Here is a 144179-nt window from a genome sequence, read left to right as displayed (position 1 = left end):
TTCAGAGATTGGTGCATTAAAAGATAATTTCATTCAAAATATTACCCTTGATATCTCTTAAATACACCTTCATTCATTCAAAAATATATTTGCAGCTCTGAGAATAGAAAAAAGAGAGACTAAACATATTCTCCATCACTTAAAGTCAAAATCTTACAAGGAAAGAGAGTGACTTTTCTTTAAATAAGAGCAAGTGAGAGACACCCTTACATATTTCTTGCTCGTCCTTGCTTGGTGTTAAACTGTTCATGAACCTGTACCGAGATATCCGCGCTGAAAAATGAAATATTGCTCTAAATTATTCTGACTCCATGGCTGTACAAGTGTGAAGACAAGAGAGATGTCAGAGGCTAAGTTCATCAGTGGATTCTGATGAGGTTGGTGCTGCTGCAGTGAGCGGGCGAGCGAGCACGCCTCGCTGAGTTTCAATGCAGCTGCGCTTCTCAAGATGTTCCAATCAAGACGTTACCGTCTCCTTTAGAAAAGTGAGTTTTGTTGGAGACCATGAATTTGTGGTAAAAAGTCTTAATAGAGTGGGTTTGGATGGAAGGATTTGAGGAGGTTTTTTCCCTTAAAAAGACTGAAATGTGATACTGAAAATCTTTATGAATTGACTTAAATAATGTGCCATATTTCAGACTGTGATATAAATCTGTAGAAACCCAATGACCCAAAAAAAAACCTTTTAACACCAGAGAGGATTTTTTTTCTATTTTTAACATTATATCAAAGGCTTTTGACATAAAGGCAATGTATACTCTGCTCTAAGCCTTTCTTTTCCACTTGTCAGCATCCTTGTGTGGACTGAATCCAGCTTTTCTCCCTCCTGAATGAATTAATCATTCTCTAAACACACAAAACAGCACGAGTCAGCTAACAAGAGGCCCCTGCTGCTTGACCACAGCATGTCAATGTCAATAACAGAAACATTAACTGGACTCAGCGCACAATGAGGGCTACAACGATTTGGAGGGCTGGATACTCCCTAAGATACTGCCACTCAGGGTCTTACCGGGGTTCCTCTTATGTTAAAACTGTGAGCACACAACATCAAGGCTGAGGTCCACCTTCAGCCTCACTTTGCAGCGTGTGGACCTGCAGCAGGCAGCCTTGCTTTAGAAACAGATGATAAATAAATCAAAGTGCACTAAGCACTGCTTCCACATGGCAATCGCCTCCTTCATAGCGTCTGCACCTCATCAATCACGCCATTGTCTGCTTGAAAGGCGAGCCTTGTAAATGTCATATCCACTCAAACCCAAGGAGAGGCGGATCAGAATGCAGCTCGTTTTTTTTTTTTTTTAATTGGATAGTGTAATTAAACTAAAAAACCCAGCTAGGCTGCCTTTTGACAGGACAGATGAAGACCCCTTTTAATAGGGCTATGAAACATATTTGTTAAAAGGATGAGGCAATATGTACCATATGATTGGGTGCCCTTATGTGTCGTACTTTTCCTTTATGATTAAAGCAGCAAAAATGTGTCTTTAAGGAAAAATTGGGATTCTTAAAAGGTCTCAATTTATAACAATAATTAATGAAATTCCCTGTCCAAATTATAGAAATGTCTTGGCACGAGTGAAAAAGAGAGCCCTGGAATATTATTCGCACCAATCAGATGCATATATCAAAGCATATGTTCAGCAGCATTTGTGAAACATTCATCTTGGGACCAAGCGATTAAGAGAGGTAGAGCTTGTTCTTGATTAAAGTAACAACTGAGAGAGGCCAAGCTATAATATTGATTACATGCACAAACGGGATACGGGTCACTTTGCTACCCACACATGCTTTCTATTTAATTTCATTAGCTGCGTTCTTTCCTGATGTACTAATGTTACACAAACACCGGAGGAATACAAGCACGCATACACGGAGAAAAAAAAAACACTCACTGTCACATGTGCGGGGTCATAAAAGAACGAACACACACACACACACACACACACACACATACACACACATGCACATTCAATATCTGTGTGCTTTAGAGTTGATTTTGATGGTTGCTGGTGAGAACCTGGCTCCAGCGGTCTCTCCTGAGAGGCAGAGTAAGGCCTCCGTGCGAAAGATCGATAGGACAGGGGTGCACAAATAAATCAGCGTGCTCTAGTGACGTCTGTCATAAAGCTCCCGCCACAGTTGCAGCTCTTAGGTTTATGGCATGCGTTGAGTGTTATTGCAATCTTTTGATAGCTTTGGTTAATTTATCTGATTACAAGAGCACCCAAAGAACAAGCTGCAGTCAACCTTTCACGAGTGTTGCATCTAAGCAGTTCTGGGATTTTAGTGTTTTACGCAGCCATAAATGTGGCTTGGTGATGGTTAGCAATGAGGGGTGCCACTCTCTCCTCTCAGGGAAAGGACATTATGCCTGTTTGGTAAATGCACCTACAGTAGCCTATGTGTTAGAGATGCATGCTGCTTTAATCAATATTCTTACATTACCATGTGTAATGTCAAAATGGATTCTGGCATGACAAACCCAGAAATGTGGTGTTTCTATCTGTGCTACAACGCATTACATACACATACACCATAGACTCTAAATAAGCTTCAACTCACTGGTTTAGCTAGAATATTAAAGGTCTGGTTCTGTTCAAGTCACAACAATGTTTTTCTGGAAACAACTCTGTAGCTACACTTACTACCCAGCACTTAATGGAATAAAGACTAAGCTAGCAGCTAGCTAGTGAACATCTTGCAACATTTAGCTACCAAAGTTTGTTGAGGAGTAAGTGGACACCTAAGCAGAACTAACAGAGGAGTGAAAATTAAGATTCAATTCATCAGGTAGCTAGACACATGCCAAACTGAATGCTATGTTCATTTGCTGAACAGTTTGTTAACAAGTTAGCCATGTAGCCTAAGCATGCATGTTGATAACTGTGTTAATGTTATAGCTTGTTTCTGCTGTTCCAAGTGTAATATAATAAATAGTAAGTGAAATTGTAAATATTGAGTAGGCCTACCTAAATCCAGGAAGGAGTGCATATTTCATAAAAATGTGTAATCTTTGATTCAAAATACACCATGATTCCTAAATCAAATCTCCTGAACTACAAAATGAAAGACAGCAGATATAAAGTACAAGGATTGTGGTCAAAGTAAAGAGTTCCTTTGTTTCTTAAGCCCTTGTTTCACAATGTGGACCCATATTCTGCTTTATCATTTCACCGTTATTTGTGGCTCAGAACAGCAATGAAACCCTTTCAGACAATGAAAGTGAAAACTGTAGACCTTATCCGAAGGGGCACTTGGCAAAAGTGAATGAACACGTCAGCTACCTCATGGTTTTAAATGAAACTGCATAAAGGCTTGCCCTGCCATTCTATCTGCTGCCAGCCAGTGTGAATTGTGCTGGAAAATCTATTTTGGAGAGCCGGGCCCTTCAATTCAAAGGGAAAAGAGTGACTGCTGTAGCGACATCAATCAAACCAGGACGCTGCGGTGGCTCTGCTACACAAGTGGAGGGTCCAGGGTTCACGGCTTAAAACAGGTAATAAAAAAAAAAGGTGTAGAGAAGCGGCTGAGCAGGGGGCAGACTGTTGGTCTCTGCTATCTTCTGAGGGGAAGTGTTGGAGAGGTAACCCCCCTCCCCTGTATTTGCTGGACTTCATTAATCTTCATGCCATCTTCTTTAACTAGTCATGTAGAACGGCTCAATAGAAAGCCGTATAATGGGGAAGGCCCAGTGCCAATTACTAGGTTAACATAGTGTTCAGCCCCAGTGCAACAAAGGAATGAGATGGAGGAGGAGAGCCGGCTCCCAGGGAGAGATGCACAGCACTCGAATTGACAAGAGATGCAAAATTGAAGTACCTGCAGTGTTATTTGACCTGTAGAAAAACTCAAAGGTGCCAATAAAAATATATTGCAAGTTTAAATTTATGTCACTCCTTCCAATAAATCTTAAACCCAACAGAAGGTGAAAACGCAACTGAGCAGTTTGTGGTCTTCATTCTTGAATTCAGAAAAATGACCGGAAAAAGAACATTTATATTTTCATATATCATGGTATAAATTATTTTCTGATGGATTTAAGTCTTTTGGCTTCAGGATATTTGAATACATACAGAAAAATGAAGGAAAACAAGAGAAAGCTTCAGAATCAAGGTTACAGATGTAACAGATGTTTGAGGTTAAAAACTCAATGTTCACGACCTACTTGGCACAAACCCACATACAGACATCATATTGCTGGTTGGATTCATTATGTTACCACCAGAAACCTTTTTTTTTTAGAAGTGCAAACATTAATTTGTTTGCCTTTCTTTGAAGGAAACATAACTCAATGCTAATGTTGTTCTTAGGTTTACCAACCATCCCGTATTAGCCAGAACATCTCATGTTTCCCCAGCAGGACGCACCTCGTCCCGTATTTTGACGTTGATTCTCTGTAATCACTAGACGATACTTTACTGATCCTAGATCAGATCTAACACAGCCAGTAGCCAATCATAGACTAATCACATTCGTCAAGTGACGCCAGTCATCCAATCACTGTCCCCCTTACGTGCATCAGCAAGACCACAGCACCAAAAGCAATAAATTAGGCTGAAATGCGTTTTGTTCATACATGGTGTTGCTTGGTTGGATACAAATATTTATAAAGTATCATGTATGTAAATGTATGCTAACAACTTGCCATACTGACAAAGTTGATTTGTGGAACAATAACCTGTGACTGTGACAAAGTTAATACACTCAGTGTATTAACTTTGTCACAGTCACAGGTTATTGTTCCACAAATCATTCACCAAATTTGTAAGTAACAATAACATAAAGATCATTGTCATTTAAGGTATTATGGAAATGTATGAAAATGTGGATGATATTCTGAACATTATCTTGGCTATGATGCAGTTTGTTAACTCAGCACATCAAAATGACACTGAATAGAACTGGATTTCTCAACAAAGTAAAATGACTGCAAAAGAAAATGTATCTTTTGATTTCTACTGAAATGTGTTTTTCTTTCACTCTAGTTCTCAGTCATAGTAAGTATCACTCCTGTCATCTTCAGCCTGCATTTACTTTGTTTTTATTCTTTATTTGACCAGAGGGGAAGTTTGCTGTGCAAACTACTTGTCATGACTGCTGTCAGAACAAGTACAGTGTTATACTGTAGTTATTTAATTCCATGTGATTAAAATGGGACTGGGTCCGTTTGGGATAGGCCTGCAGGCTACAGTTTTATTTAGAGGACCAAGATTAAACTCGAGTAAAATGGAAATGTCACACCGTCATGGAAGATGCTGCGGGAGTTGTGAGAAGGATAATATTATTGTGATGTGAAGTGATAATTCCGCCCTGTCCACCCTTATTATCCAGCAGCCCAGTGTATTTCTGGCTCGCAGCTGTTTGTGTGTGTGTGTGTGTGTGTGTGTGTGTGTGTGTGTGTGTGTGTGTGTGTGTGTGTGTGTGTGTGTGTGTGTGTTTGTGTGTGCATGAGTGTGTTTGCAGATGCCCTTTCTTTTCTGCAAATACTCGCTGCAAATTCTCTAAACAAGAAACATGGGGGAACACAGTTGGCGTCTTTGCTTTTTTTATTGTTGTCAAGGCACCGAAATTAGAGCACAGTGAGATAACAGTACGTGTGCAAACATTAACAAAATAAGAGTGTGTCCTTGCACAAGTGTGTTTTATTTTGTTCATTTGGTTCATCATATTGTGTTCGCATTAACCCAGGAATACTCACTGTCAAAAATAGTCCCCAACACTCCCGTCTTCTCCTCAACAGCAACAATGATATGAAACATAGCAGAAGATGCTGTCCTGAATTACATGCAGAGGAGCAACAAACACAACACACAGCAACAACAAATCCAGATGCAACACAAAGAAATTGAACAAGAGGATGATCTGGAGAGGCTCCACATTCATGCAGACCCCAGCAGGCTGAGATAAGGTATATTTTTGTCTGGCAAGATAAGGCAGAGAAAGCAAACATATTACAGGGCTCAAAATTCTATATCTATAGCTCCTTTTGGTGAGTCCAATAATTCATTCATTCATGGCCTCTGTTTCCTCTGTGAACATGTGCCTCATACATACATCACTGTGCTGATAAAGATCGCAGACAGAATTGGTAATACACTGTGAATGGGACACTGCGACGCTGATTAAATAACTTCGGTGGCACGCTAAAATTGAAGCGGCCATGGGATGAAAGGGGACTTATCGGGGGCTTTATTAAAGGCAGCAGAGGATGATTTTAGGTTTAGGGTGATGTACACAATTTAAGACACAATGTCCTGCGACAGTGCAGAGACAGTGCAGAGGGATTTAAAAAGAAAACAAAAATGGCCTCTCTGACCCCTGTCAGTGTATCCCCCCCCCCCCCCCCCCCCCCAAGCACACACATAAAAGAGGAAATATTATCCTATATGTGCCGGGGAAGGAAAGAAATCTAAGATTAGGACAAGTGAGGGAGATTTAAAAAGTTTTGAAAGGAACCTTACAACATGAAAAGTGTCACTTTTTGCTCTTGAGTTTTGTTTATTTTTCATTTCTAATTGTGTGTTATCTGCGTATTTCCCATACTGAGGAGCAGATGGTTTTCACACCTCATTGAAATGAAGTCGTACCTCTCCTTGGTTGCAGATTTCCTCTCAGTTCATGTCGAACTTTCTGGCATGTTATATTTGCAAATGAGGAGAGGGTTGAGCAGCAGCTAATCTCGTCTGGTAATAACTCTTTTAATAAGTCACATAGTTCTCTCTGCACTAGTTTGCTGATGGAATTTTACAACAAGTTGACTTCACAGTTGCTGTGTGTTTACAGTAATAACTTGAAAAACCTCTTATGAAGAAACTGTTAAAGCACTCAGATATAATAGACCAATGACAGTCTTAACACCAATCACAGATTAAGAACAATCCTGTTATTTACATTATTTATTTAGATTACTTCTCTGTTTAAGACTTCTTAAAGTAAAGGCCATTGGTCCCAATGAATTAAACAAATTATACCATAAGTATGGAGGTTTAACCATTTTAAGTATGATTTATGTCACTCAAATACAGACCCACTTAAAAATATGCAATGATTTCTGTGTTGTTTACAATGCATTCATTGCATCAATATTAAAGGTGCACTATGTAGTTTTGTTAGGGAAATGTGAAAGTTGGAGAAGTGTACAGATTCTGTGGTATATGTTCATAACTCTATACACAAACTGTCCTCAGAGGAACATTTGGTCCCTGTAATACTGTTTGAAGATAAAATGCTACGCGAGAAGTTATGGTGGTGGCCGCAACAGAGAAACCGTATATTCTCCTGGTAGCTTTTAAGCTCAGTGTCCCGGGACCCATTTTTTTCATTGAGTAAAGTTTGTGTATTTAGTTCAGAAAATATAGCATAGAATTCTTTCACTTCTCCACCTTTCAAATTTCACTACCAAATCTACATAGTGCACCTTTAAGTCAGGTCACTTTTATTCATACAGACCAATACCACAAGATTATCGTAAACCGTCTGTACAGCATAAGATACCCTCAATACAGTCGGAGAAGTTAAAACTTCTGAAAAAATGAACCTTAATGGTAGGCAAAAATAAATAATACTCCAGCAAACACATGTATATAAACCAAGACATTCTGAAACACCTTGAGTTTAAGAAAGGTACAACTTTCAGTTAAGGTTTTAATGTTTGAATAGAAGAATGTTTGTGAATCAGCAGCACATTGGATGTAATATCAAACATTTTAACAGGCTGAGTTTTCTTCCTTTTCATCTCATTTGTCCTCTATTGAATCCCTTCCCTTCCTGTTTTTCTGCACTGAGCCAATGTGTTTAAATTTCACTCAAATCAGAATCTATTTACATTGGACTGAGAGAAATCCTCGGTAGAGTTTAGCGACTGCAGTTAATCTGCTCTGATGGTCTAACAGGGTTTGTCTGCACTGTATCTCCACAGCCAAATCATACAGTCTGAGGGAGCATCAAATGAACAGATGGCAGTGACACGAATTAAAAGCACAGAACAATCGTAGAATATAAACCAGAAATGACACCCAAAGTGGCTGTTGATTTATAGCTGCAGCCAGTTTGGTACTGGGCTTCCATGTATATTAGTGCTACAAATCTGGGTCCATTTAGCAGGGAGATGCTCATACATACATCACCGACTCCTGCTCCAAGCCAAGGTCAGTCCTTATTGCATCAATCTTTTCAGCAGAGGCTACTCCACACAGCAGCAGTTTTGTAACTGTCGCAGCTGTAATGGAATCTTTTTTCTCGCGCTTCATCTTTCTCTTATCACATGAAATATATATTCAACTTCTCTTCTTTCCCTCATTCTCCTCCTGATTCTTTTTATTTTATCTGTAAAACATTCCCCGGGACCTCATTCCTTTTCTCGGAGAGGTGGGGGGAGGTGGGGAGGGGGGGGGGGGGGGGGGGGGGGGGTGTACACACTCCAAGTTGCACAGATTTTAACCCTTTCATCGCAGGGAGGGGTCAATTCTGACTACAGAAACATGAACAATGTGCTGAGTATGCTAAGTGAAATATTTGAATGGTTTAAAAATTATACTTAATTCTTGTCAAGACTTAAATTAGAAGATTTTTTTAACGCTCTTACTTCTACTATATAGCAACAAAAAGGAATGTATACAGCCAGACGCTAGTTAGCTTAGCATAGCTGAGCATTGGTTTAGCTTAGCTTAGCTTAGCATAAAGACTATCATGGCTCAAAGTGACGACAACAAAATCCAGGTAACAGCACCTGTGAAAATGTTTCACCTTGTTTGTTTCTTTAAAAAAAGTCAAATTCCTATCCTCAGGATTTGTGTTTGACCATTTACCTTTTTTGAACTGGGCAACAAAGATATTCAGAAAGAACAAGAAAGAACATAAAACGATGTGCAGAATATGGCTAAAAAAATAATTTGATATTTTGGAAAACATGCTTACCTGCTTTTGACTGAAATCAAAAGACTCTTACTACTCTCATGTCAGTGCATCTGTCCATCTACATCTATCTCAATCAGTACCAATAGTTCTTGAAGTATAAGTGATCACTTCTGACAACATTGACATAATAAAATGAAAATTTTGAAGACATACATAGAAAATAGATTTGTCTCATTTACAGGATGCTTTGAATCAGTGACATGACATTTATTCAAATCCTTCCACTTCCCTCTGCTGTATACATTATTCACAAAGTCATTTCCCAAAGGTTAGACACACATAAAAGCACTTATTTTCCACTCAAAGTAGGAACGCTCCATTCAATGGGTTCTTTAAAAATGAATTTGGACTTTTCCTAGAATGTATCCTAAATTTCATTTTTGTTAAAGCCTTGTGGTTTTTTTTCTTCTTTTGCCTGATGGATGAGACCCAAATCAGTCATAAAGAAGAGACAAGTAAAATGTGAGGTCCCAGTTTTAGACGTTCATGCTGAGTCAGTTTCTGTTGTCCTGATTACTCACGCTACAGCCTTGCGTAGTACTTTAATAAATGAAGAAATAATAAAATCAATCATTTTAAATAGCGCCGGACCATTTAGAGCGACGCCAGGAGGAGAAAAAAAAAGAAGCAGACTTTTAATTGATGAACTTGACCTGCTTTCCCCTGATAACAAATTTCATTTGTTCTATAAAAATTATGCTCGAGTGACATTATTTGACGGGATCTTTATCACCTGCAGAGTAAATAAGAGTAATTTATGCTGTTTAATTTTGAGCATGGATTATAAATCAGGCCTCTATCATACATTACGGAGCCTGCATTGATGAGGAGAGTGAGAGCGGGGGCCAGCTGATTGGGTTGTTAAGGTAGCAGTGCAAAGTAATAGAAGCAACACAGACTCGTTCTCCCAGCATGGGTCTGTGCACAGGCAGATTGATGCTCATGATAAATGATGATAAACACCCAGCAGAGCCGAGTGCTGAAAGATAGACTTTTAAATAAATTAAAAAGTATGCATCATTAAAAAGCAGACAACAGCTTGATGCAGAAACACATTACAGGTGTGTATATTGTCTTCCTTGCAAGTAATGTAGTCCAGGTACATAATCATCACCGTAAATCCAGTTGTGTGTTCATGCTACAATGCTTCTCCAGTAATAACAACGTGATCAAATGATATAATAAAGTGCATAATAATAATAATAATAAAAAAGCTGGAGATATATTGTGCTCTGATATGACAGAATGAAGTGTAAATTAATCCAGACATAATTTCTTCTGCACAGGCTGATTAGTTACAGACATGGCTCTCCTGCAGGTGAAGCCTCGCAGCGAGCCGAAGCTCTCACAGAGGCAGAAGAAGAGTCTCAGACCCTCTGTCACTGAGATGGCTTCTGACAAATATCAGTGTGCAGTGATGAAGACATGACAGCTGTCAATCATCTCCTAATGACGGGAGCAGAGCAGCTTGCTCGCCGGGAGTTTGACCTGTGAGACCACGGAGACACACACACTCTGATTTATCTATCAGCTTTTATTAGCAAATATGAATACAGCATGGGGTGAAACACGAGTTATACGGAGAAGTTAGCGTTAAAATAAAACTATGTTCAGAAAATTCTTCAAAAAACAGATGACATAAAAAAAAAAGCTTATTCATTTTCTTGCCAACAGTTGTATTACAATATCGATACCCCTAAGATCTTTAAACAGCTAATATATATTCACAGGCAGCTGGCTAATCAGTTAGCTTAGCAAAGTAATAAAAATAATAATACATTTGATTTATAACTCATTTTAGACAAATGCCAAAGTTTTATGACGTTTAGAGTGTACACCATGAAGACCTCCATCTGCACTCGGTTCTTTTGTTGCAGCAGAGTCTTGGTCTGAGGTCTGGACGCTGCACAGCACAGAGTGTTGTGTATTCAGATGAAGAAGGATTAATAAGGCTCTTCCTCCTCTCGTCTCGTGCTGCAGAGCTTTATGAGTTCCTTCGATCCCTGCTTTCAGAAGCCATTAGTGCTCTTCCTCTTGAGAGATAGAAGGCGCAGCCCGCAGCCACAGTGAGAGTCCTCTTCCTGCTCTAACTAGAAATGACACAATGTCAATAAGCATACTGATTATTCTGCCCATTTGTTTTGCGCAATGCAGTTAACGAGCTTTATTATACAAAAGACATTGTGAAAACCCAATAACCATTCTTTATCATTTGTTTTGATGAGAGTAATAGAGTGGCTCATGCGGACGGCTCGCGCTGTGGAAACTTCTGAGGAGTGAACGATGGATGATTTGACTCGTCTGCTGCTGTACGAGGGTGAGCTGAACAAAAAGTGTGTTGTGGGATAAAGAAACCGGCCTCAGTCCACTCCATCGTTTTGAAGTGTTTGTGTTCCAACATCAGCTGTCCTCCCAATCCACCATTTATCTTCCCTGAACTGTCCTAACCTTTTCAAGCTCTCACTCATGACAGATTTCAGACGCACCGGGCCAAGCCTCACCGTGAGCCAGCTACAGTATCATACACACAACTGTCAGTATAAGAGGAAGCCTACACATGGCCTGGCACGCTGGATTGGCCTCCTCGCATACAGCCACATAAATCTAAGTAGCATCAGACAGGTGGGAGGAGGCTCTGGCAGATGTAGGCATGAGGAATGGAGGTAGTGATGCTTCAGACAGGTCCTCTTCACAACCTCTGGCCCTGTTCCTTCGCTGAGAGAGGAAGGGTGGTGCGAGTCTGAAACAAAGATGAGATCTCTGGTGCATTAAAAAACTTTGGTAGCAGGGGTCCAGATCTACAGTAACATCTGTCAGAAGTTTGATCAAACTTATACAATTCAAAGATTAAAGAATAAAAATATATACTTGGCTGTAAGAAAGAAGAGATCAGAAAGAAACACTGGCAGGAAATGTTAAATTAAGCACACAGGAAAGAGACTAGCTGTGTGTACAACTGGCAGACAACAAGTGAACAAGTTCAAAAGCTTTCTTAGAAAATATAAGAAATGAAGTACATTTTTTATTAAGTGAGGGAAAATTGTCATAAGTAAACTTTTTTTTTCCAGAGTAAGAAACCCGGAGCAGCTTTGAAACTTTCAAGGTATCACACTTAAATTAGGTATTTTAACCAGGGATGTCAGCATAATCCCAATGAACTAAGGTCTGAAATGAATGTATTATTGTTTTTAAATCATAATTAATCGCATGCTATTTTGTCCCTTTAGGCACACTGTGGATTTGCCTCCCTCTGTGTCTCCCTGTAGTCACAGTGATGGAAAAGAACGACACTGCTGCATCTTTGACATATCCACCTTATGACATTAAACATTTGACTTTTTTACCATTCCTTTTAGCTGATTTCATTCAGTTTCTGATCCGTAACAAGTTTCTTTTTCTGTGCTTAAGTTAATGTCCTACCCTTTAATCTACCAGAAGGTCCTTTCTTTATTTCAAAATAAAAGCAGGGTTGAATACAAACAGCAAAGTACATTCAAGACAGTACAAACATTCAAAATAATGTTATTTTTTAAAAATGCAAAACAATAGAATTTCAAACATGTGATTAAAACCGGATTAATTAGGATTAACTATTGAAATTTTTGAATGAATCGTGATTAAAAAATGTAATCGATTGTCAGCCCTAATTTTAAAATCAACTATATAAACAAAACAGTAAAATGAATGTAGGTGCAGATTGACTTTCATGGTACCTTGGCTCTGAATAGAAAAAACATTAGTTAGGTATGAGAAACAGTTAACACATCCTACCTTTCTCTATGGAAAAATCATCTCTTGGTCCCATTTTTACACCCTAAATCTTTAACACTGTGGCATGTACAGTCATTTTATGAAATCAATAATATGAAAACAATAATAAAGTCAACAACAACAAAAAAAACATTTATTTATATGATGCTAAACAAATAGTCAGGAAGGCAAGTGAATAAATATTGAAAAGGACAAGAGGCATTCCAAAATAATAAGATCTTAATATGTATGGCCATATTTAGTCATAAAAGTAGATGAATAAAAATAACAAGGTCTATTTTTTCTCTTAACACATAACTGTACTTTGATTTTTTTAGTTCAATGATGTTCTAACATTGTAAAATAAATATTTTTTTATATTTTTACTTTATTATAATTATTTTTATAAAGTTTTTATTTTAAATGTAATCCTCTTAGATAAACAAGAGTCTGTGGTTGTTGTTTTCAGCTGAATTTAAAAAGAAGCAGAAAATCCCTCAGGTCGTCCTGGAGTACCAACAGTCAGACGGAAAAGATAGAAACATGAGATCTCGTCTTGGATTTGTGCTGTCCTGTGGGGATAGCTGAGAACGTCATTTCTAACCGGGAGCCTTAAATGAGCAGTTGTGAAGGGTACTTGATTGACCGAACCTTACAGCTTGTCATCTAATCAGCGAGCTAACCGAGTCTGTGCTGTTCTTACCTTGTCTCTCACTCTCTGTTGTTGTTGTTGGAAAGCTGATGGACCAATCCACTTCTCTTCACAGCTACAGTAACAACACCAAGTGTGAAAGGTGTGGGTGATTCACGGTACTGGATGTGCCTTTTTTTTTAGTTTTGAATACTTCTTTATTACATGTTAAAAATAAGAAGAATGAAATGAAAAGGCCAAGAGGATGTGTTCCAAAATAACCAAGATCTTAATGTGTATGGCCATGAAATGTAGTGCAGCTTCGTGTCACTTACATTCACATTTCACAACGTGGCAACTTGTCATGCCACACAGCTCCAGTCACATGCGTGGTCCTCTCCTGTGGGCACAAACAGTGAGTGTATGTGGGTGACTTACAACAGACTCTGGCTTGTTTACTTATCTTCATATGAGCGTTATGACAGGCTGACTGATGATGATCTACTGAGTTTTGTTGGCCCTCCTTTACCGTCCGGCAAGTATCTGACAAACTTCATTAACATTATTACGCCAGGCTATAGGCCTTTTGTAAAAGCTCTTGTGTGACAAAGGCTTGAAGATAACATTCATACACTGTGGCATATCTCGCAAGAGATATGATAAGTGAGACCAATCTAACTTATATGGATCATATTCATCTAGTTCAGGAAAACATTTCTTTGTTGTAAACCTATACATTACAAGCACTAACAAAAAAAACTAACAAAGAATGTCCTTGCCAGAACTTTAGATTTTACTTACTGTATATTCATAGTATCCTAAATTGTCTGCTGAAGTGACCCACTTGCTGGACTTTGGATACTTTTGATATGTGAATTATTCCTTGTCACAGTTGCCTTAAATATGCATTATAAAGTTTTTTGAATTCTAAACACCCAGATGATGTGTCAATTAGTCAATTTAAATTACATGATGACATATTACATTATGACATAAATTACAATTTAATTTCATGGATTTCTTGTTTCATCTACACGTTTACAATTATATGATTACAGAAGGTTGCATTAGCTCCACAAAGCACTGAATGTAAGTGGCTGGTTAGCTGTACGGATGTTTGCTCTGAAGCGAGATGGATGTGGGGGCTGTTTTTCAGCTATCTCCTTGATGGGTTTGCATTTCAAAAGACCTTGGTCCAATCCATTAGGGGTGTAGGGAAACAAGATGTTCCTCTCCAGTTGGACTAATTAGGTTTTTTTGAGGGAACCCGCTATATCTTTACATTGCTGTGGGGATCCAGATGTGTAACTAGGCTAATGACTGACTGGCTAACAAAGAAAAATGGGCTTTAATCCTTGAGCAGACTAACAAATCACCTTCTGTGAGGAAGTAGTGAAGAGTCTTTGTCCAAGTAGCTCTGTTTCTTTATGCCAACCTTCAACATACAGCATACCTTGATGGACTCTGAGGTCTAAGCATATGCAAACCCCCCTATTAGATACACACTAAATAGAGTGATTACAAGTCCATTTACATGTGGCAACATCCTCAGCACAGAGACAGAGGAGATGAAAAGTGACCATGAGAGGATGGGAGTGGCCCGAGGGGTGAAGGGTGAGAAGGCGCAGCAGTGTTGTTCTGAAGCCGTGTGTCTGCTTTGAGGAGGAGTAGAGCTGACAGAGGCCACCTCAAGAGACTCTTCACTCTCCATCAAAGCGCTGAGAAGAAGAGGCAGGGTCTGTCAGGGATTCCCAATTCCTACCAAGCACCCACATGCTGCACCTCCCACCCTAAACACCTTTAGTCAGTCTCGCAAAAGCTCCTCACGCTGCCACAAGCCTCCAGACTCATTGGCAATGCATGACCAATCCCCAGCTCCAGCTCCCAAACATCAGCAGAGTTTAGCACTTAGAACATGACAGACATGTCCGGGGGCTTCATTTCCACACAGTCTGCAAACACTGGGATCATATGTAACTCAACACGCAGAATGTGATATTAGCTTAATAAAGTATATGTACAGTTCGATTTCACATTAAATTATCAAACAATATTAGATTATATCTGATCAAAACCTTAACCATTGAGACAACAAAGATCAAATATCTCCCTGTGGAAGCAGCCTGAACATATACAGACATTCAATTTGACTTGTTCCCCCTTACAAATTGAGATTCCTTCACCTGCTCCACCTTTTTTTTTAAAACAGGCTTTCACTTTTAATTTCCCTAACTTTCGGTTTTCCGTCAAAATTGGGTTGGAGGAGAAAAGCCAGGATATAGAAGCAGAGACCACCATCCCAAGTTTTATCTGGTCTACAAAATGCCGTTATCTTAGTGCGGTGTCAAGAACTCTATCTCTTTTTTTCCAGGTGACAGGCCCAGACGAGAGATAAGATTGGAAAAGAATCCCACTCCACTGAGTAAATAAATAATCAATACTCATCTAAATGTAAATGAGAAAGTAGCCCCCTTTGATAGGAGGGTTTTTATCAACCAACCAATTTTCTACAGGCACTCACTGGGCCTCAACCAAATCACCATCATTCAGCTCCCATGTAATGGATAAGAAAGGGGGTGGTGGGTAGTGGTTGTGGGGGGGCTACAGGAGGGGAGGATAGAGGAAGGGTCATCTGAGATCAGCCATGTTCAGAGGGCTGCATCAATAGCACAATCCCAATGACTGCTGTATGCCTATACACTCTGTTATGTGAGGAGGTTGTTATAAACACAATGGGATGGTCCGGATTATTGTATGGCAACCCGGCCAGGAAGACCATTATGCTGACAACTATAAATATATTTATAGACTAAAGACCTTTTTAAAGTTGTAAAAATCTACAAAACTTTTGCTTTATAATTTGTGGTTTAATTGCAAAGTGCACTTCAGGTCCAGATTCTTACATGAAGATGTTCATTTGATTTGACCTTCCTGTCATATATAAAATCAAACCAGTAAGCCCTTGACTTTTTGCATCCTTCTTTTGTCAAGAGTAAAACAAGCTTTAAAAAAGTATGTCTATTTTGCAAAATATAATGGAATAACTTATATTTATGGATTATATTATATGGATTTATCGCATCAACTCTCTATACCTGATTAAAGTGTGCAACATATTTTCCTAGCCAAAGTCCCTGCTGTCAAGTTACATTTAAATGGATTTCCTTAAAAATATAAATATTTACATCTATATACGTACAGTATATATATATATCTCTCTCTATATATATATATATAAGTCTTGGTTTTGATTATTTCTCCTGCTCCGTCATCTTTACATTTTTGATACCTATGCACTTTTCCGACCTGTTTGTTGATGTTCTGTGTATAGGACAACATTTGCATTTTGCTGTCATCAGAATGCACAGCTCTGACTTTAAATTGATCCAATAAAAACCCTCAAATACCATTTTCCTCATCCTCATTGCATTAGGTTTTATTTCATAACTCATAGATGTCAATAATGGAAACCATTATAAAGCAGTATACTCAATAACAGAATTTTCCTGCTTAAAATGCATGCAGTATTGATTTCACGTTTTTCTGGGTCCATAAGGGCAAGTAGCGTGGCGGAGGTTGTTGTACTGTACTTGGTGGAAAACAACATGGGGAGTACAATGAGAACTGCACTGCTAAGAAAATACAGAATGAAGGCTAAATGTGATTTTCTTTAAAAACACTTTTATTCTTATTATCATGTGTAATAAAGAAAACCTGACTCAAACATCACCTGACATTTGGGGTGATTGTAGGTTTTGTTTCCATTTTAGAGATGAATGCACACATTTTGATCAGGAGTATTAATGCAATGCAACGTTAAGTAATCAAATAATGAATGTGTGTTTCCGGATCTAACATCCAATCACTTGCTATTTAAATTATAATATGTTCATAGTTTAACATTGCAATAAATTCAATGTGTGAAGTCCAAGCTATTGCTGTGAAGGAAAATGCTTATTTTTCAATTACAGTCCACAGTTTGATAAAGTATAAAATGAGAGCAGACAGCAGTATTTTTACAACATGTGTGCAGTGTCTGAGGCTGGTACTGTACTGTTTAAAGCTCCAGGTGAAGCTGTGGTCTGTGGCCAGGCTGTGTTTGATTTTTATTGTGCTGAATTGGAATGACAGAGCAAAGCATTTCACAGAGTGTGTCTTCCATTTCTTCCCTGGGATCCCTCCAAGCTAGCCACTCACATCCCAGGGGAAACAGACCCATCCAGCTAATATGCCATAAGCTGACAGGCCTCCTCTGAAATGTGTGTTAAAAAGGCGCGTTTGGAAACATAAAGGCATTCTTCAGAAGCTGACGCAATTCCTTTAGAAAATCACACCTCTCAGTGCAAGCAGAATGCTCATCTGTTAATACGGGACTGTTATTTTAAGCATATCCACATGGTAACAATACATTGTCTTTATGAAATGTAGCACATTTCCTATTATGAGCAGACGATATAAAACGACAAAAGGTTTTGGATGAACGTCTAAATTCAGCGCACAGAGGCAACAGAGTCACAGTGATGCTTTAAGGAGAAATATCATCCAGAAAATGGACTTTGCAGTATTATATGCCTCTGACTCACTGATATCTATGCAATTTAGCAAGTACAAGAAATTGCCCCAAGTTTTCCAACCTCAGCTGTAATCCGCTCAAGGAGGATTTGCAGACTGTTCCTCCAAACCGTTTTAAATCAGACAGAAATGCGAGAGGGAGAGCGAAAAAATAACACTTTAAACGGAAATCTTGACAGGATGGTGCAACATTAATGTTACACTGCAGCTGCTTTTGTTTAAATCTAGCACATTCACACCTCTTTAAAACATTGCATCACTGCTGGTTTATAATCTGTGTTCAGTTAGACTCTTTGATGGTCTTAGAGAACAAAACTGCTGCTGCTTTCTGACTTATTTTCATAAGAATTACAGAATAGGAGCATTTATCACGCAACACAAGCCGTGCTCAAATGTAACATTTAGACTCTGTTCACACCTGCTGAGACTTCCTGTTGTGCCATTACTCATTTACACAAAATATTAAAGCCAGAACTTTGAAGCACAAGAGGTAGTACGGCTGTTTCATGGAGCAATCTTTCACAAGCACATTGTTCAACAACAGAATCAGCGGCCATTTACAGACCAATACCGGAGACCATAACGCCTTTATCGTTGGTGTTGTCAACTCAATTTTCAGATTCCAGCCCACACTGCCGCTCCTCTATTGAAGTGTCATCTGATCTGCTGAATTACTGACAAGGCCACAGTCGTCACCACATTGCTCTGCCTCTCTCTCCATCAGCGGCTGCATTACGCTCACCTTAAAGCAGGAAATAACAGCTCTGTGGGAACAAAAAGGCAGCTTAGATCCAGTGTGCCTCAAACTCCCATGACAGTGTCTCTTTCTGGCGGAATGCATTTCTGCTTATTGTTGTTCTAGTGGACTGTAAAATACAAGATACAACATTTTTATTGATCTAGATATCAAAATCAGGATCAAAACTTAATTTGTGTTGTACTCTGTTGCGCTTTAAACTCACTGTGAGGAGCTTATCTGGTTTTGAAACAGTAGACTGTAATAAATCCTGATACCTCTACTGTATATGTGCAACAAAATAAACCAGGTCATCAACAAGACTACTAATTATTTGACTTGTAATGCCTCTTATAGCTGCCACTATGTTGGTGTCATATAGAAGATACTGTATTTACCAGGAAGAAACCGGAAGAGCCTTTGTTTATATTTTTCGACATAAAGGATTCACAGTGAGTGATATACGTTTAACTGTTGAAAAATAAGCAGGATGAGATGTCTCGTCAGAAATCACTACTTACACATGAAAAGGATCAGCAAAGACAAGAGGTAAGGCTTTGTCCACAGGGGGCGCCAAAATCAACAAAAAAAACGAAAGTTCTTAATTTTGTAGTTTACTCCTCAGATTAAATATTCCTTTTCTGTCATGTACCTTTTCACCTGTACTGATTATAAATCAACCGCTTGTTCTGCTTCTCCCCACATTATTTAAATATTATGAGTTCTTTAAGGTCACAGATTTTGCTGGTGGTCCATTGTACAGCAAATTGTTGAGGTCTTCTATTAGTTTGCTATGGTAAAGGATTTTGTTGTATTGTGCAGATCAGAGTCAAAATAACAGTTGATAGCAAATTTGAGACTTTTGACGTCTTCACTGAATATCAAGTAGAAGCCATGAGTGTACAGTACAGCAAACCAAGTAATCAATGATCCTAGCTAGTACTTAGGTCAACAGGGATGAGCAGCACTTTGGCAGCAGTAGGAGGACCCATAACTTATCATCACACACTGAAAGATCCAGCAACTCTCCTGAGACTGTGGTCCAAGGGGCAGAAGGACAGCTGAAGGAGGTCCTAAAGGAAAATCATGCTCACTGACAAACAAGAAGCAAAGGAGAAAGAGACATGTAAAGGGTGTATATGGCCACTGATAGAAGTGTTTGTCAGTAAAGCTAAGTAAAGAGATTCCATCGTGGGGTGCTTAAGCTCTAATAGAGAATCTGTTTCTGATAAGGACATATATAGGACTGATGTGTTTTGGGTTTTTTGTTTTTTCCTGAGGTATTTTCAGTGTAGTTTAGCCTAATCCTGCAGGTACTGTAAGTGTTGCCTGAAAGTTGCAACACCCGGTATACCACCAGGTTACTTTGCACCCCCACTAGGTTGTCAAATAGAGCCTGTTGGTCTGTGGCCCAATGTGTCAAAATATGAACCTGCAGGGGCCATTTAGTGACATTTCAGTGCTGTTTTCTAGTTTATTGTTTTTTTATGTGGCATTAAAGAACCAGGGCATAATATAAAGGACGATTATTTTACTGTTTACTGATTTAAATGAGTTTACTTTAATTTCAGTGGTGTTGCTTTATACGTAACAAGCAGATATTAATTAGCACCTCAATAAATTCCAAACGTTGTATTTTTAGATCATCCTTACCTTACCTTACTATTTTAAACAGGCCCATTCCCTTTTTACTAGCCTGGTGTTGCCGCACATTTTGACAAATAAAGGCAGGTCTCAATTACAGGCCCCTATTCATCTATTGTTTTAATGGTGTGTAGAGCAAAAAGAAAGTAAGACAGCAGCAAGAAAAAAATAAAGATGAACTTCAACATCTGTCCAGAGAAAGACAGAATAAGGACAGAATACATGAGAAAGATGGATTCAAGATCAGATGGAGATTCATTTGTGTGTGTGTGTATACTGTATCCACAGACAATGTGAGCACTGACTCTCAGAGTCTCATACATGATGATCTTAATGAAGACTAAATAAATATCAACCTCAGTGAGAGAGAGGAAGGACAGGGACCAGCCTGTTGCTTGTGCTGGCGTTAGAGATGGAAATAAATGTTGAATTACCAATAAAAACACACATCTTTGGCCGAGTTGTAACACAACGTGCTTACAATAACTCAAGACGTACAGATATGCTTACACAGCTTCAAAGGCCAGCACAGCACTCGTTAGGGATTATATTACCAGGGGTCTCTCCTTGTCTCCTCCACAGTGCAGCAGGTTGGAATTGATGAACCTGTTTTTACAAAGCAAGGTCAAATTAGTGATTTGCAATTTCATTTGTTTATTGCTATCCTAATATTGTAGACAGTACATACACCAGTTTTGTTTGAAAATAATTTAGGGCCTGTCTCTTATTGAGGCATGTCACAAATAAGGCAGGGTCTTTTCATAGACTGATGCAAATAAAAGCTTGGGCTAATAATTTAAGTTTCATAGTATCTAGACTACTTTTTTCTTTTCTTTTTTACAGTCTTAACATGTTTTTTATAGCCCACTTGACCATGTAGCCCTACTGCACATGCAAAAATCATGAGGCATGAAGCTAGAGTGGAACCTAAATGCTCATATTTTGAAGCCGGGCTGCATGTTTGACAAGTTGGTAAAAGGGATGTGTTTCAAAGAGTATGAGAGCTTTGTCCAGACACCCAAAAGTGAATAGAATAGAATAGAATAGAATAGAACTTTATTTGTCCACAGAGTGGAAAATTGTCTTTGGCTTCACAAGAACAAGACAGAAAAAACATTATGACAAACAAGACAACATTCAAGTGATATCTACCTACTTCTGTTGTGTGGTGGAAATGAAGAACAGAGTTTAGCTCTTACTACAGTAGATGGAGCACTTCCTTGATTTGGATCTTTACTTCCTGATAGCAAAGAGGCATCCAGAGATGAAACCAAATTTTCAGTTATGTGGATCAGGTTAAAAAAAAAAAAAGAAAGACTCGGGCAAATTGAACTTAGCAAAAAGTCCTTACTGCAGATCAATATTTTTGTTCAGAATCCTCCTCTCAGTACCACTTAAAGAAACATCTCAGACAGGAATCCTTTCAGATTCTGCTTTTTTTTCTCTTCATGTCATAATCTGGATAAAACTTCTAAGCATGTTCTCCTGCTGATTAGGGAAACCCCTCTGTGTTTTTTTTTTGTTCAGAGTAATTGAACTTTCTGCCTCAGGCACCATCACTTTTAGGTCATGAGAGACCTACAGTATGTTGCTCCTCTTAAGACTTAAGCCCCTTTTAGGCTGTTAGCACCTCTATTATTTATTATAAAATGGCTGAACTGTAAGAGCGTTACTACAACTGAGAGTGGATGAAGACTCTTTGGCCAGCAGTATGGAGGATCAAAATAAATGTACCAAATATATCCAAGTAAACCTTTTCAAAATCCTTTTCTGATTTTTCTTTTGGAAATGTATTTTTTATTTACAATAAAACCCCAGTGACCTCTTCTGTCTCTGAAATGTAATTTTACCTTTAATTCAAAATCATTACACTTTACTGGAAAGTATTCTAGACATAACCTTAAAAAATACATTACTGTAAGATCCATAGATAATAGGATCCCTTTTGGTTAAGGCAATTCAAGAGCCCTCCAAATAATCCATGTATTCTTATTATACCAATGTATTGGCGTCTCAGCTAATAGATCTGACATATCTACATGGCTCGATACCAACAGATGTTATTGACAAAACCTGTGATTTCTTTGTGTTTTGAGTGAATTGACCCTTTGAGCCATGCTCCAGCGTGTGTTTGACGCTCGTTTTACAAGGCGGTCCTCCTCCACCCCTCTGCTCCTGGTAATGGCGTCTCCTCACAGCACTCCTGATGCTCAGGTGAGTGTTCTCCTGGTGTGAATTGCAGACCTTGTGCTGAACATTGATGCACTGCCTCCATTACCGCCCTGCCTCCTTCCGAGGAGTCGACGCTATTGTTTATGACACTGACACATGCAGTAATGGGTATTTCACTTCTGCACCTATACTGAGCGCATGCTGGAACTGGAAACACAGATAAATATGGTGTGTATCCACAACATCAGTAAATTTCTATTTCATCAACTGAAGCATTAGACTGATCACCAGAAACCCACAGAGCAGTGGAAACATCGCTGCTATTAAACTGAAATCATAACAATGTGTTAAAAGAGCAGAAATAATCCCAGGGGGTAAAACAGTAGCTTCAAAATCCACTTCTTTTACTCTGTGTTTGGCCTCTCTGTTTTTTCTATGACTTAAACGCTAAGGGAATTCAAGGCGCAAAACTTCTGATTCAACTGGAACCTCTCTTCAGGAAAATCATCAAACATGTAAAGATGTGTCTCGTGGGATTTGAGGAACTTCAGAAATACTGTACGAGTCAGATGAATCGTGCAGTACAGTAACGTCCCTGCAGACTGCGGGAACATGGCAGCTGTCACTAACAAGGAAAGTCACATGCCACTCTTCGCCTTTATGTTCAAATACAAACACAGACTCTGGTGTATTAGTGCCAGATATTTTCAATTATCTCGTGTCAACCTTTATCTCCTGCTGTACAGCTGGATTGATGCTTCTCCTTTTTCATATTTCAAGCACTGTTGTACTTCAGAGGAAAAAGAAGGAGGAGGAGATCACAACAGTTTCATCCAACTTTTATGTCGGTGTGTTAGATTCTGCTAGCCTCGGGGTATGTGCTGCACACTGTAAAACTCTTTAACAATGCCTTTAACCGCACAGTGATTGTAAATAAGAAAGAAAGCTCCCAGGAAATGTTTGTCTTGAAGAAATTCTGTACAACAAACAGGTCATTCATTTCAAACACAGGAATTATCAGCACAGAATAAAAGAATGATCAAGTTTGCAGATAGAGAAAAATATCCAGTGCAGTCAGTCTCAGTGTAGATGGTATATATTTGTATTGCAGTGTAGCTGCAGCACAGCATGCGTTTACATCTCCTAAGTAGTTTTCTATTACAGTACAACAAAAGCCTTTTTTTCTGTTTACATTGCCAGCTTGTGCACATACAATTACAATAATAGGCAGACACTGAGTCTGCTAATGTGCTTCTCTGGATGATGGGGCATGCAGAGGCTTGCTGAGGAGCAGACAATGTGGCATACACAGAAAAAGCTCCAGTATATCCTCATTTTTCCCAGCCCTGTTTAGTACACGGGTGTGCAGCCACCCCAGGAGCAGAGAGGTTACCCCACATCTGGAGAAATGAGTTTGACCCTCTCAAAGGGCACAGGAAGTTGCCCCTGAAAGCTGCAAACAAAAGCAGCAGTGGCGAGCCGGAGCCCAGAGCGCCATTCATCGCGGCTAATGACTTGTTCATTAAGAGTGATGATGGATAAAGACTTCTCACGCTGAGATGAAATCAAGATTTATATGCGTTGTTTCCTCACCCAACTTGTGGGAAGATCATCATCATTTAATTCTATCTCTGCGGCCGGTGATGGGCATCCAGAGAGCGGGCTATCAAACGGTGCAGTCAGCTGGCAAAATCCAAAACGTGCCGTTGGCACATCTGGAGCTTGCCGTCGCAGCTGAGGGTGAGCAATGGCTGCTGGCGGGAGGCCAAATTACAGGCAGAGACGCTTCAGGACTCCACAGCCTCCACCCTGGCTTCTCCTCGTTTAGATCATCATCATTATTTATTTGCTTATTTATTATTTTTTTCCATTATATGTGCTGTGTTGCATTTCAACGGCACTTTTTATTTTGATTTTTTTTGCCTCAGAATCAGCGTATAATCACACTGAGCAAGACCCTCGACCCACCTCTCTCTGTAGGTTCTTATCTGGAGCTGGAAATAGGCCCCCAGACACTTCATCAGTGTCCTTCAGCCAGCTATCTGCTGCTCCCAACTTTTATTAAAACTTCAGCCTTTATCTGCTCCCGGGTAATTCAGGCATGACAAATTGGGCACCAGATGCCACCTCCATTTGAGGCCGCTGTACATCTCTCGCTCCCCTATCAAGACAATGGGAGGTGGCGGGCTGCAGCATTGTGGGATATCCACCTTCAGCCCCCCACATCAGGTTACTTCAACAAAGTTTCCTACATCCATCTGAAAGCAGAAAACAGAGCGTGTCGTTGTAAAAGTTATTCAGAGTGCATCTCCATTACTTCTGTGTGGTGCCCCTCACTGTGGTCTAATCTAAATCTGTGATCTCAAGAAGAGTAAATCATTATTCAATGTCTTTTCAACAGCCTTCTCTTTTGTATGACGTCTTTGTTATAAAAAAAGTATAGCTACTCGCTATGAATTGGAAGGTTTTTTTCTTAAATTATTTCAATTTTCTTTTAATAAAAGAAGCATGATGATAGCATGATCAGCATTATTAATCTCCCAAAAAGTGAATTGTTTCCTTGACTTCAAAAAAAGAGATATAGCAATATTACATATAAAGGCTGCCAGCCTGCCATTATAACAACTGTTGAAGAGGGTAAAAGATAAACTGGTGAGAAGTAACCTAAAACAACAACAGTGTGCTGTTAGCATTGAGTGTAACCATATAGTCAAAGCTAGCTACATATCAGCTTTTACTTTCTTCCTGGAGATATAGGTCATATTTGTTTTAAGTTGAGAAATAACTCAAGTATAAAGCTCAAGAACACACAGCTTCATTTTAAAGATCGAGATTTCTTTGATAACAGGAAGACCACAACCTGAGCTACAGTTAGCGTTGTGTAGCTTTTTGCTAGGTGCTCAGCTTGTTTTATTGTTAGGATTTCTTCAGTACTGAACTAGCCAAAGACAACAACCATAGCACATCCATAAAGGGTAGGTAAAATGCAGTAGTTAAAAATGATTAATAATATACTTTATTTTCCTGCTCTGGTATTTAGGAGTGTATGTCACTCTGTTTCAAGCCATACTCAAGTCTTTAAATAGAAAAGGGTATGAAGAAGGAAAACTTATATCAGTATCAGATCTACTGTAAATGTATGTTTTCTGAAGGGTAGTACAGACAAATCTTCAATGTTTTTTTATTTTATTTAAGAATGTCTATCTTATTCGGCCAAATCAAAATAATTTTTCTGGGTTGAAGCACCTTTGCACCAAGTTTTAAGCAATAATCTGTCTTTGTTTTGAGATTATGAGCCAAACAATCATTGACATCCATAAATAAATAAGGATTTTTATAGAGTATTGTGTTTTTGCATGGGCCAGAAATCCACAATTAGCTTTCCATGGTGCCTCTGAGTGCACTCATCTTGATGACATGGACAAGAAGAGCAGTGGACAGCTCATATTTACTGCCTCCTCCTCCTGCACATTTCATTTTGGGCATGTTTAAAGATAGGACATAATTTATGATGCATTTAAAAACAGGGAATGTGAAGCACAGTTGTATGCTCTGTTAAATAAAACCACAGCAGCTCCAGGATGTAGAGGAAGAATCTGTCAATGCCGTTTGTTCATTTATATCATAAGGATTAATAATGTGAGAGCTCAGACGGTGTTTCCTGAAGCAGACAATACACACATTCTCACATATGAAATAACCTAATTCTGACAGTTGACAGCATTCGTTGCCCCGCACATGGTGGAGCTGGTCGGATCACTTACTGGAACTCTTGAATGGTATTCATAGTGATGGGGACAGTATTCATGGGATATGCTCTCTACCTAGACCTGCACATCATCTACTCCTAGGGGGATTGAGCAAGGGTCCTGCCTGTAAATAAGAATCCATGATAGAGGGGCAGCGGGCGTGAAGCATGAGATTGGAAACCAAAGGCATCACACTGGGCTGTTGGATCTTAGAGATGTTTAGCAACACATAACTCTGCACATAGACCCTGAATTTGGCATGAGCTTGCACACACTCGTGCACACAGGCCAGCCATGCATGTGAAGACTCTCTCACACACTACATTATTGTGATCTCAAATAAATATATAAAGCTTTTTGAATTAGCTTGCAATAATCAAAGTCTGTTGGTTCAGCGTGGGGGCGAAAACCACCGCAGTGGAGATCCACCTCATTATTCCAACTGGGTTCCATTTTAATTCCTCTCTAACATCCACGTTTGGTTCCTTTCATGCCCAACACAGCAGTGCGGGCCAAGATGCCAGCTGTGTTTCAGGGCTAAAATGTGTTTTAAGAGCTGCTGCAGGATGGTAATGTGTTGTGCAACCTGCCAGCCCATGAGCATCCTGAGGCAAATGGGAGAAGCAGTGGTTAAAAAGCAGGCTTTTTTGGGCTGAAGCCAGGGAGTAATCTACCACATAAAGGCATGGCATAACCGGGGGCTATCATACGGGATATGCCTCCCAAAAGACATTATTTCTTTTTTTGAATGAGACCTCCCATTATTTGGTGCCAATGGAAGTTGGCACTGAAAGCCTCTTTAGTCAATTAAGATTTGAAATTAAAAAGCACTTTACATGGCCGTGTTAAGTAAATTAGCAAACAATAGATTCATTTTGTCAGTGATGTTGCAATCATCACATAACTGCAGTAGATAAACACTCACAGTAAAACGGAGTGGTGAATGACCACAAAGACAAGACTGGGATGAGTTTCTTGTAACACACCTATTGGTTTGAAAAATACACCAATTTCCCCACTAAAAAGCCTTTCATTTTGGCAATTTGTTACGTCAAACAAGTTTGCTGGGTAAACTGGACTTGGGTACAGAAGCGTGTGATAAATAGTATCCATTAACTAGGAATCTCACAAACCTTATAGTGAAACCTTACCTAAAACAAGAGCATCATTAGGAAAATGAGCAAAGACCTGAACCTGCAGTGTTTCTGAGCTGAGATGAATGATGGCATCACACCTCGGTCCATTATAGACTCTATTTATACACAGGGACACAGAGGAGCAACACTAGTTAGAGGCTTCTCTCCAATTAGGTTATTACTGGTCTGGGAGCCTTTTTACTCAAGGAAATTTCAGAATAGAAATTGTGTCTTTAATCAAGCAAGGAGATCTGTCAAAAGATAGTTCTCTTTCCTAGCTGTTTCTTTTAGTTAGAAAAAAATGATGCACTTATCAATGCTGTAGGTAAGTCACTACTTTCACATATTAAATTAAACTAAATATTTGACTAATCCAATATAACTTCCATGTACTCATTATTTGTTTTAAAGGTCACATATTGTGCATAATACACTTTACCATGGTTTTCTAACACTAAATGTGTCTCTAGTCTGTCTAAAAACCTTCCAATCATGAGATAAATTCATCATCCCCGTCTTTGCCAACTCCACTTATTAGGAAATGTGTGCTCAAACAGGCCATTTGAAGATTTTCCCTTTACGACATCACAATGGGCAGTAACCCCTTCCCCAGGTGAGTGGCACTCCCACAACTAGGTGTTCATTCCGCCTTCCAGGTCCACCTTTCCACCGTAAACAATAGGGCATCGTGCGAGAAAGCCCAAGGCACATCCCCTTCTATAGAGGGGCCTGGCCAAACACAGCTCATTTGCATTTAAAGCTACAGACACAAAAACAGCCTGTTCTGAACAGGGCTGACATAGAGGGGTTTATAGGCATAGCCAAATACATAATCAGAGAGGATTTCTAGCAAAAAAAAATAAAAAACATGTTTTGAGGAGCAGAAAAGGAGTATAACATGTGCCCTTTAATCAAAGTCAGAATAACGTCACAACATGAGGAATTGTATGGCTGCAGTGTCAGACTTTGTATTATGGTGTGGTCAATGCTTGGGCAGTTGTACTGCACTTTCCAGAGATCAAGGGTCAATGAAACAGTACTCGCAGTTAGTTGTGGTCTTTTCCTCAGCAGAGAATCAAAGAACTTACATTATTTACAAATATGACCCTCACATTTAAAGGCTAGGGTCAACGTTAAGTGCAAACGCAGGAAAAAGTGTTGTATGTATTGAAAGAGTAAACATTGAAGATGCACAGTCACAAGTTACAGCAAGTGTTGTGTTGTCATGTTTGTTCGTTTGGACCACATCACAACACAACACAACACAACACAACACAACACAACACACCACATCACTCCACACCACACTTCACCACACCAACTCTTCTCGGAGGAGCACCTCAGATCTTAGGGGTCATTGGGTGTTGTCTGCTCTAACTGAGTAGTTTGTACAAAGATATTTTGGTAAGAACAAGTGTGTATGTAAGCCTAATCTGTTGGGATTTTATCATTAAGAACTATTAAAATTGATGTTAATTTTTTTGTTTTGGTCTTTGAAGGCTCAGTTTTCAAAATATACAAAAGGGGGGGGGGGGGGGGGGGCTCCAATGAAAATGTTGGGATCCATACCAAACTGTGCCATAATGTACCATACCCTATACCATACCATACTCTATACCATAATATTTCTCTTCCCTTAACCATACCATTTGCAATACAAATAAATAATTACAGAAAGTACTATGAAGGTCCTTTCAAAACTCTGGCTCAACATTGTAATAATGTGTTTTTAGGAGTATATGCCTAAAAAGGAAGTACTCAAACATGTTACAGTAAATAGTGCATTGGAATTCTGCACAGTAGCAGGATATGGCATTTAAGTGAAATTGAATTCAAATAGGCTGCAGTGTGTTTTACCAATAAAGGGACATATCACTGGATGCAATGGTGCAGCTCATTCATTTGATTTGAATACTTTTTGGACAGTGGAGCTCAACGAAGAAAAAATAAATCAGACATTGGACAATACAAGGCACATACATGTTAACAGGATAAATACCTTTCTGATTTTGATCTTTCATGGTGTTTTTCTACAATAGAAATTACACAATTTTACCACTGACCACTTTAAACCAATTTTATCACTGTTCTTTAAAGCCTAAGTCTATTCATGTCCTTGTTCCTGGGGGTTAGGAGAAAGGTTAAGAGCACCAATAAAAAAATCTGGGGGGGTAATGTGAGGTGTGGTGTGGCCCCCCTGCACACAGTCTGACTGGCAGGTCAGCAAGCTGCTCTGGAATTCCCCCACTCCCCTCCTCCTTCAGCAGGACATGGTGGCCTCAGTTGAAGTGGAGCGAGGAATAAAGGATTGCCCTCTGTATTTTTTCATTAGACTTTTCTTTTGTTACTGAATACATAAATCCATTGTGGCAAGATGCAATATGTATCATGGCGCTCCACCTGCGGACGTCTCATAATGGCTGCCATGTCCCTCCAGTCAGGGATGATAAGTGAACCCCCCGTGAATGTTAATGATAGTGATCATTCTGAACCAGCCCGCCTCTCCGTCTTCACTCAGAGCCCGGGTGTCACACGCAGGGTGGCAAGGTTCAAGGGACTAAAATGAAAACAAACACTCAGGGAGATATATAAAGAAATAAAGATGGAAATGAATGAATGAGGGCCTGAAAGAATGAACATGAGAAAAAAAAGCAGTGGTCATACAGTGCAGGTGCATGATGTTTTTGGAAGAAATGTAACTTCACGCAGTGGTGTGTTTACAAGGATTAATATTTGTGCCATTTAATGTAAAGTCCGTGCTGCTGTAATATGTCTCATGCAGGAATAGTAAAACGACAGACTTATTTCATTATTTACAGGGCCAGTAAACACCGGGGAGCAGGTGGGTTCAAACAGATGTGGCTGTTTACATGAGCGCAATAGTCTGGCCTTCATAACTGGTCATTGCTCTTAAACAGCTTTGACAACATGCACACTTTCAGGGCCAGACAAAGGCTTGAGTCAGCTAATCAAAAGTGACAATACTGAAATCACAATGAGCCTTTTTCTATCAAGCACTATGAGGCAAATGGAAGATGAGTTTAAGTATCGCAATAATCCTGAACAGCACCCAGACAACACAGATAACCTGGAGACTGGGAGGACTCTGCTGCCTGTTACCACAATTAACGGATCCACCGTCTAATGTGTAGGGGTGTGTCCAGATTTTATTTTTGACTTGGGTGGCTAAACAGTGGCACTGATCCAAACAAGGTTAACATAAAGAAGTGCCCAAAAACGTCCAAATAGTTTTTAAAGATTAAATAACACAGCAAAATGGCAAGAGATGTTTAATTCTTTAAGGACACAAAAAGAAAAGCAAAGAACAAATAATCTAACACAGTGCTACATTTAAATCCCAGAAGAGCTGCAGCCTTTTACATTATACATACACTGTTTAATTGCGACATGTTTCATTGGCTTGAATGCCTGGATGCAGCCTTGAGGTCAGCATTTGGCCATGCTTCTTGTTGGTTTTTTAAAGCCAAAAGTTACCAAATTTCGGGGAAAAGGGATTCTGTTTCCGCTGAGCTCAACTGTTTCTTAATCAGACGAAAGTAAATCAGAAATTTTGTGGACTGAGACTCCAGTGAGAGTGGCTGGTGACCAACGCATTCTACTTGACCTAAAATCACTTACACAACCAAGAACTTAAATTGAGTGACTGAATTGGCTGTGTTGATATCTAGCAGATTGCTAGTAGGATCCACCTGTTACTCAAAAGCATCCACATCCCATAGCGTTAAGGCTTAGTATTATTGTAACATTTCAACCCCATACCGTTTTTATGAATACAGAAATCAGCCTGTAAACATGTTTAACTCTGTGTAACAATCTGCACGTCAATATGTGGCCTTATTGGGATTATTTTGCATTTGAAGCCAGCCTCTAGTGACTACTCTAGGAACTGCAGTTCTTTCGCACTCCTGCATTGGCTTTATTGGAGGTTTCAGCTTGATCATCACTAGGTGCTGGTTTAAGCAAAAGACCCTCATAATAAGTCTTTCAAAACATCTTCAAGTCCAGTTTTTTTTTTTTTTTTTTTGGGGGGGGGGGGGGGGGGGGGGGGGGGGTGGTTCATGCCACCCAGGCCACTCCCTTAAAACTTCCCTGATGTGTATTATCAGGACTGTCATTTAATAACGTCTCTGCAACTCCCTTTGCCTCCTTCAGATCTATGGGTTGTTTTGACCAACACAGCATCTCTAAGCAACACACCCAGCTCAAGTATCAGGCAGGGGGAGAAAGCAAACACTGAGCCCATGCCAGCTCATCCCCCTCTCCACATCTCATCGCTTCCTCCTTGACTAACTTTGCCAAAGTCCTTGGAACTTGCCAAATGTGGTCACGCCTGCTTAGTTTGCTGGACTGATTGTGCCAGAAAAGAAAATAAGACACAGATGTATACAAACTCTTGGTGGTGCCAGTGGAGAGACAGCTAATGGCTTCATCTCGACCCTCCCATTGTAGCTGGGCACAGGTGGGGATAATTAGAGATCTCTCTTTCTCTCCTGGCCCCAAGTCCATTCTTCACCACTTGTGACACCAAGAAAGGAGGCTAACATGTGAGTCTACAGCCAACTCATCATCCACTTCCTTACCTCCATCACAACCTTGGTAAGAACAACAAAACATTGTCCCTACTGCTTCTCTTTTATAGTCAGTGACACCTCTGGCCCGTGCTACCAATGGTTTGTGTTGGCAACCATGGAGGAAACTCTTAGTTTCTAAGAGACACCAAGAAACATCACATTGGAAAAAGAAGCTCCTTAGCAGATCGTCTCCTGTCAAGCTGGGATATGTCTTTGCAGTGGAAGAAACACAGCAGAACCACAAGTGGAAGGACTCAGGGAGAGTTTCTAAAGCCAAGACTAATCCACCACTCAAAACAGCTCAAGCTTTGTACACACAGAAACTGAAGAAATGTCAAGAAATGTAATGTTTTTCAGTCTTTAGAAATCCAATACCTTAAAGTGCACTGTTAAAAAACATTCAGGTGCCTCAATCCAGATTGCTGCCTCATTTAATAATATATGTTCCTGAACTCCAGATGTTTGAATGAGATCCAGAGTGTGACCTCTGTCCTCTCTCTGGGGGACTCGTAATGAAATAATCCCGCATGAGCAATTCCCGATGCAAAGCGGAGCCACTATCATATATAGCTGTGTGCTTCAAAAGGCTTGAAAAGCCCTTTTTCCCCCGTTAGCCTGAGTGACAGCAGAGAGACATGTGTCTCCAGATGAGAGGAGGCGAGTCTCATTACGCCGTATTTGGTTGACACTGAGTGATTCAAGTGTTCCTGGACAATTCAGACACACTGATATAAAACACATTAAATGTCTTTCACAGCACTTTACCTGACACTGTTCATCTGCGCTCATCTGTTATCCCTGACGAGACGCTGTTTGTCGCTGCTTCAAGTCTGGGATCAGGAAGGAGCTGAGCTGTGAGTGAAAAGGAGCTGGAATGAAGTGCACACACACACATACACACACACACACACACACACACTCAAAATCAATTCTAGATCTTCAGATGCGAACGATATCTCCTTTTGAATCTAGATTTCAAAGACAATTTTCATATTTTTGAGTTTCTTTATAGAAAAGCAAAAAAAAGCTCATGAGCAAAATATCCAGGAGGTTTAAAGCCCAATTTGGAAAAAACAAGCAGGTAGCAGAGGATGTATGCTTCTGTCAAATTTGAAAGACCACATGCAGATAAAATCAAACATAGATTGTAATCCTGGCTGATAAAAATGGGCATCTGACAAGTTAAACCACCCTAAAATGATGTTTCATGTTACAGAGTAATCAAACAAAACACTCCCTAATATTATTTTGACATCCTGTGCTGTAACAAAAAAACAAAACATTAACAGTTTACAGATGTACAGTTTCTCTAAGGATGACAGGCATGGAGAAAAGATGGCACTGTGTGAGTTACCTGAAATACAATCACCGTGGTGATGATGATGATCTGCAGCTCAGTCAGGATGAAGAAGAAGCTTTGTCTTAAACATATTCAGAAAAACTCAATGAATGAAAGTTGTCCAGCCAATGCCCAAGTTCAAACTATTGTTCAAAATATGGCTATCAAATGCATGCAAATAATAAAGAATAAATATTTTTCTCTAACACTTTTAGTTTAAGAAGAAACCCTGTATTGTAAATTGTACCTGATTAGTAACTGCCGTTCAAAGTGAAGGTTTGTCATTTTGTCAGACTCGGAGTTTATCAACAACCAACGAAGTGAAGTCAGCGCCCGGAATTGATACATGTATAAGTCCACGGCAAGAAATAGTTAGCCCACATCTCGCCTCTCTGACACCCAGATGTTGATCCTCATTCTCGCTGCACAGACTTTGAGGCGAGGCTGGAGATACGGTGGAGGCGGTGATAGGGCAGGTGAGCGGAGAGGATGCCAAGCCCAGTGGTCAGTGGGTAACAGAGAGAGGGCGGCTGTCACATCCTGCTGACTTAGCCAAGACAGATGAGACAATCAGCAAGCCGAGGCCCCGGACAGTTCTTCAACCCGGCCGCATCCTGAGTTTGAGGGCAGCTTTCCACAACATCTCAAAGCTGAACACTCCTTTCACTCTGCTGCAGTGTGTATACAAGACCACGGCTCCAGAAAAGTTCTTTACTTCATCTAATGGTAAAAGATACGTGAGATACTCTGTTGACTGAGCTTACTGTTAAAGTTGTGTGCATTTAAAAAAAAAAAAATACTAACAATGGCTCAATTTAATTTGTTTAACTTGAGAGGGGTGGCGGAAAATCATTTTCCAAAGCCAAGTTTCTCTTTGCAGTTTTGAGTTATCAAACAGATTGTACTTTTCTGATTTGGTGGCATCGTACTGCCCATACAGTATTCACCTTTATTATTTTTTAGCTTTTTCTTTACACACACTGAATGCTTATGGCCCAACCCTTAAGGTTCACATTGAAAGTAAGCAACTAGCATTATGAGCCCGCCCAGTGTTCATTCTCAAGGCAATGAAAAACCAAAACTTTGTCAGAACTGTAAAATGGCTTATCTAAAAATGAGAAAGTCCTTTCCAGCTGTCAGGGTTGATGGAGGGGCCCAACAACACAAGCCTTCACTAAGTGGTCAGTGCTAGTCTCATGATGTTTTTCCTAACCTCAAGTGTGTCATTTTTCCTCTTTACCATCAGTAACTGTACCGATTGTTTGAAATTAACCCTGTGTTAAGAAAGGAAAAAAAGACTATCCACCGACCCACAAGGTGGATAGTGTGCTAAGAGTAGATAGTGAACGTTATAATGCTTCAAATTGCTAAAGAGCTATTTTTTTCTCAAAACCAGAACAAAATTAAAGGAGGATGTTCATTAACCGAATGATTAAAAAGAGATAATAAGAGTAAATGTTGGTATTGGTTTTTCCCCCATGAATTACTATAAAGCAAGGAGGTTGCTCGTAAAAGGTAAAGCTTCAATTCAATAACAGACGCTGGTCAGAAAGAAATGCAGAAGGCAGCATGTTGGCTAACGCTTGAACCAGAGTAGAAGTATTGTAGCAGAAAGGGTTTATGGGGGATGTGGTCTTTATTGTGATAAATGCTAACATCAATAAAGGTGGAGTGAGACAGGGGCAACCAATCAACCAAACCGTTGTCTCATTTGTTTGTGGTAATTATACCGAGGTGTCACAATTAATTTGACAAAGACATATTGATGTTGGAAGACACAACACGTTTCACCTTTAAGCACTGTTTTAAATATGTAGCAGACTTCTCTCTGGACATTCAGCATCACTGCTGCTGCTGCTGCTGCTAATAACGACCTCAGTGTGTCCAAAATACATTTGACAAAGTTTTGTGTGTGTGTGTGTGTGTGTGTGTGTGTATGTGTGTGTGTGTGTGTGTGTGTGTGTGTGTGTGTATGTGTGTGTGTGTGTGTGTGTGTGTGTGTGTCAAAAATTTACTAAAGACCCTGCTGGACCCCAGGCCAGCTTCCAGCCTCTCTCCTAATTGCATTGATTTTTAGCACAGTAAATCTGGCTGTGTCACAATCTGCCCTCCCCAGGCATGATGTAAAGCTGCGACGCCAGCCCGCATGTCCTCTCCCAAACCTGCCGGCTCAAAGTTTCAGCAGTAATGGCGTGATTAATGCTTAAATTAATGAATTGCTAAGTGTATGCTAATTGTTTAATTGGTTGCCTGATCTATATACGATCATTTATAAATTAAATGAGTTGATTTACAAAGTTTATTGATTAAATGTGACAATGAGTTATACGGCCCACTACCTGATTTGCAATATTACCAATTAAATTCCCAAAGTGTGGTTTTGCAAAGTGTGCCCCATCCAAGTGATCTACACCAGACCTGACACTGCTGTACTTATTTATGAAATCAGACAGCTGATAATGATGCATTAATATTAATGCCAACTGTAAATTTTCATATTGCACTGCAGAAACCAATCCAAGAACATTTGTCACTGTAAATCTGTCTATATTTCACATTTTAATGCAAATTAAAGTGGAAGTCCTCATGAGGTCAAGTATCTGTGATGTGTTTCAGATTTTGATTCTATGAGCTACAGGTGAATTAGTCGAGGTGGACAGGTGAAGGACAAGTTTTTGAAGAAACGTTCACAAGTTACTTTACGCTTTGGTGCTAAAAAGTACAACACCAAGTGAATACATTTTTAAAGCACGCTCTCTTTAGGAACATAAGAGAAAGCCTGCAGCACATCAAGAACACCATGAATGCAGATTTACGTATAAAACAAAAGAGCGGATAAAATGATGTAAACCTTCAAAGCTCCTAACTCAGTGTACTCATCTTTATCAATACTTGTTACAATGCTGGGAGTACATTTCCCATTTCTGTCTCTTCACCTCTGATTTATTAGACCAGGTTTAAGTGACAATACAGCGAACCTCTCTTAGTCTGCCTCATATCATTTAAAAACACACACAAATAAAACACATACAGTCCCATACTGCAGCAGTACACTGCACTCCACTCCCGGTCTGTGAATTCCCTTTTGGTTGTTACTCCCTGAGGGGCCGAGGGACCTACAGGGATGTTTGGAAACTGGCATTATGACAACAAATACAGCTGCTCCTCAAGGCCTGAGAGTGAGGGGCTGTGTTTGGATATCTCTTCCAGGCTCATTAATGATGAACCACTAACCTCTTAATGTAGGTGATAAATAGTTGATGTGAGAAAATCACAATAATACTTGTTGTTATTCTCAGTGGTGGTATGAGACAACAGTGCTAACGATGGAGCAAAGGCATTTAAAGTAGTAGAAGTATAAGCAGGTATGAGGACATTTAAGATCTGTTTTTCAACCACCAGTCAATCAATTGTCAAAACATGTTCTGTTGATGATGTAGATATGTTTGTGAGCAATAAGTGAACACTCGTTCCTCGATACGTTTTTGTGTGTTAAAGTAGTGTTTCCAAGGGTCAACAATTAACCTTTAATCTCAACTTGTATTAAATACTTACTAACTTGTACTTAGACCTTTCCCTATGTGTCATTATATGTGAATAATCAATCATAAATAATCAGTTATTGATGGTTCATTAGACTTTATTCAACCTGTTTATAAGAAAATAGATTAACACATAATACCAATGTCTCTATGTGCTCTAACAGCATGTGAGAAACAGTGCTCAGCTGCACAAAACTCTGCTTTCAGAAGCAGCAGGATCGGCCATTATTTAAAAGGGCCCTTCAGTTTCATATAAAAAGTTGAAATGAGATGAGGAGCAGCTGTCACTCTCAGTTAACGGCCGTCCTTGCTTCAAGTTATGTTAAGCCGTCCACACATGACTGACAGATGATACTTTTTGCTGATGTGCACTGATGTAAATATTTTTACATAAATACTGTAGGTAATAAATAAATCTGAGGGCCAACAGAGCTTGCAAAGCTCAGCAATAGATTGACACAGTGGATGATTTACAGTATTGAGCAACAGGAAAACACTTTCAAATAAATACATGGACGGTGTGTGCACGGGGCAGGCCCCCCCGTCTGCTGCAGGGCGGCAACGGAGATGAAGAGACGGAGGCCAAAAGTGAAGCAGTGAGGAACAATACAGCATCTCAATTTGTTTTATTTATAATTATTTCTAAGGATAATTTGATCTCTTTTTGATTTGAGTTAGTTTGAGAGCTTTCGTTGTTTAGTTATTTAAAAAAAAAAATACTCTAACTTTATTATTAGCTTTTCTTAACACACAGAATCAAAGAATAGTTTTTATTATCAGAGTAATGGACGTGTTTTTAACTCCATCCTTCATTATGTTTTTTTTTTATCTTTTTTACTGGATCTGGCATTAGAATCCAAAAATGATCAACTGATATGCATGATCAAAGAGAGAGAGATGGACACAGAAACACTTGCATGATCAATTTGGCAAATTTCTCGACCACCATGTCCAAAACGTGTCCGCACAAAGCTTGTTAAAGTGCACGTCTGTCTGTACAAACACTGGAGGTCTTTTTCATGCAAACACATGAATTCCAAAAATGAAATCCAGGTTTGTTTGTTTTGGTTTTTTTTTCGCTGAATTTTGAACTGCCAAGAATCCTACCTTTCAGACACATTCATCTTCTTCTTTGTCTTGTCTCCCACCGTCTGTTTATTCTGGCATTCATCAGCGCCATTACTGCCATGGCCGTCAGATCTGTTCGAGGGAAATGAAAAACAGCAGTCATTTTAAAGTGCGGGCTAAAGGTTAGTTCATGTAGATGGAGTCTAGCACATTTTTTCTGTGTGTGTGTGTGTGTGTGTGTGTGTGTGTGTCTCCCATGCTGGTAGATTCTGTATTGCACTGTGCATACCAGAGCGATGAAAGTTCATAAAATGCCTCTGAATTTAGTATCTGAAAAAAGGTTACTGGCGAAAAGACGGAAAACTGAAGCAACAGTTCTGAAAGTAACAGACCCTCTGGGGTTTGGTTTTATAGGCTGTCAGGATTAGCTCATAAAAGTTAAAATCACTGAAATGGTGAAATGAAAAGCACATTTTCTACCACAGAAAAGTCGTCCTTGAACCTAGCACTCAACACTTAGGGGGAGATTTACTTTAGAGATTTTTCCACGTGAGAAAGTCTTTTCTTCTGTCTCGAATGCCTCATTATATTACATCCAATGCGAGTAAATGAAGAGCAATTAGCTGTGTTAAATCTCCAAAAAAGGCCACACTGGCGATAAAAAGAAATTAACGGCACAGGTGGCAAACATCGTCTCATCTTCAGAAGAGGAATACGTTTCTGCTAATGCTACTGGTCCTGAGGTTACATTGGTAACTTGTGGTGAATTTCTTTTTATTTTAGCGTTTTGTAGTTCCTTGCAGGTGATGAATGGCAATAGGTATAGTGCCAGCAGCGATGTCTCTAGAAGTAGCTTATTCTGTGCTGCCAAGCATGATTTATGACAAGAAAAGAGGGGGGGAATCTCTGACTTCACCATTTGCCCTCCTGCACTTTTCCACAGCGACCAAGAGGAGTTTGGGGGGGGGGGGGGGGGGGATAGGATTGACACAGCAACCGCACACATCTGGTTTTTGAGATCCAGCAAAGGCCGTTCTCAAGCCAACAACCAGTCCAAGGAAATATAGGTGGAAATGGGGAAATGGAAATATGATGTGGCAAAAGAGAGGAACGTATCCATGACGGAGATTATAAGTGCTTCTTTAAAGGTCCCACATGTTGGATTCAGCAGTTTGTTGTCAAGTCTTCTTGTACTCAGAATAAGAATAATGTGCTCTTGGGCTTTTTCAAAGTTAACCCAGATTACGTAGAGGATATCTCTTTTAAAGCATGTATTTCTCAAACAGTAACATGAAATGCTGACTGGAGAATCAAGTCACAGTGCTGAGTGCAGGTTTTCTTATAGTGTGTCATCTGAAATATTACGACAACTTGACTGACTGGGAGATTTAAGTCTGGGTTTTTTCTCTTCCTCAAATGGAAAACACGTCAAACTGTGATGCATTTATAGTAGCCACAGCTTACCTAAATCAGCTGTTTTCTTTTTTTTTTACACAGAAAAGCAAGTGCTGAGCAAGTAGACTCACCTTTGGCTTCTATGGCAGTATATTCTACTCAAAGAGACATAAATACGCTCCTTTGCTCTCAGTTTCTTTGAAATGTGATTTCCTTTTTAACAATAACAGAAAAAAGCAGGGACACTCACTAATACTTCACGTTTTTCATACACACGTTATTATCACCTTGTTCTTGTTTATAGTACAGAGTTGCTCAGGTAGCACATTTTTATTAAAGTACCGGAGGCTGCTAAAGTAAACGTGTCTGCATTCCATAGCATTACCTTACGGAGATTAGCGTTAACACTTTCTGTCACACTATTATTCACTAATGTTTGACTGGTTAGCACTACAGTTTTGACAGCAGTTAAAGTAAGGGGATAGTTTCGGATTTTTTTCTAAATTAAAATCCTTGCCACAGCTGGATGTATTCATCATATTAGTAAAAATCATGTTGAAAAAATATTAAACTCATGGGAGCTTTTCCTCTGCATTGTAAAATCTTTCACTTTTGGAGTTTATTGAAAATACATCAATATCTTTTCTAGAGTGAGGCTTTTAACTCAGAAATATTACTTTTATTTATTAACACAGTATTTGTAATCTTGTAATTACTATTTTTTTTACTTCTACTTCTCAACTGGAATATAATTGCCATTTTAAAGGGGGAAAACTAGCGAGCAACAATAAGTACCTCAAAGTAAATATTGTGAACAATGGTTTTTTTTTTTCTCACTTATTTAATTCTGACTTTTTGTTTGATTTGAATTTCTAACAGACAAGGTATTAAAGAGAGGATAGGGGTGTGTATCTATTAAAGTCATTACATTTAGTATACGCTGTAACCTGTGACGCCAAAGAGCTCCCTCTCTGACTCATACACTTTGCACTTTAACAGAATTGTAGCATTTAAGAAGTAAACTCTGTGTCCTCAGATCATCAGTCAAGTCAAACAGACAACATTTACTTCCACTGGACTATAAAGTTGAGGCATCAACTGACAAAGACAGAACCATCGACTGAAACACAGCAGCTATGATTCATTTAATACTCATGACGCAACCTCAGTCTAAAGTCATTCTGTTTCAGCATTTTATTGTTCAGACCTGCTTTTAAGGACCTCTGTCTTCCTTAATGACATTCATATAAAATCAATGCAGCTAAAATGTTCAAGGAGGATTTGAGCACCATAAGGATGAATTAGACATTCAGAAACTCTATTAATTTCAGCCTGCGTGGCGTCATATTTAGATTTAATAGAAAGTTTTTAATGAAGCAGATTGGAAAAGGGATCCTCGCCTCCATTAGCACATGATGGATAACTGAGAAAGGTTAGCACCAACTCATTAACACTCTCTTAAATTACCAAAGTACTCGCCGCTTTTTTTCCTCCACCACCTTTCTTTTTTTTTTTCTTAAATGAGATAAAATAATATTGAGAGGATGAGCGTTGAATCAAGTCCAACCATAATTAAACACCCTGATGGGGTTAAAGTGTTCTCTGCTGTTTGAAAATGTTGATGTGAGTTAAGATCACGTGAAGCACTTCTGTTTCAATCCAGCCAGCTGTCTGTGCCAGAGAAATGAAGCATATGAGTTTAAACTGAACGAAGTAAAAAAACAATAAGCACGACTATACATTATAAACCCTTTAATGATCACACTCACAAAAAATGTAGATTTTTGCATTTAAAATTTGATTAGTCCAACATGATTCTTTATTTTATTCACCTTTAAACATTTTTTATTAGTCCTGAACAAAGAAGTCCGTGTTCAGCTAAAGTGCAAATAAGTCGCATTTCTCTACTTTCATTAGTGAGCCTGTTAAAGTCTGTTATTAGTTTCACATGTTGATAAAGGGCATATTGATTTCATTATAGGAAAAAACAGTTTGACAAACCTTTGTTGTGTATGAAAAGATTGATGCTGGATGTACAATTGATTTAACATAAATGTGTCAAAGTAGAATTGACTTAAAAAACAATACAAAGAATCACACTAATGAGACTGGAGGTGTATGGTAACTCAGTACGGGACAGTAATACAACTTTTCAATGACATCATGAAGGTGTTTGGAGAAACTTTGCGATCGTACAGTATGAACCTCCACTAGCCTGATGAACTAATGGTACTCATTTAAAATAATGTACCTTCTGTTCAGGTTTAAACAACAATCAACGATTTTATTTATCAACTCATATAAAGTAAATCATTTACAGCATCATAACCAGTCCATTATAGTTTTATCTTTACAGTAATGCAGGGTGTTGAGTGGAGAAAGATAACCAAACTTTAAAATAAATAATAACATACAAGTGGGGTCAGGGATGACGAGCAGGCATCATAAAGTATTTTTCCTATTGTTGTTGACTGACAGTGGAGATGACTCAGCCTCACAGTCAGGTTCAGTGTGAGGCTGTGGCAGGACGTTTACTGCCCACAACAAAGTCAGGTGTCTTAATATCCACAACTGTTACTGTGCTATCATTTAATTTAGTTCAATCATAAATATAATTCAATATTACTGATATATATCATCCTGCCTTAACCTTAAAGCTAAGTGAGTTTTCAATAATCATATTAAAATGATATAGCTACAGTGTTACCACAGTGGCAATGATTAATTATATGAATGAGACAATTATGAAGTTATTAAAGAAAAAACAGTTTTGTATTATGAGTCATCTGCTCTGAATTGATTTAATATTATCAGAAAACATGGCTTTGATGTTTGCCATATGTAAACTCTCAAAACAAATACTGCATACATTTGAATTTATTCTCATGCAGGTTAAGAACTCCAGCAGGCATCGAGAAGAGAAACGGCAGAAACAGAGCATCGGATAAAAATAGAGGTCATAAGGTATTCCTCATTTCGCTGAGTGCTACAGAATTGGAGCCACTTGGGATGTTGGTATATAGGACACCCGCTGCTAAAACACGGCCATGCAGCTCCATGATTACGACTTGATCCTTCCTCCTCTGAAAGCTCATGCTGGCGGAAATCAAGTACCCCGAGGCTTACAGCGCGCAGCCCAAGGCCTAAAAGGTAATAGCATGAAATATAGATACGGAGGTGACAGATGTTTACAGTGCGTCGCGAGATGGCATTGAGACACAACACGGTGGCTCCCTCCATTGGAGAGGAACCTGATGATGGTGAGGAGATGGAGTGATATAGGAGGTGCTGCGGCAGTGTTTGCAGGCGGATCATTAGGGCCCCTCTTTAACTCAACCCCCAGTGACAATCTATTGCTCTCCTCCCCTGTCAGCGAATCATTATGGGCTGATCATTAGTGACATCGCCACATGCCCATCATTCAGCCTGGTGCCATATTGGCAGATGAACAGCCTCTGCCCCGGGCCCACTAATCTGCAGCCTGCAGACAGCCAGGATGAAGGAATGTTCAACGAGAATCCAAAAGACTGGACTCACTCACTATAGACGGACCAAATGTACAAGACTCAGCATAAATGTGCATTAAAGAAGAGCAAAAATAGCTGTAACTGTTACAATTCAAAGAGAGTGCATTTTAAAGTTTAGGACTCTTAAACCTTAAAACCTTAATGAATAAAGTATTGACCTGAAAGCACATAAGACATGACATTATGTGACATCAAATAATAATAGAGTTCATCAATTTCTTAACCCCCCCCCCCCCCTAAAATGTCACCAAACCCCTGATATACAGTATGTTATTATAATTCTAGTGGAAATCTAGTATGTCAGGCTTTAAATCTATAAAAATGATGCTCCAGACGTCTCCATTTTTTTTATTTGATGGTAAGTTGCAGCCATAAAACACATGGCCTCTCGAGTTTTACGATACTTCACTCAGTGTAAACATCAACTTAATTGAAGAGTTGATATATGTATACTGTCAGACATGATGAAATCAGATGATGTTGTCCTACTTTAAAACTACTTAAAGGAAAAAGGTGTAAAAGGATCCAGTTTCTTTGATGATTCTTTATCACTTTGTTTTGCAGCAGTTTGAATGTTTATCATTAATTCTTTGCTTCCCTGAAATCACAGGAAGAACTGCAGAACACCTGGTCAAAGCAATATGTAGTGGGTAGCTGGTAGCCTATGGTTAGTGTGCGCCCTATGAACAGAGGCTAAAGTGCTCCAATCGGGTGGCCAGGGGTAAAACCTGACCTGTGCTTCACTTTCCTGAATGTCCCTCTCCGATTTCTGACTCTATCCTCTGTCTTATCTACAAAAAAATAAAGGCATGAAAAGCCCAAAAATATAAACCGTTAAAAAAACTGATTATAGTTTCACTTTTTTTGTTACGCTTTCATTTTAAACATCTAAATGGTGGTATTGATTGATTTGAGGAAACTTAATTTCTTTGACAGAAACTTTCTTTTCACCTCACTGGAGTAGTCGAATGGTATATTTCATAATTCGCGTCATACATTTCTGTGGTGGGGCTTTGATTCATCTGACAGACTGAGCTATTAACACAAATAATAAACCATAAACTGTACATTTTAATGTACGAAGCCTTAGTGACGTCACCCATCTACTGCTGGCTGTAGCCATGTTGGAAATGCTGTCTCACCCTAACTTTCAGTCAACCTAACAACAGGCTAAGAGTTGGAGCTGAGGCGGGCTTAAGCCACTTGACAAACCGTTACATTGCGCCCGCCTGTCAGTCAGGTCAGCTATGTGTTTTATTGTGAATAACGCTTACCCTTCATAAAATCTAAACAGAAGAGTTGTCAAAAAAATTCACCTCCTGTACAATGCGTGCCGATCGAGACATGTTAACTCACTAATCAACACATGTACATTTTTGACTAGGTGTGTTTGTGACTTCTGGAGCTTCTGTGGCCAGCCTCAATCCTTTTAGGATGTTGCACTTCCACATCAGCTTTATTTTTCAATACCAGAGGTTCGAGCTTGTGATAAACTGAGTCATATATTTATAATGCAACATGTGTTAACCTTTTTATATTATCTTTAATCGTGTATAAAAGTGATGTCATTACCAGAACATACTTCAGCTGGCATTGGGGTTCATTTGAACTTGTATCTGTATTTTAGCATTTACCCCACACACAGATTCTGTCATTATTGTGTTCTGTATGTTTTGCATTGTAAAGCTTAATTTCTTCATGTGTGAACTTCATTTCGTTCTCTCATCATTTCACACTGAACACAGGCTATAATTAAACATTAACATGAGTAAAAAAAAACAATCCATGCATTGCAGTTCAACATGTGTAGTGATACCAGCTCAAAAAGTAATTAGTTTTGAATATGATCTGCGTGTTATGATTGATTTCATGTGGAGGAACCTCAGAGACGTTCTCCGCTCTGTGCTTTTTTTTTCTTAGATGATGATGCAACGAGAACAGAAATGCATGGCCTCTGCTCTGTGACCTGTAAATAATTGATAAATCAATTTTCTCCACTAGAACACCAAATAATGAAGCAATGCAATTCTTATCAATTACATTTTCGTCTTAATTGTTGACTTCACTTAGCACAAAGCAGCATAGCGAAACACCACGCCATTTTTCAATTAAAAGGTCCAGATGTTTTCGGAGGCTTCAGTAGACACAGGCAGTGGTGAGGAATGCTTTATCTGCATTGTAATAATCACTAGAACATCAGCTCCAGGCTGCATTTACATACTCATGTTTTATTCCAGCCCTCTTTCTAATGCACCGCTTAATTATACCGAGCGCAGACAATGTCAGACCCCCATAGCCCCAAATTTATTATTGCACTGTGTGAAGCTGGAGCCATCAAACCCAGAGACCCTCATCACAACACAGCTCAAGCTCACCCAACATGAAATACAGTACATCCAATCAGCTCAGTGCTGAACTCATAAAAGAACTCTGGTGTTCTGATTCCCTTACCTTATATTGTAGAGGAGGGTCCACGATGTCTATTCAGTGATTTTAAATCAATAATGTTAGACCGAATGGATTGCAAAGTCTCTAGTTAGGATGATTTTTGCAGAAACTTGCAAAATCACATCATTCAATCATCTTTTATTCTGTTAGATCTAGATTTTCTTCCAAGATATTTTTAACATATAAGTCACATGCATTTCAGAGCTGAATAAAAGAGATGACTGCAAAAAATTTTATATGTGATGATCAGTGTATATATAAACATGAAAAATTAAAGAAGTACTTCTCTACTCATGCTTCAAAAACAACACGATCGGAGTGTATTGGCTGACTGCAAGCTCATTAATGTCATCAGCATGTTTAAATTATTCCAGATATAGTTTCCATTGTTAACTGTGCATGTTGTTTTTCATAAGAAAGATTACATTGTTATGAGGATCAGAATATAAATATGATTCAAGATGTATTATAATGAGTTCTGATTACTTTCAAAAGCAAATTAGCAGTCTATCATACAAAATAACTTCAGCCTAACAAGCGTTGTTTTATTTGTTTCAGTCATTTTCTGTTTAATAGTGACATTGTGTCATCATACAAGCAGAGAGCAGTTTAGTTGTGGACTTCCTTTATTCAGCTCTCATGTGACATGAGCAGCTGAGGGAGGAGATGTTCAGACACTCTACAAAGGTAAGAGGTAAACAACAAGTAAACACTGTGAACAAAGTACAGAACTGTATTACAAATAAACACTTTGGACAATCTAAACCATTACAAACTGCATTACAAGTAAACATTGATAATACGTACACTGTAAAATGCTTAGAGCCGGGCACACGTTTGTAGATTTATTTTTAATGTGGAAGTTAATCTGAAAAAAGAATATCGGAACATTTAACTTACAGTATATTTTGTGTCTGTTAACGTCATTTTCATTTGGCCTATTTCAATTCTCCTTCTCCAACACAAGTCAGCTGAGGAGATGAGAAGCCAGACCCTGTTGTCTTCCTCTTTTTAACTGATACATCTGTATTATGTGTAATGCTGGCCATAGAGGGGAAAGACAGAAAAGTCCTGTTTCTACTCATGCTCTCATTGGCTGTAGTAGCCTATGGAACAGTGAATGGAAGGTCCCGATCAAATGAGGTGTCACTCAAAAGGTCAGATTACATGAATTAGTATAGAGCGTACAGTTGAAAATTGTGAGCATCAGGAAAGGTTTGAAGCAATCTGTGGATGTTTGTGGAGAAATGATTTGGATTAAATCCAAAATACAAAGACTCGGTTGTTTGTTGGTGGTCTGACATATGTGTAGATTGTGGCTTGTGTGTTAGGTGGAACTTGAAATGGTTTACATGATTAGAATCACGAGAATCGTAGCTCTCTAGCGATGATTTACGTGACTTTTTTTTTTGTTATTGTTTGATTTTTTGGGGGGCATTTTGAGCCTTTATATGAAAGATAGAACAATAGATAGAGTTGGAAATCAGGGAGAGAGAGGGCAATGATATGCGAGAAAGGAGCCACAGGTTGGATTTGAACCCGGGCTTCGAGGACTACAGCCTCCAGACATTGAGCGCGCGCTCTAACCACTGCGCTCCGTGACTTTTTTTCATCAAAGCCGCACATATCAACAGTACGGCAGCTTGATGTAAAACTTCCCGATTCTTTATTACACGTTTTTTGACGTAACATCCGGTGTTTCCTTGGCAACAATAAACATGTTGTGTCTGTCATGGTGGCTCATTACTGGCGGTTGCCATGACAAGAAACGTCCCCTTACAACTATTAAATTAAGGATTCTCTGGCATTGATAACTGTTGGATGTAAGTACTCAGCAAAACTATATAACAAAATGTTTAGTGAATTTTTTATTAATTAAGATATATTTTAACCATTCTAATAACATTTTACATATTATCTGATCTGTGGTTTGGTTCTTATGCGGCTCATATCTGAGAAAAAAACTGAAATCCTAAGTGTGTGCACAGTTGAAAAAAAAAAAGTTTGTATAGCAAATATACTGTAAGCAGACATCTCCTGTTTGCTAAGGTCACATGTTTTCTTATAGTACACACAGAGCCAAATCCCCCATCACCACCCCACCCGACTGTACCTCCCCACCTCATCCCCTGTTCATCCAACAACCGAGCCCTGCTGCACACCAATCCTTCTGAACACAGCCAAGCATGGAAGAAATATTCTTATTTAGATGAGGGCTCTGTGAGGGGCATCGTGCGGGATAACAGAAGAAGAATACGATGTAGTGTGGCACGCATCGAGAGCGACTCCAACACGGGCCCCTTTTACAGAAGGCAATCAAATCTGGCAGTCATGTGTAAAGATACTTATCTGCCTGGAGAGGATTTCAACAGCATATTTCTGCAAGAAATGGAAATCAATGCTGACAGCAGCTTGTCAGTGTTGGATACTCAGAACATCTGATCTCAATAGAGAAACTTCTCTGTGAAAAGGGGAATAATGAAGAGATATTTGGTAGTGAAAGGTCAATTCTATTGTGAATAAAGTTAAACTAGAAAAATTTGCTTGTGCTGTAAATGTTCAGATATTTTAAAGTAACACTGAGCTTCCAAAATGTTTTGTTGTGTTTTCTATCCTGTCTTGCCTTTGCTTTTATTAGAATTTTGGCACAGTCCATTGCTTCAAAATGAGATCTATAACATCTTTCACAAATACCTCTCTTTAATTATGTTGTAGTAAAGAATCCCCCTGACCTTTCTCTAAATTTATTGTCAAGACCAACCAGTATCTCCTTCTGGGCCCTCCTGAAATATGACAATACTCCAGTGGAGTCAGACTTTGGCATGGACAAGAGCACTTTACGAGCTTGTGTTCCTCCAAATGTGGAATTATCGCCCGACCAGCGAAAATGACTTCTCAATTCCAGCAAGCAGCGTTAATCAGATTTCCCCACCGGAGCTGTAGTTCATTGTCATTGCTAATGGAGCCTCCTCTGCAGGTTGTTGCTCTTCACTAAATTAGTGTGAAGCCTTATCCCAAAAACATTGACTAATACTGCAGTTAATCTTAGAAACTCTCAACTCCCGTGAAAAATCTCATCTGGAATGACACTGATGCATCGGAGCATCGGCCCGCACTGCATTCATCACGTTCCTGACAAAATTAATCTTGATAGACTGAAACCAAATTACACCTGAGTTCACACCCATTGCTCACCACAACACCTGAATAAATATTTATTGATGATATGTGTAATGTCTTCTGCATATGGTGAAGGCTTTTTAAGTAAAAAAAAAAAAAAAACAAGGATGTAAGAAACTTTTGCAACAAAACGCTCGATATTTTTTTAAAGTGAATGCTCCCAGGCAGAATGTAGAAAAGAGCCGAGGGCATTTCCTTAGGGTGGAAAAGTCTTAAGATCTCAGGCTGAAAGTAAAACAATTCTAATCTCAAACACTGCACTGTGCATGGACCACATACACCATGGATGTTGGGGTTATGAAATATTTCAGTATCCTCTTAAAGCAGCATTTAAAGTTTTATTCCCTTATGATGCTGCTCATTTTGGTGGCAGAAATCTTCAAAAACAGGACATTTAGGACCTGTATTTTTGCCAGAATTGTCTTCCCCATATATACACCTTACAGCTGGAGATTGTTAATGTCAGACTCACTCTCACAGCTTGAAATACACAGTTTGCTATAATTGAGGGGGTGTGGGTCTGAGTAGAGTCAGGAGGAGGAGGGTGAGTCTTCCATAATAGTGACTGTATCCTGACCGTATAAGTCATGGACGTAGGCACTGTGACTTCCTTGACTGCGTATATGAAGCCTTGTGTTCGGCAATTGGCCGTTACCACGTTGTCTCTAAGCTATAGTCTCAGTCATGTTTCCAAAAGAGTGAGATTGTATTTGTGGTGACTACAACTCTTCATCTATCAAACTAAAGAAGCAAAGAGAGCATGTGAAACTTAACAGATGTGTTGCTTGTTTGCGTGAATCTCTGGTCAAAGAGAAGTACCAGTAACTGAAAATAACCGGTCTTCTCGTCCATACTGTATGCCGAAATTTCTCTCGGGTAAAGCTGACAACAATCCAGACTTCTAAGCACAGGCTGACAAATGTAGGATAAAAACTGAACAAGCAAACTATCCAAAAGCTACCTAGTGTTAAAAATGTAAAATACGGCAATTCAGGAATTTCCTGAACAGAAAAAGCTTGAGCCAGAACTTCTTGGGCACAAAGTTTGTGTTACAAACCACACAGTAAGACGGATTATTTGTCTAATATACGTTTAAAAGAAAAACGCATCAACAACCCAAACACAGCTGACAGATTGAGTTAAAATGCTGTAAACATGTTTATTTCTGCTGACATTGGGCATTTTCAAATTGGGATTTACAGGGATTTTTTGGCTTTTGTAGTCAGTCTCGAGTGGATACTTTAGAAACTGCAGGGTTTTTGCACTAGTGCATTGGTTTTATTTTTCAACTAAAGGTAGGTTAATATCACTGCAACATGATAAAGGATGTTTCCAAAGATAAACACAAAATACATAATACAGACAACTGAAGCGAGCAGACAGGATTATAAAGCAGCAAAAGTCTGTTTAACGTAAACAACGTCATAATCCTGCCCACTTACTTGCTGTCATAGTATTACTACTATTACTACTATTACTACTATTACTTGGGGGCTTGCAGAAAAAAGTCTGCAGAAAGTTGGTGGTTAACAGATTCGACCATTTGTGTTCACACATGCACCCTACCAAGACAAATTTTCAGGAGTGCACTATACGGGTATTAGTGACATTCAAGCTGATCTCAAAATCGTTTTTTCACTGGAGATATCCATTTATTTGCACTTAAATCAGATATCAGGGAAGATGATTACCCTGTAAACATGACAACATTTTAAGAATATTTTCAATAAATCCCTTTTGCAAACTTTCTGCTTTATTTGCAGGCTGGTCTATATTAAGTTATTTAAAAAGATTAAAAGACATCAGTGCTTCTCTTTAAGTATGCTAATTGTGTCTCTCTACCCCTCTGTGCGACGGGGCTGAAAAACAGCCATCTTTAGCCCTGCCAACCTAAAACAGACACGCACAGCTCACGTTATTTATCTTCCAAATGAACTCATTTTTCACCACTAATTAAAACATGTTGAGATGAGGAGGAACATGGAGGAAGGAGGCATTTGTTTGAGAAGTGCACAGTCATTCATTCAGACACGTATGTTTGGCTTCTGTTTAAAGAAAGCAAAGTGATGTACGAACACAGAGCACGTTGTTGTCACTAATAGCAAGCGCGGGTCGTTTGTATCATAGCACTGAAGCTAACGCAACGAGCAGATTGACAGGCCTTAAAAATATTCAGAGGTCTGGCAACCTTTCCAGGCGCCATGTTTTAAAATAGATCACCCCGTCGCTTCCTTAATGTACCTTAATCTATTAGAAACAAGGCAAACCAACAAGAATATTTTTAGATGACGGCTTTTATGGCTTTGTGTTGGTGATTAATTGAATAAAAAGACGGCACTGCACAAATCATCCCTTTAATTAGTCTGGGAGCGTCAGAGTGACGATGTTGCCTCCTTCTGAAAACACGGAGAGATGGGGCCTGAGGAACCAGCCAGCAGGGGCCGGGGGCCGTGAGGGGGCTTTGAAGGGGGGGGGTGGGTGGGGGGTTTGCGATTGGAGGTGGTGGGAGGGGGGCAGCGCAGCCCCCAGGCAGCCTGTGCCGCACACCCAGGTGCTGTTGTCAGCTGGAGTCCTGCTCCAGCTGCTCGCCAAAGATTGATTTAATTATTTCCATTCCCTCTGTCCCTGTATTTCTAAAATTCTTTGTCTTCTCTACCTTGTTGCCTTTTGGCTTCTCTCTCACGCTCCTCTCTATGTAGAAATGAAAACCCATAGGTGTATTGTGCTGAAAACAATACATCATATATATTCAAATTCTACATTTAATTCCATACATACATAAAGCGCCACGCTCATCACATTTTCATAGCAGAGTCGAGAACGTTAAATTGAAGAACACTCGATAGCTCACATTTTCAAAGCCAAATTTTGACTCTGGTATCACTTAATCTACTTCCTTTCATTCGCTTCATTTTCACACATAATGAGACAGATTCATTTTGTAATTACAGATGTACTGTATTGTTACAGTCCATAAGTGCTGAAGGAGATCTGGGCCCTGCTCGCTGACTTTGAGGTCGTAGGACTCGTGTTATCAATTCTCAATGATTTAAATGACTAAAGTTCTTTTTCTCTTATCTGATCTTTTAGAGGGCAATGAAAAGGGCCATCTTTTCTCTGAAACCCATCCTCAATCACTGTTAATGTTAACTCCATGTACACATAAGAGGCCTGATAAAGAATCATTAGTCTCGTTAATGGAATCACAGGTCCAATCCCTCTATCCTTTTCTATTGAAAAGCGCTCTTCATTTCAAAGTTGTTCTGCTTTATTAAAGCTCATTACCATTTCTCTTTTAATAAGCACTCTTTAAAGTCATTACCTGCAGTGGAGTTAAAGGCTCCGCTATTAAAAGGTTACTTTAATGTGAATAATGGCCTCCCGATATACTCAAGTTAATTACTATTGGATACTGGATCTGGTTTAATCTAACACTTAAACCTTAATGAAAGATATGTCACAGTACAATGAAACGGCAAAAAATTGTTCCTGATCAACAGAACTATTTGTGCTATCTCTCCTCACACATTCCTCCATCTTCAGCTTCCAATACATTGAATCGCACAGTGCACTATTTTCTCAGAATATCAATAGACACATGGTTAGCATGCTTAATTACAATTGATGTCAATCTGATTAACGTTGTCTTCATCAATCACTTTCTCCAACATTCTGTTACAGTCAGTTACGGCTCTTTCATTTTACTCCTCAGGTAAAGATGTTATCATTTTTCATTTTAGTAGCAAACAAGCTAACCCATGCTTCAGTACAATGATGCTGCATGTGTCGCACAGCAGTGCTAAGCTCCGGTATGAGGGAAACCAATTTAATTCCAGCATTGTGTCCCAGAGCCAAAGCTCAAATATTTCAGTGTTACTCATAGAAACTGCCTAATGACTGACTTTTGGTTAGAAAAGTACAAAAAAAAATCATTTCCTAATCGTTTATTGACAAAGATAAAATGTATTTCATGGGGCTGTCATGAAAGGTGGATTCTTTTGTCTAAACATTTATAATATTTTTTTCTTGTTTGGAAAGGGTCTGGATTGTCAATAAGTTCTGTTACATGACGTGATTCTGTGAAAAATCGAAAGAAGAAAAGCACATCCCTAAGTGGGTGATGGACCCCACAAAAACAGATAAAGAAACAAAAAAGATCAGCACACTGAGGAACTCCCGTTGAAAGGATTTATTGACAAGTGACATTTGGAGCCAACATGCTCTTCCTCTGACTTGCTTCGTTATACATTATGTGATTCTACCTGCTCTAAATCATGATCAAACTTATAAAACAGAGTGTATAGGCATTAACTGCACTTCATTAAAGCAGCTTTAATCAATATGTTTATACAAACAGTGAATTACATGTCTACTTAAACTTGCAGGAGGATGGCGCATACTGTACTGATGTGCTCTTAGAGATTCATCCCATGACTCCCCTCTGTCAATATGATGGAAATCGTCTTTTTACTATAGCTCAGAGTTTAGAATTCAACTCGTAGATTTTGTATTTTCGTTCACTGTCACTGCTTGTGTAGTGTTGTTGTTTGCCGCCCCTGGAAGCTCTTTTTCAGCCAAATGGCCGCTACTGTACACTTCGACCAATAACCACACCTGACCACAATGTTCACAACTACAGTGGCTAATGAACAAAGCCAGCTCATCAAATATTCCTCTTAGGGACTGGAGAGCAAAACTGAGTTAAAAATGATTTTCTGTTTTAAAAAAACAAGGTCAAATTTAACACTATCCATCTACAATTATTTTCCCCCTCATAATGTTACTTTGAGCAAAAAGAAGTGCTACATATACTGATTTTTTTAAAGGACAAGATTGCATGCAGAGCATCTATTTAATGTATAATACGATTATCCTTTGAGCACATCGAAACTGTGCACAATTCTGCAAGAAAAACAGTAAAAGCTCAAAGTGTCAAATGTCAAATGATTCACCCCTCACACTTTGTGTAATATGAAACCTTTGAACTCTGCGTTCTCCTTCTCTCTGAGGGCACACAGTCAGATGATGAAAGCTGACCTCTTCCTTTTATACAGTTTTAATTCACATGTGAAAAGCCTAATTACTGTGATCTGCACAGAAGGCCAGAGGTAAAGGCTCCTGAGAAGCATTAACCTTGAGATCTTAGTGCACTTTCAGGAGAAATTGGCGCTGCAAGTTGAGGAGAAAAACTGAGCTTTTTACTTGGAACATATTTTACTAACCTCATCAGGTCATATGCTTTTGATGCAAATGCATAAATAATCTAAATCTGCTTTGAAAACTACACCTTTCTAACTAACTCTCCACTGCACAAACAGGGGACTGACATTTACATATACACAGTTTAATTACTGAGTTCCTACATGCTGTTGCTGACACACACAAAAAAAACATTCAAATCAGCATTTTTTACTAAATCACATATCACCGCAAAAAAAATAATTATAGCTTTTATGATATCACCAATTAACAAATGCCATGTAGTCCTAATTGATAAAGAGCAGATTCCCTTAATGTTTCGATGAGTAAACAATGCATCACTCTAAAGCTCCAGTTTTTATTTTTTCCTGAAGTGAAAAATGTATCGTATTCACGTCCTGAATTAATGTGCACCAAATGCACCACATTAGCATTTTCCAGTGATACGTTTCCCTGCTTCTTAAGGTCATGTGGCTTTAACTGGAGGCTTAAGTAAGACTCATGTGCAAGTGTATGACCCATTTCATAAATCCCATCGCCTCCTTGGTGAGATATTGGATACTAAATGTCACAAGCCAGTGGGTCATCTAATCCCTGCTCCTCAACAAACCGCATTAAAACAATGATAAGGAATACACAGCGGCTGAGATGCAGTTGAGGGCTTCAAAATACTTAAAAATACTCTGATGACAACAAACATTTTCCGTCATGTCGACAACAAACGTTGCATTCATGAATAGGTTGGTTGAGATGTGCCGGACAGATGTTGTTATAGTCATTGGTCTCCTTGCTTGACAGATTATTTGCACAACTTCAATGTATCTTTGAAGCCCAGGGGTCGCACACTGTCAGAGAACGGATGGACAAGCGACTTCCAGCAAAGAACGGCATGATGAAAAGACACAACATTGTTCCTTGATCAAGAGCATGCAGCTTCTGTTGAGCATTGGCTTTTAAGATCAAATAATTCAACAGAAAATTGGCTGTAGCAGAGGCTGTGTGCTGGTGTACTTCATAAATATTGTAGTGTATGTTTTCACATGAATGCCTTGCTAACAAGACGAGCGGGACACAGACAGACATACTCACCTGGAGATGTTTGAAGCATGCTGACAATAAAAAGTGTAATCTTGTGACTTCATAGAGGCTAAAAATAAAGAATATTTTGCTTTTAGCATTTATTAAAAAGCTCCTGATTACACAAACCAGGCTGACTGCTCAGAGACACCTGATCTTTTTCTTGCTTACTTTTTGTTTTCATTTTTCTTTTCTTTGAGCTCTCCATACAGGACACTTAAGAGGGAAAAAAAGACAGCTATTGGTGAGTACGGTCACATTCGCACCACTGCTTGTCACAGTCCATCGCTAATGAACTCACTGTTGAGTTAAAGGCACAATGAGATTATTTCTATCTGGCATGTTTTTATGAGAAACACAGGATGACAAATGTTTGGAAAAGGGAATAACAACTGTCTTAACTACAGCTTGACATGTGTGTCAGCATGCCAAAATGAACCATTAGAACCTCCTGATTACTTTAAAAAGAAATGCCAGGCTAATATTGTTGGAGTATCAAATGAAACAGGGAGAACAAGTTTTAAAAGGCCTGTTTTTTTTTTTTAAACTTAGGTCATGTTTGATAATTTGATATTACTGCAGAAAATGATTACAAATCTTCTTAAATGTATTACATATTACTCATATTTATCTTTAAAATTAAGCACAATTTTGGCAACAGGAGAAAAATCTTGCAGTGCTGGGTCAAAAAAGATTAAATGTTAAAAATGTGAAAATACAAAGTACTTCTTGACATGCTAAAACATATTTTTTATGTATACAAAAGTATGCAAAGAAAAACTTTGCTTCAACTTATTTCCAGACGTTGGGCAAAGCTAATTAAGCTAACCAGTTGCTAGCAGTAGCTTGTACTTTCAGTACCTCCATACAACATATTGTATTGTAGTGAAATAGACCAAAACCAATTCAACCAGGATTACACAATTCGAGGCTTGCACAATTTTTCAACGTGTAAGTATGACTGGATTGCATCAGATATTCAACAAATAGTAATTTCTTTATCCATTGGAAATTTGTGGAATATAGCCCCCCCCCCAAATATTAACCTAAATACCACAAAAATGAACAACAACAAAAATATCAAACTCCAAAGATTTACCTTAATGGCAAAGTATATCAAATCCGCTGCCAGGGGGCTCTCAATCAAAACAATAACAAAAGATGATGTTGAGGCTAGCGGGGAATCATGGGAGTTCTCTCTGCTACTCCCCCCCCCCCCCCCCCTTGATAACTGTTGGAAATATTTGAGGTAATGTAAGTACTCAACACAAATTATATATAACATGGGTTTAGTCATTTTTTAAATTAATTTAGATATACTTGAATGTAATGTTTCCGTCATGAACAAGTGGGAGCATGTACTATATATGTTGAGTTGCGCATGTAGTTTTTGTGGGCTGTTTATATCAGAGTGGTCCATGACCCCTACGATTGTCTGTGATAGGTCTGTTTGAAGTCCCCAGAGTCAAAAGTAAACGTTGAGAAGCAACTACAAGTTCCATGCACCACAAATCTGGAATCCCCCCAAATTCCCCCAAACTCACCCCGACCCTCAATTCAGTTATGTACTGTTATTTATTTTATTTTACTAATTTTACTCTTTTAGGACCTACTGCAATTAGCTTTTTAATTGCTTTGTGTGTCCTTCATTTCTCACTGCCCTTTGTGTTTTATATAAAGAACTTGACTCATCTTGTTGTTGAGGTATTGTTCAAACAGACTTGACTGACTCGGCAAGAACTGAAAAATGTCAAGACATCACTTTTTCAATATTGAAAATATTGTTGGGAACATACAATAAATCCATTATGCCTCCTTTTGCTATTTTTTGATTATTATTCTAATCCAAAGTGAGATGTTTGTTTGCACCCCATGCTCTATGCACCAAGGATTTTCAGTATAATGACATTGTTAGATAAGACAGGTTATTTCTGAAAAATGCACAATATACTGCTCATGCTACACGCTTATTCTCAATAGAGAAAAAAGATAGCAGCATTTCCACTCCAAAAGAGCCTCATAAAAATAATGAAACTGTGATGCTAGCTGCTCTCTCTGCTTCCAACAAGACTACATTTGAACTGCATGTCGACAAAGCAACAAAGTCATCACTATCTACAGCCAGCGCTTGCTTTTTGCTGATGAATGGAGAGCCCTGCCAGATTACTTGATTTGATAAGCAGTACAACCCATCGGTAACATAATACATCACAAATTGTTTTGTCAACAATTTATGATACCATTTATCAAATGACCATCGCAGAGGGCTGAGTTATGGTGTCATGGCTGGCATAATGTCAATACTCAAGCTGAGTTGAGGGCAGTCTGGCCGTAGTGATTTAGACACGCTACACCCTGACCTCTTCTGAGATTTTCTCTTCATTACCACACAAATTGATGTTGAAGGGAGGAAAAAAGTTGTAAACTGTAATGTTTAAATCCTTACAATTAAATATATGAAGGAGATAGAGCATAATGTGATCAAGTCTATAAGTCAGTATTATGTAGACTCGCTTCAGATCGATGTAGATTGAAGCTGAGCAGTTGCCACACATTTGGACTTTTATTAAAAATGTTATTGTTATGAATCATGTCAGATAAATCTGAACATGTGTGCAAATGTATGGATCCTATTGAAATCTGCAATCTAACATTAAGATTGCTTAAATAATCCAGACGATTTTTTTAGTTGCTAAATATCTGGGCTCAGTTGTGTGATCCTATTAAAGCCATCAGCATAAATCTTGAAAATGTGCTACATTACAGGAACAGGAAAGTTTAAATACTATAATTGGACATACAATACAACATTTTTACAAAGACACTGATACATAACACATTTCTTCAATATATTTGCTCTTGAAAGCAGACATTATCATTTAAAAAAGATTTAGCCCAAAAAAAATATTTCACCTGATAGCTGTTAATGGAAAGAATTATATATTTCATTAAAAGCTACTTTAATGTTTTCACATAAACACAAGACTTCTAAAAATGCCTAAAAATGTTCAGGTTGAGTTGCATGTGTGAACACAAACAGCAGAATTTTCCTGGAATCTTTCCTGCCAGCCTCCCAGTAAAATGTCCCTGTAAAGTCAGGAAGAGCTGGAACAGGACAATTCACCGCAGGAGAGCATGGAGGGGGGGGGGTGATGACGTTTATACCACTCACACTGGGCGACCGGTGCGATTGTTGTGCGTGTAATGACGCATCTTCATACATGTGTTGCCCCCTGAGGCTGTGTGTATAAAGATGTGTATAAACGGTATCAGAATCTTTCAGTGTGGATTTCGGTGCCCCCTGTATACGAGAATTGTTAATCCAGATTTAGTCATTGTTAAAAGTCTGTGTCTGGATACAGTTGATTCAATTCAGTTTTTCTTTGGGAAAAAAAAACGTGGATAAAAACAATGGAATGGATTAACTGGTCCTGGGTAGGGAAAATGTGTATTTTTAAATCAGGATCATTCTTATCCAGATCAAACCTTTTGAACTACCAATCCTGGGTGATCAAAGCAGTCCACATGTTTTCCCTCTTTTTCTAGCCTTTTGTCACAAAGAAGAAGAGCTTAACAATTCTCTCAAATGTATACATTTCTTTGCAGTTAAAGCACTACACTATTCTGCTCCTTAGAATCAATTTCATCTGTATCCTGGACGTCAATTAAAATGTTAGGACTAAAAATGCCTCCTCCAGTCAATCCGTGTCTCTGCTATTGACTACAGTATATGGCCCGTGTCCAAACCACCACCACCTCCACCCACCAGCCAGCCCATCTTAAAGGTTGCTGCAACCACTACATGTACCCACATTAGCAGGACACTCACCTCTCTGGGTTTATGGCCTGTGTAATAATTTTAAGCAAAGAGAGAAGTGCATTCAGTGGAGACAGTAACAGCGGGAGAGTCGAGGGAGGACAAGTAGAGTATGATTGATCGTGGTGAGCGGTATAGCTGTGTACCCCCCAGCCCCCACCACCACCCGATTACTGCCGGCTCCTGATCTCTTACATCTGTCTTGACTTCCTTAAGAAACAGATTCCTTAGATATGATACTTCTCACTATTGGGATAACAACTTTGTCAAAAGGTCAAGTTTGTGAGGAAAATCCTGATTTTCATTTATACACATGTATGAAGTGCACAGAGGAGTAGCTGAGGTCGATGTGGTGAATTTATAAAGGACGTTCAAAAGGAGACCTCTCTGTTTTGATGTTTATTGTCAACCTTTTTTTTTCAAGCCATAAACAACTACAAACCTATTAAGTCACCAGATAAACCCCATCCTGTCCCACAAACATCTTGGAGACGTTTCAACTCTCTAATTGTGCATTAAACATTCTTAACAGTTTATTAGTTTCCCTCCCACACTAACACTTGAAATGATTTAATCACCACAAGGGGAGTTAACAACACTCATTAGCAGATGCAATATTTCCTACATCGTTATCTACCTTTCAAGCACCAAAACAGTGTGTGCAACCTGAAGATGGATGCAATTCAATAGCAACGTACTGTTTAGTCCACTAAATGTATTGGACAACCACTATGTTTTTTTTGCAAATTTGTATTATCCATACGAAATGATTAAACTACTTCATTCTCCTTCAACGCCTTGAACAATGTTTATGCCTCAGCGGCAAGGCTCTTGGTTTTCATCAAAATGAAAGATCTTTTACAGTGTCAACTGACAATATTGGCATTTTATACGGAATTCCGCAAGAGTCAATTCTTGGTCCTCTGCTTTTTAATTTCTATAAGCTCCCACTTGGGCCTATCATTAAGCTATGATAGGCCTAAGCAAAATAACATTTCATATCATTCCTCTGCTGATGACACTCAGCTATGCATATTTATCACTGCCAAATAACTTACCCCAATCAGTGATCTTAGTCAGTGCATTGCAGACATCAAACATTGGATGGTAACAAACGTTTTACAACCAAATCAGGAATAAACAGAGATTATTTTGGTAGGTCACAAGACTGAGGGACAAAAAGTGTATACATTATCCAAATTTGCCTCTTCTTCACTTTTGCGTCTGTATCCATAATGAGTCTTTTGATACTTTATCTACATTTTGCAGATAACGCTCTTCAATGCACTGTCATTTTGCTTTTTCTCACTGTGGTACTGCAGGTTAAGGATCTGAATACATCTTCCATCGTCTGCAAACACTCACTGGACTTCTTCAAGGCACCACTCCTTAGATATTATTGTACTACACAAAACAAAGGATTCAACAAATATTCATGCAAACTGTTTCTACTTTTATGTGTTCAACAGTAATGAAGACAAAGTAAACGCATGCCAACTACAAATACCAGGAAATAAATATGAATAAAGTATCCAAACCAAATAAAAGACTGTCCATAATTGGGTTAGTAATGTTTCTGGCACCGTCTGCTCCATCATTTCCTCCGATCCCTCTGAGCACCAGGGGACCAAACAGCCCACACTCAAACCAGGAGCTCTGTCGCTGCTGTGTGACTGGCTGCAGACACTGCCTTCAACACCAATTCTGATGGAAGGAAAGTGGGAGAAAAGATGAGCTCCATCTTCAGATGTAAAACACACAGCGACTTCACAAATCTTTTAATGATTTGTGACCCTTTTGTGGACAGCGAAATCGCGAAATCATGGACCCATAACTTTGCACTTAATCTGTATTACTCTCATAACAACAGAGCAAGCCACTCTATCAGTAAATGCTAATCTCCTAATTAACAAGCTAATTAGGCAATTACAGCTTTGCAGAAGGATGCCTAAATGAAATATGACAACACAGTCACTTTCTACAGCACCTGTGGGTCTTTTCAGATGTCACAACGAGAAGCATGATGACAAAGTGTTGTCTCTGCGCTCGTAGGTGCTAATTCCTATGCCTGGCTTGGCTCATTTGTAAAAATATTGTCATTTTATTTAACCTAATGTACAGAGTATGCCGAAACAACTTGTCAAGTTACATGTAATTTATCTCAGTAGCATTTTCAGGCATTCAGGAATATGGTTTTTAAATGAAGTGCACTGAAAACATTGGGGAGCATATCTTCTTGGTGACGTAAACAAGGTTTTGTGAACTTGTAGCGCCACAGCGTCTGACTGTAAGGAGCTGTCACATGTGGAAATGAATTATGTTGACATATGGCTGAAAACAGCGGTGAATAGGCTCAGCTATATGCAATGCAATGAAGAATCATGCACTGCAACAGAGGAGAGGAGCCCGAGCTGTACCTTTGAGCCCTGCCTGACAGGTATGCAGTGTGACTTGACAGCTCAGTATTTCAGTGATAAATGCAGTAGTCCTGGGACTCCCAGACGCTAAACTCAAATGTGTGCTGCTCCCATACTTCAAGGTCAAATGAATGAGCAGAACACACACACACACGATGCTAAAGAGAATTTTATTTTTGTGTAATGAAAACTTGCAATATTAAAATGACTAACTTTAGATCTCAGTTCTTAGTCAATTTTAAAATCTTTTAACATCAAAGATGCCCTGAAATATATATTTTTTATGACAAATTTAACACCTTATTATGATACATGATGCTCAGCCTTTTTTTTATTAAACCTGCATTTTTTAATCTATTCTCTATCAAACTGTGCTACAATAACCGTATATCATATTTAAAGACATTTGACTCGTTCTCATCTATTAACTAAACTGCAAATTGAGTCCTGGTCAGATAACAGTAGAGTGGCGTTCTCCCTCTTCTAATAGGAGGAACAGATGTTGAAAACTTTTTTTTTGATGCTGTGAGTTAATGGATCATAACTTTAAACTTCTTTTAGTCAAAATGGATTCCTTTTCTTTAGTTGCTTAGTTGTGGTTCGAAAAAGACCAGGATGTTTTTTACCTATTCAAATACAAATCAGATGATAAAATATTAAAGAATGTCGCTGACTAAAATGTTTTAATAAGTTTACGCTTCACTCAGTATTTAAAAGGTGTTTGGGAAAATGAGATACAAACTTTGTAATTAAATACAAAATGTTGAACAAATCACATTTCTTATTCATGTCTATAGTTGGGGTAAATATAGAAAGAGTTAACTCTTTGTAACAGCTGGGAAAACACCACAAAATGAATCAATGCAAAGAAACAGCTCCCATTTCTGACAGGTTACAGGATTAACCTTCTGCACACTGTGTTGTACTTTTTTTTTTTTTGTTTTTACCAAGTGAACAAACCTATGAGAATTTTGTTTTATAACACAAAGTAGTTTGTCTATGGAATTTTTAATAGTGTCAAAAAATAGTGTTGATAACTAACAAGTACATCCTATAATGAAAACCTCACTTCCTTATTTAAAACATTTTAGAAGCACATCAATTATCAACATGCTGGAAAACACCAACAACCACTGAATCTCTGAACAGTTGAGATTTTCTTAAAACTCCCAATGCTCACTGCCATTGGTATAAGTGCAAAACACTACAGTTATTACTTCTCCATCAGTACAGGTCACTAAGTAAATAAGGATGAAGACTGACAAGACTTCAATCTGTGTTCGCCTTGTCGACATACAGCTTAAAACCAGAGTGCAATATGACCGAAATTAAAACAGGAAAGTGGAAAGAGAGGAAAGAGCGTTTGGTTAAAACTAACTAATGTAAATATCTTCAAAATGTATTTTTGGCAATCTCTGTCTCTCCGTCTTTACATCTCTCATATTGATACTTTTGATACTCTTGTGTTTATTTCATTTCATTCATGGTTTTTGTAAAATATATTTAATGTGGACAGTTTTGTGGTGAAGCAGCAGAATACATACTGTTAATCTTGACATTCTGTGGTTACCAGTTATCTTGCTCATATCAAACATATCAAACAAAACCTTTCTGTCAAAACTTCAGCATCAATGCTTTGTAATTTTCAAGACCTACTATAGGCCTACTTTTAATACAGACTGAATTTTAATACAAAAAAAAAAGTGCCTCCACAGTTTACATCTCTGATCTGTCATCATGAAATGCTCCCAAAATGAATATATACATATATGTAATTACATTTTCTAAATAAACCCATGCTCTTATTGTTTATTGTAGAGGTGCACAGTATATTTGCTGCCTTGCATCCAGCTCAACAACTTGTCTGCTGCCATAGCAACTGCGGAGGAGCACGGAGCAGCGCCGCCTGCTTGTGCAATGGATGTCACTCGTGGCAACGACCAATCAGAAGTTCCCATCCTTTTATACAAGGGGTGTGAAGACGGAGGGATGGAGTGGGTGGGCTCTCAGCATCATGCATCTGCCAGTAATAGGACACGCTGATCGTCAGTCTTCGTCACTCTGTGCTGTGATTGGTCGACGAGCTTTACTTTCCAATAATATAAACATGTCTACTGCCTGCCAGGCTTGGACCAGGGCTTACAGGGACTATGCAGTTCTACATCAAACTGTATAAAAACTCTCATTATGTATTTGCCTGTGTAGTTGCAGGGCTAAATCTGTATTATTGCTAAAGAATATGCACATAGCTGCACGTGCACGCCTGAGGAAAAGAGGATATCGTGCTGCCGCTGCTGCGAGAAAGAGAGAGAGAGAGGGAACTGTGCCGAGCTTTCATCATTATAATCACCATCCTAAGTACTAGCTCTTAACATTTTGTTTTTCGGTGTTCAGGCGAGAAGTGACAAGAATATAGACCCCTCCTCTGCAGGGCGGAGCGTGCATTTTCATTCCGTATTTTGTATTTTTTATTTTTTTTTCTAGCCCTGTTCCCTGCTCTGACACGTCTGCACTGAGTGAGTGGCATTGGCACACTGTCAATCGCTCACTACCGCTGCCATCAAACAACATAAAACACACACAGGCAGAGGCTGGAGCTCATAAATTTCAGCAGGGCAACATATTTTTTGCGCATCGCCTTTACACAGCGTTGTGTCCTCATTAATTTCTCCTTCATTTTTTTCTAAACACAACTTTTTTTTTTTCTACATTTCATATTTTTATAGTCATATTTGGACACCTTACGCCGCAGCTTGTGGTTTTTTTTTATACGCGGGAATCAATTCTACACATTTATAGTTGGCAACACCTGCAAGATTTTTCTATGTGTTTACACGTTTCCACATTGGATATTTTTTTGTTGCCGGTGCTTCGCGAGGACGATTTGGACATTTTTTTCTTTGGAAAGGAAATGCGCCGGGAATCCCACGAAGAGCGCTAATAAATGAGAGATCACCAGGAGCGTTTCTGTCTCTAGCAGCCGTCAAATCCAAGAGAAAAGACAGATTGGCACGAGGATCCGCGCAAGGAACGATGGACCGGCAATTTTGACAGAGAAGTTTCAAAGAAGAAAGAAGATTTATGCGTTTTTCTACTGACACATTAACGCGTTTTGGCACTTTGGACCGCGCGTAAAAAAGCGAGAGGACAGCGAGAACTTGGACTCAAGATTTACACTAAAACACCACTGCTAGGTGTTTTTTTTTTAAATCAGAGAAACGTGTGTGCGCTGTTTCGCTGAAGAAATCCCACAACCGTGCATCCCTCCTGTCTGCGGCACATGTTATAACCCATTTCGTATATGAGTTTTTCAATTTGTGTGGCTCAGTGCACAGACTCTTTAGCGGCTACTATGGACGATCAAGCCCGGATCATGCAGTCCCTCGGCGGTGTGAGTCTGGGCGGCCACTCGGTACAAGGAGGCATGGCACTGCCGCCTCCACATGGACACGATGGGACGGACGGAGACGGAAGAAAACAAGACATTGGTGACATTCTGCATCAAATCATGACCATAACTGATCAGAGTCTGGACGAGGCGCAAGCAAAGTTGGTTGATTTATATGTTTTATTAACTTGGCCCCCCTCCCCGAAACGCTGAACGCATCATTATTGAGATGTGGCCCGTTTAACTTAAGTCCCCCATGCATAACAATAGGCTGAAGTGGCTTTAATGATAATCTCACACTGAGGTGTGTTTAACAAGTGAGAAAGTTGTCAGTAAGGGGACGTGAGCATTTTAGAGAAACTGCTTGTGTGCCAGCTTGCCTTGTTCTAAAAGTTTGTGCACACATGTCCTGAAGTAAATGTTTCTGATGCTATGAAACTATGACAAATGCTGAAAATTCATGTTTAAATAGTCTTTGCATCATTCAGCTTACTCATTACATTTATAAAGAAGCAATAGCCTACTAAAAGTTCAAACCAAACAAATATATTACCATGATAACTTTAAGCAAACACTGTACAGTAGAAATGAATCACTTTTAATAACAGACATATTTTTGTTGTAACATTTAAAGACCTGAGGTTGCTTCAACTAAAGTTAAAATCTCAAGGTGTTAGTATGTATCATATGGGTTTTCAGTGAATTTATTTCAGTATTTTATCTTGTCTTATACTGAAACAGGAAACATGGACTGAACTGTCACAGAATGAAACCAGCACTCTTCAGCGTTCTCTGTGAAATCAAAGAAAAGACAGGTAAGATCTTTTTTAACATATTAGAAATATAAGGAAAATCACACCTGCACACAGACATGTTAACCTCCCAGTGATCTGATACATCCAGGTTACAGGTTACCCCTGTCCAGATAAATCAGCCACTTTCTCTAAATATGTCATTGGGTCAAGCAGAAACAGCATGTTGTCACAATGGAGGTGGAATTCACGCTGGAGATGCTCTCATTTCTGCAGAAGCATCTCCTCCAGCACTGGTTGCATGAATTAAAACAGAAAGTGCGCTCCAGTTTTCACCCTCACTACTCTGGCACTGCACAGGATGGGGAGATCCCGCAGCATATGCTCAACATGGCTAAGATCACAGTGAATTTATGCTATCTAAAACCAGACAACAAAGGCCACATTTTAACAAAAAAAAAGCTGCAGCTACACCCTCAATCAATAATTGCACTGTAGCTGGATGCTGATTCCTTTCTTCACACAGCTATCAGTAAATCCTGATAAAAATGCAAGCTAGTCATCAGATAGTAGAAAATAATCCAAAATTGCAGAAAATATTTTTCTTTTCTTTTTGCACAGTTCCTCTTTATCAGAATCAAGTCTGAAGATTTCTGATACTAAGGTTGAAAACTTTCAGTTAGTAAGCACACATATACCTACATATATGCAGGGACATTTATATCTGGAAATACTGCAAACGTTTTTATGCCAGAACTTTTGATATTTTTCTAACTTTACTGTAGTTTATTATGAAAAAGTCACCTCCTGGGCAGACAGATTGCAGTTTCTAAACCTCAGCACAATGTGCAAGGGAAATAACCTAGCTTTAATTAATATTATTAAATGAACACCTCATTTTTATTTTCACTTTTTTGTACTTATATTTTAGTTTCATTCCATTATTGCATTCAGAGTGCAATTGAACCGATTCTCGGATTATTCCAAACCCATCAGTCAGTTGTTTTTCAATTCATTTTTCTGTCTCTCTCTCCAAAGAAAAAAAAAAACAGAATAGAAATAAAACAATGCTGTGAGATTGGTGTAATTTAACAGGCCTGATCCCTGGTCAGATTTGTGACCTTTGTGCACTTTATGAGGAACCTGGCTCAAGAGAGATCATAAAAGTTTATGAACTTCCTAACACAGGTGGTGTCCACAGGGGCAGGCAGAGGGTCTCCGGTCGAGCCAAGGTCCTTTACTGTGTGTGAATGTTAGTGTGTGTGTGTGTTTGTGTTTAGACAATGAAAGAGGGGGATCACATATCACACACATTTTGATTGTATGCAATCTTTGATTTAAAAGAAGAGAAGTGTTGCTGAATGTGAATATGGTAGAAGTCAGTGAGAAAAATATTGATTTAAAGAAAATTCCTTTTTGTCACGTAGGGATTACTCTGTGAGTTACTTTCATCAGACGATTTACCAGTTTGTTTGTTACAATCTTGTACGACTCCCCAGTTGAGCGTCTCTGAGCTCTTGAATTTAGATAAGTGACTCAAAATAGGATAAAAACAAATGATTTAATGACATGAAATTTTAATTAAATGTATATATATGTCCATGTGTGCATGTGTTAGGGTTGTCCTGGGGAGTAAGTGTGTTTGAGGAAGAGATGAGACATGGGAGGAGAGGGGGAAGAAGTGTGTGTGTGTATGTGTTTTAGTTTATGTGTGCATGGTTAACCTGTGGTTTAGAGTCCCACCCCTCAGCCATTGACAGAGCTCAGCTGGTCTGGTGGCCTTGTTGACCGGCCTGCTTTTGCATCACACAGTGATCCTTTCACCGGCTCCTGCTGCACCGTTCTCAGGGCATCCTCGGCCCTTTCATGTCCGTTCCGATGGCGGGGGGGGGGGGGGGGGGGGCACTGTCTTTTTTAGCCGTGGGATCCAGCGATAGCTGAAAATGGCTTTTAATAATAAATTTGAAAGCGGTCCAAGAATCATGGGTGTAATTACTGCGTGCATGTATCATGTTATCCAGCCTTATTGTCTGGCATGAGGATGAAAAGCGAGTCCAGGGTTCAGCTTCAAAGCTGCAAAAGTGTTTGTGTTAAATGTTTAGTTTGTGATCACTGCTGACACATAATCAAAGGGGCGCGAAATCGCTCTTGTTTTCGAGATTTTTTGTAGACAAGAGAGGTAAAGGAGTGCTTTTTCCAGTAATGGCAAGACATTTTGAAGAGTTTTAGAAGTTTCTGGCACTCTAAGTGTTATTGTAGAGCTGCAGTGTGTTTCTGCATTGCTAATGCCCTAGAAGTATTAATTCACTTTGATATGCTAATTAGAGAGCATTATGCAAGAAATGAGATTAAGTGGCAGCATGAAGTCATTTGCCTGTCACTAAATTGAGTGTTTTTAGCAGGAGGGTTTTTTTCCTTAAATTTTCTTGGTTTTGCATTTTGATAAGCTGAATGTGAGACATGGCTGGCATGAGCTGCTCTTTGTCCTTCAGTGTGTGATGTTTTTTCTTTTTGTGCACGTGTGAATTTTTTTTTGAAATTAAACGTTTTATTCCCTCATGTTTGAGCACAAAGGATGCATTCATGTTGTACCTTTGTTTCCCTGAAGGCTGCATGCAAGGACAATGAAGGCATTGAGGTAAAATTGCCTGTGATTCAGATGAGTTTCGCAGTTATTCCTGTGTGCCGGGGTTTGTTTTATCCTGCTGCCTCGTCCTGCTCTCATGCTTGGCTTGGAAGAGAGGCTCCCAGCAGCAGCAGCAGCGGGAGCGGCAAGAATAACAAAGGTGAAAGATTACCTCCATATGGTATTTCTGACCAGGAAAAGAGAGGTTCTGTAGCAGGACTCCTCTTTGATGTGAGGTTTAATCAATAGAAAGAGATTACAGAAAACTATTACAGGCTAAATCACGGAGTGCCACAGAGAGGCTTAGCCCCTCTCCACAGCTCTCTCAGCTGCACGGCGCTTCTTTTGGCTGCGTATTGACTTGTTGTTTTGCTGACCTTTGACTCGTCAGGTTCAGAAACAGGGGGTCTTGAGAGGTAGGGGAGGGAGAGAGAGAGCGAAAGAGAGAGAGAGAGTGTGGCAGATTCAAGGTTGATAAATGCTCCGACCCAGTGTTCAGAGCAGTGGATTAGAGAGGGAGTCGGAGCCAGTGTCGCTGTGATTGTTGCACATGTTCTGCAAAGCGCTAAACATGCTTTCGTGGGTTCGTCTTCGATATATGTAATGTTGAGCCGGGAGAAGAGTGTGTTAATTAAATAGAGTTCAGGATGAGCTTGTAATTAACCACATGCAAGGCTGACTAAAAGCATTACCTGCAGTAAATAGAGTTAGGACTGAGGAGGTAAGCATTTCTGAAATCTACAGGGAACATTAATTTCAATAATTCCTGACAAACTTAATGACCCCTCTAATTCCAATTGGGTTATAATTATTAACACAAACTCATTATTATTATTTCTTTAGTAGCTGTAGTTCAAATAAAAAAAAGCAAAGGAACAGAATTTATTTTTTACTTTATTCGTCCACCTGAGAGTTTTTTTTCCATCCTCCAAAATCTCCAGTAAATGCCTGACAGAGAACAGAAAGCCATTCAGCAGGAGAGACAATTGACTTTGGCTGCTTTTTGTCTCACAGAGCCCCAGTGATGCGGCTGCAGAGACTAGATAGTGTTGTGCCGAATAGCTTGCGCACAGCTGGGTTCCTGACTGGCTCAATGGCAGGGCCACTTGTGCTTCCTCCTCTAAAGCACGAGGGGGACCGGGGAAGATGTGGCTATTATCTAAGTAGCTCCCAAATACCCTCCATTTCCCCATCAGCAAGGATGAAAAGAGGGAGAGCCAGGAAGAGAGAGAGAAAAAACAAGAGTGTACATATCAGTTTCATTTGGAAGGGAAAATGCTTTTGTGCTGTGCAGATAGATGCCTCTGTGCCGGAGCGCTCTGGTATCTTTACGCACGGCTCCTCAAATCAGTTTTTTTTTTCTCTTTTTTTCCTTCATGTGCACGGTGATTCAGTGCTGTCCCTCCATCTGCACACACGAGCCCCCATCTTGCAAACGTCTCTCCCTCGCTCCCCCTCCGTCGCTCGGAGCGCTTTCCGCGGGCTCCTGCGCGATCAACAGCTCATAATTGTTTTTTGCACATACGTTATGCAAATGAGTCTTTATGGCAACTGGCATAACAATTAGCATCCTCCAACAATATTTTAGTAGGTTAATTGCAAAATTTCTGAATTGTACATCTGAGTTGTTAATTAGGCATGACAGAGGTGGTGAAATAGTTATCTTCAGGCGGTGGCAGCCAGCAGAGGCTGCTTGGGATGCAAAAAGGAAGGATTGATTGAAATGAGTTTACAGCAGGAGGAGCGGGGCTGTTGGAGGCTCTTTGAACGCCAATTTTGTTTTTTTTGATGTGTCTGCCTGTTGCTGAAGGTAAAATATATGAAACTGAAGCTTCTTCAACTCTGACCCCCCCGTAGAAGCCGACTGTACTTCTGTGTCCTTTGAAAGAAAATATGTAAACAGCAAAGTGGAGGATACAACTTGTTGTCTTGTCACTGTCAGTTAGCACAGATTTTCTTTACGACTCAGCCGGGGAGTAGTTTGGTGAAAAAAAGGAGAAATCCTTTGACCAGACTGACATAGTTTAAATATACTATATAGTTTGCACTGCTTCAGATAAACTTTATTCCAACAACTAACACTTTGATTTTTTTGCCATCATCTTATGAGGCATAATTTAAAAAAAAAAGTCTCAATTAGTGTTTTCTAAAACGCTCCTGAAAAAACTTTGAAAAGCCTTCATCCATTTAATCGTAAAAAACATCATCTCAAACAAGTTATGTTCTTATGATCCTTTAATTAAAATTTAAAAAATGTACAGATTTCCACTGTTTTAAATAAAGTAAATGAATACACACATTTAATCCTCTCAGATTTCATTTTATGTGGCAGAATTAAAAATGAGACTCAAAGGTATCCTTTAGAGTACTTTTACATGGACGCTCTAGTAAAAAAGATTCTTAATCTCAATGAGACTTTTCCTGGTTAAATAAAGGTAAAATAAAATTAAAACATCAGGAAAAAACACAAAAAAACCTTCATCCTGCCAAACATGAAGTTCATTTCTAAAGTTCTAATGATCATAATAATACAAATATTCAGGTTGCATTTACTAGCTGTAACTTGACAAGCTGAGCTACAGAGAAAATCAAAAACACTTTAAGGTATTTTGACATGAACTTCTCCCAGAGTCTCCTGCATCATGATGTTCATTACCGTGTCCGTCTCCGGCCGAGTGTATGTTCTGCCATAGAGGGGGTTATTAGTGTAAAAAGGGTCGGAGTGAAAGACTGGTGCAAATGCGTCTCCTCTCTCAGTAATGACTCTGCTATTTATAGGTCCCTATTTCATTAGCTCTAGTGTTTCAGGGAAGAGTTTTCCTCCTGGGACAATAGACACCACCATGTTCATTTACTCTGTACACATTACATGTGGACAACTAAATGACCCGTCGTTTGTGAGAGCAAGAGCTCTGAAAACAATACGGCTACTGTCACCATTTTTTGTTTTTGCCCCAGTGACCTCTTCTGTGTTTAATCTTCATGATAGATTTACTGTAACTTACAATATTTGGGCTCAAATGTCAGAATTGTTTGGTGAGCGTGTGGAGGAGTTACTTCTACAGGTGAGGGATTTCTGTAAAGTGATGAAGGAAATCGGAGCAGAAGTCGGTTAATGTGCACATTTTAAAATTGATTTGTAATATTTTGACAGGTACAGTCTGTAGTCTGTTACTCGACAAAAAACTCTTTTCTTTACTGTTTTGTAAAAACAGAAAAAAACAAAAATAGATTCCGTGCTTTTTCACCTCCTCATTTACAGGCTTGGAAAAGAAGCCCCTCTCCCCATTGTTCCTAATGCCATTGTTCCACATGTTTCATACATTAGAATGATGTATTGAAGGCAGAAATGGGAAAAAGACTGCAATGCAATGAAATTTTAATCAGCGTCTTCTGCTGCTTTAATAAGGCAAATAATTCTTATTGGCTGCTGTGTTAAGATTTCTTATATTTAATTCATAACAAACCTTGCATTATTCTGCTGTAGCCCTGAGACAAGCTGCACTCTGCTGCCTGCCAGGAGGAAACTGGGGGGACAGAAAAGATATAAAGGGAACTGCACACTGAGCATTTTTCTCACTAGCTGTGGCAGAATACTATCACACTGTTCTGATATTTTCAGAGCATTAAAAAAACAGAACTTTACATTTTTTTTAAACTATCGCCGAGCACGTCAAGCTGCAGTGCTTCTGCTCTGGATTTGTGCAAAAAAAAAACCCCAAAACAATTCCTCTCTTTTTTTAAATCTGTAAGTGCTCACTAAAGTATGGTCATTCGCCATATACCATCTTTTTGTTTTCTTAAGACCTTGAAGTTGATTTTCGTGCCTGATGTAATGGAGAGATGGCGAGGGGCCAGCGGCTAGGTGCTGGCTCATGTTACAGTGAAACGGCGGGCCCTGTTTTCGTCTCCCGGTGAAACGGCTTAATTGGTGTCAGAGCCCCGGGGATAAAGGCCTCTTGCTCTGAAACACAGCCACACAGGCCCCTGTCTTCCCTCAAACCAGGACGAGCGGCCGGCGTCTGCTGCTGAATGAGGACTAAGCCGTGGACTAACAATACCAAATGATGTTTGGGATGACAGAAATTAATATGCGCTTGCTCCCAGAAAGCTATGATTAATGACGGTGAGCAGGGGAATGCTGTCCCTCCTTTTTTGCTCCTCTTTGATGGGGATTGAAAAGCAAAAAAAAAAAAAACTGAAAGAAAAAAGGGCCTGTTCCTCCTCTCTATAGAAAGTGGAGGTCATCCAGAGTACATTACTGCTATTCTTCTCTGAGTTTTTCCTCGTACAGGAGGCGATTTTGGAGAATTTTAGAGCTATTGTGAGCCTGTCAAACACGCACACAACCCTGCGTACCTGTGCAAAGAAATTCCCACACAACCCATCATTTTAGCTTCATAATTAACAGCATGAATAGTGTCACTGTGATTACAGACTTGTTTCATGCAGGATCATTTAAAGTGACGATTTGCGCCCAAAAAGAAGCACTTCAATCAATTTTATTTTTTGGGGGGGGATGATAGTGGATATTCTGATGCTTTTTCTACACACACATTGATTGGGAGCCAAACGTGTGAACAAAATGGTGGTGTGCTGTTGCCATGATAATGATCTGTATCTGTTGTGTCCTAGGAGGAGACACATGAATATTTAATTGTGTCTGCTCGAGAGATCCCCAGACCCTTCTGTTCATTTCTTACTTTCTCTAATGCGTTTCCACCCTCCTAGGTACTTCCTCCCTAAGTAATGGAGAATTAAAGCGTGCATTGAAATGATATAAATTGCGATGTAAGGGATTTTCTAAGGACATTTGTCTACCGTACAATACGGTTGGAAAATTCAAATGGCACGTTTTGACAACGGACATTCTGCTGACATGGCGAATTTGCTCCTCAAATAAGCATTTCCTCCGTCAGAGTGATTGATATGTATTAAGCGTGCTTATTTTTTTATTTATTTTTTTTACATCACGCTGCTCCTGAAGATGATGCGGGTGCGAGGATATGAGTTTTAAACAGTGAGCCAGTTCCCTCTCATATTGATCTATTTGTGTTGGCGGAGTGGCAGGTGCTATACGGAGACTGTGTCAGCTTTGATTGTTTGTGTCAGTGATCCGAGCCGACACTGAGCTCTCTTACTGTTCGTCACTGCTCTGGCTGCCTCTTGATGAATGGCAGCAGACTGAACAGATCCTCAGAAAAACTCATGTCTACGCTGTCTCACCAGCACTGTGAATCAGCATTGGTCTCCTCAGAGCTTATATATCAGTGGAATGGAGAGATTTTCTTTATGCAAAATAACAGGACACATCTGTATTCTTTGCAGGAATACATCCTTTTACATGCGACTATGTTAGAGCTCCGAAACAGAAAGTGTGTTTTTTTTTTTTTTTTATGTCTCTACATATTCAAGATTAGTTCCTAACCTGTGTGTGCGTTCACGTGTGTTTGTGAAGGTGAGTTTCGGGATGCTTGCAGTCTGTGTAAGTATGCAGAGCACGGCGGGCCTCTCGCGGGTGCTGAAGGAGAGCATGGAGTGGCAGAGTTAATTTATTTAATGACTGAGCGTCTTATATCTCCCCAGCCCTGATTAGAATCCATGCTTGATGAGGGAAGCGATAGCGGGGTGTGCACTGCCCCTAGGCCCTCGCACGTACACTCGTGGTTGTCTTCCTCTGGTGCATTTTTTCCACCCTACTCCCCTAAATCCACATAAATAATTGAAGAAATGTGGAAAAAAAAAAAATGCCCGTATAGCTGGGATAATTTCCACTTTTTTAATTCATACGTCTATATGTGTGATCATTTTGTTGCACCCTGACAGAAAATGCAGCTCTGAGGCTGATTTAACCTGTGTGTGTGTGTGTGTGTGTGTGTGTGTGTGTGTGTGTGTGTGTGTGTGGCGTGCTCCGTGATAAAGACGAAGTGCAGTGGAGCTCCATGAACGTGGGAAAGCCAAACAGAGTGTGTCACTTTGGCAGCGCAGGCCCTGTCAGCATTGGGGAGCTGCAGTTGTAAAAACCATGACCTTCCTCTTTGCCAGCATGTCTCTTGCAGAGCCAGAGCGCTGCCCCGTAGATCTGGGCCGGCTGTGGGAGGGAATACAAACAGAGAGAGAGAGAGAGAGAGAGAGAGAGGGGGGGGGGGACAGTGGAAAAAAACGGTAAGAGCCATAATTGTAAAGAAGAAGAAGAAGAGGGGGGGGGGGCTGCTTGGTTGAAGTAATGAAATACTTCTTGGAGCTATCATGACGGAGAAGGTGAGGGAGGGAAAGCGAAGAGGGAGAAAATACTCCTCGGCTTCTAACATTTCCATGAGCCATCATCAGTAATGCCGCAGCAGCCTCACAAACCAGAAATTATTTCTTCAGGCGTCGCTGTCAAGTGTTATTCAAATAACACCAGCCTCACATTTGAATAACAGCCGACATTTTGAATTAATTAATCAGACAAGATAGTCTGGGCCTTTTCTCATTAGTCTACAGGTCAGGCTGGGGAAGATATATGCGCTGGTGATGATATACTTGTCTTTAATAGTGATTTATGGAGATTTTGGATTGTACTCGATTTGTCAAAGGGCCCGGCAGCAGAAAAATAGGACGGTGCATATTTCATTACCTAATCTTTGATACGTTCCACGATGCTAAAAAGATACAGTCCTGCTGTTTAGATGCACAGGAAGCTCTTTTACGTTCACTCTTCTTGAGTGAAGCACGCACACACACTGTATTTTTTCCTCCCACATGCACATACGCACGCACACACACACACACACACACACACACACACACACACACACACACACACACACATTTAATCTCCTCTCATAGACCTCTCCCATTTTACTTTTCCTATGCAATTAAGCGAGGGCTGTAAATTATAACTGTGTCGTACTTTAATTATCATGGTGTAAAAATAGAGTTCCTGTCTTTGAGAGGATTTCATTAACTTACTCAATATTCCATGTCAGCTCGGAGAATCACAAGATTGCACCGAGGGTTGTGTTTAACATGCTTTGAATCATGTATGGTATTGGATTAGACACTGGAGGAGAAATGAGATAAATAATTAAGATCGCATGTGAATATATTCTTTATTTCTCTGACTATTTGTGGATTGTCATTTCGTGTAGCTTAGCTCTTTCTCCAGCTTGTGTGACATTTGATTTTGGGTTCATTTAAGGTGTAGTGTGGTCTTGGAGGTGCAAATGAAAAAGTATATTTTAAAAGCAGAACGAGTGCTGACAATGTAGTGTCACTTATTGGGTGTTAAATATTAATGAACATATTCTGTTTACCAACACTCTCTACCTATTTCAGTTTTTTCTTTTTACACACACATGTTTTAATTATCCGAAGCAGACGTGCTGCTGATGCAGTGTGCAGCTCCTATTTTGTGCTAGTCCAAGGTGTGTATTGTGTTACAAAAATGTGTGCAAGTGTGTGTGTGTGTGTGTGTGTGTGTGTGTGTGTGTGTGTGTGCACAAGTGTCAGGAAAGCTACAAGCTGTTGCCATTCCGGTGAGCAGCCCACACAAAATGCACCAACACCAGTGTGACAAAACATTCAAATAAATTGCTGTCAGGCTGCCGAAACACCAAGTGCAGCGATTTTTATCTGACATGTGGAAAACCCAGACATGCAGTCCTGACAAGTAGCGCCCGAGCACCTGTGAGAGACGGGCGATAAAATCAGGATGTGCCTGATCCTCAGCATAACAATACCTATCATTACTTGATATTATTACTCTTCTTTTAGGGAGAGCCCAAGATGGAGAGATAGAATGCACAGGTTTTTTTTTTTTTAAGTGTGTGTAATAAATGATCTTAGGTCATTGTTTGCATACAAGCACTTACAACGGCAGTAAAATTGAATTATGTAGTCTGATGGCATATCAACAAGTAAATTGGCCTTTATGTTCATGCACAATTGTTTATAACTCAGAGCAAGCGGCCATGTTTTTTTTTTTTGTCTGCAGGCTCGTTGTAAAACCGAGTCCAAGGTTAGAACATTTATTTTATTGGTTCGGAGTCGGTGTTCACAGGTTTATAATTTAGAGGACAAGATCAAATTTATGTGCATGAAAACTGTGGATGACTTTTTTTTTTTTTTTTTCAAATGAAAAAAAATTAAAATTTAGAACACGTTATCTGTTCATCTCCTGGCTAAAAACCCTAAAGGAAAAAAAAGGTCCTAAAATAATCTACTTTTTATTTTTTTTTAAATGAAGACTGGTGACACTGATTGACTTTGTTTCACGTTTCCAATCAGCATACAGGAACAAATAAATACTAAGAGAGCTTGTGCTGCTTCACTTATTTTCATTGAGTCTCCAAAATTGACTCTATAATTCTTAAATCCAATTGAGGGGCGTAAAAAAAAATGCTTTTGAGAAACTCCGAGACAAAGGACTCACTGTGGAACGCGCCATCCATTCTCTGCTGTATTGTTATTTTCTCCCTTATAGGTTACTAATGAGGAATCGGCCCTCATTATGATTTTAAGGATGAGAGAGGAAAGCTTTTAATTAATGATATGTAAATGGTTCTGAATTGATTATGTTAGAATATCAAGAGAGATGGGTAGAAGCTGTGGTGTAATATATTTTAATTAAGAATTAATTAAAAATGATGGCAATTTTATAGCAGCTCAAAGAAAATAGAAGAATTTATTCTCTGTCACAAGTAAATCAGGCCTTGATTAAATAAACAGACACATGCTCTATTCATTGTAGACTTATATTTAGACATTGCCAAGATGTATACACAGTATATTAAAAAAAAGATTAGTGCGGTATGTCAGTGGTCGACCACAAGCTGGGATCTCAGGGGTTAATAGTGATTTATCTCATTCCTAATTCATGAGATCCTCCTGCTCTGTGTTAGGTGGATCAATAGCGCTGTGTTTCCTTTTTGAATTCAGTTTCTACAATTAGATTTGTAACGTGGAACACAATTAGAAGAAAGACATGAATGCGTGTTTTTATCACTTGTGGCAAGTAAACGTGCATCCCCCAAAAGATATCAATCTATTTATGAGCTAAAAAGATTTGTGTGAAAAAGATGAGTAGTGACGAGACGTGCACCCTCGTTAACCTTTTTAATTGCTATCCGCTTTCTTTCATTCATTCTTCAGGGCAGAGGGAAACACAAGACGTTAGCTGCATTAGCGGCGCGCGCCACTATTAAAGGGAGAGAGGTCTTTGTTTTCTGCTAACGGTGGCATGCATGCTCTGTGCTAAACTCCGCGATCAATGGCAGGGAGGCTGCTATCACAGCACTCGGAGCAGGCGTAGCTCAGGGGGAGGAGGGGAGGGGGGGGGGTCCCTGGTGGTTCATTTTGATTGGAGCGCAGAGTTTTGTGTTGAAAGGCGAGGGAGAGACAGGCTGTTGGAAGCAAATCCCCCTGGATCAGTTAGAGCTTTGCAACAAAAACACCTTGATATTCCTGGGAACATTTGCTTAGGAGAAAAAGGATGAATTTAAATAAACGGGCGACGAGAGAACGCAATGATCTAAAGCATTTCTGAAGGTTTGTGAGTTAAGAGAAAGCTTGTGTATCTCTGGCTTAGAATTAATAAAAAAAAACCAACACATTTCAAATCACAGTAAATGACTGTAGCATAAGAGGGAAAATCAATGTTGCTGTATTTTGTAGAGATGTTGTTGCACCTTCCAAAAGAGCTTTTGTTAAATGTGGGAATATATATGTGAAGACATGGTGTGATTAAACTATAACCTGAATCACAGACAGAGGCAATGTGTGTGTGTGTGTGTGTGTGTGTGTGTGTGTGTGTGCGTGTGTGTGTGTGTGTGTGTGTGTGTGTGTGTGTGTGTGTGTGCGTGTGTGTGTGCTAGCGTTTAGCCTTTATGAGCTAACCAATCTGTGATGGGCGTCAGGGAGGATGTGCTGCTTGAGATGGAGGGAGTGTTGAATGGATTATTAGTCCGAGTCCCTCCGTAGCAGGTCGCATGTAAAGGCTTAGCGGTATCATGAACAGTCACACATGCACACACATGTCAAAACATTCGCAGGCACACACACACATACACGCATACATGGTGTGCACATTGATAAAAACATGCAGGGGCAAAGACGTGTGCATGCATGCATATACTTAGTGCATGCACACCAGCGGCTGGCATAGCATCTTCCTTCTGACACCTGCAACCAGTTGCAATACATCAATGTCAGGATCGCTTTCTCCACCTATCCGCATTTGTGCGTTAGTTATCCATGGAGGCCTTCGTCAAAAAGTTGAGTGGTCTTGACATCAGCTCCCCAGTGGGAACAGAAAAGGTGAAGTTATGCTGGGAGGTGCCACGACGGGCGTCTTTGCAAGCTGTAGTCCCTGCACCCAACAGCTTCCTTATGACACCTGAAGAGTAGGATGATGCTTTAACATCACATATTATGCCATGGTTCATTTCGGTATGGACACATGAAGAAGAGTCTGAATGGTGAAATCAAATATCTGGTGTTCTTGGTGGTGTCTTTATGAAATGAAGGCCTATGGGTGTCATTAAAAAGCAAGTTTGAGGTTTTATTTTGTATTGAATGTATGTGCTTGTGTTATTGACCGAGTGTAGCAATTGAGAAGAAAGTGAGGGCACGGTCTTCCGTGTGAGCTCACTGTGGAGGCGAGGAGAGTCCGCCAGTGGCACTGCGAGCCGTGAGCACAGACAGCTCTGGCCACGACAGAAAAGAGGAGGAGAGGAAAGGCGAGGTGAGGGGGGTTGGGTCAGTGTCTGAACTGGCTGATGGGAGCCAGAACATGAAACAATGCCGGGGGAACGTCTGGTGGGTTCGCTGCACAGAATTACAAGCGAGGGAGCAGGCCTGCTGAGGCAATTACAGCTTAATGGGGTCATTTGGAAGGCAATTGCCAGGGGTTAATGTAGTATGGAGAGATGAGGTGAGATTGAAGTGAAATTTTTGGCTAGAAAATGTGTTCGAATGAAAAGGGGAGCAGGCAGACAAGTTGTGCGCTGATGGGGTGGGAGGTTGATTGGGGGGAAGTGGAATAGAGGCTTGCACTGCCCACACTGATAGACTTGACGCCTGGCTGATAAGCAAGTGAAAGCAGATGAATGTTAGCATGTCCACACAGGTGCTAATTCAGATATCCCCAACCAAGCATGTGCATACTTACCTGGCCTATCCAGAGCACCACCGAATCAGTAGGTTTTGCTCTCAGACATGCTTAGCAGTGAGTTTAATTTACCTGTGATGTCACTTTCTTTTTTGGGCAGGGACATAAAAATAGGAAGCAAAGTGATCCAGAGAAAGATGTGTCTGAGAACCTGCAAGAGACACCTCAGAGAACAGGGATAAAAAGGATCATTATGTGGTGTTACGTTAGCCAGTTCATTACCTTAATTGCCCAACATAATCCGTTGTTGGAAGGGGGCACTGGAGCTTTGGGAAGGAGTCTTTGCCAGGACCTTCTCACCCTGGTCCCCCCCTGACTTGTAGCAAGCGGAGCGATCGTGCTAAACTTTGATCAAAGCCAAACTTATTTAAGGTCAGCCATGTGAAATCTCCTGGGAGCCGCCGTGTTCGCCGAAGCGAACTGCAGTATAGGAAGTAGTACAGCACTTGCCTTGCTGCCGCTGCCTGTGACCGCGCTGGATCACTGGACAGCAATAGCATTATCATCAGCCCTTTCAAGTCTTCAGCATTTTTGCGCGATTATGCTCAACAGTGGAACTTAACATCATCCATGGGTGGAGATTCCTTCAGAGTTTTCTCTCTCTCTCTCCTCTGTCTGTCTCTCTCTCTCCTTCCATTTCTGTCATCTCTGTGAAGTCTGAGCCCACTCCCCCCTCTTCCCCTCTACACAGGCTTTTGGCCAAGAGCCGGCCACTTCACTGAAGCAGACTTTCCCAGGCTCCCCAAAGGCTATTTTACCAGGATTCCCATTAGGTCTTTACCCATTACCAATGTTCCAAATCATTTACAGAAGAATCTATTTACTTTATGTGGTAATGGATTCATTTGACATGGCTTGCTTGGGGAAAAAAAACTCAGCAGTTAACATGCACATTCCCTAAATTGAATCTCTTACTGTATCTTTTACGTTTGGTTTATTTTTATCTGTTGCAGCTGCATTTGTGCCCTCAAATCGTCCTCACACTCTGCTCTCCATCACAGTACAATATTGTACAGTGTAGAGGTGCTGGAGCATTGTGTCAGTGCTGCAGGAAAAAACAAGAATGATGCAACTGTGTTGTCATTTAAGAGTGACAAATAGACAGTGGCAGACCATCAGAAAAGGGGGAGAGAGTGGAATGGTGTCGCTGACAAACTGCTATGACCTTTGGGTGCTTTGGCCTCCAGAGTGCACGGCACATACAGTGTTTACCTCAGGTCAGCAGCAGTGTGAACATGCCGGCCCCCCATGGAGGAAAGCCTGGCCCATTGCATGCGTCAAATTAGAATGATCAGAATCAATAATCAGTCAGATTATGTTCAGTCACATTGGACGCATGTGTCTGGATGAGATAAAGAAAGATCTGGAGTCTGCGTGTCTTTTTACATTTTAAAATACTATTAGTCGACCATGCTAAATCATACTTAATTCACAAATGGCCCATAAAGCAAAGCCTTTACAACAGCCAAAGAGATGCAATGCCCCTAAAGCTATAAAGCGCACTCCTCCTGCCTCTATTCCATGTCACCAAAGCATCCCATCAAAGCCTGCCTCCTTCCTGTTGTAAGGTAGGGGGAAGAAAATCAATGGCGCAATCTTTTCTTTTTGCCTCCTCCAATCCGTAATTGAAATGGAAAATCAAATGAACGGCAAGCAGATAATTGTTTTATCAATATTCCCTGCCTGCCCTACAAGGGTCAGTGCAGAATGATCATGAGTCGGGGATATGACGAGGACAAAATGTGAAATTGAACAGCTAGGAGGCAATAAATCAGCCTTGACAACTAAGAGTGACCAGCATGTAGCTGCAGCAGGCAGCTCTCCCTTCAGAATTTGTCCTGAAGCTGTCCACACTAAATGGGGAATATTCATCTCATTATTGTTGCACTTAATATTACTATCAAATATTATTCTTAAAGTCCAGACGGGAAGTCAAGGTCACTCCTGCTATTATTGTTGTCATTGTTAGTGTGTGATATTGAGGGTATAATAGAGGGCAAAGCCAGATGGTGTGCTGGGCTTATGAAGAGGAGAAAATAAATTCAGCCATTTGTTAGAGTTCTGGAAAGAAGTGGTTTGCCGTTTGGTTTCCATTTTACACATTCATGACTATTGCTGCTGCCTACAAGAGCAATGACGAATACAAAGCAACCAAAAGTGCTGTGCAAAACATTCAGCTTCAGAAAAACAACATTAATAGACATCTTGCAAACATGTAAGTAAGTGTGAGTAAGCTAGTTAAGCAGTAAGGTTTCAGTGTTATATGTGTTTACAGTTTAGTAAACAGAAGAAAGTACGGATGGATCTGGATATGATAACAAATGAAAAGCAATAAACATGATAGTTTAATAGTGATCAACAAATGTTTCCTAAGCTTAAATCTTTTTGGCTTAATGTCCGTAGATGTTTTGTGTGGAGGTTTATTTGGATAAATAATGAACAACATTTTCTTTCCAATATGCATTATTGCTTATTACTCTCAAATAATAACTTGTTAAAAATACCCCTATTTGTTTTATTACATTTGACTTCAGATCCCTTTATTGTGTTGTTATGCATGCGTAGGCTAAATTATGAAGGCATGGTCAAATATTATTGTAACACCAAAAATATGTTTTCTTATGTGAAGTTGTAAAAATGGAGGTTTACTGTACATCAATAAATCCTTTAAATGTCATTATACTTGCTTACAGCTACATGTTACAGTCTTATAAACCATATATTAAATATGTACTGTCCAAACAGGAAATAAATACAGTTTATTTAGATATAAGACAAAGAAAGTTTGCATATCCAAATAGTTTACAATCTTCAGCTGCTACTTTAAAAAAAAAGGCTTTATCGAATAGTTAATCGTTGCCTTTTTATTTTCTGTCTATCAACCAATCAAAATCTTATTGAATTACTTTTGCCCTACAATAATGCAGAGCAGTTTATTTTTGTTTGTCCTTCAGTATATATCTTTAAATAAACCCATCGTGCCAGCTTTCTAACTCTTATAAAAACTGCAGATAAAACTGTAGCCAGAAAATCGACATCCTAAATCATGAGACGTCCCTTCCCATCTGGCTCATCCAGTTGCGAAGCATTGACGAAAATATGAAATTGATTTGGTTGAATGGTGTTAAAGAGCCGACAGGAGAATGTCACAAACAATGAATGGTCACAGCTTGGAGGAAAATCAATGGCAGAGGTTGAAGCCAGTCTGGAGTGCTACTTGGCAGCGTTACACTCTTCCTGGAAAAGAGCTGTCTTGTGGCCGTGGTTGTCCGATCAAAAGGAAAACTTGATGGGTTTAATGAAGGGGGCTGGGATAAAACTGACAACTCAGATACAGACATTGTTGGAGAGATTGTTTGACTTCAGCGTAGGTGGCAGCTATATGCACAGTTTGAAATTCATTTTTAATTTGCTTCTGTCCTGCTTTCAATCTCCATTCTTATACATAGGAATTTAAAACAGAATCAAATTCACTTCCTGCTAGCTTGTAGGCCCAAAATTGTCCTAACTAAATCTATTTGTATGTGTTCTCATTGCACCATTATAGTAACATTTTACATTTATGAGCACTGTTAAAGCATTGATACAGATAACCTACTGGTGCAGAGTCAACTGATAAGAAAAAAGGTCTGTATTTTACACAAGTCTTGTTAATTTTACTGTGTAGATCTTGATCATTGGAAGGAGAAAATTAAATATATTGGCAGAGTGGCTTTCAAGTGGACAAAGTGATGAAAATCCCCCCTACTTTGTTGGGATTGCAGTTGTAAGCTTTGCACCATATGCTACTTTCCTCTTTAGCTGGGATTATGCCATCATTATTGCTGATAAAAGCTGTTTACTGCCTTGGCTCCAAATCGATGCTCGGGGCGCTCTGAAACTGGCATTCCCTCTCCAGAAGAGTTCATTCCATGCCAGCTGCTCAGGATTCAACCCCCTTTGTTTAAGATTTCACAGTTTTTGTAATGTTTATTTTCTATTTAGATTTAACCCCCCTTCTCTCACACATGAGGTTTTCCCTTCCATTAACATATGTTCCAAACAATTTGACATTTGCATTTGATGTGCTTACAGCAGATTGAAGGTGTCCAAGTGATGGTTATACAATACTGCTGGAGCTACCAGTGCAAGTTAACACAGCAGAGACAGGAAACTACACATATTCAGGCCTGTGTACAGGAGAATTTCTGTATCAAAATGCAATGGTGACACTGAAAAGGCGAGCAATATCCAGGGCTCCCTTCTCACAGACTTACCAATCAATGCTATAATCAGTCAATGCAGATTCAGCTCGACAGCTGTGTTAAGATAACAACTGGTTCTCATGACTATAGCGGCCTCAATGACCTTGTGCGCCACAAATTAATAATGTAAAATCAACACAAGACAACCACCCCCCTGGTTCCCATGCAGACAATGATGAACTACCTTTTCGCCTTAGCATCAAAGGCCACTCAGACTAAGTCATGTTTCAAGGCATACACCATAATGTCACGTCTCCCCCACCCCCCTACCCAATCCCACACCAACTGCTTTTTTTTTTTTTTCAACTGAGCCTCCATGTCCCTTAAATAATGTCTCTCACTCTTCCTCTACAGCTCCCCAGTACCCAGGGAAATCATACTGATCAATATTTCCCATTTTAGAGGAACTGCAGCAAACATTCACACAGGATTTACTGTAGCTCTCAGTTAGGCTCTAATCAAACTATAATTTAGACCCAACAAACAAAAGGTTGTGTTGAAAATAAATGGAATGTCTATTTGCATTTGAATTGCTTTCCTTGATTCACATCTATCTATCTATCTATCTATCTATCTATCTATCTATCTATCTATCTATCTATCTTCACTTGCTTATTTTCAGCAACTGTGTGTTGTTGTTCATGCACCAGCACATGTGCTTGCATGCATTCATAATGTCTTCACAGGGCATAAATCAGAACATGCTATCTCAGTACTTCTTTATATTGGTCAAGGGCCATTGAGCAAAACAGCTTAATGCGCCCTTAACCATTTCAGTCGTGGCAGGAAGTGGAAAGACTGCTGACTTGCTGACACCGGGGCTGACATCCTCTGCAGTCTGTTTTTAGTAAAATAAAATGCTACATAACAGTAGCCTATTTTAGTGCTTTAAAGGAGTTGATGGAAAATAAATAACAGTTTAAGTTTATTAAGCTAGCTGTTTTGTAAGCTAGCTGTTTTTGTAAGCAAACATTTATATAAGCTAGGTGTTTTTTTTATAAGCTAGCTGATATAGTAGGCAAACTGATAAATAAGCTAGCTGTTTTAACACGCTAACTGTTCATAAAAAGCTATTTTATCAGTAGGGAAATTATTTTAATAGGCTTGGAGTAGCCTAGGCTGTTTTGAAAGCTAGCTGTTTCAGTAAGCAAACTGTTATTGCCCTGGAAGTTTTTAGTAGGCTAGCTGTTTTTGTAAGTATGATAGCACATTTTGTTGTGCAGACAGTAGCATGAAAAAAGAAAATGGGCATATTTTCGTCCTGAAACAACAACCATAGTCTTACAGAAACATTCATAGAAAAGTGTGTTAGCCTACTTGTCGATAGCCTACGTGTCTTGACCTGACAATTACCAACTAAGAAAAGAGCACACAATGATAAATGAAGTGTTTATCTGGTGCTCTAATGCCAAGGTTTTGGCAGTTGATATTCCTGTCATACCTCATGGGTATTGTGTAGCAGCTCTTCATTCATGCATGACTGTCGACACACAAACTCAAGCTTAACCCTATCAAGGGAGCACGTCCCAATGCTCCGAAAGGTTTTGCATGCTCAGACAGGATGTGCAGGACTGTGTGGCGCTGCAGAGGCAAATCTATGATGAACAGACAATTACATGGGACACTTACAGTACTGATGCATAAGGAAAACATTTTGATATAGGTGCATGATGTGCAACTTCTCCTTAAGACTAGAGGTACTACTGCTGCATCTATTTATGTATGTCAAGCACGGTGCTCAAAGAATTTTATGACTTGAATGGAGTACAAGATATTTGATAACCTATGATTTCGTCTTGAACTTGATGACAACTGGATGACCTGAGTGCACACAACATGTTGACTGTTCTCAATGGCAGGTGGTGACGGAGCATGTGTGGTCCCTAATGCAGGTGTGTGCAATTAGCTTGACAGCTAGTCCTGGATTGCCATGAAATAAGACCCTCAACTGTTTATGTGACTCTGTGTGGGTGTGTTAGCTTTTGTGTGTGTGTGTGTGTGAGTCTGTGTGTGTGTGTGTGTGTGTGTGTGTGTGTGTGTGTGTGTGTGTGTGTGTGTATGCTGGTAGATACACTGCTGCAGCCCTACAAGATCTTTTAATAAAGCACAGTGGTGAAGCAGTGTTGTATGATGTTAGAGTGCAAACCATAGATCCAAACTGTGTTGTTGTTGTAGCCAGCTAGGAGGATCTGTGTGTCATTTATTCAGCCTCCTGTAATGGGGAATGGACTTGGAAGAGAAGAGAGGGTAATGTATTGGAAAATATCCCTTTCAGCACCTCAGCATTACTTGTCATAGGTCAGGCTTAAAACGTAGCTTGATACAGTTATTAACTCTAATCCGGGCATAAACACAAATCCTCAAGCACCAGCCCAATTAATAATTTGCATAATTAACATGCATTTTAAATAGAGGCTGCTCTTGTCGTTGCCAAAGCAGGGATGGGGGTAATTAGGGCTAACGGAGCAGCGCCTAGGGCCCTCGCCTGCGGACGTGCTGCAGTCGTTTCCAGCCAAAGGGATTGACAACTGCAAGACAAGCTCTCTCGGCTTAGAGCGAAACCCCCTTTGACAGAATTAATAGTTGACAAACTGCTCCTAAAGCCCTGGCATTGTTTCTGTCACTTGTTTGGTTTGATGTCACTGTTAGACATTATAAATCAATAGTGTCAGGATTTAGTAATGTTTATCGCCATCCATGGTTTATTATTTCATGTGACTGTCATGGACAAATAGTATTTATCATAGCTGTCTATAAATTACAGCAGACAGACTGTTGGTTTACCCAAACCCACTCTGTTCTTACAGGGCCCATTCCAGCATCCACTTACATATTTACAGTTATTTATTTTCCCAGCCGTAGGCCCACATTAACCCTCTGCTTTCTCACACTCCTCTGAGACTTATTGTGGCTTGATTGCTGCGCCTCTGTTGACATATTAACACATCAGAAAAGCTGATCAAAGCACGTTCAAAACAGCTTGTCGCATCTATTTTGAGAGCATATTTCAACCGTGGGTTTGCTTACAGTGGATCTTACATTTTGATTAACTAAATTGACATCCAGTTCCTTTCATATTTTTGATATATATTTTTCTAAGGCAGAATATTAAGCAAATGTTGTTTTATCACAAATAAGTCATTCTAGTGAGAAAAATGTAGTCCTGCTTCATCAGTGTCACACTTTAATGTAACAAATTTATAACCTATTCATTCAACTAGCAGACCTTCAAAGTAACAAAATGGTCTTAACCTTTGCATCAGTGCCACACTCATCAAAAACAATTAGAATCTTCCCTTTTAATGAGATGATTGATTAATCGGGTCTCGCAACACTTTGTCAACACAGAGCAAGAACACAATGGCTGCACTCTGTGATGGATGCTATCAGGTAACATTACTTACATTAACGCATGGATTTGTCTTGTTTACGTTCTCCATCATAATGAATATGCGACAATGCGACGTTATTGACCAACATGCTTTGTGTTGAGCAGTATTCCTTCAGGTGTATGGATGAGATTCAGCCTTGTTTTTCTATTTACATATTATTCCGACTTATACGGAAATGTGGTTTAACTTTGTATTAAACTGTCTTTTACATATTTTCAAAAGCTGTTAAAGGATTAAAGAGAGAGAAAAGAGAGGGTAAGCCAAGCTGATATTGATCAGCTGTGCCATGGATTATAAGGTCCACTTTCAGCAGGGAGGTCATTAGTTACTCCTGTGTGCTAATTCATCCCTGGGTTGAGGCATATCCGTTAGAATGCTAATTCACTACTATGATCTGACAGCTGGGGTAAAGAAAGGGCCAAGCAGGCTGCCGCAGAGAGAGGAGAAGAGAGGAGAGGAGGGGGCTGCAGCGGCCTACCAGTCTGCTCCTGTGTTTGGGTAAAGAGGAGGACTTCTGTACATGGGATGTGGCACGAAAAAAGGGGTACGGATCTGGCCCCTGCTGTCTTTGCCCCCCAGCATTAATGATGTAAAAGAAAGATGACATTTGGTGTCCACATTTAACTTGCATTTTCAGTCCACTTGAGAGGTCCAGTATGCGTGACCTACCTTGATTAAGCCCGGGGCTTCCCAGGACTGTACCCTTTAGACTGAAACAAAAAGTGGAAGCTCGCAGGAGAAAGCTGAGCCCGTATAATTGGGCCAAGTAGAGCTGCGGGAGGCAGCCAGTCTCCGCTTTGCCTTTTGTATATTCATGACCCCCTCGACTTGATTGATGGAAGGATAGCATTTGGTGACACTGTCATTTGCAAGTTGAAAAGGTAGTGCAGTGGCTGGAGCGGCGCTGTGGCTGTGCCTTAGAAGGGGCATGGAGAGGAGGCTCATTTCTATGCTGATGATATCCAGCCCCCTCTCATTTTCTTTGTCTCCGTCAGAAGGACATCTGCTGACAACACCGAGTTTAAAAAGAACCAAGTTGAAAATGAAAAAGACGGAAGGGAACATACATCTCTGTGTTTGCATGTGAAAAGCACATGACTGAGCAGAGTTATATCCATAGCAGAAGTTTGCTTGCTGAGATCTGTGTAAATGTGTCTTACATTAAGTGAAATGGAGAATTTTGAAAGAGACCATTTAAGAAACTATTATCATGTGAGCACTTAAACACATTTTACTTGTGTTAAATAGCCGTCAAATAATCTTACAACTAAAAGATTCTGATTCATTATGTTTTTAAACTCATACCTGACTTAAGCAGCTACAGTACTCCATCTTTATCTCAATATGAAGCCGTCTGAGTTCTATTGCATCGCTGTCAAGGTTGTTATAGCTTTCAGAAAATGAATGTCCCTTTACTTAATGATCAGTTTACACTTAAAAAATTTTTTTTTAATTTAAGAAAGGCCTAAAACGTACACCAAATAATTCACACTGTTATTGACTAGGAAGATGAACATTTCAGCCATTTTCCTTCTTATACAAAATGACCTAGTGGTGTAAAGTCACTACTTGTGATTATTATCTTAACAATCTTGAACAATTTCAAGAACATCATAACACTGACGCTCATGCAAGTACTCTTTTTATAGTAAAACGAGTTGCATGTAGCAGTGTATGTGCAAAGAATGCATTTTCATTAAAGTGAGTTACAGGTGTCATTAGTAACTTTGATTTGAATAGATCATGAGCTCAAAAGTGTTTACAACACATCTCATCATCGGTATATTTTATTCTCAGGTGTCTTCTCAGTAATGCTAACATTTGTTTTACAGTATCTGTTAAACAATGGCTATACATAAGAAATAAATCATGTTCTGAAAATAATGAAGAATTCTCATTATAAAAAGTACCAGATCTCAGGTTTCCACGTTAACATTGGTACTATAGAGGCTGCAGGCTTCCATAAGTTATTGCACACTTTGAATTTCTTGATTTACTTCATTTGTTTGATTAAATACAACCCTGTTTGAATAAGGAAGCTACAGATCAGATCAGATCCAAACAGTGTATTCTCATTTTATCCAGGATGGAAACAACTTTGTCTTGGAATAGTATCTGTGACATTTGACATTCGTCGGCTAATGACTCTCTCAAAGCCACACCAAGCAAAGATGTCTGAAGCTGTCCAAATATTATTCAAGCTGTACTTCACTCTGAGTGTGTAAAGAAGGAATGAGGGCTGGTGGCAGGGATATCAGTTTCCTGGAGACATCCTGCTCTCCCCTCAGCACTACAACCCACACTTATCAGAGCCACAATTTATAGCCGCGGTGTGAAGTGTTCGCCTGCAACTCCCATCTTTGTATTTACACCAATTAGCACATAAACTCTAATTACCGAGATCAAGGCAGCCGGGAGTCCATAAATGCAAAGCGACACGGAGAGCCGAGTCAGCTGACAGAGAGGGAAGGTGACAATAAATAGGGAAGTATCAATTAGGCATCAGTGACGCGATGATGCATGTGCGTGTTGGGAGGTGTCACAGGGAGGGAGGTGGGTGTGTGAAAAGCGTGGGGGCAGCAGGGTCCACAGAAAGTTGCACCGGCTGTGGGGTCTTGTAACTCACACGCTGACACACCGGCGTGGTGACACTTTGACTGTATAACACGTTCCAGCATTAACACCACAGAACAATCAGGCAAGTCTCTTGTGTGTCGCTGAAAAGTAGCATTTATCACAGCGCTAAGGTAACAATTAACACGTGCTAATTTAAGGGGCATGTCGCTGAAGGCAAAAGGTATTAAAAGTTGGTTCAAAATAAGCAGAAATTAATATGTTCCAGGAAAAAGAACCGTCATCGTTGGAGGACAGGTTTGACAGTTTAAACTTTAATTATAAGGAGTAGAAACTCATTCACAGCTGGAGAAAATAGAGGCTTCTTATAATGACTTAAAATGGATCATAGATCCACACTTGAACCTCAGGTTAATCCCAATAAATTGAACTTGATCAAAGACTGTAGCAGTAAAAAAGTATGGCTCTGCACATTAATCTAACAAACACATAAACCGGGACTGGCTCAGCTCTATAAATTAAACTCTGGCTGCAATAATGCTGATCAGGAGAAATTCTGCCAGCATTGGCTCAGGCCGACTTTCAGTATGTCTGAAGTCTTGTTATCCTCTTGTCTTGATGTGGAATGGTGTTATCTGTTCCCCTCTCCTTGTGCAGCGGGGATTTTTTTTTTTCTTTTGCAGGATGGCCCAGTGATGGATTTGCAAAGAGGCTGTTTACAAGAGAGTGTAGAGCATTAAAGAGCTGCCAGAAGGCCCATTTACATAAATGTTTAAATCAGACACACAGACTTATGCACCCAAAATGAAGATGTTTCCTGCATTAATCTGCCACTGCCAACAATTAGTCCCCTCCCGTCCCAAACCTCTCTCACTCAGTGACCAGTGTTTATGGGAACGAAAATGCAGAGGAGCAGATATGTGGTCTCTGCTGAGGCTGCAGCTTCCAGAGACACCGCCAGGATTCAGAAAATAATTGTCAGTCTTGTATATTATGATAGAGTTTGTGCCATCGGACCTGGTATGACCCTGTAGACAGTTTACTTCTTCTTTGTCTCTCTCTATCAACACATGGCTCCACTTCTGATTGAAAGCCTTGTAAAAACTTTTCATTTTTGTAAACACTGTTTGCTTACAGGGCCCCTGAAAGGCATTTCATACTCAGCAGATTTACATTATGGACATTATTATGATTTTATGATGCATAAATATTCACAACCATTTCCCTCAAACGCTTGGGAATCGTACTGGCAAGAGTAAATATTTGCAGATACTGTGAGTTTTTTTCTCCCACCAAAAGCAGGAAGAACCCAAACTCAGATGTTGAGGTGACTTTTTTTTTCAAAGAGATGAAAGCCTTTCCCAGAGGAGAGGCTTGATGACAGGTTTCTACTTAACCCATAATCAATCTTTCAGATTTAAGTGGACTTCCAAGAAATCAGAGAAACACTGAAAATGAAGTGCTATGCACAAAGATTTTACAGCACTTTTTGGGTAATGATGACAAATATTACGACTTAATATGAACAATATTACCAGAGTTCCTCATCATGTTTCTCTGATAGCAGATGGAATGGATCCATTTGCTGCTAAAATGATAAAGTAGAACGAGCCTATACTTATAGCCTCATCACTTCCATTATCTTGAATTTCAAAACATTGAACCCTTTGTATTAAAACTTTAAAGCATATTCTGTAAAAACAAAAAATGTCTTTGTCTTATTCATGTCTCGAAGAAGAACAACTGGAAGCAACTGAATGTTTCTGAGACGTATAAAGTATGCGAATTGATTCCTCCATCACCTGGATAGGCTGTTGATTTTGGGGAGAGTTATCGCTGTTTTCCTAAGTGTGGCGTGGAGATTTGCTGGAGGGCTGAGTGATCGATTCAGCAGCCTGGAGCATCCTAGTGTGTTTATACATGGCTTGTATGGCAGCTTTCATAAGACATTTACCCCATGATTTGCGATGAGCTTATGTGTGAATAATTAATGGCAATTAATCCTTAATTACAGTAATTAGGCAAGTCACAGGAAATTAGGCTGCAGCTGGAGAAGCCCGTGCCGAGGAAAGGGAGGACTGGGGCTGAGAGAACGTGCCATTTAGTGACAGCGGAGCCGTGCTGCAGTGATTGTGTGGCAGGCCTGCACCGGTGCGCCCGCTTGCCAGGAGAGATAAAAGTGCATGGAGACACAGATGCTGCTGGCCAGTGAGGGTTTCAGTGCTAAAGCAGGGCTGGAGAGCAATCTCAGGCTCACAAACCCAATAAAAGGCACCTATAAAAGTCCCAGCAAGGTGACCTCTGACCTCAAAATCACTTAAATTTCTTAGTTTGCACAAAATTACACACTTAGAAGTGGTAGACCACTTCAGCAGGTTGTGACTGATGAGCTAACAGTAATTGGTTACACATCGAGCGCCTTTTTTCTCACTTTTATACAACTAGATTTACCACTTACTGGGGCCCCCGAGGCTGCACACTTTAGCACCCAATGTGCTGTTAACACCAAGTTTATGAATCTGCAGAGGCTGCAAGGAGAGGACAGAACAAGAAATATTTATTTGCACCTCTGGTAAAACAATTAGCCTTGCTTAGAATTATTAAAGGAAACTACAGCAGGCAGAGTTGTTTGCTGGCTGAGTTCATTGTTTGCTAATGGACAGAGCGACGAGAGAGAGAGCGAGCAGAAGAATGGGGACGAGGCTCACTGTGTCTGGCTCGGAACTCATTTGTGCTTTTCCATGCTTGCCTTGATGAATTTCCGCTTCTTTCTGCTCCTGTTGCTTTCAATTACACTCTTATTCACAATCCTAATTGATATGCCAGTCTCAGTAGATGAACCATGGACTTTTTACAGTCCATTTTTCTATTCTTAGACCAATGTTTCCCCATGACAAAGTGGGACTACGGAAATCACAGATGGGAATTTTCTGGTCTTTTGTGTTTTTTCAGACATTATTTACAACTTGTGATCATATCCTGATGGTTTAAAACGTTGAATTATAATTGCTTATGTTCTTAATATCTGAAGGATAATGACGTGGAGTGTTTAACTAAGTTTGTTTCAGGCCCTTTGCTATGCTGCGCTACAATCGTCACCTCCTTTCATGCATTGCAGACTTTTTCCTTTTTTTCTCCTCACAGAAGGACTTTTAAGCTAACAGGGAATGTAAGTGAGTTGAGGAGGCATCCAACTGTGATATTACATTAACCCATAGTGCTTGGCCATGTCTGTCAGTGAGTGCAGAATAAAGAGAACATGCTCTGCTCTACTCTTTAGCCTTCACAAGTGCTATTAGAAATAATGAGGATTTATAGTAAGATAAAAGACGCTCTCCTTGCAGTTGGATTTCTGAATAGCTGGTCATATTCCAGCACTGGGAGCTAAATAAAAGTCATTGGTGATGCATACACAGCTGTAGTAATAAGATTAGCATTTGCATTGCATTAAATATTGCATTGCCTCTTATTATTAGATGCAATAACAAGATATGTTCAAAAGCTGATATTGCTTTTGCTATGATGTGCACTTGTGAAATGAAATCTTTGAATCAGAGCACACTGGGTGATGTTGCTCAGCCATTCAATAAGCCCTTAGTTTCTCCCTTATGTAGAACACATGCAGGAAGCACACCGAGCGTCCGGGTAACACTACCTGAACACCGGCGAGGCTCCTCACTAGCACGGGGAGATGCTGCTAACAGTGACAAGGTCAGCATGTTCTACACATAGATTCCTCACTATAAGTAATATAAATGAGGCTGTGTTAGCTGTAAACTCACAGCATGTTGCCTGTAAGCTAAAGGGTAACTGCACAAGAGCAACGCCTCCAAATCTCCTCCTGAGCAGGTCTGAGAGTCTGCAGCATGAAAGATGGAGACGCCTGCTCGACTCACATCTCCTGTGTGGAGATATCGAGCAAATTGTTCCAAGAGAACTTTGCACACACACGTGTGTGTGTGATTGCAAAGTTTTATGCATGCACTAAAGCTCGAATTTTCTTCCCATTAACGTGACAAACTGGTGTATGTGCGACATTAGCATGCTTCTGGAAACGTATGTGAATTTGTTGCACGTACAGCTTTAAGTGGGAGCAGTGGAAATTGTGTTGTATGGGGCATTCTTGTAGCTACACTGGTGTTTACTCACATTGGCAATTAATTATTAATGCAGAAGCACTGAGAGGTTACAGCGATATGGCGCTCTGGCTTTCTAAGCACTGTCTATATATGAAGAGTCAACACAGTGAGAGCTTCAAAGGAGCCCTCTGAAATGCTTGAGACTCTCACGGAGAAAGCTTATTACAGTTGAAATGTTTTTCTAGGAGCCCCAGATATTCTTTGTGAATGCTGGAAAATATGGGGTATTTTTTTTTGTTTGTGTATATCAAGAGACATGTGAACAAAGAGACAGTCAGCATTTGCAGCTTACTTGGCATGAGTGTTGCGGTTCACAAGTGAGAACTTGTTTGTGCAAAAAAAAATGTTTTGCAAAATAGTGTGAGTTGAGATGCAGCAAATATGTAGGATTCAATTTCACAGGTTGAGAAATGTTTTTTTCCTAATAAATGATCATCACTCATGACACGTGCACTTTGCTAGGCTTATCAATTTTTATCATTAATTTCAAAATGTTCTCCTATGTCCAACACTACACAAAGACTGTGAGCAGTTATAACAATGAGTCCAGAGATAAACATCAGTTGGCAATTTGCTCTTGTTTGAGGCGTCTTTGTTGCCTGCAGAGCCCTGCTGACGACACCTCTGTGGATCTGCTAATGGAGGAGGACCTGTAAGGCTATCCCCTGGCCTTTGTCTGACCCCTTTGTGGAGCTGAATTCTTCAGATGTTTGCAGGATCAAGTCACTTAATCTGTAGCTCAGACTCAGGACAGAAAAAAAAGGAGGCGAGAGGAAAGGAAGAAGGCGGGGGGGGGGAGAAAGGGAGGGAGGGAGGCAGACAAGCACCTCACTCAGTCTGAGGGCAGAGCATTCACTCGCAGGGTAAAGAACTGCAAATGTCTGCCTGTTCTGTTATGCACCATTGTTTCAAACAGAGCTGGAAATAGAAAGAAACAGTGTAGCAGGCGGTGCGTTTTATTACCGTTAGACTTAGACATTAGTGAATATGGCTCATTAAATGGCATGGAATGTTGCCATTTTACATAATTCCTCATGTAGCGTTGTTGTAAATGAAATCCTGACTGCACTCCAGTCACTCCACAGCCGTTACAGGCTTTTCCCATCATGCCCTATAGCCCCCCTTTTGAAAGCTGCTATCTATAATTTCAGGTCTGTGTCACACACAAAAAGTGCGCCACGAGCCTAATGGTTCGGCGTGGTTGATGTGGAAAGGATATAGCACGAATCTGAAGAAATATTTAAGAATTAGGCGATGATGTATTTAGGTGACTAGAGTGACTGGGGTGGGAAACAAATATAAATAATGTATTGTATGTGCCAGGGCTCCAAAACATGAGCTGGAATTTGCTGCTGCAATTTTTGTTCTCAATCACCTTGATGAAACAATCCTGAAGCGATGGCTGCATGAATGAGACCACTGACAAGCTGATTTTCCACCCCCGGCATGAGGCTGCTTTCTCCACTTAATGTTCTGCGATAAAGTGTTGCACAGAAGTAAACCAGAAGAGCCTCCACTCCTGACACATGTGACAGTATTTGCATCAATTATGCAGTCTGCGGCTGCGGCTGGAAGGGAGGGAGGGAGGGGAGGAGATAGGAGAGAAAAGGGTTTGTGACAAGATGCAGAGGCAGAAATGAGGACTTCTCTTTAAAATGCATTCTTTAGAAAAAAAATAAAACTCAAGATCATTTACATGAAAAGCTGCTACTGCAGCGGTGAACCTCGACAAAGCAGCAGCAAAGTCTGCTGAGCGTTTTTGACACTAAAGACTTTGGCAAACAGAGTACAGTAGAATGGAGTGTTCTTTGTCTCCTCTGTCTTCACTGTGTGCTGAAATCTACCCTGAAGAGTACCCGAGGAGACAGAGAAATGAGGAGAGAGACGCTGTTGAAGCTGAGAGGGAGGCTTGAGTCCCTTATTGCTAAATTCAACCAAAGGAGTTTGGTGTACAAGGCTAAAGAGTGTTGTGCAAGTTCTGGACAGAGAGAACACACTTAGTGTAGAGATGCAAAGATTTATCGATTAATGGATCAAAAGAATTTTTTTTTTAAACTATTTTGTTAATGGGTTCAGTCATTATTTGACAAACATTTGCAGGTTCCGGCCAGTTGTATGTGTCGATTTGCTGCTTTCTTGTGTTGTTTTGAACACCACTGAAAACCTAAGAGGACATGCATCCACATATTATATTGCATTATTCCGTTTCAAGTAATAATGAGTAAAACATGTTTCTGAGATCTCAAGAAAGTAGACGTCATGTGGGGAAAACTAACTTGTTACCTCAAGAAAACAACATGAGTCAAGGAGAAAACAAGTGGAATGCACTTATGGAGGCATGTCCGCTTCGGGCTCCCGTAGAACCAAGTAGGTTGGACAAACAAGCAATTAAAGACTCCACTTCAGGTTCTTGGAAATTGACATGGTCCTTTTTTCTTTTACATTTTAAGAACCGAAGATGAAATAGTTCATGAGAAAACATCTGCATATTCTTGAAATTATTGTTAGCGTAAGCCTTAAACTTTTCTTACAACCCGTAAATCCAGAATCTAAAACAAAGGTGGTTTTCAGACGCAGAACCCTAATGAACAGAGTAAAGACAACATAATGTGCATTTAAAGATTTCATATTTTGCTGGCTAATGGTTTTTTCCAAAATTGAGTGTGGCAAACATTATAAACCAATCTTTGAGGTTGTGAATCCCTTAAACCTGCACTAGCAGAGGGAGATCTCTGCTTATTGGCAGAGGGAATAACTTTTAAACCCGTGTCCCAGTTTTCAACAGACTCCTGCACAGCATTTTATGTCACTGTGTCCAACCCTATTTCCCATCCTAGTTAAGTACACTTACAAATCTGCTGTGCCATGGTTTCTAACCTAACACACACACACACACACACACACACAGAGAGAGTTGAGAATCCACACTAACACACACACAGAGTCACATCACTAGGCCTGTCACTGCCTTTTATCCATCGTCAACCTTCAGCTGTGCGCTTTATCCGGAGTGACACTATAGCAAAGTGCTTGACTGCTTTTTGCCAACAGACTGCAACACTTTAACTGTACTTAGTCATGCATCATTATGGCAGACTCAGAGCGGTGTGTCTGGGAACGCCTGCAGATGGTGGAGGCTGAACCGTTTGGAGAGGAAGCCTCTGTGACAATGATGCTTATTGCATGAGTAAGTGTGTACGGACACCGCAGTGTATCTGTGCTGAGGGAAAAAACTGCAAACATTGTTAATAATAAAAAAAGAAGCACTGCTGCTAATTCAACAGGCGGGAGACAACATGATGTGTTTGTGAGATATGATGTATGAAATCTACATGCAGGTCTTTGTTAGAAGGATTCTTTTATGTGCGTATTGATCAGTCATTGTTTACTCCAATCGATGCTGACTTCGTGAAACGCTCCCTCCTCTCTCTTCTTCATAGAGATTTAACCCTCTTCTTCGCATCACATCTCCTCGCTTTGTTCTCCTCTTCAAACCTTCTTCCAGCTCAAAATGTGATAGCATTACTGTCACTTGTCACTTTCTCTTTATTTCAACACATGACAAAGCTTTTACATTGGGTATTCTGCTCCACGCATGGCTGTTTCCAGCAGATCCCTCCCGCGCTATTGAAAGATAAATGTTAACTTCATTCATTGGAAACCTCATTCAAGGTTCATTCAAAGCAGACTTCTTTATTCTTTAAGGGAAATGAAGAAACCATTAGTGAAATATTCACTCACACGGAGAAAGAGAATCTTATCTTTATTCTGCATGACCATGCAGAGCCATATTCCTTTTGACATCATTATGTAAAACCAATTTCTCTTTCATATCATTTCCGCTGTGCTGCATTACCACATCTATACACTCACTGTTCTTTATTACAAAGTAGGTGGCCTGGAGGAAAATATATGCATTCATTCCCTATGGCATAAAATATGCATATAGGTGCCTCATTTCATCTCCAATCTGTGTTATTCCTTAAAAAATTCGCCGCTGCCTGCAGTCCCTCTTTAATATTTAATGTGACAACTTTTTAATCTGTCTTTATGCGATGATGAAGTAATCGTCAGCTGTCAAAGAAATGATTGAACTCTACAATGAGACTGAAGTGACTCCTCGGTTGTAGGCTTCGGTATTTGTTTGCCTTAGCTTGAGGGAAAGAATATACTTTCACACACTAATTTATCTTCCATCTTTATTCATCTTTTCTCTCAGGGTACCCCACACAGAGCAGAACCATGTATAACACTCATACATCATTCATACTTTGTTTACCCGCTCTTATTCTGAGGGAGATCAAAATACAACAGCACAGTTGGAAGAGTATTTCAAAGAAATGGCTTTCAAGCGTGCATCCATGCTAGTTTCTGCCATTTTGAAAGCCTCACTTACTAGCAAGAAACGCTAATTACTCCAAATCTTTTAGTGCTTTCACACATGAACAGAACTCCTGAATATTTGCAATATGTTTTGTTGTTAGCTGTATGTGTGAACGCAATTGGCGAGTTTGGGGGGGTGGGGGGGGGGGGTGCTGTTTATATCCAGCGACTGACACTTTACTGGAGCGGAATGCCTGTGTGAACAAATGTCTGCGCATCATGCTAACAACAAAACCAATAAATAGGTGACTAGTAACTGAGTCATTTGGAAAACTAAACAAATGGATAATGGATGGACTTCAATGAATCAGATGAATGATCCACTCCTTATATCTCTGTAGCAACACCTCTGCCGGCCTCTTCTGGCAATCTGGCCATGTTGGGCCCCCACTGTGGAACAGCATGGCACTGGGAGTTGTGGTAGCCAGTCCCCCCCATAGCCCAAGGCTGCCTCTACCTTTGGTTTGCTACTCAAGGTTAAAGGATCCCAGTTGGGTGTTTAACAGCCTGAATGGCTTTTTTTTTTTTTTTCACTCTTTTTTTTGACACTATCTGAGTAGTGGAGAGTGAACCTGGAGAACTGCTCATCCTCTGAGCCTGTTCTACATCCACAATGTAGCTCCTAGGTCACTATTCCAGCTGTGATATTCCTATAGCAGACCTTTAAATCCCCACACCGCTCTAATGCTCTTATAAAGTAAAAAAAAAAAGCCAGGGTAAGTGATTTGAACCGTTTTACTGGGAGGATCTGCTGTTTGCTGAACACGTGCAGCTTTTGCTGACATTCATTTCGAAAGCACTCGGAGCACTAGCGACTCGGGGTAACAATGCTGAGGGAAAAGTGCCTGCTGAGCTCTACAGTGAATATACCTCTGACCCAGCCCGACTAGAGGGAGATTTATGAAATCCACATGTTTAATACATTTCATTTTGTCCAAGGGATTTGTATTGCTTACCACAGTATTTTAGGGGTTGAAACATTCTGTATAGTCACAGCTTGTATTGTCTGAGGAGAATAAACCCTGTTCGCTTCTGGCTGCAGAAGATTTGTTATATAGCACCTCCCCTCTGCCTCACACACGTCGGAGCTATTGCATTTTGTTGTGCTGAGGTGTTAGGTATACACACCCTTAATCTTTCATGCATAATCCCCCCGAAAATCCGGTACGTAAATGAAAAAGATAACCCTCATATCAGTGCGGTGACAGAAAAGAAGATAGCTAGGTAATTTAATAAAGGATTGACGCTGGCCTCGCTCTGATATTGTGTGTGACCTCTGTGTATTCATTGTGTAGCGAGGAGCAGGTGATCCTGTGGCGTGTAGAGAAGCGTTCCTCCTTTTTTTCTGAAAGCAACATCTGTGGTGACAAACAGAACACACCATATGGATTAAAGTGCAAGGAGGGGAGTCACTGAAATATTTGCTTTCCCCAAGTGTTGACACAGTATTAAGAAAAAAAAAAAGGAGAAGCACGGCTGCACTTTCCCGTTGTAATCAGGTAGAAGTTATCGCAGTGAAGTGTTTGCCTACATAATGGTGTTTCCATTTTGTGTGAGTCTGTGTCATCAACTTTCCATTTGCCAGGCCAGGGCAGGACACTTCTGCTTTCTCACAGACTGTCTTTTTGTTTGTTCTGTAAGAGCGGGTCAACAACAAAAAAAAAAAAGACAAACAGAAAAAAAGAGAAGTCATAACTGTCAGCGTGGGAATCACTCCGTTTATTTAGCATCTTGACCACATAACGTCATAAACAGCCTTCTTTTGGAGTGCTTTGTTTTACATCTGAAAGCAGCTGAGTGTAGTATTGACAGATATAGCTCGTGACGAGTGATAGTCAGAATGTATGAGCGCCCATTATGCCGCCTGTCAACCTCTGGTGCCTGACTGAAAATAAGCAGTTCACCTCTGTTTTCATTCAGCCGAGTGCAGCAGACAGCACCAGCTTCTCCTCTGTATTTATTGACTTGTTTTACTAGCCTGAAACAGGGTGCTTTTATACGGAGGCCTGCTCCGTCTTAAGACTCTCCAGACATTTACATTATTCCTGACTGAGTTACACACACGTATAAAGCAGCACGTCCGCAGGCTACGTTAGATATATGCTCTCTCTCTCGCTTACATTCATACACACTCATGCACCATTATATTACTCCACCATTTTAGATATTGTTACACTGTGCCTTTCTTCCATTCCAGCTTCTTTTAGCCAGGATTGAATGTTTTTTGTTTGCATTAAGGCATATTAATTAGCTTTCAATTTTAAAATGTGTATAAAAACTAGAAAACTCTTCTTTTGAAGACTAAATAAATAAATCCTGCTTCAATTCTGCATTAAAAAAACAACATTTTCTTCCTGTTTATGCTGCAGCTGATTCAGTGGTATAAAAGCACAGATTTCACGAGGCTCTAAAAATCATCTTCCGCTGACTAATCTGCACAACTGCAGCGGAAGATAATGAATGCAACACCCGAGTCACAGCCGACGCTCTGATCCCCACCACCCAGCCTAAACCTCCAGCAGTATTTAGATGATATTTCATTTTAGAATAAACCTCTTTTCTCTCCCACTGTGAAGATATTGAACTCTTTCACACAGATGTCATCTTAACCAAAGCTTATTAAAAAGATGGACATCAAAGTTGTGGGTGCCCATTTATCTTATAGCACTCTAATTGGCCACCACAGGCAAGAGAACAACTAAGTCCAAAATAGGAGGCGTCGAGCGGTTGGGCTAAAGAAGAGGATGTCTAAAGACCTCTCAGTGGATTCATTGCCAATAAATCCCCTGGAATGAAAGCAGGGCTTTTCTAGGGGGGGTATGGAATTTCACAAATACATTATGAAACCTGATACGCTGAATTAAGTGAACACTTATGGCCACAGGGTTTGGTTTCTTTGTTCTGCCGTGTATTTGTGGATACACTGTCCTGTGCCTGACCTGAAACTTGGCAATGTTTGCCTGACATCCACCGTGAGGCAATACACTGTGAAAAGGTCACACAGTGCAGCAGCCATGAGTGAACTGAGATTTCATTTTGCTAACTCCACATAGCATGCTGCATTGTTTTGGGGGAGACCATTCACCTCAATGAATGGAACTTATTCTTTAGCCAGAGTCACGGTCACTCCATCAAACGCCACACACAGGCCCGAGGTGAATAATGCATTATGTTTTCCACTCAAGTGGGCAATAAAAACACAAAAACAAAGTCATTAATTGCCCACATACAGTTACCAAATGCCATCAAGAGCCTGTGCTCTCATTAACCTGGCACCTAATTATCTGCCTCCAGTCTGAGTCCTGACAAGCCCCTCCGTCTGAACCCTCAGCTCGGTCGCGTTGTGTTGTGTCAGCAATCGCCAACCGCAGCCAAGGCACCATTAGGTACGGAGGAGACAAAAGCTTCTCGCAGCAAAGGTTCCCTCTGCACGCGCCGCCACAATGTTCCTCCTGTTAATGCCTTCCCTTCCAATTAAATCTGCAACTGTTAATTATTGTAATTATGAGAGCGAGCTCCCAGCTCTAACCCCTCCCTCGCCGCTGTGCAGAGACGCTACGGGAGCTGTTGTGTTGCTTCAGCGGCGCCCTGTCACTGCTCCAGTTGAGCTCTAGCAGGGTTTGGGATGTGGAGGGGGACGCGGTGCACATGACAGGGGTGACGTGAGGGAGATTGCACGGTTCATCTCGGATAACTGGGCGAGCCAGTAACAGCCAATGGCTGTGCCTCCAGTCTCACTCATTAAATGGTGTGTAAAGTACATGCTGGGAATAATTAGCGCCAAATAACCTTTTTTTTGCTACCTTGTTCGCGGGGTATCGCTTGACAAAAAGGAAAGGTGGAGGATCATCTGAAGGTGAACAATAAAGATTCAGCTGGTCAAATAGAATGAGGGAGATGATATTCACTTATGTGCTTTTAAACGTGCACAGATGATTTACTCCTTTCTCGGTGTAATATGAAATTCTTCTTGCCGTGTTCTTTGAGAGACACTTGCGATGGATCCGAAGTGATGTGTTGAGTATAAGGAGAGCTGAAAAAGAGTGGATGGCAGGCCGGCTGCCTGTTAAGTCTCTGCGTGTCTCAACATCCTCTTTGGCCTGCTTCTGTCACAAGTTGTTGTTTGGCCTGGACCTGATCTGCCCAGCCACTCCTTGCACTGCACTCTGCAGACCTAGCACTAACCTACAACATCAGGCGGAGGATGCAGAGGCAGCACACTTGTTCAGGTGCGTGCAAACCGAAGACACTGGAGGTGGATGTGTTTTTTTGTGAGCTTTATCAGTCCTCACCCAGAGATGTTTCTGAGAATCAGCACGTCGAGCGCAGTCTTATTCCGGTCTCGTAACCTCAATTGCCTCGTAGCAGAGTCCTTACACGCTAGCACGGCTAGCAAAGGATTCTGGCTCCACAATTTGGAGCAGAATTCTCTTCTACAAAAGACACTGAAAGAAAGAGCAGCTCCTTCTGCTCCAGGCAATGCAGCCTTTTCGTGGATACACTGCAAAATCTAAATGATGGACTGTCAACTCTCTTGCAGAAATGCCACTGCAAAGAATAATCTCTCTGGCAGTGGATCATGGTAGGCTGTATGCTACCAATGCCGTTTCTTTGTTTATTCGAGCATGTAGCCTTCACACGCACACATGCAGACATGAGCGTATGCACATACACACACATAGACACACGCATAGGCACAGAGAACCATGCAAATACAGAGCACATTCACAAAATGCTTCAAGCCTAAATCCTTTCTTTGGGAGCATACAGTGAAATATATGGGATTAATAACCTGAATAGCATTATTTTTTCACCTCTAGCCTTTAAAATAATGCATGCTTGGCTTGGTGTCTGGATGAAGTTTTTGCCCGTGTGTTTGCCTGGTTATCAGTGTGTACAAGACCTGCTGTGTGACCTGGTTTCATGCAATCTCCATCTTCTAATTAGGAGGCTGCAGAAAGGCTGGAACGAGAGGAGGAGTGATTAGTTGCCTTTGGGTATTTCATAAGTGGCTTTCAGTGCCACATTTGCATTATTTGCTTGGGGTCTGAATAACAAATCAGCCTACCTTTGCAGCAAATTGAGGCTAGCAGCTAGACCATCAATACATGAAATATAAAATGAAAGTGAAGAAAAGGAATAAGCGAAACATGCTAACACAATATAGGTGGGATGAAATGAAATATTGAAGCATAAGACACAATAAGTGTCTGAGGCAGCCTGAACTCTATCTCTACCTACAGCACAGAGATTTAAATATGCTTTCATTCTCTCATTGAGCACATTTTCATTCATGTTCCTCTTAGATTTGAGACAACAGCCTTGATAACACACGGGTGTCTCAGTGATGGCGGATCATTCTGTGACTAGCAGACCATGTGAACCATGTGAGCCCTAACGTTGCAGCCCCATGCTGTATGTGTCCTGTAGGGTCAGTCAGTGTGCTGATCTGTAGCTGAGGTCCTGTCCACTCATTTGGCCCGTCTCCCCCAACCGCTGCGTGCGGCCGCCACCACCAGGCCTGGTCAGCCATCACTGCACCACTTGGCCGTTTGCCCACATCGAGTCTTAGAGGGCAGGAAACAAAGCGGACACTCACAAGTCCACATATAAACACACACACATGCACACGTGATCACAGCGAGTGACAGTGGCCCTTGTTTACCCAGCCCCCCCAACTCACCCTCCTTTCATCCTTTCCCTCTAGTCTGTCATGTTGTGTGTCACTTCCCACAAATGTCAGTGCCACCATGGGACAGTGATTAATTTTGGTGTGCTTGGCAAAATGTCTTCAAGATGTTTGTTTGGGTTGACTTTTCCCACCCCCTTTGCACACCCCCGCATGTCTTGGAGTCGTGGGTCGTGAGTGGCAAGCCCTCCTCCTCTCCACCCTCCCATCAAGCCACCCCCACCCTGCTGTCACAGCCTCCTCCTTTGAGGGTGGAAGATGGGGGGAGGGGGGGGGGCTGATCATCATCATCGAGGGACAAAGGCTACCTGAACTGACAGAGATCTTCTTTTCTGACCACAGCCACTTTTTGTCACCCCCCCCCCCCCCCCCACAACCACCACCTCCTTGTGCTGTCTGTTTAGTGTGTGCTGGTGGTGTATGATGGGAGAAGTCTTGACCCAGCACTGAGGGGCTGTAACACTTCACTGTCAGCGTGGCTGATTAGCTTATCACTCACCGCACTGGGTGGAAATACATCATCATTCTAGACAGGGATTCCCCAGTTTAGGGCCTATCCCCTGCCTGATTTTACACAGCATTTAATCACCTGCATCTCTGTATCATTGTATTTTAGACTCAACTTTAAAGCCAACTCTTTGGGCTTTAAAATAAGAACTTTGTTCCTTTAAAATGTCTAGTAAAATCTGAACAGCTACATTATGTGGTGTAAATAAAAGTGGGGCTTTATCAAACCCCAAACTTTAAAAAAAAAGGGAGTTTACAAACCAGTGGTTGATGTCACGGTGGATACATCCACTTCTTTGATACAGTCCATTCGAAAAGTACTGTGTCAACACATGCAAGGACATTTATGTTGCCTGTGTTGAGGAAAAAACCTGAGCCATCCTCCTTAATTCCTCTTTTCATCTCACTTAAAAAAGACAGTGAAAAGACAAAGTGGCAAATGTGCTTTGGCTTCCCCACAGTGCGGCATCAGGTATGGTAATTACTCTGCCATTAACATTGGGAATAGTTAATGTGTATTAATGTGTTAATGGCATGTTAATTACTGTACATGCAAGAGAGAGCCTGCAGGCATTCTCTCAGATTCTTTGTGCCATGTGGATGTAGGCCAAGCTTAAAAAAGCCTTTAAGAAGTCGATGAAAGAGGATCCTTATGTTTCATTTGTCAGAACAAAAGATTTTCAATGGTAATTTGATCCCACTCCCCCGCTTATGCAGCTGAAAGTCACTGATCCAGGCGCCACGACAAAGGAGATGATATGAAGTCAAAGGAGACGTGGAACGCGGCTGTAGTGACACTGGCCTCTTTGTGAAATGGATACTCTAAGCCCTCTGTAGTCTCTAGTGTGTTGCTTTGGCAGCGGGTTTTAATAACACGGTGGATTAGAAGCCTTGGATCCTGAGTGCCAAGCCGGAGTTAAAGCTCACCTTGGACGAGCTTCAGTAACAGTCTAGATGCCACGGTCTCCCTCCTCTTCCTCCTCCTTCTCTTCCCCTCTGCACACACCGTCTACTTCACGGCTTTAAAGAGAGATGACCTTTGCAAATATTGACAGAAAATAAATTCTGTTTCGATTGGTTAGCTTTGGGAGACCTTTGCGGATCAATGCAATTAGATGAACAGAGTGTCGATACGTGGCTATGGCTGCTCACTTGAGGCCCTGGAGGTAAGAGAGGAGCCATGGGAGGTCAGGGTTACTTGTAATGAACAGGATGTTTTGGAAACAGTGGGGGAAGTAACAGAGTTGTAGTGTGTACCCTCAAATACAGTTAAAACATAAAGGCCAGACCACTTTACTGCAAAGTTCAATTGTTCTGATACCCATATCAGTATTAGCCAATAGAAATACTGCTATCTGTATAAGCAGATATTGGTACTGGTGTAAGTATTGACATGTATCAATACTGAAATGACTATTGACAAATTTGGATACTCATATCCAAATCTGCCTCTTAAACATCCTTACATTATTTACTTGGTATCATCTAGGTAGAACACCAGTTGATGAACCATTAAAAAAAATGCATTCTCCCCCTCCCTCCCAAAAATCGAATTTAATGTAGTTATTATATGTGTCAATGAGGAATAACAGCATTCAACGTTAGCAGATATTGCATTAAGCAATTCAAATGTCAACAATCACTGCTTTTCCACCAACATAACATACTTATATTCTTTAAAGCAATGGGAATAGCAAAGGTTTCAATCTAGGTATCAGAATCATTAATGGGGAATAGTAATTGCAGTAGCTGTAGTGCAGTGCACATTCTTCAGCCCAGATACATTCTCAGAGAAGCATTAAGTTGATGGTAAGTTGAACATTTCCTCTGCAAAAAGTGTTACTCTTCCTGTGTATTGTCTGGCATCGGTGCAGCAGAATGGGCTGCAGAAGCCCAGAGCCAGCCCTTCCCTCTTCAGCAGGCCACATTAACCCAGCAGGGCTCTGCCTTTATGGCTCTCCTGCTCACACTTCAGTGATGAGAGTAAACAAGCAGCGGGCCAAAGGTCAGCTAAGCCCACAGAATAAAAGAGGGCACAGGGGGGAAAAGAGGTGGGAGGAAAAAGGAGAGCGGCCCGAGGCAGTGCTCAGATCACTGTCAGGGCTTCAAGCAGGGAATGATGTACGAGACAACAGCCCAGGACCGGAAATGATTATAAACAGAGAACAGGGGAGAGTATATGAGAGAGAAGGGGCCACATTGTCTTTATCTGTCAAATTTGTTACTTCCGCAAATCTGATAGTGATGGTGAGACCTGTAAAAAATGAAAAGAAAAACCACCCCTGACTGATAGGGATGGATTAATCACAGCGTCTCCTTTTGTCTCAGTCACACAGGAGGAATGACGAACAATCATATAGACAAGTGCTTTCTCCCCAGCTTCTCCACCTGTATTGTTGAGTGACAAATGAGGCTGATTAAGGACATGTTCCATTTTTATCACAATTTCACTTTTTCCTCCTTTTACATCATTACATTCGGGCAATTAGGTGAGCCAGCATCATCAGAGCCATTTGAAATAACCAGACCACATATAGATTTTTCATTCTTAAGTTACCATTGCTTGCAGTTTGTACCAAGGTGACACAACTCCCGCACTCTCCCTTTGCACTGAGATTAATCCCACTTTGACTGTGGAGGTGGATTAGAGCTAAACTCGGGTGCCCAAACTTGTTTTAATACCCATATCATCAGACAAAAACAGGATAAGGATTTGAGCAGGCGAGCAGCATGGCAGTGCTAGAATGTGACTGTGGCTTTGCAAGTTACTATACAGATTTGTCAACCACACAGCAAATTAAAGATATTATCTTGCCTGAGCCTATTTTGTGGAAGTTGTGTGATGATGCTGAGCTTAGACAGTGAATCCACAATCTTCAGCCGCTCTAACAAAGGTGCAGGGAAAGAGACAGCCAGACGGAGACACACTGCACCTGTTATTTTTCTTCTGTTGGCTGTTTTCTTATTCTTTAATTTGTAGTATTTATCCGTTCGAGACAGACTCGTCTTCCCTCCCTACATGTGCGTTATGAATGGCCAGCTGCAGCTGCTGTGGCACAAATACACCCTGGTGGACTCCTGCAGGGCCGCATGCTTCTCTGGGAGCACAGTAATCATTTTTATCCCGCTGATTTCTCAAATAGAAATGGACACGTATGATAAAAATGTCACGGCTACTCCACATGTCACCGGACTAACAGGATTACATGTCGCTTTCTAATGTCTCGCTCTGGGTTTTTCCCTTTTGCCATGAATGGACACATTATTGCACACAGGAACTTTGTGGTAATATATGGTAAGAGACTGGTAGCTGTTTATGGCCTGTGATTATTTAGTTTGAATGAAACAGGTGATTTATGCCCATTTAGCTGAAAAGCCCTGTAAATTCCCCCAGCTGCATTTCCCCTGGATACAGAGTGAGTGGAGTGAAAGTGACAACTGGGTTTCGTGTGGAAATGTACGCTGCGTCCCAGAGTTATATTTAATATACCTGACATGAAAAACATGCCTACCTACTTACCACCACCTGCAGACCAAAGGAAGGTGCAGCCTGCTGAGCCTGCATGGAATCAGAGAGTGGGAGTAAATAGTGAATTAGAAAAAAATGGACCGAAGTGGCAGACAAACTACCAGCTCTCAGAGCACATTGAGATATGTAGCCAGGAGTCTGGGCAGCCAACATTTGAATGATTTTGTTTCCCGCTGCACAAACTGGAAAAGAAACAGTCGAGCCGGTCCAGAATGAGAGCTTTGGGTGGAGTAAGGGTGCAGATGCAGCGTGATGTGGATAAGGGTTAGTGGAGCAGTGGCATATTGTCCACATGGATGGGCTTGGCTCTCTGCAAGCCTGATGGAGCCTTGTCCAGCATCTCAATGTCTCCAACACAAATAGCCACATTCATCCACTCCTCTCACACCATTACACCTAAAAGACTCAAAGCCAGCCCATCCATAAATAGAGTCAAATTTGTTTTTCAGCCGCTCTGCAGCCGAACAAAAACACCAACAGAGACGAAAACATCAGAGGGGCGGCTACAATATGATGTGCTTCCTAATTTGTTTTTATTCAGGAGTATTTTCTCCCTCTCTGGTGTTTACTCCTGTGGATGTGTGCAGGGTCAGTCGGTCAAAGCGTGCTAAAAGGGCTCCTCTGATTGCATGCCTACTGGCTGACACAATAGAGCCACTAATCTTCTTATTTAGAATCCAGAGGCTGGCCATATCTTAATGAAGCTGTAATGAGCTGTTGAAAATCCCTGAATTGCGGGAGGGATTATTGAATTGAAACAACTCTGGTAATCATAACGTTTGAGTAGCCACTCAGTATTTACTGCCCATTGAGCCACATTTATATCCACTTATTAGAGTGGATTGCTCCGGCTTGTTTTTGTTGGAATTCTGACCCGCAGTGTGGGTTTTTTTGTTTTTCTGTGCTTGCATTGTCAGTGCATCAAGGTGTGCATGTACGCTTTCTGCCGGGTGATTACGACCTGCTGACAGACTGGTGAGACAGAAAAACAGCAGGGTCTGAGAGCAAAAACTGATGATACAGAAATGAGGACTTTATGTGAAATCGACTCTGAACTCATTTACCAATTTATTTCTCCAGTACCTTTTTATCACTTCTCAGAACATTGCACAACCAGGATTGTAAAACTCCTAAGCCAGTAGAAACGAGGAAAGCAGCCCTCACTTTTCGGAGCTCCCAGCATGTCAAAGACAGAGACACTTACTCGAGGTATAGTTTTCTGTTTAGCATCCTCTCACAGAGTAGAAGTGCCACTTCACCATTGAGCATTTGTCAGTTTATGGATGTTGCTGTCATGTCAGCCTTCCCGTACACACAGTGTGCGGCGCGGTGTGTAAATAAAAGAGAACAGGCATAGACACAGGCGACAGAAACACAGCACATGCACAGGAGGCACCCAGTTCATACCTGCGGGGGAAAACATTGCACAATGGCAGACTATGCAGACACAATGCTTTTAATGGCACCTCAGAATTCTTTCTGGGCCTGTTTGATCACATTTCTTCTCTATGTTTTGAGGATTTTTTTGGGGCATTTGGTGACCATCTGTCTCTGTGTGCGTTTTCTGCAGGTCTCAGCATCCGCGGAGCTCAGGAGGAGGACCCCCCAGACCCCCAGCTCATGCGTTTAGACAACATGCTACTGGCAGAGGGCGTGGCGGGACCGGAGAAAGGTGGCGGATCTGCCGCTGCAGCAGCTGCAGCCGCGGCCTCCGGAGCGGCAGGCGACAACTCCATTGAACATTCCGACTACAGAGCCAAACTCACCCAGATCAGACAGATCTACCACACAGAGCTGGAGAAATACGAGCAGGTGAGGATGGTTAAAGTAGTTGGAATTCACGTTTTTTGGCTCTTTATGCACTTTTCTTTGACATCTAAGAAAAGGAGTATCACAGAAGTTTTACTCTTTTTCTTAAACATCAAAAGGTTTAAAACACAGGTTACCAGCTATTTTTATTGAGTAGTACATCATACTTTTCTTTGCTCTCAAACACCATGAATGGCTCAATCAGTGCATGAGCAAGAAAATTGCAGAGAACATGCATGCTTAGCAAGTTGGAGAAAAATTGCGGGATTATTCACTGTGTTGAAGTTGATTATAGAGATCCAGTGCAGCACCTTAGTCATCTGTGTTAAATGAAAGTATGATCAGCTTCCTCACCTAGCACTTTGAGCCTGCCATTAAACACAGAGGCATTATGGGTGAAAATAGAAGGTGTAACAGTGATGCCTCAGCAAGCCGCTGAGGTAAATTAGTCTAATTTACTCACCGCTCTGCGAGAGAGGAGGTGGGGACGCTGGGGCACACAACACTTCCCCGGGAGTAAATGCATCTTTCTTAAGGGTGTTTCCAGGTTTTAATTATCTAAATGTAAATACTTAACGAATTTTACTCAGAGTAATGAGCTAAAGTGTGCACTACGTAAATGAGTTATTCTAATTAATCATGTATGAACTACTGGTTTACTGAAAAAGCTGTTTAAATTCACTCTAGATTAGGTGACCGGCCAAATTGCAAATCTGCATTTATATTCAAAGATGACTTCACCGATTATGTCATCAAAGTAATATACAAAAAGCACACTGTGTTGAAGCTTTTAACTAAAAGAGCTTGCATTTAATTAGCCCAATTCTTTTATAAAAAATACACAACTTCAGAATGTCTTTCGAAGAGCTCTTGTAAATTGTACGATTCTCCTTGCTGTGATTTGGGACGCTCTTAGAACTCACTTTCTGGCTGCTTTTGTCTCGCCGTCACTTTGCAGGCATGTAATGAATTTACTACCCATGTGATGAACCTGCTGAGGGAACAGTCTCGCACGCGGCCCATCTCCCCCAAAGAGATCGAGCGTATGGTGGGAATCATCCACCGTAAGTTCAGCTCCATCCAGATGCAGCTGAAACAGAGCACCTGTGAGGCTGTCATGATCCTGCGCTCCAGATTCCTTGATGCCAGGTCAGTGGATCGTGTGTGTATAGTGTATAATATATGTGTGTGTTTGGTATCTAGAAACTTGTATTGCTTCCATATGACCCATATAAGCAAAATCCAGTGGGCGAGGTCATTTTTGGATCGTGTGTAGGTCTGAACTTTTTTTTCTCTCCCAGTTTTCTGGCACAAAACACAGTTTGAGTACTGCAGGGATGCTTGATTTTAACTGTCCATGCTCTGTGCCTTATCCATTTTCAAGACAATCATGCCCCCACACCTGATAGCAGTTAAGACCAAATGAAACAGGGGGGCGAGCTGGTTGTAATGGATGGAGGGGAGGTCATCAGCAGGTGTTTGGGATTAATCTAATCACTAACAGCGTGGTGCAGTGAGGAGCTCTGCACAAGTTGGGGGCCAAGCAAGCCAAGTGGATGCACATTGGCTGCCCGCTGCCTGTGTGAAGCGTGGTAAACAAGGCAAAATAAGCAAATGCTCAACAACATGATAAGTAGTGCCCTTGGGAGGGAAGGGGACCCAGATCTAGTTAGAGTTTGCTTGTTTCTGCTGCAGATCCCTGGGGCTGTGGCACTTCAGGAACAATGCTCAACTGTGCATGCCATGATTTCTATAATGTACCGAGATGCACTCCGACTGGGCTTTGCGCTTCATCACAAAGCCCACCCATCCGCTGCACTAAACTCTGCACATTACACGCTTGGACTGGAGATTGCAGACCAACAGACCAAATTAAACATTGTATGTGTTTTGTGACTGTGTGTTTGTTTGTGATGGTGTGTGTGTGTGTGTGCTTGTTATTGGTCAGAGTCTGGTCGGTCTTCCGTGTGTTGACGAGGCTCTTGGAGCAGGACACGATATCCTGCTCCTGAGGGCCCTCAGAGCCCATTCCTCATTATTTTTACCATTTATGTGTGAGATTGATTGTGCAATTTGTGCGATCCAAATGGATGAGTTAATGCTGGTCCCTGCTAATAGGGCTCGCTTTGGCCTTTTCTCTCGTTTTCTCTCTCAACCCAGGCGGAAAAGGAGAAACTTCAGCAAGCAGGCGACGGAAATTTTGAACGAATATTTCTACTCGCACCTCAGCAACCCATATCCGAGCGAGGAGGCCAAAGAGGAGCTGGCTAAGAAGTGCAGCATCACAGTTTCCCAGGTGGGTAGTTGCTCCTCCTAACAGTAGCTGGTGGGTAATCAGGGTGGGAAAGCCTAGAGGGATAGTTACCGTAGGTCGCCGACAAGACACAATGTCCTTAGCTAACCTTGACATTGCGGCTGCCTAATGATGCTTCAGTCAAGGCTGGTCCCAGTCAGTCAGAGCAGGGCCACAGGGAGGGGAGGCCTATATCATCTTGGCCTCAATCAAAGCACCATGCTGTCCTTCCTTACACGGGTCCCCTGCCATTTTTCCCCCTCATTCCCATCCACCATGTGTGCTCTCTGTGGTGCCCGGTCAGTCGCACAGGTCATAAGCTGGGAAGAAAAATGGCATCATCCATTACTGTAAGAAAAGCAGTTAAAGTCTGCTGCTTCAAAAACACTGGATGATTTTTATTAGGATGTTTTCTGTTCAAGTGACCTTGCGGGACTCTGCTAATTCACAGTTATATTTTAGATTTAAAGACGAGACTCTCCCACTTTTTATGAATATATAGGGAATAGCTTATCTTGTTGAGTTAACCTGAAGGCAATATCTCTCACACCTAACCCCCCCTGATCCACAGCATTATTGTCCTGTGCTCTCTTTTTCTTGCTATGACTGTGACTAGATTTTTTCCTTCATACTCTATTGTTCTGTGGTTGTCCTCATGAGACACGATTTGAGAGAAACATGAATCTATACAATAATCTGCAGTGTTTTTTTGTTCTGTGTGGGGAGGGGGGTGTTGAGGGGTTATATTGAGTGTAGTCATGAAGAGTCAGATACTGTAAAAGCCCATTCTTTTTTGCCTTCAGGGGGTGGGAAGCACCATCACAGTATCACAGGTATGTCATAACTTCTCCTGATCCACTGTTCTCTTTTTTTTTTTCTTTGTACTTTTGTTTCTGTATGATGTAATAGCCTCACAGTTTTGCACTGCACAGAACCTCCCTCCCTCACACTACTGGAACAATGCTAATGCTATCATTAATTGCAGAATTTAAAGTTTTTATTTAAAGTTTTTTTAAAGGAGATGTGAATCTTTTTTTAGCATTTACATTCCACCTTTAAGTCACACCAGAACACAGAATATTATTGGTTGATTCATATGTTTAAACTGAACTCATTTTATCACTATATTATGTGTGTACAAATGTGTAATTTGACTTTTTGGCTATTGTTTACATGATTATTTCTCTGTTTGCTGTAGAGCTGTAACTAATTGTGTGGTCTGTTCAACCTGTAAACTGCACTGTGGGTTAATCTATCCAGCCCTGTGATCACTGTGTGCTCAGTAAAGAAAACACACAAAAAGGCCACCAAACCTCACAAATGGAGCTCCACTCTGTTTTCTGATGGCCACTGTACCATTTCCCATGAGAACAAATCAGTCTGGGCAGAAATTAGAGAGCTTTTAAAAAATTCACTTGAACTCATCTCAGGCCCCATTAGTGGCGTACTCCTCGACGAGCGGAGGCGGAGGAGGCAGACATTCTTATTGACTTATTCTTAGTGCTTTGGCTCATTTTAAGTGAGTAACATAGTCGGAGGCTTGACATGATGCCGTAAGTGTGTTATCCCTCATCAGGGCCACGGTCCCTTCACACTCACACACAGCTACTCTGAGGGCTGGGCTAAGTAATCTTTCACACACACCCCAAACTAGTTTTTTTGAGTGGACTTTGTTTATTGCACAGGCAGTTCATTAAGTATAAACCATCAAAAGTGAATGTTATGCCAATATCAGTCTGCAGCCACACTCAATACATCATCGTTGATGAAACCCACTGCATCATTTTAGTAGGAGGGATCATAAAATATACAAGTGATGCACATGTCGTCTTCCCTGAGAGAAAAAACTCCCTACATCAGGAGATTGCTATAGTTCAAATCAAGTTTTTATTTATATTTTAAAGTAATTATGCTGAACAATTTCCTGAATGTGGGCGGAAATCGCTAGTGGCCTGATGCTGCACTACAGTCACGATACTTTAGTCAAGATATATAAATATGGCATTTTTAAAATGTTTGCGAGATGCTAAGTACGTTGAGGACAATCATTGAAATATATTGATTTTCTAAAACTTTTCTCAATAGCAAATTTAGCTCCCAAAGAAATAAATCTTAACATGTATTTATCTAATGAGAGGAAGTTGTCAGTGCGTTTATCTCACTTCAGTTTTATTGCAGCAATTTGAGATTGTAAAGCAAAAAGACTGACAATCACTGTCATAATCACTTGACCAACTGAGATCGTGTGACATATAAATATATATTGTGCAATGTAACTGAATGCAAGATTGTATGGCCTTAGAGGAGATTTACATTATGAAAACTGTGCAAAAAAAATGTGCAATGTCTTCAAAAAATGGGGGATTTAAAAGTTAGTTACTGTTAAATGAAGTGTTAACTGATGCCTCCTTTTTACCAATTGTTTATATTCTAGTATCCAAAAGTTTTATTGATAATTTATAGGATAAAAGATACATATTTTTCATTCATGTATTGATATAGTCCCAAACAAAATACTATCATACTATGCTGTATCTATACTTCTCCCCACGCCTATGTCAGTGTGTCTGAATCATTGCTTTACATGCACTGTGCTGCACTCTTAAATGAAGGCCTGTGATTGGATGGTTTGTGTCAGTATTTACGGAGGCCATATGTGTTATAGATTGTGTGAAACGTTCAACATTTACGGCAGGTTCCAGTGCAGCGATCCCTTACATTTTTCTCCTGAGTGACACTTTTCAATATTTCAGAACATTGTGAATTTAGAGAAGCTTAGACTTGAGTTCTCATTCATTATTAATGCAGCCTGTATAATTGATGGTATCACAGCCAGTGAGACCACCTTTGTATGTGTATTTAAGGCTCAGGGCATTGTAACCTCGAATATATTGAGATCATACACAGATCATGCATTGCCTTACACTGACTAGCGAGCAGTATTGACCTGAAATAGGGTGAAATAGTTTGAATTATTAACCACAGCTCGGCGGCCTCTCTCTCGTGGGCAGCAGCAGTGTAGGCAGCGGATATCGTGTTCTTGCACAGAGTCTGCATGGTCATTATACAATCGCTGCCTCTGAGGCTGCTGATGTCAGGTAATTCAATCTCACAACCTGCTTCTCACCACACATAGGAGTCAATTGAATGCATGGCCTGCCACAAGATAAAAGGGAATTAGTTCTGTAGATTGGGTTGTGCTCCACACCTTCCAGAGCAGTGCATTTGTTCAATATTTAGCTGAACCCCAGAATCACTAAAGCCAGAGTTCAGTGGGCAGGAGAGAAATGTGGGTGTAGGACGGAGAAGGGTGGTGTAACTTCCAGAATTTCATGCCAAAAGAGTCTGTTGAGGCTTATAACACCAAGTAGTGGTAGAATACATTTATAACACACTTCACTTCTACTAGCTTCTACAAGCACATTTTAGATCAAAATGCATCATGGCCTTAGAGCTGCGACGTAAAAAGTTAACTAATCAGCCACTGCCAACTTGAAGATAATAAGTTATGAAGTGCAAACAACAAACACCGCTTATATGAATAGGGACAAGTATGGATCTAGTAACCTTTGGCCACACTACAGCATTTAAAGCCTACGCTCATTTGCAATGTCTGTCTGGATGGGCCTTTAAAAAACATCAAACTTATCAACAGATACACACATGAATGATGTCCTCTTTAATACACCTTTTGCACAAACATGTTGTTAAATTAAACAGTCTGAGGAGCTTTAGAAAGCAGTTTCTATGACCAGGGTTTCTGTGCAGCGCTTTGTGAGCCGTCTAAAAGTGGGAGAATATTGCCTGCTCTTAGGCTCCACAATCCACTCTAAGCAGGTTAAGTAAAAAGGATGATGGCCAGAGCTTTCATTGCTTCCAATTAAACCTTGCTTGTTAGTTTAACCTCTAGGTAAACCCATCAAACAATTGATGTCAAGGAAACCCTGCCAACAGTGGGCCTCGCCTGAATGGTCATTAATTTTAATTGCCTAGATATTAAAGATTTAGAGCAGAGAGACGTGCAGGATAGAAATGATCTGATGTCCTGCAAATCCAGTCAGTTTTCACGCCGCAGAATCAGCGGGCTGCTGGGGATATTAAAATTTAAGCACATGGGTGGAAATTAAATAAAGCGTCATTAGGGGCAGCTGCTCTTTGGCTGGTCCAGCCGAGGGCTGCAGGGCCTGTATGGGGGGAGGTGGGGATACAGGGGGCAGTGGCCCAGCTACAAGACACTCTAATTTATAGAACCATTAAAAACAAGCATCACCTCATTATTATTCCACAGTTATTGCAGAGGCAGCATTCACACATCAGGTTCAGTCCGGTACAACTTTTCAGTCAGACTGATGCTCTATGTCATCGTTTCAATTCTACAGAATTAGCATTTCCAGCTTCTCGAAAGCTGAACACACCCACTTTCAGACATTAAACTGAACTCAGGACTATGTTCAGAGTGCCTTTAGAGTTCCATATTTAAATCATTCTCCTTATTTCACAAATCAATTAACACTGACCGCACCAATCACCTGTGTTTACTACTTCTGATGTCTGCAGGTCTGTACACTTCTAAGACGTTGAATAAACACAATTTGCTCCGTCAATTATTAAACATGCTTTCACACACATTCAAATGTCTCACTGCTGTATCAGTAAAGCACTCATATACAGCTGCCAAAGCCAGACAAAATAATGACTGTTTTGACTATACGGTGAGCTGCCTGCTTTCATCTGTGTGAGATATAAACACTTAATTTTTAGAGTTATTTTAAAATTCAACAGCTCTTCTTATAATCCACTTTGGGCTGTTTTTTTCTAAATAATATTTCATAATTCAACATTTACATAAAGTGTCAATCACACAGACTCACTGATCTGGAATCAGTGAGAATTCCTCAGGGGGTAAAATATGAACGTTGGCATATTTCACTGAGGGATTTGCATCTTTAACAATCAGCCCAGATACGAGAGATCTTCTGTATATATTACATTGACTTTAGTGTGTGTGCTGTAGGAGCCCCTTGTGTTTTAGTTTTGTCAGGAGACACATCTGAGAGCATGTCATGCTCCCATCCATGAGAAGACACAAGTGGCTCCTGATTACGGCTTAATTAGCTTGTGTACCCGGCGGACATTACTGCAGGGGCTGGGAATTGGGTACTTGATGGACCCAAACATGACATCTTGAAACAATCACACTGCTGAGTGCACGCTGCTGTGGCTGCTTGACGTCTGACTCCTCTGCTCCTCCTCCCTCTGCTCTCGCACACAGGTATCCAACTGGTTTGGCAACAAAAGGATCCGGTACAAGAAAAATATCGGCAAGTTTCAGGAAGAAGCCAACCTGTATGCCGCCAAGACCGCCGTAAACGCGGCACACGCTGCAGCCGCTGCAGTGCAGAGCCAGGCCAACTCCCCTACCACACCCAACTCCGGTAGGCCTTTCTGCATACAGAGAAAAAAAAAAAAGATCTGCCCTCTACCTCAGCTGTTAACCTGCTACCTACCTGCCTCACTCTCTCATGCACCATTCACACAGAGAAGAGTGACAGGCTCTGCTCCCAGCTCGGGGATCACAGTGTCTCCTGTCTATAAGACAGTTGATGCCGAGCAAACTCATGCATAAAGAGAGCGTTCCTGACTTGTGAACCGAGAACATATGTATTTTTGGCAAAATAAAAAAAAAATCAGAAAGATGCCTTGGGATTTGTTTTCCCCTCGACTTTCTGTCAACTATATGTCATTTGTAATCTAATGGTATGTAGTCCCACTGAACAGTAGTGTTGTTTTTCTGCAAAATAAAGTGAAACATAATGGCTGGGAGCATTTTACCTACAGTAATAGTAGAATATTAAGATGGCATTTGTGCAGTTTATATTGAATAAGAATCATATAGCGATAAGAAGCCTTAAAAGGCATGTTTAGTCCGCTTTTTTATGAGTAATGTGATGCTGGGTATGGACTTGGTTGACCTGCGTCGGAGTGTGGTAAGCTTATGAAGTGGTCCCTTTTTCTTGCACCCAGGATTCCAGATGAAAGATGAAGAGTTTCAGCTGGATTCTGCCGAGAGCAAAAACACTCTTTTAACCAACATGTTTACTGGTACTGGTCTTTTCATAAGCTTCTTATTGTCCTTGTCATTTACCATGTGATACCTCCCTGCCAAACCTTAGATTGGAAGTAGGTGATGTGGAACAATTGGGAGCTTAAGCGACCAAACCCGCATATAGAACCGGTCCCCTCTGTGTCATGTGATTTTCATTTCATTTGTGTCCATCGCATTTAGAAAAAGAAAAAAATAGATCCTCTTGACTCCCTCATTTCTTCCTCTTCTGTTTTTTTTCCCCTTTCCTTCCTTCACCCCTGTAGTTGCTTGCTTTATTGGAGTCTTTCTTTAGTGTATTTTTCTGCGTGCGTGGTGTGTGTGTCTCTGTGTGTCTGTGCTTTCCCCTTTTATAGCCTTTCTCATGTATTCAGCTACTTACATCCTCCCTTTCCAGGTTCTTCAGGTTCTTTTAACCTCCCAAACTCTGGGGACATGTTCTTGAGCATGCAGAGTCTGAATGGGGATTCTTACCAAGGGGCACAAGTCGGAGCCAATGTACAGTCACAGGTAGGATCCACGATCGGGGACAGTCCCTGACTCTAGCAGTGCAGAGAGCTGTCCTTGTCTTGCCTGTGTACTGACTGAGCCATCCACAGTGCAGTCTGAAGCACATCCAAAAATAGACCAATAAGAAAGACACGCTGCTTCATGCGAGGGCAGTTCAAAATAACATCACGAGGCCACCTAAAACCTCCGATTGACTCAAGTGTTTACCGACTATTTAGCTTTGGATGGAATATTTTGGCAGCCAAAATATAATCCCACCCCACAAAGCAATTCCCCTAGTTTCTACTCAAACATTCAAAGTAACCATTTAGTGAATGCATTTGGCTTTGACTTGAACTCTTGGGTTGGTATTGGGTTTTTGGTACCGTGTTTTCCCCCCTTCTTTTCTGTATTTTATATTGCTATCTTCCTGTCTCATCTTGTTATTGTGTGTTGTTGATGTCTTCCATTTTGTAAGTTTAATGCAGCTGCACAACTGACACATAATCACTACCATGCACTTAGGAAAAAAAAAACATGCTTAGTCATTTTTAATGTAAACATAATGCTAATTTAAAACAGGAAGAGTATTTGATGCATAAACACAATCTAAATAAATAATGGATTTGAGCATGTGAGTAAAGTCAGTATGCCTTTGTATTAGAAGATACAGCACCAGGAAAAAATTAAGAGACCACTGCAAGAATGTTTCTCTCCAGTTCTTCTATTTATAGGTTTGTGTTTGAGTAAACAGGAACATTTTTGTTTTTACTGTATGAAACATTTCTTACAGCTTCCCAACATCCAAACTGAAATACTGTCATGAAGGTATTTTATTTTCAGAATATGACAACTGATTAAGATAACAAAGCAGACAAGTGATGCTACAAACAGAATCAAAATGTTTTAAATTAGGGATAGTTTAGAATTCAATATTTGGTGGAATAACTTTGATTTTCAAATACAGCTTCCATGCTTCTTGGCATTTTCTCCACCAGTCTTTCACAATACTGTCTGGTGATGTAAGGCCACTCTTAGCGCTTAGTCTTACTCGATGTATCATCAGGTTATCACATAAACAGTACCTCCGTAAGTAGAGCAAGGTTTACCTGAGTTGAAATTCAACAAACACTGGAGTATATTAGCTTCCACGCGTATGAAGACAGAGATTGAAGGAACCTTTGAAGTGGTCTGATAATTTTTTTTTTAGGAGCTGTATGTTAGCTGTGTTAGTGCATTTGCTGCAGGACTCCCTTTGTGATTTCACACTAGTCAGTATCTGTTGCTTCACTGAGCATGTTGCACAGTTAGTTAAGTGTCGACCGGCCTCGGAGACAACGAGCTGACCGCCTTGTCCACCTTGTCTGTCCCCTCAGGTGGATACCCTGCACCATGTTATCAGTCAGACGGCAGGATACAATGATGCTCTGAGGGGAAACACCATGTACAGTCCACATGGCTTAAATGTAAGTAGATGTTTATTCATTACATTCTAGAAAAGGTTGAGACAAAGGCTGTTCTTAAGTTATTCTGCTCCTCGTTTTTTTCTGTGATGAGAAGCAGTGCTTTATTTAACATTACACACACATGTGCCAAATGAGAAAAGTTAACTTAATACGAATTGAAGTGTTAATCTTTAACACGTCAGGTGAAAACAATGTCCAGCTTTACTGAAATAAACATATTTTAATACTTGGTTTGACTCAAACTTTGAGATGGGAAAAAAGCAGATTTTTTTCTCTGCTTGGTATCTATTGCATTTGGCTGTTTAGAAATGCTTCACAGAATTTTCCATAGCCTTATCTCCATGATAAAATATGAACATGTGATCGCCTGCAGCTCTTTCCAGACATGAATTCCATCTTCCTTGATGAGGTTTGATATGGCGCCTTTTTGTAAAGCAGCACATAATCTGCAGCTATCAGGGTAAAGATTAATTTGGTTGATGAGAGAGGATGAGGAGCGAGGGGAGGGGAATAATATCAGACAGCTTCCACTGTATCAGAAGCTCAGTGTTTGCTCTCTTCATATTGTCATGCCTGTTGGGTATAATGCGCGCATCTTCACAGTCGAATATTATTTAAAGCTTTAGCATAAAAAAAATAAGGCGTTAGATTCACAGCAGTGTTACTGGAAATGAAGAAAGTGATTTTCTCCAGAGAAAATTAACACATTCTATGTAAACAAATGGTGGGGGCTGATGCCAGCGTTCACTGCTTTTGGTGTCATTTTGGCTTTGCTGAAGCCGTGTTGCTATAAGCTCTTCAGACATGTCAGCTCCTACCAGGATCAAGTGTTTTTCACTTTCTCACAAGGTTTCTCACTTCCATGCGCAGTGTAGACCTGTGCCCAGTGGCTCAGCACGGCTCAGTATGATCCTCACTAAAACAGCAACTGACGGCACTGAACAGCCTCGACACATGAAGAGAGGGAAACAGAACACAAGAGGAAGACAGTACCAACACATTTTGCTTCATTCCAATGCTCGTGTTTCGTTGCAAGAACCCCGAATGTGCTTTATAGATGTATTAGCATAGCCTAACCTTTAGCTTTGTTGGCGGTGACGTAGAAAGATCCAGTAAAGGCTAGGTCACGCCTGGAGCGAAGCAAAGTCAGGCTGGCTAAGACTGGCTCTCTGGGAGAGGCCCTGCCCTGTCACTTCCACTCAGCTCTCTCCACCTCACCCGGCCCGAGCCCTCCCTCTCCCTGACTGACAGCAGAATATGTAGCGACAAGCTGTCGGCCGCTGCAGAAATCTGCTTAGACGCTGATTTCAGGGAGAGCTCCCATTGGTCGGGACACGAGACAAATTTGTTTCCTGAGAGTGTCTTTGCTGATGCTACTGTAATGCAAAGGACTCATCACACAGCATCAGTGTGTGTGAGAAACATTTTAATGGCAGCTGACACAACCAGTGTCTACGTCTTGTTTCCATCTTTGGAGAGTTGTGTTACATTTCGGGAGTAAAAAGGGAGCAAGATCATATTGCAGAGTACAAGATTGTAATCTCAACCCTTTTTCCTATTTGTGTCCCAGGCTAATGGAGGGTGGCAAGATGCAACAACTCCGTCTTCTGTAATATCTCCAACAGAAGGACCAGGAAGTGTGCACTCGGATACCTCGAATTGATCTGCTATTGATGCATCTGCACCTCCAGATGGGCAAATGGACTCTTTGAACAAGAAAACAAAAAAAAAAAAGACTTTTCACGACAGATTTGTTTCCCTGTTCCATCCAATGTCAAGCAGATTCCACGCAACTGGACATCATCCATTATTAAGTGTTTCCTGATTGTTCAGTGGTTTCTTTCTGTCTTCATGAATCATCATGCTCTTATTTGTGTGTCGTAGGGGTAAGCACACACACGTGCAAACAGATCAGTACATTTTAAGGATGTGGACTTTATATACTACTTTACAATCTATTCAACACTTTTTAAGACGTTTTAATTTGTTTGATTTCTGATTTAATTACCGCTTTCCACTCTCATAATTGCGTTCTCATTCAGATCATACAATACATAGATTCAAGCAGCTGTTTCTTTGACTGTAATGTGCTCGCAATCTTGTCCAGCAACTCAACAATGCTACCGCTGACAGCTCCATGGCAGCTTTGTAGTTCCTTTCAAGATTTATTTTTGCCTTACAGCTGTATACATTAGTCGAAGGAAATCACTATTCAAAGTCTGGAACATAAAGGAGTGTAATTGATTGCTTGACTTTAACATGACACCATTCCATATTTTATAATTTGATGTTTAGTATGTACATATGTAAACATTTTTTTTTATTTGTACTTGCTTATCAAACAAATCCCCCCCCGAACAGTAGATCATCCCGTCAGCGACCGCACACAGGAGCCGGCCCCCGTTACACAGGAAAAGTTGTACATAATATAGCTTAAGAGTAATTATACATCCAACCAATCAATACACAGCTTTATTACCTCATTCAAATTCATACACCCATTATTTCCAACATTTCTGTAGCTTAGAGTGCTCACTTACTACCTCTAAACAGCATCACCACCACACTTTGTTTTGCTCTAATTTCCTGTTTTGATGAAGTTCATTGGATTCCATCTCGTAACACTGTAAACTCTTCATTCTCTATGTAATCTAATGTATATTTTAATCTTTTAATAAAATGCTGTGGCCGCACAGCGACGTAAAAATGACAAAAATTAAACAATGAAAATGATAACAATATTAATACCATGAGAAATGGACGGGGAGAGGGAGGGGGAGGGGGAGGGGTCGAGGGAGGAAGTTGTTGGTTTGTGGCTTTTACGAGGAGTTGCGATGAACATTGTTGATAAATTAACACCAAACAGTAAAACTGTTGTAAATACTGAAGAAGAAGAAGAAGAAAAAAAACATTTTGAATGTTGCTCATCTTGTTACTAAATCATGCAAAAAAAGAAAAGAAAAACTGAGTATAAAAAGTGTAATGCATAGAGGTTTCAGTATTCAGAACTGTACATTCTGAGCTCTGTTCAACAGGGTGCAAAACTTCTTTTCTCTTTTTTCTATTGTATGTGATTCTGAAACGGAAAAGTCATGACAAATGATTTGTGGCAGTGATTCTAATGTATTAAAGATGTTTAGTGTTTCTTTCTAACCAGACTACACCCTGGACTGAAAAGTCTTCCTTGTGGTAGTTGTGTGATTTCAAACATGAATAAACCTTTTGCTTTCATGACAGCAGGTTGCGCCTCTATTCATTGATGTTTTTTTCGTTTTTTTTTCTCTACACTACTGTAAGTGTCTACGTTTGCTTCTTACCAAAACTTCTGCGTCGTGTGATTTTAAATGTTGTGTTTTCATAGTTTTTATAACTTCATAACGCACAAATTCACCCTTATATTTCAAATATGTGTTCACCTACATGCACTCATCTCTGCACATAGAAGCTCCTGTTTCACACTGTGCTGAAGGTAAAGACTTAACCTGGTTTGCAGCTACTGCCATGCTGACATGGTTAGTGCAATTAACTGAAATGTCAGGCACTTCTAATTCAGGCTATTTGGTCTGTCTGTTGTGGAAAGGCTGCCTTAATGGATCATTGGTTACCAATTCCACACAGAGATTGACATCCATTTATCCTCATTTTCTCTGCAGAGTTCTTCATTCCTGTCTTCCTCCTGTGCTCACGTCCACTGTTGTGTCTCACACACAACACACACACTAACACACACACAATATCAGCAGAAGGCAACAATAGAGAATAGTATCCCCACTCGTGGTGTGTTTGCATATCTGGAGGGCTAATTGTTTTGATTTCAACAATGAGAATAGAAGATAGAATAACAGACAGAAAAGAGATGTAACATCAGAGCACAAGTTGAATTCAAGCACAAAGCACAGACGGTGTCTCCGGAGAGCAGATTTGTCCACTCAACCAGTGCAGAACTTCATTGAACACCTTTCTCTGCTAATCATACCTTTATCCTGATATTACACACTCGTGCCAAATACTCCCACATGCATGGAATAGCACATTTTTTCCACAGCAATTTTAAGTACAAATAATAGTGTATAATAGCCTTTTACTACTGTGTGTTGTTATGATTAATTATAATAGAATTAAGGGTTATTTTAAACTATTTTAAATATTTTTTTAATTCACACAAAGTGAACCTGAACAAGCTTTAAAGCCCATTCTTTTGGAATAAAGATGCACTGTGCATGTGAATGTGCATACTTTTTTCCTCTAACAGCCCTGCACTGCACTCCTCTACCATTTGGATTAAAATCCACTTGCTCACTCTACCTTTACAAATAGATACATTTGCCTCCTCAAGACTTCAACTATTGGCTTTTAAGCACTGCACTCAGCAGAATTGGCCTGAGAACCTCTTCAATAAAGAAGTTACATTTTCTGAGATTACGCCTATTACAGATTTTTCTAGGGTTCATTAAGGACGACATTTTCTAAGTAAAATTCACCATGAAAAGCATGCATCATTAAATATGGAAATCCAGTGTTATATTAGCAATATGTGCACAGCTCGTGCCAATTAAATTAGAGAAAGATATCATTTATATTATTAAGGTAGAGTTCATATTGAATTAAATAGAAAATCTAATTGTTTTTCCCGGTTTGATTTATAGCTCATAGTGCGTTGGTCACAGAACCACGTTTTACTGGATTTTAATACAGAGATTGTTTGTATTAAAATGGATAAAGCTGTAATGGTATCACACAGCTGCTAAATTAAATGGTAAGGATGTTTAAACTGAAAATCATAAGCATGTATGTATCTGTTTCTTATTCTTATATATGACTCTGTGTACAATAATGTACACATGAACCCCTGAAATCATCAGAAGTGTCTGCAGCTACTTTGTTCTTCAGTTATGGTTTCACTGACTGTTGCTTTTTGAAAGCCTCATAAAGGTGAATCCAAAAAAAATTAATAAATAAGTATATAGGGGCGCCGGTAGCCTAGTGGTTAGTGCGTGCACCCCATGTACGGAGACTCAAGTCCTCAAAGTGGGCGGCCCAGGTTCGAATCTGACCTGTGGCTCCTTCCCTTCCCTCTCTCTCTCTCTCTTTGATTTATGACTATCCACTGTCCTAAAATAAGGCATAAAAAGCCTAAAAATAAATGTTTAAAACAAAAGTATTAACGGAGTCAAAGACATTATGCAACATGTTCAAGCCTCCATCAAAGTTTCAATATTTGTACTACACAAGGACAAATTTGATCCTCATAGATTTGAGTTCATAGAAGTGATTTTGGAGATATTTCAGATAACAGGCTATTATGAAATCTGTACTTCAACATTTGATGTATTTGCCTGTAGCAAACAGCTATCCTGACCAGTATCACTCTACTGACTCTAAAACACAAACTGTACTTGAGATGCCAAAAACAAATCAAACCAATCCCATGCGAAGAAGAGATGTAGAGGCCCACAGCCACTGAGACACGTATATGATAACAACATTTAAAAAATCAAAGATGAAGTGTCGCAACATTATTTACGTTTCAGTTAGTTCTATAGGATCAATTTGAGTTTTGGTTCAATACGTCAGCATTCAGACACAAGCTTGTGGCATGTGTCTGGAGACAAGACATGGTGCAGTAATGCTTTCATTATCAACATGGGTCTTTAGTGTAAATGTAGATAATAGGTGTTCAAATATTACTTACCTTTGATCTAAATCCCCCCATTTAGCATTCATTATCACACTTTTAAAGTTTAAAAAGATGCTTTCTTACTTACTAAAATGCTGAGTATATATATATATATATAATTATTTTGAGAAAAAACTGTTTATTTTTGCAACCTTATTTGACGACACAATAATTAGTTATTTGTCTATACACCAGCACTTGTCTATAATTGAGGAGGAGTTTTATTTTGAAAAATACATTTATAAACAACAGCTTACACCGATAACAATTATATAGCATGTTTGCCACAACCACCACGGGAAGTTGGGAGGGTTAGTTTGATATCTGCTGGGAAGTCTGATTTTACCTCATCTTCTGTGCAGACACTCTGGTGAACCTGTATTTGACACACCAATCTGTAATGTCTGCACAAACAGAATACAAAGATTTTGAATAAAAACAAACTTTTTAGCTTGTTTTATAATGATAAAACTATTAAATGCTTACTACTGTTTATGAATGTATTATACATTTATAAAAAAAAAGGTTTATGATGGGTGTAATCCTGCAGTAACAAAACGAATGGAAACAGGTGAAATAAATCACTCAGAGTGGATCTGTCCCTTTAAGTTTCTAGAATCAGTAAAATGAGTAACACAAAGATTTAATGTTTCTCATCTTCGTGTGTCTGATTTAGGGTTAGATGTTAAAAAAAATACTTTGAAAATGATGTTGCTCCGCAATCATGTGCTTTTCTAACTAACTGAAGGTAAAACATGTTACAGTAATAAGCTTCGTCAAGGCTTTTCACAGGTATAACATCAATTTTAACAGATCTGGTGAATTAACTTTTGTTTCGTCTGTCTGGTCCTGTACAGATTATGATTTTGCTTTGTTAGAGCTCTCTGCATGAGACGCTCATAAAGCCACAGACCTGAGCCCGAGAGTAGAGTACAGTAGTTTGATTTAGTGAGTAGGAGTATAATGGAGCCGAGACTTTCTGCACTGATCTCTGCAGCAGCTCTCACTTCTATTAAGAGATGAGTCCTGAGTGGCCTTTGAGCTTAAAACAGTGGAGTTAATTAACATTTGATCCTAGCTCTCCTAACATCTTTACAAGTTCATTTTCTATTTCATTTCCCCCCCATTTTGGCTCAGGTAGATTGCTTTAGGATCACCGTGCAGCCTCATCTCTGAACCGATGCTGCCGAAGCAGGCATGTGAAGGCTTGTGACAGGAGACAGATGTTTTGCCTTACCTCTTAGCAGACGCGTGTCAGCAAGCAAGGGCTGCCTTTGTGCTGCTCAAATACACTGACACCAAATCTGAAAACAAAAAGAGAAGAGCAAAAAGCACAGGTAAATGTCTGTCTCCCTTTAGATTTGTCTTCTGCTCTTTCACTCATAAAAAACCTGCACACAAATCAATATCTATATCTCACTTTACTAAATGAATTAGGGCATTTATTCATGATGTGGGCCTTCCTCATGCAGACTTCATAACAGAGCCAATTCAAACAATGCAAGTGAGACAACTAAAGCAGATCAGATGTTACTTCTAGTATGCAGCAGAGTTTTAAGCCCTAAAGGTTCAGGTGCCATGATATAAAACATATAGTGGTGACAGCTTCAAAATTCATTTGATCTGTAGAATGCTGCATCTGCTTTTGATTACAATGTTTCCTATATGGACTGATTCAGTTTCAGTTTGTTATTAGGAGAAGATACTCAAACTACTGGCCTGTATTAAAAACATGTTACTCTCCAAGTGACTTACAGATCTTAAGTATAACATGTAAATGAAATCTCCTGGGTTTCTAAAGCCATCCAGGATTCCGCCTCCTCTCTTCTTCTTCTCTCTCCCCTGCTGTGTCTCGTCTGTCTCCCTGTCTTTTCCAGGATATACGTCCCGACAGCCAAAAACAAATGATCCTGTTGTCAACTTCTGGAAAAAAGATAAAGCGGCTGAACCAATTTGTTATCCAAGATTAGGCAAGTGGGTCATTGAATAAGTATCCCAGACATGAGTCGAAATTCATTTACAGGCTTTAGAAAAGGTAGAAAGTGACAGGTCCCCCTAAAGTGACAACATGTTTGTGAATAGATTCCTCTGATGTTTTCTATTCTCTCTTACTAAACATAAAGTGGCTTGTTAAATATCATTAGCTACATTTTCTTGCGCTGGAGGTGGGAGGATTCGAAGTACGACAACATGCTTAGAAAGATTATCAGAAGCTTCTGTGAGTGTTCAGAGTAGTTAAAGAAAGTCTACAGTCAGAGATATACCTGAGGTTTATAACCTGGATGAAACCCCTCATCAGTGTTTACTGCTTCAATAACTTTATATCTTTCAGACAGGTTGAGCAGCTATTTTTCATTTAAATGTCTATTTCAATATGCACAGGGACTAAACAACGTTTGTTCTGTCCGGCATGTGCTCACTGTTTTTTTGTGTGTTGCACGTGTCAGATGTTGAGGCATTCTAACTCTTGCCAACGTAGTTTGGCATTAAGAGCGTGGATTTTATACTTAAAGGAGAAATGTATAACTCTGACACGTAGTGTTTAAAATGGGTACTGCAGTCCAAGTTCAAAACATCAGAGAGTTGTCTCCCCCCGCCCCCTCCTCCATAGATTCCATGTGCGCGCAGGTTGCCATGACGCAGACACTGAAGCTTCAGTGTTTAGCCTGCTCTGCATAGGTCTTGAAACCTTTCTGCTTTCCAACCTCTCTTCATTTTTAAAAAGCATCTCCAATATTTATCCTTTAACCACGTTTCTTAGCTTATTAGAAACAAGCAGAGGCTTTTAATGTCGGGGAGAATCAGTTCTATCTGAACCAGATCTCTTGCCCGTTTCCATCGCTGTAAAACCTGTAAGTTTGCCGTGATAACTGGTCACATATCTGGCAAACCAAGGGGTGTCCAAAACGGCCGTGTGGGGGTACCTTATGACAGTCTACTGTCTCTGTTCAAAACTATAAAACAAACAATTCTGGACCAAAATCGAAACTCATAAGGAGGATACACTGGCTGCTGCGTTGTTGTCAGACAGGACAGCACTTCAACCGAGCTTGTTTCGTGAAAGTCTGATCATATAGTAAGGTCATTTAATGATTTCATTCAGTAGATATCTTACATATTTCTCCTTTAAGAAGGCAGATATAAGAGTTGTATCAACAAAATTCACTCTCATGTTCATTATGACAACTCAGAGAATACAACATTGTTTAAAACAAACGTGATGAAGCTGATGTACTGCATGTTAGTGTAGTTTATAACAGTAAACATGTTCATTTCACTGAAATGTCTCCAGACCTCAAATTTAGCACCCAGCTGCTTCGATTCTTGTAATCACTTGAAATAATTTTTGCAGCCCATCCTCCCTCCTCCATGCACTGTCTGCTGCAGCGTGGCTATAGGCTACACGGTGTAATGGGAAGTCATTAGCTTTTGGTCTGATGCAGTTTGTTCTCAGTCCCTCGCTGCTGCATTTATATTTCATATCTTATGTTTCACACTGTATTAACAGCTGTGGCTTGTTTTTGCCATCTGCAGACAATTACTTTAGTTTACTCGGCTTTGTAATAATAACATGTTTTCTTCTTGCTGCTCTCTCAATAGACAACATACTGCACATTCTTGACAGGTGCTGAGGCATTTGCTCAGGAGACACGGCGAGGAGGATTATTACTGCATTATTTAGTTCTCCTGAAATAAACAAACACATTCCCTTCTCTGGCATCATGTGCGACTACACCACGTCAGCATTGTGTTGTGTTGCATCGCTCCGGCTCTGAGCAACCAATTATGATTTACGACTACGGAGAAGAACCTCAGTGCCCCTTTTCACTACCAACAAGACCCACTTAGTGTCGCATATTTCCCCTCCCTCGCCCTCTCATTTGCTCGGTATCTCCTCCTTTTATGACCTTTTTACATTCACCTTGCCTTGTTTCACCTACTTGCTATCACGGCAGTGGCTCAGGTTCCGCTCCACAGTCTAGTTTCAGTATAATAACTTGACACTTCACATTGCATTAGTCTTAGTCCCGACAACAAGGTTATGTGACCTATAGTGTCAGGGAGCATACACCATACTTGCCTGGAGTAGCTATTTATCAAGACAGCTTTGGGCCACCTATGATTCAGAGCAGAACAAATACAGATGTGAGGCGCTTGTACCGAGGACATATTTGTCTAGCAACCAGAGTTTTGGCTCCAAAACATCACCCAGTTTTCTCAAAAAAGAAGCTTCAATTATATCCCGCAGAATCCACCAGGATGTATCATCCATGTATAGTTAGGGTAAATTTCATTTATGATTATGTGCTAAAAACTCTGGAATCTAAAGAGAAAAATGTATTACTTCAAAGATATTAACTTCTATTTTATATTCTATTGATTATAGCGGTATTGATTAAGCACATAAAGAGGGGGGAGGCTGTTGCTAAGTGTTGACAGCCATGCACTGGGAGGATGCAGAGACTCCAGGCTGCACAGAAAACAGGCCGGCTCCGGACCCCGAGGAAGTCATTAGGAGACCAGTGACCTCACTGGTGCAGCGCTCACAAAAGCTGCCCACTGGCATGATGTCATATTTAACATGCCATCAGTCATCCTAGCACCCCTGGCCATCAAAGCTGACAAGCATAAAGATATTGACCACTTGAGATCACAAAGAGGAAACGTGTTAAAATGAAGCTTGCGTTTATTGTTTCATTACCACAGATTTACGATCACGACTTTTAGACTTCGTGTCACTGTTAATGCAGTGATGTGCAAAAAAACAACCCCTTGGGCATAATCCGCCACCTCACTGTTAGTGCACATCTGGCCTTCAGAACAATCTCTCACACATGTCAGAGAAGTAACAGGCATGAAAAGTGGTTTTAAACATTGAGTGGCAAAATAAAAAGCTGGTAAACATTCAAGATCATACCTTAAAAAAAATAATACCAAAAAATGTTTTTTAATGTTTTTTTTCATTTGGGGCAAACTGTTATTATAGATATGTAATAAGTCCTGCCCATTTCTTTCTCTGCTGGGCATCAGCGGTATTATTAACAATACAAATCTGGATTCAATTTCCTCATACTTCCAATGATTCTCCTGATTGTGCTGCTTAAAAAAAATGTTTCTCCGTCTATTTTTATCACCTTCGAGTGAAGGCGTGGTGGGAAGACTTATAGAGACAACTGACTGTAAACCCATTAAAGGAAACACAGGCTGGCAGAAGTCTGATAAAGTAACTCTGATGAAATCATCTCGGTTTTTTCTCCTGGGATTTTGACCAATGGTCAACACTGTTACTTTAAATACATTTGATTGGATTTCAAAAGACGTCTGCAATCAAAAAGCGGAATGCAAGATATGCATCAGCTGCATCATGGGACGTGTAGTTTCCAGTGTTTACAACGAGACAAGGGATTTCATGTGTGAACTGGCCCAAAACCTCCTGTGAACTATTACTTACTTAGAGTAGAATAATAATTTCCTATACATGTATTTGTTTATGAACTGTACATTTTATTTGTACACATTTTATCTTCAGGTTCATCTTCATTTGCAGTATATGGATAAACAGAATTCTTTTGACTTCAGAACATTTGCTTTTCCCTGATTCAACCTGAGAGAGAAGGCTTTATAGCAAACCAGGAAGTGACACTCAACAATCCCTGTGTACATTTATACATTCATAAAAAAAACCTCTTGAGACCTTTCACATTCCTCTGCAATAAGCCTCACAGTTGTTAAAGAATCACCTCAGAAAGCATTTTAACCGGAGTGGTTGCTATGTTGATCTGTGCTTCAATCTGCACCACTGTGCTGCATAATTTATTTTATTGCACGAGAAGTAAACCCTGATCACTCTTCCACACAAGCCCAGCCTCAGTAAATGTGTTTATCTTGTTTACCCCCCCCCCCCCCCTCTCTCTCTCTCTCAGGGTCTCTGGGGTCCGTGTGGCCCCTGTCTGCTTCCTGGTGGTGTCTGGGAGCCCAGGTCTGTGAGGCACCAGGATCATTTTCCCTCTGTTGCTGTTGTCACTAGCATGGACCCAGCTAATTCATCTTGCTAATGGCAGGTGGGTCAGTTGAGCGCTATAATTGTGATTTCCGCTCCCCCCCCCCCCCCCCCCCCCATCTCTTTTGCGGCTGTAGCTCCTTGATCTAATAAAAATAGCAGAGCCAGCTTTTAAAGACATGTTAACGCTGTCGTTTCACCAAATCATTGGGAGGATCTGTAAATTCAATTGTGTTTTCAGATAAAAGCAAAAATCAAACTGTCAACATTCAGAGTTCAGTGTCTTCAAATGCCATACACATTTCATTGAACCGGTTTGTTTGATTCATGATAACGTCTTTTATACCAAATTAAAATGCGCTCTTTTGTTTTCAAGAATCTAAGCTTTATGAAATCAGGATTATGATTTTAGCTCATTTAAACCCCTCAGTCTTACTTACATTGTATTTGTATACTGCTGATTATGAGCTCAAAAATACTATATATCATTTTTTCAGATTGGATATAATGGAGTGTATGCTTTCTAAAGAGTGAACAGATTTTTTTTTTTCCTCCTCAGAATGAAGTCAGCAGTCAGTTGGAGTCACTGGGGCATGAATCTCCAGAGAGCGGCGGACATGGAATGAGCCGGGGCTGATTTCAGGCAGGAGGAAGGTCGTCACCACACAAATGAAAAACATGAGAAGTGGTTCAAGGTCTAATCAAGTCCTCAGACTGCACTCGCTGGGAGCAATTAAGTTCCTCCCTCTGCCTCAACATAGGTAACCAGATCCTCCTATTGACATTCTCAATAAAAGGTCATTTACTATATGGATAAAATGATCACCCTCCATTGCCTTAGAACCTCAGCGCCGAAAATGGGACCTTGGAAGTGGTGGTCAAACCTAGTTGCAAACAAATACAGCATGTTGTTTACCAGATTGAAAATGACATAAAATCAAAGACATGATATAGAAGACAAAGAATAAAAGATATTTGAAATGAAAGCATCAGCCGTGTAGTCGTGGAGGATCTTCACTGCATGAATTTGAAAACCTTGGCACAGAGTCCAACCAAACCGCATGAATTCATTAGCATCACTGCTACTCTGACACAAATGAAGTCCTGCTACTTTCCGTCCTGCCTCTCTAACCACAATACTTCATCATAAGTCATCCTTAATTTGTATGGTTGTCGCCGGCACTTGTTGTCAAGTCTGTTAGCTCGCAGCTCCCTTTGTCAACCTGTCAGGACGGCACGGGCTGGGAGAGTGAGCAAGAGCGACACGATTTCCACACTCTGATCCCACCTACAAGTCCCACTAAACTCCTCTGAGGAAGAATCTAAAATATAGTCCAAGAGCGTGTGTTTTTTTTCTTCGCTCATAAACATTTATACTCTCAATGCAAACGACACGATGCGGTTTCAGAACAGGGTTTTACTCTTAGCGAGAACATATTTCCTTCTCCATTTTTCTTCCCCCCTGGAGGAATCAACCTGTCTGTTTCTTCTCCGAGCATCTGGCTTTTACAGCACAACGTCATTCAAATTAAATGCAACTTTGATGCTAAACTAGTAAAACTGAATAAGGGGTGAAAATGCTAAATGCTACTAAAAGAGTTGTCATTAAGCTTTTTGCCAAAGAAAATGCACACATTGAGGTACACATTATTTTTTAAAGGAAGTAATGAGCATATCTTAATTCTCTTAAGCCTGAGTAGATCATCTTTACAAACACAGTAACACTCATAATGGTCTCACTTGTGGGCAGCTCTTCAGGGTTAACAGCTGTATGTCCTCAGTCAAGCAGGTATAATTGACATGGGATGAGAGGGATGGGAAATGACCCCCCCCCCCCCCCCTCCATATTCTGACCAAAGAACTGACACACTACATGCTTATATGAGAATATTACCAGTGTAGTCCTGTGGGATCTAAAAATAGTCTGCACACCATGACAACATTCAGAGAACACCAGAAAAGAGCAGCAGAGAAGAAAAACTTAGAGGATGGTGAGGATCAAGTCTTGCTTATACTACACAAATAATAAACAGTCCATCACACTGGTTAAAAAAAACACAAGAATAAAAATAACCAAATAAAGAAACAACAACAACCTGAATGTTAACATTTAAACGTCTTAGAATCAGAGCCAGAAACAGGTTTTTATGGTCAGGATGATTCTCAGGTGATGTCGATTTGGCCGAAAGGAAAAAAAGTATTGTTAATCTTAAGAGTCATGAATATAAAAATGTTGGCGCTGGATAGTAGGTAGCAGTTTGTTAAATCAATAAGGTTATATTTGAGATAACAAGCTTCTGTCTCTGGATTTAGATACAAAGAGTGATATCCCTCTCTGTTTGCAGACTACAGGAGGCTACGAGCAGCTGATGTGTAGATTACCTCAGAACAGAAAGGAGCACAAGGTAAAGTGAAGTTTTTCTATTGATGGAACATAAAACGTGTCCATTAGGCTGGTAAATTTTAGGGGTACTCCTTCAGACAGGACCAGGTGAGCGGTTCCTCCAGTGAAATAAGCAAGTATCTGATAACTAGTCTTGTAAATAAACATGAGTGTGGCATCAATCGTCTCTTAAATCTCTGTGGGGGAATAGTTTTAATGTATAATAAAAGGTCCTTTCGTTTTTATAAAAACACTTATGCAGTTTAATCTTAATATCAAAGTTCATTCTTTAACCAAAATGGCTACGTTTTCCTTGAGCAATGTATTAGCAATCTTATGTGGCATGTGACCAAGTCCAAAGTCTGCGGAGGACAATTATCATGTTTTTTTATACCCAGTTTCCTCAAGTGCTGGTTTTAAATTATTCAGTGTGTTCACATTTTATGGGTTCTGTTTTGTCTAAGATTTAGGTAATTTCATAAAGAAAAGATGAGATTCATTTTTTACAGAGCACAACACATTTTGGCACTCTGACTTGCAGTGTTCAAAATCTCACAAAGCATTTATTAGATTATAGAGAAAATGGTTTCCTGAACAATATTACAAATTCAGTGTTGTATCTGCCTTCACTTGATGAATTATTGTTTGCCTTATTCACAAGCTTTTTAAGATTTGCTTAATTTGAGGAGCAAATTCACCTGAATACAAGCAGGTTTGATTTAACAATGAAACCAAGCAGACAAACAGCCATGTGAAATCACAGCACAGAGACCTGGGTTGTGGCTGAATTTTCTTCATTGTTTTCTATAATACACAGCCAGCTGCCCAGCAGGCAGTGTGGGGACTAATACAGAGAATATTGTGTACTTTGGTCTGTAAGTGAATTTGGTCCAGCTTCAATGTGAAACACACACTGCTCTGGCTGGGTTTGCTGTAGTAGCACAGTAGCAAGGGAAATGAATGCCAAGTTGTCTGTTAACAAGTTAGCGCTTAAGGCCTCACATTTTCAGTCCAGTTTATTAAAAAAAATATGACAATTGTGTTTGTGAGTTGTGAAAAATGTCAGGTCATAATGGAGTCATGGAGCTGCATAATGTCCTGCCACAGTTTTGTGATGGTATAAAAAACTGTTTGAGAGAGGGCTGGGTGATACTTTTCAGCTTTAGTTTTGAACAATGTCCCACAGAAGCTATTTAAAAAGATACTAGATCATTTACACATTCAAAACATGTTCTCTTTCTGAGATCAATACAAAGATTTATATCAAGCTCACATCTTTACTGTGAATATTTAGCTGGATCTAGCAGCTTGTTGGTTTAGCCTAGCAAAAAGCTAACAAGGTAAAACAGCTAGCCTGGCTCCGTCCACAGGTTAAAAAAACCTAGCAGCTGCTTCACAACTCATTAATATGTTATATATTTTTAGAAGTATTAAATGTTCAAGTTTTTTTAGGGTGTGGAACCTTTTTTCCCTGGGAGAAGCTATTTTTTACAGTTTTGGACTGTACAGATTTTGGTTGGTGGCCATACTATTAAGATAAATTGTGAACCTTGAGGGGGGTTGATTCCCTTTTACATTAACACCAAGCCAAGCTAGCCATTTCCAGACTTTTAGTTTTTTAAAGCAAATCTAAGTTACACTAAGAACCTAGCTTACACTAGCTTAGCACAAGGCTAGCTGTTTTATTTAGCAAACGTGAGTATGAATAAGCATTTTCCCTACATTTCTAACCTCCACCACATGGTTTTTTTAAGTAGGCAGTCATACTGGCATGATGTCTGCTGTATTCAGCTGATGAAACAACACAGTTTGGCCTTTTAAATAGAAAAGACAAACTATAGCCAAGACATTCCAGTTGGCACTACCAGCGATGAATCAGTGATGTGGTGAAGGACTGTATTATCTAAGAACAGGATAGGGAGTGAAGAGGGTAAGCAACAGTTCGAGTTTCACACATCCATCCACACACACTGAACACTTGTACGAATGTAAGAACAGCAACTAGCAAGAAATGTTTGAAAAATGATCATCCTGTAAAGTTGATGGAATAATGCATTTAAAGTAATTACTAAGGTGTGCCCACTAAACATGGCTCTGAGGTTTTGATGAATTTATTGTCCTCGCCAACTGGTTTGTTCTGAAGGGCTGAAGTGGAAATGTGCATTTCAGCAGAAGGTGTCACCTCATACATCTTGTTATGTGGTCATAGTGCTTAGTTGCAAAGTGCCATTCTTATTCATGTCTGAGTGGGCATATGCCACACAAAGGACACCTCACACAGAGTGGAGTCTTGTGACTGAGGGCTCACTCTAAGTCGAAGTAAAGTAGTCGTACTGATGCATTGACATGACATCAAAGCAAACATCAACACATAGCTGGCTATCTTTGGAAAGTGATGATGATCTTAGCTGTGCCTCTCATCAACGCTGAGAAAGATTGCAATGTACAGCTGTCTGCACGCTGCACCCATTTGACATGTTGACACAGTAGGTCCTTAAAAGTGCATGTGTCAGGAACTCTGAACTAATAGTGCAACGTCTAACTTCAGAAGATTAGCCAAGCAACGACATAAGCTGTGGCTGCTCTGGTGTTTAGGAGCCGGCTTTGAAAAATGTGCATGGCACTCGTATACGTGAGGTGAGAGAAATGAAGGAGACGGAGGAAAAAGCCTCTGCAAAAGTGGAAAATAAGTGAAATGTAAGTCACAGGTAGCAATATTTTGATAAAGTAATCACGCTTCAGGAGCAAAGCTCGGACTCTGATATCAGCCTTTGGTGATTCCGCAGAGCTCCTGCGAACGTGGCAGCATCAGATTTACAAATTGAAAATCATTAATAATTCTAACCAGGATGTGATAAATCTGGAATCACTCCCGATGAACCTGGACACACTTTCATAAATCAAAAAGATTACTTGGAAATTTTTTAAAATCTGATGTCAAAGTGTCAGGCTTACTAATGGTTTTTGTAGATCCCTCGCCGTGATATATCATTAATCTGAGATACATTTGAAGTGTGTCACCGGGCCGATATGTGATCCCTCTAATATTTGGAATATGCTGGTCTGTGTCAATACGGCAGATAGGGAGGATAAAAGTGGGTGGGGGGGTTCTGTGGGTTACATTTTGATGAGGAGGTGTGATGAATATTTCAACTGACCATACAAAGAAGAGAATATGAACAGTTTGTGGTGGTGTATCAGGATTAGAAAGATAATAATTATTAAGGCAACACACTATATGAATGTGGCCCACGATAACGATAATATCAGTGATTCTGAGTACATTGATGTATTGCAAGACAATCATATAATGATTCATCACAATATAGATTTAACTGAGGAATACAACATTAAGTGCAGCATCTATGCTATCTCCTTTTCAATGGTGTCTGATATTATCCCAGTCTTCTTCTTTTGCCAATGAACTGCAGTTACTTTCATTCATGTCATAAACGCCACATTAGCTGCCATTAGAATTAGTTACTTGGTGATAAAAATTTGGAAGACATATTTGTTCAGAGTGCCGGAATTAAAAAAACAACAACACTGTTTATATATCGATATTTTTGGCACCAGCAATTTGATTGTTGTGTCACATGAGTCCGGATGACATATTGCTATAAATGGATATTATGTCCCACTGCTAACAGTTAACATCAGCAATCAGAACAGATTAGCTACAGGAGGGAATGATGAAGGAGAAACTCTGCAGTGTTTCCCCTACTTAATCCTGAGAATATCCACACAGTCCACTCTGTAAAAAAAAAAACCCTCCTTTATTCTGAAAGCAGTGTTGCTGAGACTTAGGAGTGCTATTGTGAAGAAGGAGGTATTGACCGTGATGGTGAACAGGGCACCTCTGTAATCTAAATGTCATTCCCTGAAAAGCATCTCCCACACAGCCAATGGCTTTCATCTGAATGTGCCTCCAAAAGATTCAATTACTTTTTCTCTCCTTCTTTTTCTCTCGCCCTCTGATCTGCACCCTCCTTCCCATGCACTAGTTGCTTATCTGCTGTGATTATAGTCATTATGAAGCGGCTGTGTCTGTGCTGAGATTTCATCAGGAGCCGACATGCTCAGCCAGCTGCCTCTGCAACCAGCTCCTGTTTAGTAAAGGAGCGATGTAACACTGGATCTTTCAACTACACTACCCAGTATACCGTCCATTTTTCTAGTCGGGGCATAATATTTGAATGAATTACTGATAAAAATGTATGTTGTATATTCTGTAAATATCCTTCACATAAACAGGAGTGGTAATGCACAGCCCTGACTGTACTTCCTATTCTGTTGAGGTGAGGGGAGATGTACGGCAGCCTGAGGATAAAGGGCCGTATCAGACAACACAGCTGCTCTTTTCATGTTCAAAAATCTGTTTCTCGCACGTCTCCGTCTAGGTTTCAGCCGAGGGGGTGGAGTTTAAACGCGATGGAACAAAACTCATTTTTTGACAATGACATCAAAGGCGACGGCTGCTTTTGTGTTTGAAGTGGAGCATGTTTGAAGTGTTCTGAAGACAGTGGAGTGGTAGGGCAAGTTCATTGTTGCTTCGCTCTGGGGATGATTATCAGCTGCTATCGGCGTGAATCTCTGAAACAACTGTCAGCGTGACATGTGAATAATGATCTCCCTTTTTCACCTGCTGACGCCTAACCGACTCTGACACCTGAATACCTACAGTACTACTACAGTTCAGACATCGTTTCCTTCGTCTTTTCTTTGGCTGCAGTTTGAGACAATTCTTCAAAACCACTGGAATTACATCCATCCTCCTTTGTTCTCATGCGCGTAATAAACAACTACTGGATAACAGACTTTATAATCAAGTAATGAGCAGATATAAGGAAGGACGTTTATTTTAAGTCCTGTAATCATAACTCCATCATTGAAACATGTATAACTGAGTCATAAACAGTCAGTGAATGCTTCATAGCAAAGTGACAGTTATCACATATATCATGTTTAGTTGTTCCTTTATAAGTAGCTTTAATTCTGCTGTTTGAAGTGTTTTATCACACTGTCACACTGTTAAATAAGATAATAGTAAGTATGCATATATTTTATAAACGTTCTGTCTAATTGTGATTATTGATTTTCTATTGGATGAAGATTCACTGAGTGTAGCGATAAAGAGATTTGCTTTAACACATGATTAAGATAACCAACGGATCGGGCAAACTGCACAGCAATCATCTTGTTTTCATGATCGCTGGAAGCCAAAATCCTGTACGAAACTGAAACTCGATTAATTGCCCAGAAGTAACATAAAATCAACTGTTCACTATTAGCACTCAAGGAGGAAACTTTTGTGCAAAGTGTTCTTCAAATATATTGAAAATAGCTTTTAAATGGGCTTCTTGTGTTTGTTTTGTGACACTTGCTCCTTGGAGAAAGTAGATGGATGGAGGATCTTACTTTCACTAAGCAATGGTATGAAGGTGCTGAATTTAACTTTTGGTTGATTTCACAATCACAAATCAGTAATTCAAAGAAACATTTATTTGCCTTAAGAACTATTTTAAAGGTTTTTCAAAAGTTCAAAAAGAAGATACAAAAAGAAGAAGAGAAACAATTTGATACAGTTGTTTGTATGATATTGTCTACTGTATTAAGCATTCAGTTTTTATACACTGGTTATGATTGCTGGAGAGTTAAAAAACAGTTTAAAATGTGCTTAGATTTCTAAACAGCCTCTTTGTATTAGTGGCAAAACTGTTTTATTGTACATGCTGATGTGTTTGAATTTTTAATAAACTGCTTAAATTAAATACTATACGCAGTGGTTAGTTTGTGCGTTCCGTGAGGCCATAGTCCTTAAAGCGGGCAGCCAGGGTTCAAATCCGACCTGTGCCATTTTTACTGCATGTCATTCCCCGCTTTCTCCACAATTTCCAACTCTTTTCACTGTCCTGTCTGGTAGAGCCATTAATACATGATAGTTGTAGAGAGCTTTTGTTGACTTCAGTGTGTGAGCTGCTCACACCAGTGCAGCATGCTTCATTCAAGTCAATTACTGTTAAGACTGCAGTCGACCCTCGCTGCTGATTGGTTAAAGCCCACAGCATGCAGCCAGTCCTGAATTGACTGTTTGATTGGAAGCTGTGGAGCTACGGTAACACAATGGTCTTTGACCGTTGTTTACGTTTAGTTTATTTGTAGTTTTTATTTTTAACTTTTAGTAAAGTTTTACTGAAATGATTGAAATGAAGAACCTGCTGAGCCACACGTCAGCCATATGTTTCCAGCTCTAGAGTTTGTGTGCACGTTTTTTTTTGGAAATAAGGCACACTGAAACTGTCTATCTAAAAAAAGGCATTAAAATGTCCCAAATTATTATTATTTTTATTATTTTTTTAAATCATGAAATAACTGTTATTCTGCTTTTATATTATGTATGATTAAAGAAGTGTAACACTATCTTTAAAGGTTCTGTCATATGAAAATGACTTACTCCAACTTAAACTAAACAATGAACGATGTATTTATAGAATTAACTGGCTGTCAAAACAGTAACATTTAAAGAAAAAAAGATTATTTGATCAAAATTGTTATCCAAAGCATGAATCATAGAGTAACATTATTCACTTTAAACATTGGTACCATCACAGTTCATGTCATAGTAACATACAGTAGAAAATGCTTTTCCTCTTCTCTACAATGGTTAAAGCCAGAGAGTAATGGCTGACACTGCCCTTGGATATAAACCAGTCTGTAATATTAGCGATCATATAACTGTGTGCCCTTAATGGTTACATTAACCTAGTAAAACAGACAAGTTAACAGTCCTCCCAATACGTGTAGTGAGCTTTAGATTTAGTTGGGCCTCTAAAATCCTCCTCCGCTAACTATTATTGTACATGGGTTGGCAGTCTATAGTCCAGCCTGTAAAATCTTTCAGGAAGGGTCATTAAGGATATTTCATTATCTCCATATTGCCAAGGTCAGGTTGTCCATATATCCACTTTACGGCTGCTAGGGGAATATGCTGCGACTGTAGTATAATAGACCAGAAAATGTCCACACCAGGAATGATGGGAAATCAATATTAGGCCTAGCTCATCAATACAAACCCCATTTTCACAAGCAGGAAGAAGGTACTCTGGAAAAAAATGTGGAGGGAAATAGATTGAATCAGAGCGAGAAAATGAAATAAAGCAATGTTTTATTGTTAATAAAATGTTTGTTTTTCGGTGCACAGTATGCTGCCAGTCTCGTCACAGAAGAGGTTTAAACTGGTTTGGCTTGATTTTGTTTTAATCTGCCAGCAGTGGATCAGGCAGTCCATAAATGTCCCGGCACAGTCGTGTAACCACGTTAAAGCACAAAGAAACATGGCTCGTGACAATGATTTGCCCCATTTGTTACAGCACTGGCAGGGGCCCCAATCTGCCTTTGGTTTGTTAGAGGAATGTTGATGCTTTGGGTTTATTGCAGGGTAATGGCAGGAAGAAATGTAGGATGCCGACAAACAAAGGAACATTTTTATTCTTACAACTTAGAGTGGAACCATTCAATCAAACGACCCCACTATCATTCTCGACAGAGTTTTTTTATTTCCCCCCATTTTTCATGAATTATTTAAACTCAAAAACAAAATAACAAACATAGCACTCTTCTGAGGTGTAAATATTATAAAGGTGAAATATTCATTCCATGTAGGCTATTTGTTGAATAAACGTAGCAGAGCATGTTGTGGTCCAACAAGGAATTTACAATGTGCTCTGGTGGAGAAAAGAGAAAACAGCCTGTGGTTGTTTAACCAGCCAGTGGTAGCCTTGGGCGTTGTTTGTTTATGCAGCACAGCTTCCAACAAATGAATATCACACTGGCAAACTGATGTTGGAAAAAAAAGGACTGTGCATACAAAATCTTTTTGGTTTCTTTTCAAACGAGAACTGGCATAAAAAAAATAAAAAAAATCCAAAACACTTCTAAGTCAGTTCTTTGTCTTCATGTTGTAAAAATGGGTGTTTGGCTGTGAATGATTGTATGGCTCACTACTGTTACTGTACAGTAGAGACATTGTCTTTGTCTGAACATTATATTGTCTGCTGCATGTTAATGGCTTATTGACCATGTATGGTGTAATGAGACCTTGGGTGCAGGGGCAGCCATGATGTATGAGGGTGAAAATTGGCCTCTGCTGCACTGATGACCTAATTTCAATATTCAGGGACTTGGGGATGGAAATGACACTTTTCACATTTAAGTGCTTTGTATTAGCCCCTGGCTTTTACTGTACCCCTGCCTAATCCCAGTCCACAGACACAACCTGCACAGAGAGAGTGTACACTGGCAGGTATGGACCCACCGAATTACAACCATTCATTGCAAACACAGCAAGGTGTACGGCATGAAAGAGAGAGAGAGGGAGACAGAGCGTTCGGCGTGCTCTAGGAGTCACCTTCATCTTTTCTGTTCAGCTGACTTGATGCATGCATTGAAGAAAATAAAGCAGAGGCAGATTCCAAAAGGGCTCCGTCTTCGGAGATAACCTTGAGGATGTATGGCATTTAGCATTCCGCTCAACCCCGGTCATGGCTTCCTGAAAGCGGTCACGGCTTCCCTTAAGCACACATTTTGATCCCCAGCCTTACGTAGGGGAACATTAATACCTTTTCATGCTAAATGGGACACTTTCCTTATATTTTTCTTCTTAGGGAAGAGTGGCTTCAAAGGGGAATTTAAAGACTGTCATTGCATGTTAGGGCAAAAGGGGGATGAAGCTCAATGACCTATTTGCATTTCTGTCTAGGAGAGGAGGAGAACAGGAGGGTGAGGTGTGCAGCAGAGAGGCTGGGGAAAAAATGCAGACTTATTCATCATTCAGCCTTTATTTCTCTTGTATTAGTGAGTGGAGGTGTCATGTTTGGCACGTCCAAACTCTGTGTTCTGCCAAAGAGATGTGAGGCCAAGAGAAATAGGTGTTGTTTTAACCTTGAGCCTGATTTAAGCAAACATGAATATATTACGTGCAGTATCCCTCATCCCCCGACTGACGTGCTCACACTGTATTCTCGCTCTGCTACTGTATATTAAGAGCAGTTTTTAGTGCAGACAGGAATAGGAGGTGTCAGGTGCTACACAAAGGACAGGTGAACCGCAGCATGACAGCTTAGCTTTCTTCACTGACAAGAGAAACTCCTGAAAGATGCTCTGTAAGCTATAACAAAAAGTATAGAAAGAGTTAGAGAGGAATAGAGATAGAAATAGAGAGGTATATAAAACAAGGAAAATAGATGTATTGAGATAGTGAGAGAAAATAGAGATATAGAGAAAGAGAAACAGAGAGAGACGGAGAAGGATAGATAGATTAAAATATGGAGATGAAGAGATAGAGATAGAATATATAGAGGGACAGTTAACAAGGAGGGATACAAATGGATGGAGGTATAGAGTAAATAAAAAAAATATAGTAATGGAGGGAAAGAAGCAGAGGGATTATAAGAGACAGGAATGCAAATAGGAGAGAGGGAGAGAGAGAGAGAGAGAGAGAGAGAGAGAGAAGGAAGTTGTGATTAAAAGAAATGGATTGAAACAGAGTAACAGAGTAACAGAGAAATACAGAAAAATTTAAGAAAGAGATCAAAATATAGAGAGAAAAATTGAGAGATAGAGATGGAAAATATAAATAGAGAGAGGGAGAGATACATACAAATAGTTAAGACAGAACTAGAGATAGAACATAGAGATAGAGAGAGAAAGGGTGAGTGAGAAAAGCAGATAAAGAGATAGATAAAGATCGAAAGAGAGAGAGAGAGAGAGAGAGAGAGAGAGAGAGAGAGAGATCTGGATAGACACATATATAGATATATTTACTCACCTGTGGTTTCTTAACAGAGCAGATGGGACAGTGTTCTGGCCACCACTTCTGTTTTCAGTGTTTGTGTGTGTGTGTGTGTGTGTGTGTGTGTGTGTGTGTGTGTGTGTGTGTGTGTATGCATGCATGTTTTTGTGAGTGTGTGTTTCCATGTGCCATGGGGACAGCGCAGTAGCTCACCGTGCTCCGACAGGTCCACCGTGTGTGGCGTTCTGCAGCATCAGCAGCCGGACAGGGGCCAGACGGTGGATTTATGATGCCAGCGAGCGGAAATGACCTGCTTCTGTCATTGGGTGTGTGCCCCATCACGAGAGGCCCTAAACTATATTGGCACAGCGCTGACAGACATGTTTGTCATCCAGTCACTTTTGAAGATACCAAGCAAGGAGTATTAGTCGTTTGACAAGCCCTTCCACTCAATCTGAGTTTGTGTGTGTGCATGTGAAACGTGTGTGTGGGTTGGTGGTGTGTTGTGTCCGTCTTTCTGCTCAATCTGCTCTTTCTGTTTTTAACTTTTAGAGCTGTTGTTGAGGTCACATTTTTGTCTTTTAGTCAGATCACACTGAATGTGGATGATCAACACTAATACAATGTCTTTTGTGTTTGTAGATCAAATCTGAAGATAGCTTAAAAAGATATATTTACTTTCACATAAAGTATGTATTTGGACATTTAACATCTTAAAAAGTTAAGTAAGTTTATTTGAACATACCATTAAGAAGGCTAATCATTTACCTCTAAGCAGTGTATTTAACTATCATGATTATATTCTTAACTCTTCTTGTGCACAGTCTTCAGCTGTTTCCAGAGGCTGCTTTGCTGTGTTGCATGAACAGTGACACCTTCTGGC

The 144179-nt window shown here is 40.2% G+C and overlaps 1 protein-coding gene across 9 annotated transcripts; it reads left to right on the top strand.

The window, feature by feature from the left end:
• The first annotated feature begins 63031 nt into the window (after positions 1-63031).
• pbx3b (pre-B-cell leukemia homeobox 3b) lies at positions 63032-122679 on the top strand. 9 transcript variants are annotated; one of them, XM_061037683.1, is made up of 11 exons: positions 63032-64459; positions 65040-65113; positions 108856-109097; positions 110053-110243; positions 111255-111390; positions 112191-112220; positions 116660-116822; positions 117412-117489; positions 117888-118000; positions 119356-119445; positions 121016-122679. In XM_061037683.1, exons 1-11 carry the CDS (start codon positions 64212-64214, stop codon positions 121106-121108), a joined length of 1458 nt encoding a protein of 485 aa, XP_060893666.1. In that variant the 5' UTR covers positions 63032-64211; the 3' UTR covers positions 121109-122679. The 9 variants fall into 9 exon arrangements, with proteins under 9 accessions (XP_060893666.1, XP_060893664.1, XP_060893667.1 ...); XM_061037681.1 differs by having other exon boundaries at positions 65034-65113; XM_061037684.1 differs by lacking the exon at positions 112191-112220 and having other exon boundaries at positions 65034-65113.
• Positions 122680-144179: the final 21500 nt, after the last annotated feature.

The sequence above is a fragment of the Labrus mixtus genome, chromosome 5, assembly GCF_963584025.1.
Source record: "Labrus mixtus chromosome 5, fLabMix1.1, whole genome shotgun sequence".
NCBI lineage: Eukaryota > Metazoa > Chordata > Actinopteri > Labriformes > Labridae > Labrus > Labrus mixtus.
The sequence above is the reverse complement of the archived record's forward strand: the minus strand, read 5'-3'. Positions and strand labels throughout refer to the sequence as shown.

Bases quoted from the DNA above. Each gene is read 5' to 3' on its own strand.
- pbx3b (XM_061037681.1), top strand. From the start codon at position 64,212: ATGAGTTTTTCAATTTGTGTGGCTCAGTGCACAGACTCTTTAGCGGCT. The intron at 109,098-110,052 runs GTGAGGATGGTT...GTCACTTTGCAG, and splicing joins AGCTGGAGAAATACGAGCAG to GCATGTAATGAATTTACTAC. The intron at 111,391-112,190 runs GTGGGTAGTTGC...TTTTGCCTTCAG, and splicing joins GCAGCATCACAGTTTCCCAG to GGGGTGGGAAGCACCATCAC.